We start from the raw sequence: 144,179 nt of genomic DNA, 5'->3' as shown, positions 1-144,179 counted from the left end.
CAAATAAATAGATGTGTCTTAAGCTCAGGTGAAGGTTCAAGGTCAGGAAGTTGGCGAAGTCCTGGGGAAGCTCGTTCCAGAGGGTGGAGCCCCACAGAATCTGACCACCCGTCTGACTGTCTAGAATTTGGGCAAGGAATCAAACTTACCCTTTGCCGTGGTGAAACCTGGCAATCTCACAGGTGCAGCTTCGGTTATCCAGGCAATAGATGAGCTGTAAAGTGCCACAGGTAATCCCCGGTTTACAACAGTTCATTTAGTGACCGTTCGAAGTTACAACGGCACTGGCAAAAGTGCCTGACGACCGTCTGTCACACTTATGACCATTTCAGCATCCCCATGGTCACGTGATCAAAATTCAGACACTGGCTCCTATTTATGAACGTTACAGTCAGTGGTGAGATTCAGCCAGTTCACACCACTTCGGGAGAATCGGTTGTTAACTTTCTGAGCAGTTTGGTGAACTGGTTGTTGGAAGAAACCATTAGGACAGAGAACCGGTTGTTAAATTAGTCGAATCCCACCACTGGTTACAGTGTCCCAGGGTCACGTGATCCCCTTTTGCGACCTTCTGGCAAGCGGTCAACAGGTAGCCCGTCGGGAGGGAAACCAGTTCCAGCGCATGCTCGTGGCGACTATCAAATGGGTTCGGAGGTTATGGGGAAGTGTGTTCCTTTGTGTGAGGTGAGTCTATTTGCACGGTAAGTGGGAGGGGCAGATATGGCGGAAGGGGATCGTATCGACATAGGGGTCACGCGTTCGATGTCTGCAGGCGATCGCGTGCCCGATCTGACTTCTCCCGTCCCCCGGATGGTCAAGACCCCCAGAGCCTGGGCCTTCGTCTGATGTTATGCAACGCACGGTCCGTGGCCAATAAGGCCCCCCTAATACATGATCTGATACAGGGGGGTGCCACGGATATTATAGGCGTTACGGAGACCTGGTTGGGCACTGAAGGGGGTGTGCCCCTGGTCGAGATGTGCCCACCGGGTTTCCGTGCATTCCATCAGCCGAGGGCCCAGGGTAGGGGTGGAGGTGGCGGTTGCTATTAAAGAGAGTCTAGAGCCGAGGAGACCACTGTACCTCAGATTGCGGGTGTGAATCCCTCTTTGTGAGGTGGGGTCATAGATGTCAGATGGGCTTGCTGGTGGCGTACCTGGCTCCTTGCTGCGTGACAGCTGCCCTGCCCGAGCTCCTGGAGGTGCTTGCGGGGTGGCAGTGGAGACCCCAGACTTTTAGTCATGGGGACTTTAACTTGCCATCTGCCGGCTCGTCATCGGCAGTAGCTCGGGAGTTCCTGGCCTCCATGACGGCCTTGGACCTGACTCAAGTAGTGGATGGCCCCACTCACATCGGGAGGCACACTGGACCTGATTTTGTCTCTGGTCAGTGGTTGAGAGATCTGGACTTAAAGGAAATAGTCACTGAACCTTTGTCATGGTCAGATCACTCTCTTCTTCGCCTGGACTTTCTGACGCTACCCAACACCGCGGGAGGCGGAACCATTACGGTGGTACCGTCCCAGGCGCCTGATGGACCCAGAGAGGTTTCGGACGGAGCTTGGGCCACTTCCTGAGGGTCTGGCTCACGGCACGGCAGAGGAACTAGCTGCAGCCTGGGAGCGGGCTGCGGCTGGGGCTTTAGACCGTGTCGTGCCTTTGACCTCTGGCGCAGATCCCAACCGGCTCCTTGGTTCTCCGAGGAGCTGAGAGATGGCGCGCGGAGAAGGCGCCTAGAGAGTTCCTGGAGGTCCAGCCGTTCAGAGGCTGATCGGACACTAGTTAGATCCTATACCAGGACCTACCTAGTGGCACTGAGGGAAGCGTTCCTGTTTGTCAAGATTTCTGTCTATAGGTGAAGAAGAATAAAAAAAACTGCTCAGAGGATCCCCAGCTTGTCTTTCTTGGTTTTTGGAGTCTGATAAGAAAGCAGTTAGAAAGATGTGATGATGTAGGAATATGGTGGAACATCTTTTCACAGACTGATCTCTTTCGAACCCCAAACTTTGCCCTCAAGGTGAGAGACCATATTTCCATTTGGTTTGCTGATGCCCCTTTAGAAAACCTTCTAAAGGTGAAATAACCATGCAGAATTCAAACTAGGATGGTTGTGGGATATCTTGACACTGACTTAGTAAAACCCTTGGCTTTATTGAGCCCTCAGTCAATTCCCTGGTGTCTTCTGGCTCCAGTTCACTCATCATCCATGAAAGTCATCCATAGCATATGGTCAAATAAAGCCAAGATGGCGATGACAAAGATGCCAGAGGTGGGTTTCAGCAGGTTCTGATCAGTTCCGGAAAACTGGTAGCGGAAATTTTGAGTAGTTCAGAGAACTGGTAAATACCACCTCTGACTGGCCCCGCCCCATCTATTCTCTGCCTCCTGAGTCCCAGCTGATCGGGAGGAAATGGAGATTTTGCAGTAACCTTCCCCTGCCACGCCCACCATGCCACGCCCACCCACAGAACCAGTAGTAAAAACTTTTGAAACCCACCATTGAAAGATGCCATCAGATGTTGGCAGCCATTTTGCATTTACTTATTTGATTTCTATAAGCTGCCCATCTCAAAACGTGATTCTGAGCCAGGGGTGGCCAATTATGGCCCCTTTGTTATCTGTGGATTTCAGCTTCCAGAACTGAAATGGTATAGGGCTCCCTGCCCGAGCAGGGGTTGGACTAGAAGACCTCCAAGGTCCCTTCCAACTCTGTTATTCTGTTCTGTTATTCTGTTTAATTCCTGAGCCAGCATGTTTGGCTCAGGAATTCTGGGTGTTGAAGTCCACAGTTTACAAAGATGCCATAGTGATCCACCCCTGCTCTGGGCAGTTTACATCATAAAACAATTAAAAGCAATTAAAGCAGCATGAAATAAATATACATGATGGCACCAAGTTAAACTGTTATGTCCTTTGACAGCATAATCATAGCAGCTATCTTGACTTTTTTTAAAAACCATAGTTTGCAAATATCCCTGTCTTCCACTAAGAGCAGTCAAAACCTGACTTGGGGCTGATCCTTACTTAGCTAAGCCTACTCTATAAGGTTGTGGTAAGGATAAAATGATGATGAACCTGAAAGGGCAAGCAGGATCTGAATTAAAATAAATTAAAATGCAAAAGACTCCTGCCAGAGTAAAAGAAATGAAAAGATAAATATTATGTACTTCTCCTCTACTAATTTTTGAAATAAGAGTTTGTTGCAACTCATTTAGCCAGAAAATGCAGATCAGGCATTCTTCTGAGGCCTCCTTTCAACCCAAGCTGTTTATGGACCAGCGAATACAATAAGTGAATGCAAAAGAATATAAACTTTCAATATCTTATTTAAAACAAAAGGCAGTTCAGAGAGATGCCGGTCCATGAAGGTCACTGAAATTCCTTCCTCTATGAAATTATTAGAGGCACAGAAACACTTTTTCTTCTAGTCTTCGACTTACTATCACAATTGAGTTTAAAATTTATGTTGCTAAGCAAGACAGTTGCTAAATGAGTTTTGCCCCATTTTACGACCCTTTCTTGCCACAGTTGCTAAGTGGATCGCCGCAGTTGTTAAGTTAGTAACACAGTTGTTAAGCGAATCTTAGCATTCCCCATTGACTTTGCTTGTCAGAAGGTCGCAAAAGGTGATCACATGACCCTGGGATACTGCAAACCGTCGTAACTATGAACCAGTTGCTAAGCGTCCGAATTTTGGTCACGTGACCATAGGGATGCTGCAACGGTTGTACGTGTGAAAAATGATCATAAGCCACTTTTTTCCATGCCGTTGTAACTTCGAACAGTCACTAGACAAACTGTTGTAAGTCAACAACTATGGTATTTATCCTAAGCCTCACCATCTGGGCTTACGGTCCAGGAAACACCTTCCTTCCCACTTAACGCTTGCAAAAATGTCATTTGTTTAGTTTGGGTGAAGTGAACTGCAGGAATGCAACCTTTGTGGTTAATAAATCAGGCTCAACTTCTTCAGCTGTGGGTGTGAATCCAACCAACTGCAACCAACCATAATTTAGCGACAAACCATCGGCTCGCACGATAGATGGTACCAATAGTGGGTCCCACTTACCTTCGCTATCGGTTTGGAACTGTGAGTGCGCGCGGGCGCAGCGCTTCTGCGCATGTGCAGAGCGTCTGTGATGGCGTCCCGGCAGGTGGGCGGAGGCTCCCGACGCCACCACTATCGGTTCGCCTGAACTGAAGCAAACTGGTAGAAACCCACATTGGATGCTACATTTATTTATTTTATTTATTTATTTATTTGTTCGTACTTTTATACCGCCCTATCTCCCTAGGGACTCAGGGGGTTTACAGCCAAATAAAACATATATATATATACAGAATAAAACATTAATTTAAAAAACTTATTAAATAGGCCGAATATTTAAAATAGAAATATAAATAATAAAACCCCATTAAAACCAGATTTAAAATTTAAAAATTCTAGTCCAGTCCTGCGCAAATAAATAGATGTGTCTTAAGCTCGCGGCGGAAGGTTCGAAGGTCAGGAAGTTGGCGAAGTCCTGGGGGAAGCTCGTTCCAGAGGGTGGGAGCCCCCACAGAATCTGACCACCCGATCTGACCACCCATCTGACTGTCTAGAATTTGGGCAAGGAATCAAACTCACCCTTTGCCATGGTGAAACCTGGCAATCTCACAGGTGCAGCTTCGGTTATCCAGGCAACAGATGAGCTGTAAAGTGCCACAGGTAATCCCCGGTTTACAACAGTTCATTTAGTGACCGTTCGAAGTTACAACGGCACTGGCAAAAGTGCCTGACGACCGTCTGTCACACTTATGACCATTTCAGCATCCCCATGGTCACGTGATCAAAATTCAGACACTGGCTCCTATTTATGAACGTTACAGTCAGTGGTGGGATTCAGCCAGTTCACACCACTTCGGGAGAACCGGTTGTTAACTTTCTGAGCAGTTTGGTGAACTGGTTGTTGGAAGAAACCATTAGGGCAGAGAACCGGTTGTTAAATTAGTCGAATCCCACCACTGGTTACAGTGTCCCAGGGTTACGTGATCCCCTTTTGCGACCTTCTGGCAAGCGAAGTCAACAGGGAAGATAGGTTGACTTCACAGCCGTTTTACTAACTTAACACCTGGAGGGATTCGATTAGCAACGGTGGCAAAGAAAAGCCGTCAAATGGAATAAAACTCAATTAACAAATGCCTCACTTAGCAACAGAAATTTGGGGCTCAATTGCGGTCGTAAATCGAGGACTATTTCCTGCTTTCTCGATCTAACTTACAGCGGCTAAGGCGCTGAGCTTGTCGATCAGAAAAGTCGGCGGTTCGAATCCCTAGTGCAGGTCTCCTACGTGAGCAGGGGGTTGGACTAGATGACCTCCAAGGTCCCTTCCAACTCTTGTTACTTGTTACTGATTAGGGCACTCCAGGGCAGCAGAGAGTTAACTGGTAAGGCAGATCGTTTCTCCCGTGCTTTGTCTTGCGCCAGACACTCCCCTGCGAAGGGACCTTGCCAGCAGCAGCAGCCCAGGCAGGAGAGGGCAAGGTTCCCAGATTCCTTGCCTGGCAACCCCTCCTCCCTCCCTGTTGCTCTTTGGCACAGAAGAAGGGGAAGAGATCCAGCCTGCCGAGGGCACTGCCAATGCGATGGCTGGGTGAGGCCGCGTCTGCAACGGGGATGAGAAAGGAGGCAGGACAATGGAGATATTGTTAGGCCTGGCTTGGCTTGGGTGTGTGTGACTAATTTAAGGTCTGGGAAGGCAGAGGACAAGGGGTGGAAAAGCCAAGACGATGCCTGACTGGAGGCCAGAAGAGGACAGCGAAACTGGAACAGGCCCCACAAAGGGAGGGGGGAGCATTTGCTGTTGGGAAGCAGAAATGGGGTGCTTTTTCCAGACTGGTTCTCTACTGGTGAGAAAGAGACCCTGTCGGTGTGTAGCTGATGCTGGGAGGGGGCAATGATGCTGTCCCCACTGGTTCCATTTATTGGAGGGTAGAGCTGAGTGCGCAATATTCAAGCTAACCTCAGAGACCGCCTCTGGCCCAGCCATTTTATTAAAACAAAAAATACTATTTATTTACTATTGCTGTCAATAACTCAAGGTGGTGAACATATTCCATACTCTTTCCTCCTCCTATTTTCCCCACAACAACCTGTGAGGTGGGTTGGGATGAGAGAGAGAAGGACTGGCGCAAAGTCACCCCTGCTGGCTTCCCGCCCTAAGGTGGAACTAGAACTCACAATCACCCGATCTCTAGGCCAGCCCCCTAACCGCTACACAAAACTGGCTTACTATTTCAACTTTCCGTTTATAAGAAGAAGGCGGTAATAAACCACCTCTGAAACTCTTGCCAAGTAATCTGGGGACTCGAAGGCACGCACAAACACCACAACTATGGCAATCGCCCACAAAAATGTCTCCCCGCATGTTAATTGATTTCTACGGTGTATCTCTTGGGATTTCAGTGACCTCGCTTCAAAATCTCATAAATGTCATACAAAATTGCTAATATCTCCAGGGGTAGAGCAAAGTTACAAGCTTTTCTATAACCTCACTTCAAATCGTGAATGTCCAGTGAGATCTGATGACCGGACAGATTTCAGTTATTTTTAAAGTTTTAAAATGTTTTCAGTTTAATGCAACGGGACAGAATATATATATATGTATGCATTTCTTTGGTGATCAAACTATTTCAGTAATGGGCTTCCTGCTGACCAATTCCTAATCTACATACACACAAAGGAAAAACAATTTTCTCTTTGATGCTCCTTTTTAGAATCCATTTTTAAAATGTTATTTTACTTATATCCCACTTTTATAATTTTTATAAGCAACTCAAGGCGGTGAACACGACTAATATTTAGTTTTCCTATTTTCCTCACAACTTGTAAGGTGGATTGGACAGAAAGAAAATGACTGGCCCAAAATCACCCATCTGGCTTTCATGCCATAAACCAGGGGTATCAGACTTGCAGTGTCACATTATCGTCATGTGACATATCATGACTTTTATTCCCCTTCGCTAAACCGGGGGTGGGCGTGGCTAGCGCGTGACACATGTGGGCCACGGGCCGTGAGTTTGACACCCCTTCCTTAGGCCTTCATGCCTAAGGCGGGACTACAACTCACAGTATCCTCGTGATTGGCCACCCATCCAAAGTCGCCAATCATGTCTAACGTGGGACTAGAACTCACACTCTCCTGGTGATTGGCCCAAAGTTACCCATCCAGTTTTCATGCCTAAAGCGGGATGAGAACTCACTGTCTCCTGGTTTCCAGCCTGGAGTCTTAACCACTAGAAAAAAACTGGCTCTATAAAAACGCCATTGTATGATGGTAACATATGAATCCATCCATAGCTTTAATTTAGGAGAACTCCCCATATAGCTAATATCCTGGGCTTCAGTCCAGGAAAGCATATGCAGTCATAAATACGCTACCCTCGATGGAGTCATAAAACTCTTGGTCATTTTTAAGCTAACGTGACAACTCCTTCGAGAAAAAGGGGGGGGGGGAATGACCTTGAGAGCCACTGGAAACAGCCAACAGGGCCTCGGAGGCTATGCACATGCAAACATTCACAAACACACACACACACACCTCTGATCAGCAGAAACAAAACCCCCCCCCTCCATTTTCTGCAGTTCCTCTTCCTCTCTAAATGCAGAAGAGTGACGGTGCAGGACCCAATCCAAGCTCTGGACTGCCAGCTGGAGAGACTGATTTTTTATTATGATTTCCCAGGGGGATTATCTTTTGAAGATGGGGGGAATGGGAAAATAAAATAATTCTCTAGAATTAAGGGATGTCTCCTCCTCCGCCTACTCCCAACTCCCACACTCCATCTGCATCCCAGCCTACCTCTTCAACCTCTCACAAGAGCTGGGCAGGGATCAAGAGTGAGGAGGCAACTGCTAAAACCAGATAATTTATCTCTTGTAAAGCGAGGAGGCGTCGTGTGGTTAAATATAGCTCAACGGGAATGGAGAATATGGAGAGAGAGAAAGAAAAAGAGAGAAGAGAGAGAGAGAGAGAGAAAACTAAGCTCACAGAAAAGAAGGGAGACCAGACGGTTAAAAAGACCACATGGAAAAGAGCATTTAGATGCAGGAACATGGCAAGGAAATCTATGGAATTAGTATTGTTGTTAATTATATCCCGCCTTTATTATTTTATTTAAAAAAAACTCAAGGTGGCACACATACCAATATTTAGAATAGAATAAAGTAGAGTAGAGTAGGAATAGGAATAGGAATAGGAATAGGAATAGGAATAGAATAGAATAGAATAGAATAGAATAGAATAGAATAGAATAGAATAGAATAGAATAGAATAGAATAACAGGGTTGGAAGGGACCTTGGAGGTCTCCTAGTCCAGCCCCCTGCTCAGGCAGGAAACCCTATATCATTTCAGAGAAATGGCTGTCCAAGTTTAAAAACTTCCAGTGTTGGAGCATTCACAAGTTCTTGGAGGCAAGTCGTTCCGCTGATTAATTGTTCTGTCAGGAAATTTCTCCTTAGTTCTGATTCTCTCCTTGATTAGTTTCTACCCATTGCTTCTTCCCCCTTTTATTTTCTCAAAAACAACAACCCTGTGCGTTGAGTTGGGCTGAGAGAGAGTGAGTGGCCCAAAGCATTGATGGGTTTCAAAAAATTTTATTACCGGTTCTGTGGGTATGGTTTGATGGGTGTGGCATGGGAAGAACACTGTAAAATCTCCATTCCTTCTTCAATCGAGGGGAATGTTACTGCAAAATCCCCATTTCCTCCTGATCAGCTGGGATTCAGGAGGCAGAGAATAGATGGGGGTGGAGCCAGTCAGAATTTTTACTACCGCTTCTCCAAACTAATCAAAATTTCTGCTACTGGTTCTCCAGAACTGGTCAGAACCTGCTGAAACCCACCTCTGGCCCAAAGTCATACAAAACTGCTTTTATACCTAAAGCGGGACTAGAACTCACACTCTCCTGGTGATTGGCTCAAAGTCACCCAGCCTGTCTAAGGCAATATTAGAAGTTGCAATCTCCTAGCAATTGACCCAAGTCACCCAGCTGACTTTCCTAACTAAGACAGGACTAGAACTCACAATCTCTTGGTTTCTAGCCAGGTACTTTAACCAAACTTTGTGACCGGAAAAAGCCATTTCTGGAACCAGTACATAATTTTTCACCTCCAAGCTTTTTACTCCACTTTGGAGTCAGTCATTCTGTCGTTCAAGAAAATGAAACATTTCCTAGAGAAGAAAAAAAAAATAGAAGAAATTTCTACCCACAAATTGTTCCCCCAGCTGTTCGACCATTGGATTCCCCCAGGCGCTGCACATACTAACAGCCCTTGCATGTCAAATGTTAAATATGGGAGATCAGGTTTCAGAGGCTGAAATCTAATCCCTGTGGTTGTCAGGTAAAGACATTAATTTTATGATTTAGATTGATATCCTGCCTTTTTTTCCAGGCCCTAAAAGGAGCACTGAGAGATCTCTCAGAAAAAACCAATTATAAGAGTACAGGTAGTCTTTGACTTATGACCACAATTGAGCCCCAAATTTCTGTTTTTTAAGTGAGACATTTGTTAAGTGAATTTTGACTCTTTTTACGACTTTTCTTGCCTCAGTTGTTAAGTGAATCGCTACCGTTGATAAGTTAATAACCTGGTTGCCAAGTGAATTGGACTTCCTCATCGACTTTGCTTCTCAGAAGGTCGCAAAAGGAGGTCACATGATCTTGGGACACAGCAATGGTCATAAATATGAACCAGTTGCCAACCATCTGAATTTTGATCACATGGGGATATTGGAAAGGTTGTAACTCCTTCCGCCGCGAGCTTAAGACACATCTATTTATTTGCGCAGGACTGGACTAGGATTTTTAAATTTTTAAATTTTATATTTGGTTTTAAATGGGGTTTTATTGTTTATATTTCTATTTTAAACATTTGGCCTATTGAATAAGTTTTTTAAATCAATGTTTTATTCTGTATATATTTTATGTTTTTATCTGGCTGTAAACCGCCCTGAGTCCCTAGGGAGATAGGGCGGTATAAAAGTATGAACAAATAAATAAATAAATAAATAAATAAACTCTGAAAAACGGTCGTAAGTCACATTTTTTTCAGTACCGTTGTAATTGTGAACAGTCACTAAGCGAACTGTTGTAAGTGGAGGATTACTCAGTATACTGAGCTGGTCACAGTACAGGTGATCCTTACAACCATCCATTTAGTGAGTGTTCAAAGTTACAACGGCACTGAAAAAAGTTAATGGGGAAGTCAGATTCACTTAACAACCATGGTACTAACTGAACAACTGCAGTGATTCACTTAACAACCGTGGCAAGGTAGGTCATAAAATGGGCCAAAACTTAATTAACAACTGTCTCACTTAGCAACAGAAACTTTGGCATCAGTTGTAGTAGCAAGTCGAGGATTTCCTGTAATCAGTTCAAAGTCACCCAGGCCAAGGGCAGATTTGAACCCAGCTCTTTCAGTCCTCATCCAGTGTCTCAACAACTAAAGCCACTGATTTTCTTTCCAAGATTGAAATCCAGTACAACGTATCAAATAAATGTATTTCTGTATATACTGGAACCATAGATAACATTTTTCCGGAGTGAGGGGCTGTTTAGTGTCCGCCCTATCATCTTTCTTAGGATTATATGAGCCTAATTTTTTTTTTACTTACCATTAATATTTTAATCAGTGAAATAAAGAATTTTAAATGACAACGCATATATTGTCTGTGCTATTCTATTTTCCATCTTCTTTCTTTTTTCTTTATATAGCCGTTTAGGGTGTTCCTCAAATATTTTAAATAATTAAATCTTCCAAAAAAAATGGTTATTATCCTATCAAGTTGCCTGTCTGTACCCAGATTGGTCCAAAGGGACTAGTAAGAAGCACCTTACATCTGGGTGTAACTGAGTGGTGTGAAGTCAAAAAAGTCAATATGGCAGCCAAGACCATGTGATTGAAGCTCCATCCCTTTTTAAAAGCATGAAGAACGTAAGAATGTACAGAAATGGGGCCCGTTTATTTTCATGACCCTGGATTTCATGATCTCAGCAACAAACGCTCATGTCTTCCGACACTTAACAATTTGGACACCCGTTTGTGCAGCTGTTTTCGTTCTCCCTCATCCGAATCTCGCATTTCTTGCTGATCCAGTTTTTCTGCCCAGATCCAGATGACTGTTTGAGCTATTAAAAGCTCAGACATCAGCATTTTCTCATGAACTGCCGACATTCATCTTCTTGACACATGGAGACAGTCAGGTATATGTAACATTTTTTTCAACAAGCATTCAACGGCATGGTCTTGATTGCTCAATTTACACTGCCAACTTGAGTGTGTGTGTTTGTTTGTGTGTTGTGTGATAGGTACACAGGATGGCAAGTTATATGCAACCCAACTCAAAGATCTTTTTCTCAGCTTTTAAAGCGCCAAGTCACGGGGTTTGCAACCTGCAGTTCTAAGGCTGAATGAACCCTTTGGGCTAATTTTGCAAAATCCTTGTCTTATTTCAAGAGCCTTTTGCAAGGAATCCTGTCAACTCAGTAAACCAACCTGCGATCTGACAATTATTGGAGGGCCTACAGAGGGACAAGTCAAAATGGTGACCCATCTCCATGCAGTCAAAAGCCCCACCCCATTTCTATGTGTCATGGAGCAGGGGTCTCCAACCTTGGCAACTTTAAGACTTGTGGACTTCAACTCCCAGAATCCCTCAGCCAGCAAAGCTGGCTGAGGAATTCTGGGAGTTGAAGTCCACAAGTCTTAAAGTTGCCAAGGTTGGAGACCCCTGTCAGGGAGCACGAACAAAAGATAAGGCTTCGACTTCATGGCTACGGCTTCCATTTTGTCTTTTTTTTTTTTGATACCCTCCCTGTGGATACCCCTGATGACAAGGAAGAAAGGAAGAGAAGGAGGGGGTGAGCAAAAATGATAGAGAGAAAAGGGGGTCATACCACCAAAAGTTGAAAAGGAGAGGTTTTCACACAGGGAAAATGAGCCGATGTTTACTGTACTTTACATTAACAGAACCTTGCAAGTCTGAAAGTAGAAATCTCCTACCATCACTTTCAACATTCAGATTGATTAGGATCAGTCCTTCCTAAGTTTCTTTCTCTTAAGCAGCTACAGGCTCCCCTTACTTTTATTTGATTATTCTCTGGCCAGCATCTCTTCCCGTTGCTTCTGAAGCTCATTCCCACGTATTATTTCCATTGAGGACCTATATACTGCATGAGTCAAAAAGAGGGCTGTGAAAATATTTACAGACCCTTCACATCCTGGTCATAAACTGTTTCAACTCCTAACCTCAAAACGACACTACAGAGAACTGCACACCAGAACAACTAGACACAAGAACAGTTTCTTCCCTAACGCCATCACTCTGCTAAACAAATAATTCCCTCAACACTGTCAAACTATTTACTAAGTCTGCACTACTATTAATCTTCTCATCGTTCCCATCACCCATCTCCTTCCACTTATGACTGTATGACTGTAACTTTGTTGCTTGTATCCTTATAATCTATATTGATATTATTTCCTGATTGCTTATTTGTACCCTATGACTACCATTAAGTGTTGTACCTTATGGTTCTTGATGAAGGTATCTTTTCTTTTATGTACACTGAGAGCATATGCACCAAGACAAATTCCTTGTGTGTCCAATCACACTTGGCCAATAAAAAATTCTATTCTATTCTATTCTATTCTATTCTATTCTATTCTATTCTATTCTATTCTATTCTATTCTATTCTATTCTATTCTATTCTATTCTAATTTCATTCTCTTTGGTTCTGAATGGACTAAGAATCCACCTGAGGCATGAAGAGAATTCTCTGTAACTGGTTGGTTGGTTGGTTGGTTGGTTGGTTGGTTGGTTGGTTGGTTGGTTGGTTGGTTGGTAATGCGAAACCTAGCTCTGATAATTCCCTGGGGGGCGGAAAAGCTACAGAGATGATAAAATAGATATTTATCTCACCACATAGGGATACAACTCTCTTGATACAACTCCCTTTAGGTAGATCCATCCAATATCCACAGGTTATTCTGTCCCTGAGGTACAAGCAAGGAGTACTGAAGCCAAAACTAAGGTGGTTGTAGAGCAGGAGTCTCCAAACTTGGCAACTTTTAAGACTTGTGGATTTCAATTACCAGAATTCCACAGCTAGCCTGGCTGACTGAGGAAATTCTTGGAGTTCAAGTCCACAAGTCTTAAAGTTGTAAAAGTTGGAGGCCCCAGATTTAAACCAAGGCAGGGCAGGGAGCTATGTCTAAACCACAGTAAATGCTTTTATATCAGTTCCTAAACTCTTTCCTAGTCAAAGTTTGCATGTTTCTTTGCTTAACAGCCTGCATTTATTATTTTTACAAATAACTCATGGCAGTGAACATATTTAACACACTTCCCTCCTCCTATTTTCTCCACAATAATAACCCTGTGAGTTGAGAGAGAGAGAGTGACTGGCCCAAAGTTAGCCAGCCAGCTTTCATGCCTAAGGTGGGACCAGAACTCACAGTCTCCTGGTTTCTAGCCAGGTGCCTTCACCATTAGACCAAACTGCCTCTCCCAGTTTGTGTTTCCTGAAGAAACTTTCCTCCTGGCAACAGCACTATTTGAACCCAATGAATTAAGCATATGCTTCTCCTTGATCGATGGTCACAGGTTGATAAACAACCGAAGGAAATGAGGCGTGATTTTCCTATCTTTAAATATGTTCAGGCATTCACGGGGAGAGATAAAGAAGCAGAATTCCTTCCCTTTCAAACAAGGGTGAAGATTCACAGCTTAATCAGCTCAGGGACAGATGCAATATTGAGACAAGCATGAGAGAATCATCACATCATCACTTCACGGAGTCTTGTGATTGTCTCATAAATGCCACAGCTTAGTGGTGTGACAAAATGTTGGGCAATTCCCAGTGATGCACCTGCCATCTCCTAAATTTTGTCACCCACCCACCCACCCCACCCCCGTTAGATGACCATGATTGACCTCCAGCTGCCTGCTGTTCTCTCCTGCAAGAGAATAAAACCTACACGGCATTCTTACTCCATTTATTTATTTTCTAAATCTCGTGGCCCATCACGATTACCCAAAGACTCCTGGCAGCCAACCAAGAGGAAATAACATCCATAATAAAACATATGCAATCCGACACAATACTTGGCATCAATTCCCAAGGTGGAAATCTTCAGTTATATTCAGAAAGGGGATAATGTCAGAGCGACTCAAATCTCCCACAGGTCATTTTTTTGGGGGGTGGGGGAGGGTTGGCCTCTCATTTTGGGGATTTGGTCCCTTTGATCTCATGAAAATGGGGAAGAGCCAGCTGCTTCTCTCTGCATGATTGAAAAGATTGAGCCAGATAGATCTAGTGAAGAGAGGCCTTCCTGCAGGTAGACTGGTGCCAGGGCATAAAAGGTTTTATAGATAAAGACTAAATTGCATTGGGAAGCCAATGGGAAGCTAATGCAGGGCCCGCAAAATAGTGCAAGATTGCATGCACGCCTGGGCAAACACCCTTGAGCTGGTTGGCCAGTTGAGCTTGTTATGCCACCAGACTTGAAACCCTGGGTTTAGAAAATTTAGAACTACGCCGCCTTCGACATGACCTGAGTTTAACTCATAGAATCATCTATTACAATGTCCTTCCTGTCGAAGACTACTTCAGCTTCAATTGCAATAATACACAAGCACACAATAGATTTAAGCTTAATGTTAACTGCCCCAATCTTGACTGCAGAAAATATGACTTCAGTAACAGAGTTGTTAATCCTTGGAATACACTACCTGACTCTGTGGTCTCTTCCCAAAATCCCCAAAGCTTCAACCAAAAACTGTCTACTATTGACCTCACCCCATTCCTAAGAGGTCTGTAAGGGGCGTGCATAAGAGCACAAGCGTGCTAATTGTTTCCTTTCATTATATCCAATTAATATAGTTATTACATATTCATACTCATATATATGCTTATATATTGTATAGTTATTTCATGCTTATGCTTATATATACTGTGGGACAAAATAAATAAATAAAGTAAAATAAAAATAAAAATCTGGCATCAATTGAAGCCTCCAGAGGGTGTTTAAAAGCAGCTTCATGCAAAGCATGTTCCAGGAGTCATGGGTGTCTATATGTGTGTCAGTGGTGGGTTTCAAAAAATTTTACTACTGGTTCTGTGGGTGTGGCTTGGTGGGCATGGCATGGCTTGGTGGGCGTGGCTTGGTGGGCATGGCAGGGGAAGGATCTATCTGAATATGGCTCTCTATGCATGCGCAAGAATGGCGGCTTACTGAGCGCTCTGATCGGCGGTTGGCAAGATCCCTGGCTGATGGCGATGTCCTGCTGCCTCCTCTGCCGCTTGCTTCCCCCGGCCCGATGAACTTTACATCCCAGCAACCGCGGGTGGGGTCCTAGGACCTTTTTGAACCCGCGGTCGCTGTGTTGGAGGTCGGAGAAGCCGGAGACGGGGTGGGCGAAGATGGCGGCCTCGCGGAGGTGCGTGGGCGGGCGGCCGGTCCTCAGCTGTTTCTCAGCTGTTTGGCGGTTAGCGGCGTTTGTTTCTAGCGCCGCTAACTGCTTCCATCAGACGACACCCCTCGGATTGAGCCTCATGGTCCCGGGTCCCCCGCTCTTGTTATCATCTCCCTGTTAAATGCAGGGTGAGCGGTGGGAGACGAACGGCCATGTGGAGGTGTGGGGGGGGCAGCGTGTGCCAACTACGCCGCGACGCCCGGACTGCGTGGCTTGGCACTTTGGCCCTCGCTTCGCCACAACATCTTCCCCGTCGGCGGTTGAGGCTCGGCGGACAGGTGGAGGCGGCCTTGTGGAGATGAGGGGAGGGGGCTGCATGCTTTCAGCTGAGACGGCGCTCATTCAGCCGCGCCCTGGTTACACCCCTGGTTGCACCCCTGGACTACGCCTCCTGGTCTTCTGGTTCCCAGCTCGTTGGACCATCTCCCCCACTGAGGGTGGGGGCGAGTGGTGGACTTGACGACCATGCCGAGGCGTGGGGCAGGACGGTGTATCCTCCAGCTGACATTGTGGCTACCCTTTTACCCCCACCCTCGGTCCTCCTCCCTGGACTGCTGGAACATCTCTCCCGCAGACGGCACTCTCTGGCCCAGCGGAACATCTATCTGGTGGCCGTTGGACAAGGTTAGGCCTTTTGATAACCACGGCCGCCATGCACGGTGCTGGAGGAGGGGTGAGCGACGTGAAGGAGGCGACGGTAGCACCATCTACTTCCCTGAGGGGATTCGGACTATGGAACAGAGCAGTCATGCTTTGGTCCGGGTTGGGTTAAGACGGTTTACGATCTTTTGTCTGTTAATCCACCAGGATAGCAATGGATTTTACATCTATCTAATGGATTTTACATCTATCCAGGACAGACTGCCTGTTTTCTTTTTCCATCTGATACCGGACCCCGGAAAAACATCTCAGTATAACATCTCAGCTGCTAAAGGGGACATAGTCAGCTGTCGACTGATTCCATGCGTTATTCGCCACATGAACTCTTGCGCCTGCGAGGTGCCCCCGCCTCGCAGGAATGGCCTGCCACATTACCTAGGGCCGGCCTCAATGACGGGTCTTGGGACCCACAGAGGTGGCATGCGTCAAGGAAGAGTCTTTGGGGATTTTTAAATAGGGAATTTTAAAGGGGAGGTAAGTCGGGTGTTGGGGAAACCCGTCGGGGAGGGTATGTCCAGTCCCCGTGCACGCTCATGACATTATTACAGCCGGTCCGAAGACAGGGGAGAGGGGAATGTGCAGAGCAGAGAGTATTATTCCATCTGTACGGTAAGTGGGAGAGGCAGATATGGTGGAGGCGGGGGGCTGCATCGTTCTTCGGGAGCACGTGTTCGATGTTTAAAAGCGATCACGTGCTCCGGCCCCTCAGTCCTCACTGCCCCTGGAAGGTCAAGACCCTCAGAGCTTGGGTCTTGGCTGATGCTTTGCAATGCCGGTCCGTGGTCAATAAGGCTCCCTGATTTGTGATCTGATTCAGGGGGAGCCCACGGACTTCATGGGCATTACGGAGACCTGGTTGGGCACAGAAGGGGGTGTACCCCTGGTTGAACTGTGCCCTCCGGGTTTCCGTGCATTCCATCAGCCGAGGGCCCAAGGTAGGGGTGGGGGGGTGGCGGTTGTGATTAAAGAAAGTCTAGGGCCGGGGGGGTCCACTGTTCCTCAGATAGCTGGCTGTGAATCCTCCTTGTGAAGTGGGGCCACGGAATCAGATGGGGATGTGGATCACGTACCTGGCTCCTTGCTGCGTGACTACAGCCCTACCTGAGCTACTAGAGGTGCTTGCTGGCGTGGCGGTTGAGATTCCCAGACTTTTGGTCTTGGGGGATTTCAACCTGCCATCAGCCGGCTTGTCATCAACGGTGGTTCAGGAGTTCCAGGCCTCCATGACGGCCTTGGACCTGATTCAAGTAACTGATGGCCCTACACATTGGGGAGGCGCTAGACCTGATTTTTATCTCTGGTCAGTGGGTTAATGATCTGGATTTAGGAGATATAGTTAAAGAGCCAGTGTCATGGTCAGATCATTTTCTTCTTCGCCTAGACTTTCGGACCGCCACCACCACCGCAGGGAGACGGAGCCAATGCGTTGGTTCCGTCCCAGGCGCCTGATGGACCCGGAGAGGTTCCGGACGGAGCTTGGGCGTTCCTGAGGATCTTACCCACGGCACGACTGAAGAACTGGTTGCGGCCTGGGAACGGGCCGCGGCTGGGGCTTTGGACCGTGTCGTGCCTTTGCGGCCTCTGATCTCAATTGGCTCCCTGGTTTTCCGAGGAGCTGAGAGAGATGAAACACCGGAGAAGACGCCTAGAGAGTACTTGGAGGTCTAGCTGTTCCGAGGCTGATCGGACACTAGTGAGGTCCTTTACTAGGACCTACCTAGTGGCAATGAGGGAGGCAAAGCGTTCCTACGTTTCCACCCTCATTGCATCGGCAGATAACCGCCCGGCCCAGCCTGGGTGACCCGTTCCCTCCTCCATCAAGAGGGACGGGATGACCCCTTACAGGGACGAGCTGAGGAGTTTAACGGTTATCTATACGATAAAATCGTTCAGCTTCGGGATAGTTTGGACCAAGATTGCGATGATCCAGCTGAGATGACAGAGACACGTCTTGTTGAGGTTATTTGGGATGAGTTTGAGTCTGTGGCTCCCGAGGACATGGACAGGTTGCTGGGGAGGTTACATGCAACTACATGTTTACTGGACCCGTGCCCTTCCTGGTTAGTGCTGGCTGCTCAGGAAGTGACACGAGGCTGGCTCCAGGGGATTATAAATGCTTCTTTGATGGAAGGGGTTTTCCCCGCCGCCTTGAAAGAGGCGGTGGTGAGACCTCTCCTCAAGAAGCCTTCCCTGGACCCAGCTATTTTGGGTAATTACTGTCCAGTTCCAACCTTCGCTTTGTGGCGAAGGTTGTAGAGTGTGGTTGCATGGCAGCTCCTCGGCACCTGGAGGAAACTGTCTATCTAGACCTGCTCCAGTCTGGCTTCCGACCCGGTTATAGCACGGAGACGGCTTTGGTCGCGTTGGTGGATGACCTCTGGAGGGCCAGGGACAGGGGTTGTTCCTCTGCCTTGGTCCTATTAGATCTCTCAGCGGCCTTCGATACCATCGACCATGGTATCCTGCTGCGCCGGTTGGAGGGATTGGGAGTGGGGGGCACCGTTTATCGGTGGTTCTCCTCCTATCTCTCTGACCGGTCGCAGGCGGGGTTGACAGGGGGGCAGAGGTCGGCCTCGAGGCGCCTCACTTGTGGGGTGCCTCGGGGTCGATTCTCTCGCCTACCCTGTTCAACATCTATATGAAGCCGCTGGGTGAGGTCATCAGTGGTTTCGGGGTGAGTTATCATCTGTACGCTGATGATACTCAGCTGTACTTTTCCACCCCGGACCACCCCAACGAAGCGGTCGAAGTGCTGTCCCGGTGCCTGGAAGCTGTACGGGTCTGGATGGGGAGAAACAGACTCAAGCTCAATCCCTCCAAGACGGAGTGGCTGTGGATGCCGGCATCCCGGTACAGTCAGCTGCACCTGCAGCTGACTGTTGGGGGCGAGTTAGTGGCCCCAAAGGAGGTGGTTCGCAACTTGGGCATCCTCCTGGATGGACGGCTGTCTTTTGATGAACACCTGGCGGCCGTCGCCAGGAGGGCCTTTTACCAAGTTCGCTTGGTTCGCCAGTTGCGTCCCTTCCTTGACCGGGATGCCTTATGCACGGTCACTCACGCTCTGGTTACGTCTAGGCTGGATTATTGCAATGCTCTCTACATGGGGCTGCCCTTGAGGTGCACCCGGAGGCTGCAGTTAGTCCAGAATGCGGCTGCGCGAGTAGTAACGGGAGCCGCTCGTGGCTCCCACGTGACATCGCTGCTCCGTAGCTTGCACTGGCTTCCTGTGGTCTTTCGGGTGCGCTTCAAGATTTTGGTAACTATCTTTAAAGCGCCCATGGCTTAGGACCCGGTACTTACGAGACCGCCTGCTGTTACCCTTTGCCTCCCACCGACCCGTGCGCTCTCACAGAGAGGGTCTTCTCAGGTGCCGTCCGCCAAACAGTGTCGGCTGGCGGCCCCAGGAGTAGGGCCTTCTCTGTGGGGGCAGTGACGCCTGGAACGAACTTCCCCTGGCCTCGTCAAGTGCCTGATCTTGGACCTTCCGTCGTGAGCTCAAAACATATCTATTTATTAAAGCGGACTGGCATAATTTGTGTTGAATTTTAAATTGGGTATTCTTAATATTTTTAAATTTTTAAATCTAAATTTTAATAATCAGCCTTTAAAATTTGCTCTTTTTAAATGTTGTTTTAAATTGTATATATTTTGTTTTTATTCTGGCTGTACACCGCCCTGAGTCCTTCGGGAGAAGGGCGGTATAAAAATTTAATAAAATAAAATAAAATAAAATAAAATAAAATAAAATAAAATAAAATAAATTTCCTCCCAGTCAGCTGGGACTTGGGAGGCAGAGAATAGATGGTGGCGGGGCCAGTCAGAATTTTTACTACCGGTTCTCCGAACTACTCAAAATTTCCGCTACCGGTTCTCCAGAACTGGTCAGAACCTGCTGAAACCCACCTCTGATATGTATCTATGTTTGTGTGCGCAGATTCTCACACGGACACATGAATGCCTTCAAGTTTGTGTGTAAGTCTTAGACACTGCCTGGATTAACCCCTGCAGGTTTTTTTTTTGGCAAACCAGAAGTGGTTTGCACTTGACTTCTTCTAGAGCATATACACCAAAGACAAATTCCTTGGGTGTCAATCACACTTGGCCAATAAAGAATTCTATTCTATTCTAAAACTCTACTGTATTCTAAAGCTGTGAGGGAGCGACGCCAGTGGCATTTTATTTTGCAGTATGCCAGGTTTTCTTTTATTTAAAGGAAGGAAAGAAGACAAATGATGATGATGATGGTGGGGGAGGAGGAGGGGGAGGGGGAGGGGGAGGAGGAAATGGGATGGGATGGAATGGAATAGAATATGGAAAAGAGATGGAGAAGTAAGGAGGAGAGGAGAGAAGAAGAGAAGGAAAGTAAGAAGGAAAGAAGAGTTAAAGAAGGAAGGAAGGAAGGAAGGAAGGAAGGAAGGAAGGAAGGAAGGAAGGAAGGAAGGAAGGAAGGAAGGAAGGAAGGAAGGAAGGAAAGAAAGGGCCGCGGTGTGGCTCAGGCTGTAAGAAGCCTGTTATTAAAACACAGCTGCCTGCAATTACTGCAGGTTCTACTCCCACCAGGCCCAAGGTTGACACAGCCTTCCATCCTTTATAAGGTAGGTAAAATGAGGACCCAGATTGTTGGGGGCAATAAGTTGACTTTGTAAATATACAAATAGAATGAGACTATTGCCTTACACACTGTAAGCCGCCCTGAGTCTTCGGAGAAGGGTGGGATATAAATGTAAATAAAAAAAAAAAAGAAGGAAATGGAGGATGGAGGGACAGAGGGAGGGAGGGAGGAAAGGAGGAGAAGAGATGTAAGTAAGTTTATTTTATTATTGCACCTCGTATAATGAAATTAAATGCCATCTTCCATGTACATTATACATAAAACAAAAACCAAAAACACACATCCTTCAAATTTTATATAATGGAAGTAGAGAAGGAAGGAAGGAAGGAAGGAAGGAAGGAAGGAAGGAAGGAAGGAAGGAAGGAAGGAAGGAAGGAAGGAAGGAAGGAAGGAAGGAAGAAAGGCTTTTAAATTATGGCCAAATCAAGCACAGAGCATAAAATTTATTTGGGTACTCTGGCATTGAGAGTCACCCGGCTGCCTTCCCCCCACTCTAATTTTAGTCCCCATCTTAAAGAATCAAGGGCATAGCAGGTGTCAAAGGGAAAACCAGAAGTAGCTTTTTTTCTATGTGGAATCTTTCCTACAAATCCTCATTATTCTCCTCTGAAGGCAACATCAACCCATGCCTTTGTGCCTCCCTCCCAGCTACTCCCTCCGGGGTTACAGAGGCATCATTATCAGAGACTTATTCATTCATTATTCACCGCTGGGCTTGTGAAACCCTCCCAGCCCATCTGGCATGACTGGAGCACCGGGTGGGTGTCAAAGAGAGAAAAATCTCCTTTTAAATTATTCAAATATTGCTCAGATGCAAACCCCACCCCCCCAACCCAATCAATAGGCAGGAGGAGGGGAGGGAGGAGGAAATGGGATGGGATGGAATGGAATAGAATATGGAAAAGAGATGGAGAAGTAAGGAGGAGAGGAGAGAAGAAGGAAGGAAAGAAGGAAGGAAAGAAGAGTTAAAGAAGGAAGGAAGGAAGGAAGGAAGGAAGGAAGGAAGGAAGGAAGGAAGGAAGGAAGGAAGGAAGGAAGGAAGGAAGGAAGGAAGGAAGGAAAGGGCCGCGGTGTGGCTCAGGCTGTAAGAAGCCTGTTATTAAAACACAGCTGCCTGCAATTACTGCAGGTTCTACTCCCACCAGGCCCAAGGTTGACTCAGCCTTCCATCCTTTATAAGGTAGGTAAAATGAGGACCCAGATTGTTGGGGGCAATAAGTTGACTTTGTAAATATACAAATAGAATGAGACTATTGCCTTACACACTGTAAGCCGCCCTGAGTCTTCGGAGAAGGGCGGGATATAAATGTAAATAAAAAAAAAAAAAGAAGGAAATGGAGGATGGAGGGACAGAGGGAGGGAGGGAGGAAAGGAGGAGAAGAGATGTAAGTAAGTTTATTTTATTATTGCACCTCGTATAATGAAATTAAATGCCATCTTCCATGTACATTATACATAAAACAAAAACCAAAAACACACATTCTTCAAATTTTATATAATGGAAGTAGAGAAGGAAGGAAGGAAGGAAGGAAGGAAGGAAGGAAGGAAGGAAGGAAGGAAGAAAGGCTTTTAAATTATGGCCAAATCAAGCACAGAGCATAAAATTTATTTGGGTACTCTGGCATTGAGAGTCACCCGGCTGCCTTCCCCCACTCTAATTTTAGTCCCCATCTTAAAGAATCAAGGGCATAGCAGGTGTCAAAGGGAAAACCAGAAGTAGCTTTTTTTCTATGTGGAATCTTTCCTACAAATCCTCATTATTCTCCTCTGAAGGCAACATCAACCCATGCCTTTGTGCCTCCCTCCCAGCTACTCCCTCCAGGGTTACAGAGGCGTCATTATCAGAGACTTATTCATTCATTATTCACCGCTGGGCTTGTGAAACCCTCCCAGCCCATCTGGCATGACTGGAGCACCGGGTGGGTGTCAAAGAGAGAAAAATCTCCTTTTAAATTATTCAAATATTGCTCAGATGCAAACCCCACCTCCCCAACCCAATCAATAGGCAGGGAGGGAGGGGGTTGAGAGGCACCCATGATGGATCACTGTCAAGCTGGAATTTTCTAACTTTGCCCCATAAAGCCCTCCAGGGCCTTCTCAATCCTCACTGCCTCTGCACACAATCCAAGCATCGCTCTTGGCTCCCGCTGGGATGGCGGAAAAACCTATCTGCTCCTAGTCACATTACAAAAAACTCAGACCCATCTGTGCTCAGAGCATCTTGTTTTATGTACTCTTTTCATACCACCCAAGGACCAAGGTTGAGTGGTTTTGAATTAGCATTAGATCAGCTATAGCAGGGGTCTGCAAACTTGGCTCTTTTAAGACTTGTGGACTTCAACTCCCAGAGTTCCTCAGCCAGTGCTGGCTGAGGAACTCTGGGAGTTGAAGTCCACAAGTCTTAAAAGAGCCAAGTTGCAGACCCCTGAGCTATAGTGAACCTCTGAAACATGTGTCAGAGGTGACACAGCCTGGCATTTCGGATGAGCTGCCGGCATTCACCGATACCTGAGGACGACAATACTCAGAAGAACACCCTGTTCTGGTGTGAGGCCGAGGCTGCAGAGGCCTTGTGAAAATGGAGGGCGCTCTTCTGCGGCCTCTGAAAATGACTTTTGTTTTACTTGTATTTTGTTTTTTATAACTGATTGGATTTTCTTTATATAATATATATGATACATAGCATCACACAAGGAGGGAGGGAGGGATGGAAGAGGAGTGGAGTGGAGTCACTGAGTGAGTGGAGTGGAGTGGAGTGGAGTGGAGTGGAATGGGGTGAGATGTCTAAAGATCTAAGTGCCGGAGCCCACTGTAACAACATTGCCAAAAAGGCACTAAGAGTTGTTAACCTAATGTTGCGTAGCTTCTTCTCTGGTAATATTGTACTACTAACTAGAGCATACTAAACATTTGCTAGACCAATTCTTGAATACATCTGTCCGGAACCCACACTGCATATTGGACATAAATACGAGAGAGTCCAGAGATATTTCACGAGAAGAGTCCTCCACTCCTCTGCTCGCAATAAAATATCTTATGCCACCAGACTCCAAATTTTGGGTTTAGGTAACTTAGAACTACGCATACTTCAGTCATAGTACATAAGCATAGTACATAAAATTATCTACCACAATGTCCTACCTGTCAATGACTACTTCAGCTTCAACCACAACAATACATGAGCAAATAATAGATACAAACTCAGGGTAAACCGCTCCAAACTTGATTGCAGAAAATATGACTTCAGTAACAGAGTGGTCGATGCCTGGAATGCACTACCTGACTCTGTAGTTTCTTCCCCCAACCCCCAAAACTTTAAGCTTAAACTGTCTACTGTTGATCTCACCCCATTCCTAAGAGGTCTGTAAGGGGCATGCATAAGAGCACCAGTGTGCCTACCGTATACTGTTATCTTCTATATGATTGACAAATAAATAAACAAAATAAATAAAGGGAGGGAGGGAGGGAAGGAGGAAGGAAGGAGAGAAGGAGGGAAGGAAGAAAGGAGGTGGACTGGAGTGAGTGATTGAGGAAGGAAAGAAGGGGAGGGGAGGAAGGAAAGGTAGAGGAAGGAAAGAAGGAAGCGGGAGGGGAGGAAGGAAGGAAGAAGGAGTGGAGTGGAGGGAGGGAGGAAGGAAAGTAGAGGAAGGAAAGAAGGAAGGGGAGGGAGGGAGGAGGAAGGAAGGAGGAAGGAGGAAGGAGGAAGGAAGGAAGGAAGGAGGAGTGGAGTGGAGGGAGGGAGGAAGGAAAGGTAGAGGAAGGAAAGAAGGAAGGGGGAGGGGAGGAAGGAAGGAAGGAGGAGTGGAGGGAGGGAGAAGGAAGGAAGGATGGTTTTTTTTTAAAAAATAAATGAATATAGAAATAATTGTTTTTCTTGTTTTGGGGATTCTGCGTTTTCCAAATATTTGACAAACGGTTCGCCATCACTGCATTGGACATCCAATCTGAAACCAAAAAGGTAGAGCAGGAATGGGTACCTATATTGCGCAGACACAACGTGTGCATCCCTGCACCATGCAAAGCACCATGTTGGCTTCAGAGTCTAAACACATCACATCCTTGCTGTTGGCAGTTTACAATTAAAATATTGAGCCAAGTTAACTATCAAGATAATAAAAAGAAATTCAGACGTTGTCGTAGAAGCTGTGCCAGCTGGAATCAGTTTTTTATCGATACTATTATTAGAGGCACCAGGAGCAACCCTCTTCGCTTACAGCTAGACATCCTACTAGGTAGCTAAGCTGAGGAAATGCAAAATCTAAGTTAAAATGGAAGGATCACCCACTGGTATTTTTTTCTTTTTGCAAAGAAGAGGGGGGGGCGGAAATACAGTAACAATAGATGGATGCTGTTGCTAGAAGCATGGCAACTCATGACTTTTTAAAGTCGGAGATAAATTTATGAAATACTGTAGGCCTCTCAAATCTAAAACCATGACTTCAGCTAGTCCTCAACTTACAACCACAACTGAGCCCAAAATTTCCATTGCTCAGCAAGACAGTTGTTATGTGAATTTTGCCCCATTGTGACCTTCCTTTCCACAGTTGTTAAGTAAATCACCACCATTGTTAAATTAATAACACAATTGTTAAGTGAATCTGTCTTCCCCATTGAGTTTTCTTGTCAGACGGTCGCAAAAGGGGATCGCTTGATCCCAGGACGCTGTGGCCGTCATAAATATGTGTCAGCTGCCCAGCGTCTGAATTTTGATCAAGTGACCACGGAGATGCTGCCATGATCGTGTGAAAAATGGTCATAAGTCATGTTTTTCAGTGCTGTGGTAATTTAGAACAGTTGTTAAAAAGTGTAAGAGGCAGATATTATGAAACAGCATCAGTGTCAGTTTTGGAAGGCAATTTTCTTTTTGCTTCTTAACTGCCACATATTTTAGCTGGGGAAGTTGGGAGGAGGTTGTTGTTGGAACGGTAGAAAGTTAGTCATAACAACATTCCGTATTCAAGGACTTTTGCCTGCATCTGATGCAGACTACCTGAAGACTGTATCCAATTGAGTGTGAAGAGTTGATTGGACAATGTGATGAACTGGTGGGTGTGGGGCAGGGCTGTGAACTGTCAACTGGGTGTGGCAAACCTGGAAGCTTTCAGTTTCGGGTTTTCCCAGCTGTGCCAACATGACAACTCTAATAAATTGGAACTTTGAAGAACCTCAAGCCTCAGAGCTTTATTTCGTTGGGGGTGTTTCTTGGAACCCCGACAATCAGTCCTTGGCAAGTACAGGCAATTTCGTTTTAAAACATCTCTGAAGGGCTACAACCATTTTAAGTGACGTCACCAGGGGTTGAGCTAAGCTCAGTGGCATCAACCGTGACGAGTCTTCTCCTGGAGCTCCTTGGTAACCAGATGGACCCTTCAAATCTGGATAATTTAGTGTGTCATGTACTTTAGAAAGGAAGAGAGATGGGCATCAGCAAAAGGCTGAATATTTGAACCCCAGCCGTGAAATGTTGCAGGTTCCCACTCTTCTGTAAAGCATAGGGAGAGGAGTCCAATCACACAAGTGTGCAAGTAGGCTTGGGGTCAGAAACTGACAAGGTGTCAAGAGAAATCCTTTAGTTAAACATAACATGGCATCTGGGAGTTGTAGGGGGGAACAAAGAGATGGCGTTCGGGAACATATTCTTCACAGGTAGGGAGCACAGCAGTGGTGGGCTGCCCCCAGTTTGGACCGGTTCTATAGAACCAGTAGTAAAACCGGCGGGAGGCTCCATCCACTGACCCGAATGCAGGGGTGAAATGTAAAATTTGTTACTACCGGTTCTGTGGGCGTGGCTTGGTGGGGTGGGGGGGTGGGGGTAATGTGACTGGATGGGCGTGGCCAACTTTTTTTTTTTTTTTTTACTTTTAAAAGCATTTTTTCTATAACCTCGTCGGCCGAAGAGGTTGTAAAAAATGCTTTTAAAAGGCTCTGATGATCAGGCAACTCAGCTGGGATCGTCAGAGGAGCCTTTTAAAAGCATTTTTTTCTACAACCTCTTCGGCTGAAGAGGTTGTAAAAAAAATGCTTTTAAAGGGTTCGGATGATCCCAGCTGAGCCGCGAGAAAAATGCTTTTAAAAGTTAAAAAAAAAAACCTCTGATGATCGCGCGGTTCAGCTGGGCATGGGGGGGAGGGGGGAGAAGGGATTTTTGCTACCGATTCTCCGAAACACCCGCCACCATCGCTACCGGATCGGGCAATCCAGTCCGAACCGGGAGCATTTCACCCCTGTCCGAACGTCATCTGCGCACACATGCAGGCACAATGCGAACTGGTAGTAAAGGCAACTAGAACCCACCCCTGAAGCACAATTGCCAGTTAACAGGAATTATTAGAGGACTATGAGCAAAAGTTCATTTAGAACAGTGTTTCCCAACCTTAGCCATTTTAACATGTGTGGACTTCAATTCTGGCTGGGGTATTCTGGGAGTTGAAGTCCACACATCTTAAAATGGCTAAGGTTGGGAAACACTGATTTAGAAGTCTACGGAGATTCTCAGTCTTTCAGATCATGATTGTCCCAAAGGTGTGTTCTTTTTCCCCCTAAGGCAACTGGAACTTTCTTGTTTCTTCTTCTTAGAAGACTTCTCACCCAAGAATCTTCCTCAGTCTGAACTGCATTGCCTTGCCTCAGATTTTAATCATAACAATAATAAATAATAATAAAATAAAATAATAAAATAATAAATAAATAAATAAATAAAATAATAATGTGCGAGTACTGACACAATGTGCGAGTACTGCATGCATGCTCACATTTGCGAACTGGTAAGGACAGCAGTTCTGAACATCGACATCATCAGATCTCATTCATTCATGCATGCATTCAACCATTCATCCATCCATCCATCCATCCATCCATCGATTTGCTCCCTATAAGCCACCCTGAGAGATGGAATAAAGCTGTCAGGTATAAATTCAATAATAAATTTAAATGGTAGTAACAACACAGACAGGTATTCATAATCTTAAATTATTAGCATCCTTGACTGAACAGGAAGTCTCACAATTCTTTGGCAGAACCACGATTCAGATTCTGATTCTTTTTCTTTCTTTTTTCTTTTCTTTTTTTTAGAGAACCTTGTGCTTTATTAAAACAGAGTAAAACACTTTATAATGCCTTGGTAAGGCCATACTTGGAATACTGTATTCAGTTTTGGTCGCCACGACGTAAAAAAGATGCAGAGACTCTAGAAAGAGTGCAGAGAAGAGCAACAAAATTGATCAGGGAACTGGAGGCTAAAACATATGAAGAACAGTTGCAGGAACTGGGTATGTCTAGTTTAATGAAAAGAAGGACATGATTGCAGTGTTCCAATATCTCAGGGGCTGCCACAAAGAAGAGGGAGTCAAACTATTCTCCAAAGCACCTGAGGGCAGGACAAGAAGCAACCGGTGGAAACTAATCAAGGAGAGAAGCAATTAGAACTAAGGAGAAATTTCCTGACAGTTAGAACAATTGATCAGTAGAACAATTTGCCTCCAGAAGTTGTGAATGCCCCAACACTGGAAATTTTTAAGAAGATGTTGGATAACCATTTGTCTGAAGTGGTCTAGAGTTTCCTGCCTGAGCAGGGGGTTGGACTAGAAGACCTCCAAGGTCCCTTCCAGCTCTGTTATTCTAAATTTTAAAGAGTGGTTATGATAACATTTGGCTTAAAGCAGAGAATATTTCCCATGTTGCCAAGTTTCTCTTCTCCTCTCCCTTCCCCTCTTCTCTCAATATTTAAAGCAATTTAGATACAGTATGTATTCCTACTGCTATATATGATTTCCTGAAATCTAATGGTTTTGCAAGAGGCTCACTTCAGAGGTCCGTGGAAGAAAGGATCCTTTCTTTCCCAAGAGAAAGAGGGAAAATTCAGAGACATCTATCATTGTTGTGGAGGTCCTTCTCTGACCTTTTTCTGCCAAGGGTACTTTCCCCAGTTTTAATCCTCTGGATATTCCATTTACTTTTGCCCTGAGATCTTCATGGAAGATTAGCTGAAGGCTACATTGGTTTAGAGTTTCACGACCGACCGGTATCCGTTGGGCAGTGTTGAGCTTCAGGGTTTAGTGACCCTGGTCAAGAATCAGATTTCCTGGTGTTTTGCCAACAACTGTGGCTGGCACAGCCAGACACCCAGGTGCCAGGACACCCGGCTATAAAGACAGGAGCCCAGTCAATCCCTGTTTAGTTTTCCATGGTCTGGGGGTAGTTGTGCATCTTGTCTCTGAAGATGCCAGCCACCATTATACAGAATAACAAAGTAGGAACAGACCTTGCAGGCGGTCTAGTCCTGCCCGCTTTTCAGGTAGGAGACCCTGTACCATTCCAGACAAATGGCTCCCAAATCTTTTCTTAAAAACCTCCAGGTTCTTTGAAAGATATGGTTCAGTGCATTCAGCAGGTTCTGACAGGTTCTGGAGAACCGGTAGTGGAATTTGAATGAATAGATCAACTTTGATAATAATAATAATAATAATATTTTAATTTGTATACCGCCCTTCTCCCGAAGGACTCAGGGCGGTGAACAGGCAGATAAAATATAAATACACACAATAATTAAAAATATCCCTTAAAAAACTAATTTAAATGCCCAAAATGTTAAAAAACGTACTCCCCCTTAAAATAACACAGTTTTAAAAACCCATCCAATAAAAATAAAAATCAGGCTAGTCCAGCCATACGAAATAAATAAGTTTTAAGTTCGCGGCGAAAGGTCCTAAGGTCAGGTAATTGTCGAAGTCCGAGGGGAAGTTCGTTCCACAGGGTCGGAGCTCCCACAGAGAAGGCCCTCCCCCTGGGGGCCGCCAGTCGACACTGTTTGGCTGACGGCACCCTGAGGAGTCCCTCTCTGTGGGAACGTACCGGACGATGGGAGATAGAAGCCGGCAGTAGGCGGTCCCGTAGATAGCCCGGTCCTAAGCCATGGAGCGCTTTAAAGGTGGTAACCAATACCTTGAAGCGCACCCGGAAAACAACAGGTAGCCAGTGCAGTCTGCGCAGGATAGGTGTTATGTGGGAGCTCCGAGACGCTCCCTCAATAACCCGCGCAGCCGCGTTCTGAACTAGCTGAAGTCTCCGGGTGCTCTTCAAGGGGAGCCCCATGTAGAGAGCATTGCAGTAGTCCAGGCGAGAGGTAACGAGAGCATGAGTGACTGTGCATAAGGCATCCCGGTCCAGGAAGGGATGCAACTGGCGGATCAGGCGAACCTGATAAAATGCTCTCCTGGAGACGGTCGCCAAATGGTCTTCAAAGGACAACCGACCATCCAGGAGCACGCCCAAGTTGCGTACCTTCTCCATCTGCAGCTGACTGTACCAAGGTGCCGGCATCCACAGTCACTCCGTCTTGGAGGGATTAAGTTTGAGCCTGTTCCTCCCCATCCAGACCCGTACGGCTTCCAGACACCGGGACAGCACTTTGACAGCTTCACTGGGGTGGCCCGGGGTGGAAAAGTACAGCTGGGTGTCATCAGCGTACAGTTGGTATCTCACCCCAAAGCCACTGATGATCTCACCCAGCGGCTTCATATAGATGTTGAACAGGAGGGGTGAGAGAATCGACCCCTGCGGCACCCCACACATGAGGCACCTTGGGTCAATCTCTGCCCCCCTGCCAACACCGTCTGCGTCCGATCAGAGAGGTAGGAGGAGAACCACCGATAAACGGTGCCTCCCACTCCCAACCCCTCCAACCGGCGCAGCAGGATACCATGGTCGATGGTATCAAAAGCCGCTGAGAGGTCTAATAGGACCAGGGCAGAGGTAACCCCTATCCTGGCCCTCCAGAGATCATCCACCAGTGCGACCAAAGCTGTCTCCGTACTGTATCCGGGCGGAAGCCGGACTGGAGCAGGTCTAGATAGACAGCTTCATCCAGGTACTGGGGTAGCTGACATGCCACCACACTCTCTACAACCTTCGCCGTGGCGAAGATTGGAGACTGGCGGTAGTTCCCTAAAACAGCTGGGTCCAGGAAGGCTTCTTGAGGAGGGTCTCACCACAACCTCTTTCAAGGCCGCGGGAAAGACCCCCTCCGCAAAAGCATTTGTAATCCTGGAGCCAGCCTCGTGTCACCTCCTGAGTAGCCAGTACTAACCAGGAGGGCACGGATCCAGTAAACATGTGGTGGCGTTCAGCCTGCCCAGCAACCTGTCCATGTCCTCGGAGTCACAGGATCAAAGTCATCCCAAACCACCTCAACAAGGCAGGCCTCGGAACCCTCGCCTGGATCTACCCAATTTTGATCCAATCCGTCCCAGCTGAGCGATTTTGTCGTATAGATAACCGTTAAACTCCTCGGCATGCCCTTGTAGGGGTCCTCCGCCCCTCCTGTTGAAGGAGCGAGCGGGTCACCCGAAACAGGGCGGCCGGGCGGTTATCTGCCGACGCAATGAGGGAGGAAACGTAGGAACGCTTCGCAACCCTCATTGCCACTAGGTAGGTCCTACTATAGGACCTAACTAGTGTCCAGTCAGCCTCAGAGCGGCTGGATCTCCAGGCACTCTCTAGGCGTCTTCTCCGGCGCTTCATCTCCCTCAGCTCCTCGGAGAACCAAGGAGCTGGTTGAGACCGACGCCGGGTCAGAGGCCGCAAAGGCACGACACGGTCCAAAGCTCCAGCCGCGGCCCGTTCCCAGGCTGCAACTAGCTCTTCAGTCGAGTCGTGGGCCAGGTGTTCGGGAAACGGCCCAAGCTCCGTCAGGAACCTCTCCGGGTCCATCAGGCGCCTGGGACGGAACCAACGCATTGGTTCCGTCTCCCTGCGATGGTGGGTAGCAGTCAGAAAGTCTAGACGAAGGAGAAAATGATCTGACCATGACAAAGGTTCCACAACTAAATCATTTAAAACCAGATCATTAGACCACGATTAGATGATCGAAGAAAGGGAGGATTCAGAATATTTTAAGATATGGGATAAATTTTACCATTGGTTAGAAAAAAGACAGATAAGCAATGGGTAATTATGTAAAGAAAGGTATAATTAGAATACGGTGCTTGTGGAAAAAATGGTAATAGATTAAATTGAAGTGAAGAAAAAAGAAACACCAAAAAAATGGAGCCATGAAGGAAACACCGAGATGTCACATGGAAGGAATGATTGATGTACTAAATGTTTGTTTATCTATAAAATAAAAAACTTTAAAAAAAAAGAACTGGTAGCAGAATTTTTGAGTAGTTTGGAGAACCAGCAAATACCAACTCTGGCTGGCCCCAGAGTGGGGTGGGAATGGAGATTTTGCAATATCCTTCCCCCAGGAGTGAGGAGGGAATGGGGATTTTGCAGTATCCTTCCCCTGGAGTGGGGTGGGGTTGAAGATTTTGCAGTATCCTTCCCCTGGAGTGGGGTGGGGTTGAAGATTTTGCAGTATCCTTCCCCTGGAGTGGGGTGGGGTTGAAGATTTTGCAGTATCTTTCCCCTGCCACACCCACCAAGCACGCCCACCAAGCCATGCCCACAGAACCGGTAGTAAAAAAAAATTGAATTCCACCACTCGTTCAGTGGTTCCAAAATCTACATCTGCCAGCTCTTCCAGAACCCTGGGATATAATTCATCTGGACCAGTGGTGGAATTCAAGACATTTAACAACCAGTTCTCTGCCCTAATCATTTCTTCCAACAACCAGTTTGCCAAACTGTTCAGAAAGTTAACAACCGGTTCTCCCAAAGTGGTGCGAACTGGCTGAATCCCACCACTGATCTGGACCTGATGATTTGAATTCGTCTGGAGCGGGTAGGTATTCTCTTACCATTTTCTTGCCTATTTTGACTTGTATTTCTAATCTCTCTTTTACAGTGCTGCTTTTGATGGTTACTGGTGAACGTCAAAAAATCTGTTGTTTAGATCCCAGGCACTAAGTTCTGAAATCCAAAACACTTCTCATTAGCTGAAGGTTTTAGGACTTGGGAGTTCAGGAGTCTATCTTACATTTTTTGGTGGGGAGGAAGATTATAAAGCGTGGAACGTGGGCTCTATCACCCCATAAGTAAATGCAAGTGTCCATTTCTTGATCCATCGCAGACAAAGTATCTTGGCGTCCTAAACTTTAGATCCAAATCTAAGTCACTCAAGACTTCACATCGGCCTTTTTCAGAATCTGGCACCTTCCAGAATCTTCCACTCTTAAGTGTATTTAATCGTGTTTTTAAAAAGCCAATTTGCTGCCATCTGGTGCATTTATATCAACTAGAGTGGCTGGCAATCCTTAGAAGCAATTCAAAGAATTGACATTGTTGAAAAGATGAACAAAAACCAGGCACAATTGCGAATAGAGTAAAAGCAGGCAGACAGAGGCGCTGAAACAGTATATAGATTAAAACTGACATGGGTTATGGAATAAACGTCTTCTGAAATTGGAGAGATCTTAACCAGCTGGAGAGAGAGAGAGAGAAAGTGAAAGAGAGAGGGGAGGGAGGAAGAGAGAGAGAGGGAAAGAGAGGGAGGGACTGACAGAGAGGGAGGGAGGGAGGGAGAGAGGAAGGGACAGAGAGGGGGAAAAAGGGAGGGAGAGGGAAAGAGAGGGAGGGAGAAAGAGAGGGAGGAAAGGAGAGTGGGAGACAGAGGCTGATCTGTAATCTAGAGGCAAGGATTTTGTTGATTTAGTGATCCTCAAATCTGTCATTAGATCTTAGGATATGTGGTTTTAAGAGAAGGCTGCCTTTAAGGACCCAAATCATTTAGGGAAGGGTGGGCAAGCTATGGCTTGTGAGGCATATGGGCTCTGGTATCCATTTACATTCCTGAAGGACAGGGCACAATTTTGAAGTTTGTTTTGGTTGTTTTGGCTCAGAAGGTGGTCTTTAACAGACAAAGTGAATAGCTTGGAGAGGTTTAAGGCAAGCAAAGCAACTCTTCAGAAAATCACTCCTGCTCTCTCCCTCCATCCCAAAGCTGTGTTTGCACACCCTCAAGAGCAAAATGGGTACCTTAAATGCCAGGAATAGAATAGAATAGAATAGAATAGAATAGAATAGAATAGAATAGAATAGAATAGAATAGAATTTTTTATTGGCCAAGTGTGATTGGACACACAAGGAATTTGTCTTTGGTGCATACGCTCTCAGTGTATATAAAAGACAAGATACCTTCATCAAGAATCATAAGGTACAACACTTAATGATAATCATAGGGTACAAATAAGCAATCAAATCACATTAGGAAACAGTCAATATAAATCGTAAGGATACCAGCAACAAAGTTACAGTCATACAGTCATAAGTGGAAGGAGATGGGTGATGGGAACGATGAGATTAATAGTAGTGCAGATTTAGTGAATAGTTTGATAGTATTGAGGGAATTATTTGTTTAGCAGAGTGATGGCGTTCGGGGGAAAACTGTTCTTGTGTCTAGTTGTTCTGGTGTGCAGGGCTCTATAGTGTCGTTTTGAGTTTAGGAATTGAAACAGTTTATGACCAGGATGTGAGGGGTCTGTAGATATTTTCACAGCCCTCTTTTTGACTCGTGCAGTATGCAGGTCCTCAATGGAAGGCAGGTTGGTAGCCATTGTTTTTTCTGCAGTTCTAATTATCCTCTGAAGTCTGTGCCTGTCTTGTTGGGTTGCAGAACCAATCACTATCTAACCCTCAAACCCTTACCTGTCTCAAAATGGAGAAAAAGCAGAGTTGGAAAGTTGAAGAAAGTCATGGTTGAAAAAAGTTGCCAATCTCTGCTTTGTCACATTTTCTTCTGCCTACAATTCAGATCCCATCATCTGCAGCAACTCAGATGTCTTCGTTTGAAGGACACTGAATGGTTCTCGTCTTCTTCCCACCTCTCTAGAGTGGCCCTCCGGACTTCTTCTACCACAGGAATGTCCATCTTTGGCTACTTTATGACCATTGGACTTCAAGTCCCAGAATTCCCCAGCCAGCCACAGGACCCATGGAATTCTGGGAGTTGAAGTGAGAACAGCTGGATCAGTAAGACAGATAGACCTCAACTTACGACCAAAATTGAGCCCAAAATTTATGTTGCCAAGTGAGATAGCTGCTAAGTGAGTTTTGCCCCATTTTACAGCCTTTCTTGCCCCAGTTTTTAACTGAAACACCAAGTTGTTAAGCTAATAAGATGGTTGTTGAATGAATCTGGCTTCCCCATTGACTTTGCTGGTCAGAAGGTCGCAAAAAGTGATCACATGACCCCAGGACACTGCAACCGTCATAAATATATGCCAGTTGCCAAGCCTCTGAATTTTGAACACGAGGCCACGGGGATGCAGTGTGTGAAAAATGTTCATAAGTCACTTTTTTCTGTGCCGTTGTAACTTTGGTCACTAAACAAACGGTCATAAACGAAGGACTACCTGCAGTGGTGGGTTTCAAAAATTTTTTACTACCGGTTCTGTGGGCGTGGCTTGGTGGGCGTGGCAGGGGAAGGATACTGTAAAATCCCCATTCCCTCCCCAGGGGAAGGATGCTGCAAAATCCCCATTTCCTCCCGATCAGCTGGGACTCAGGAGGCAGAGAATAGATGGGGGTGGGGCCACTCAGAATTTTTACTACCTGTTCTCCAAACTACTCAAAATTTCCACTACCGGTTCTCCAGAACTGGTCAGAACCTGCTGAAACCCACCTCTGACTACCTGTATTGAGATGGCTCCAGGTTCCTCTCTCCCTTCTCCTTTGACACACCTGCTCTTCCTTGCGTTGACCAGCCAGCCGGATCCCAGACCCACCAACCAGAAATGGGCTGCAGAGATTTGAGCCAGGGGCGGAAGAGATGAATGAGACATGACTAAATGTCCCTTTTCCAGCAATGACCTTCACATCTTCAAATGCAAACAAGAAACCAGAGAAAAGCTAATAATACTCCACTGGGCCAGCCGGGAGTAAACACTCCTCTGCCTTAGCAGGGGGAAGCCAGGAGCTCGAGTGACACCAGCCTGGAGCCAGTGAAGGCAGCCAAGAATGTGCTGAGCATGTCTAACGCTGGGACGGGTTGCTGCTGCCGCCGCATTTGAAGTCTCAGGGTCTCTCGGCGTTCGTTTTCTGATGCCGAAGAGACAGCAAACACACCGCAAAAGGCACAGAGCTTTGCTATCCACACCATCGCTTATGGAAACAAAGACTCTGTATGGGATTTAATCAAATCCGTGAAAGAGGAACCTCCAATCGGTTGTCTTCAATTCCTTGCTCTCCAGCTGCTTTGGGAGAGCATTTCCCAGAATTCCTAGGCAGCCTCTCCGTCCTGAAGAATTCTGGGAATTGTACAGGTAGTCCTTGATTTACCACACACAGACGTATTAGAAATATACAGGTGGTCAACTTAAGGCCGCAACTGAGCCCCAAATCGACAAGAAATGTGTTAAGTGAGTTTTGCCCCATTTTACAACTTTTCTTGTCACGCTTGTTGAGTGAAGCGCTGCAGTTTTTAAATAACATGGTTGTTAAACATCTATGGAGATTCTCAGTCATCCAGGCTGTGGTTGTCCCAAAGGTGCTTTTGTTGTGTCTGCGCCCCCCAAGCCGGGCCTCCTGCCAGAAAGTGACTCGGAAAGTGAGGGGGAAGAGCCATCAGGACTTACCTCGGGAGCACTGGCTTCCCTGGCTCAGCTCCAGGAGCCAGAGGCAGGCCAGGTGGAGGAGGTAACGAGGCCTCCGTCCCCTGACTCTTTCCCCCCCAGGCCACGTCTCCACACCCAGCTGATGGCAATCAGGCCTGGCTGGACCCTAGGTTTTTTTAGGCAGGAGAGGCGGGAACAACAGAAGCAAGGGTGGGGCAGGCCTAGGAAGTGCTGAGTCATGGAGCCACACCCCACAGGATATAAAAGCAGCGAGGGCTGCTATGCCTCTTCGTAGCAGGCAAATCAACTGCTTAACCAGAGCTGAAGTACTGTTTGTTGACTCATCGGCATCAAGGGAGATAACAGAGACACTTGGCAGATGCTCACTAGTTTGCTGCCAGAGCTGATAGTGCCGGCTAATTAAGTCATCGCTCGGACTGAGGCGAGGGGGACAGAACAGCTTTTTTTTCCCCAAGAGGCAACTGGACTTTCTGGCTTTTCTTTGAAGACGTTTTGCTTCGCATCCAAAAAGCTTCTTCAGCTCTGACTGGATGGAGGAGAATGGAAGGATTGATATTCCTTGCAGACAGCTGGTCATTTGCAGTCTTTTAGAGAGTCATTAAGGCCACCTGGAGGTTTATCTGTGTCCTCAGGGTCACCTGAGTGGTGCAAATGGGTGTGGAGCCTTCTTGGTACTGTTGAAAGGACTGTGTTGTAGACTGGAGATAGATGAGGTTGTATCCAGTCTACATCTCCAGCCTACAACACAGTCCTTTCAACACTTCCAAGAAGGCTCCACACCCATTTGCACCACTCAGGTGACCCTGAGCACACAGATAAACCTCCAGGTGACCTTAACGACCTGCCAAAAGGATGCAAATGACCAGCTGTCTGCAAGGAGCATCAATCCTTCCATTCCCCACCATCCAGTCAGAGCTGAAGAAGCTTCTTGGACGAGAAGTGAAAGGTCTTCAAAGAAAAACCAGAAAGTCCAGTTGCCTCTTGAGAAAGCACCTTTGGGACAACAGTTGTTAAGTGAATCTTGGTTTCCCCATTGACTTGGCTTATCGGAAGGTTGCAAAAGGGGATCACATGATCCCAGAACACTGCAATCCCCATAAATACGAGCCATTTGCCAAATCACATGACCCTGGGGAAGCTGCAACGGTTGTAAGTATGGAAAAAATGGTCATAAGTCACTTTTTTCAGTGCTGTTGTAACTGTGAACAGTCACTAAATGAACTGTTGCAAGTCAAGGACAACCTGTATTGGGTAATAATTGCATTAGATAATGACATACAGATAGTACTTGGCTTGAGATCACAACTGAGCCCAAAATTTCTGTTGCAAAAAACTTCAGTGAGTTTTGCCCCATTTTATGACCTTTCTTGCCACCTTTGTTAAGTGAATCACTGTAGTTGTTAAGCTAATAGCATGGTTATGAAATAAATCTGGCTTCTCCATTGGCTCATCAGAAGAGTCACGAAAGGCGATCACGAGGCCCCGAGACACTTCAACCGTCATTAATACATGCCAGTTGTTCAAACGGCCGAATTTTGACCACTTTCTTTTTATTATTATTTTATTTTGTCACAACAGTATACACAAAGATAATATATAAGCAAAAGTATGCAACAACTATATTAATTTGATATAATGAAAGGGAACAATAGGACAGGAAGGGTAGGCCCTTTTGTGCTCTTATGCACGCCCCTTATAGTCCACTTAGGAATGGGGTGAGGTCAACAGTAGACAGTTTTTGGTTGAAGCTTTGGGGATTTTGGGAAGAGACCACAGAGTCAGGTAGTTTATTCCAAGGATTAACAACTCTGTTACTGAAGTCATATTTTCTGCAATCAAGACTGAAGCGGTTAACATTAAGTTTGAATCTATTGTTTGCTCTTGTATTATGGCGATTGAAGCTGAAGTAGTCTTCAACAGGAAGGACATTGCAATAGATGATTCTGTGTGTTAAACACAGGTCTTGACGGAGTCAGCAGAGTTCTAAGTTTTCTAATCCCAGGATTTCAAGTCTGGTGGTATAAGGTATTTTGTTGTTTTCAGAGGAGTGGAGAACTCAGGAGGTTGCTGCCAGGGTCGTAAGAGCGAAATAAGCCACTTTTTTCAGTGCTGTTGTAACTTCGAACAGTCACTAAACAAATGATTGCGAGTTGAGTGCTACCTGTAGTCTATCAACATCTGAGCTCTATCAACACCAAAATAGAAGCCCATGATGATGATGATGTGGTGGGATTCAAAAATTTTCACTACCAGTTCTGTAGGCGTGGCTTGTTGGGTGTGGCATCGCTTGTTGTGCGTGGCTTGGTGGGTGTGCCAGGGGAAGGATACTGTAAAATCTCCATTCCCACCCCAATCCAGGGGAAGGTTACTGCAAAATCCCCATTTCCTCCCGATCAGCTGGGACTCGGGAGGCAGAGAATAGATGGGTGGTATTTACCGGTTCTCCGAACTACTCAAAATTTCCGCTACCAGTTCTCCAGAACTGGTCAGAACCTGCTGAATACCACCTCTGATGATGATGATGATCTTCCCGGGTCGGAATGGGACCTTCAGGCTCGTACCCTTGGCTGTGCCTCCTACTCCTCCAGGCTTCCGTCTCCACCCATTTATATCCAGCTTTTCTTCTTGGCTGGCCCTCCTCCAGCCATTTGCCCTGGCTACTGGGTCTTCCCTGCCCCACGCTCTTCGGCCTGGCCCATTCGCTGAAACACCATTTGTTTTTTCATCGTTTGCATGGCCAACGGTAAGAGCCTGAAGGTCTTTGACCCTCCCGGGTACCATCTAGCTGGTCCTTGTGAAAAGAGAAAAACAAGGTTTTTTTTCCCCTTGAGGAGTATTTTGCAGCTTTCTCCTGATGCCTCTTATCCCAGCTGAGATGCAGCCCTTCCCTTCACAACATTCAAATCACTTCCATTCCTCTGGAGGATCTTAACAGAAATTAACTTACGAAGCTTAAACTAGATAAAGTCCTGACCTGGACAGAAGCTTCTAAATCTGCTGATCATCGATCGTGGTTTTCGCTTTTGCTGGATCCATCACACACACACATACACACACATCCTCTAGGCCTTTGGGTTCTGCTGATCTGCTCCACACAATTAAGACACAAGTGCCTTGACTGGAGCCAAGATTGATATAACGGAAAGATAAAGCATCGATTTCCTGTCACTCAGCCTTCGGCTGCCTTGATTCTTCATCTCTGGTCTTTCTTCAGTCAAGGAACCTCTACTGCTCCCACTTTCTGACTGAGCCATCCTAGACAATCGGTGTTCTGACCTAGGCTCCCTTAAACAGCAGGAAGCAGAATCTTGGTCCTGGCAAAACCTCTTTTATTTACACGACTGTCAATTATTTTCATTCACAGTCAGCAAGGCTTGTCCAAACAGTTTTTCAAAGGAATAGTTATCACACACCTTATCTCACTTGGCAAGCTGCCACATAACTTGTTTCCAAATGAGGCAAAACTTGGCACACAGTCTCTCAGAGTCACGGAAGGAAGGAATTGTTTCCTGCAAAAGCCCCCTCCCTGTTCAGTCCTCTTGTGTTTCCTATGGGAGGGGCCAATCACCTCCAAGGTGTGGCTTTACTCCCAAGTTGACCCTGCTTTCTGAGTTGTTCTTGTCTTCTGGCAGCTCTGTGCATGCACACACTGGGAACAGGACCGATAGTAAGTCATTATTTTCAGTGCCACTGTGAATTTGAAAGGTTGCTAAATCTCCCATGAGAGCCTGGGAACAACAAAATCTCACTACAGGTTGGTATCTAGGGCAGGACAAGAAGCAATGGATGGAAACTAATCAAGGAGAGAAGCAACCTAGAACTATGGAGAAATGTCCTGATGATGAGAACAATGAATCAGTGGAACAACTTGCTTCTAGAAGTTGTGGGTGCTCTCCAGTACTGGAAATTTTAAAGAAGAGATTGAACGACCATTTGTCAGAAATGACAGGGGTGAAATGCTACCAGTTCACTCCAGTTCGGGAGAACCAGCAGTGATAAAAACTACCGTTTCGGTTGAACTGGTACTTAAAAAAAGCTACGATCCGACAATCAGCTGTGCCGCATGGTTTAGTTTTGATAGAAAGCAGGAAATCTTGCTTGCTAGCGAAGCTAAATCACGCAGCACAGTTCTCCCTCCACCCCCACTGTTCTACTTACCTTCCCAAGCCTCCTTTTGGCACGTACTGCGCATGAAGTTACAGGATCTAATCTGGGTTGGTCACCAGGACCAGAAGTTCTTGCCTTTCGAGCTTTTGGACTCATGCTGGAACCCATCTTCTACAGTGGTAGAATTCAATTTTTTTTATTATCGATTCTGTGGGCATGGCTTGGTGGGCATTGTGTGGCTTGGTGGGCGTGGCAGGGGAAGGATACTGCAAAATGCCCATTCCCTCCCCACTCCAGTGGGAAGGATATTGCAAAATGCCCATTCCCACCCCACTCTGGGGCCAGCCAGAGGTGGTATTTGCCGGTTCTCCGAACTACTCAAAATTTCCGCTACCGGTTCTCCAGAACCTGTTCAATTTCACCCCTGATCTTCAGGGAACTTCTCTCTAGCAGATTGTGTGCTCTTCTGTGTGTGGTATTTATAGCGTCTCTTGTAAGTGTCTTTTTAGATATTGATTGGGGTGTGTCGATAGTGGCTTTTAAAAGCCATGAACCCAATAACTAACACTTCAACCAAGGACAGCAAGAAAGAAAATATAGATTACTTTTTTTTTAAAAGGCAGAAATATTCCAGAAACGCTTTTCAAATAACCAGGAGATTATAACTGAAGAGAGATAATTCCCAGCAATCAGAAAGAGCTCTGTAAACGTTTCCAGATCTTGAGACAACATCAGCCCCAAAGCTCTGCCTGATAACTATCTTGCCTTGCTCCTTTCAAAAAGAGCAAATATTTGTTTCCATAGATCCACAGAGACAACTGCAATGCGCCCCAAAAAATGTGAGCTATGTGCAAACACAGAAAGGTTTCTCTCAAATGAGCTCAGAAATTGACATCTGCCCAAGGGAGGAGGGGGGGTGCTAGGGGGGGGGTATGAACGACTCCAACAAAGCATTGCAGCACAGAGGCGACCATCAGGGCTCCTCTGAACCGCATTCCATGCCCATGACATCACAATCGGGCACTGTTCTGATTGGCCGATCAAGCAAACTCGGGCCTTGCTGGACTTACCTGAGGGTTCTCTAATCCCAACAAATTTCTTCTTCAAAATGCTTTTGTTTCTGCAATCTGTTGGGGCAGGGATGCCACAGCCCTTGAACACAGATTAAAACTTAATCTTGCGTAGCTTCTTCTCCAGAAACACAACACTACTAACCAGAGCATATAAAACATTTGCTAGACCAATTCTTGAATACAGCTCGCCTGTCTGGAACCCACACCTCATTTCGGACATTAATACAATTGAGCGTGTCCAGAAATATTTTACAAGAAGAGTTCTCCACTCCTCTGTTTACAACAAAATACCTTATGCCACCAGACTTGAAATCCTGGGTTTAGAAAATTTAGAACTCCGCCGCCTTCAACATGACCTGAGTTTAACTCATAGAATCATCTGTTACAATGTCCTTCCTGTTGAAGACTACTTCAGCTTCAATCGCAACAATACACAAGCACACAATAGATTTAAGCTTAATGTGAACCGCTCCAATCTTGATTGCAGAAAATATAACTTCAGTAACAGAGTTGTTAATGCCTGGAATACACTACCAGAGTCTGTGGTCTCTTCCCAAAATCCCCAAAGCTTTAACCAAAGACTATCTACTATTGACTTCACCCCATTCCTAAGAGGTCCGTAAGGGGCGTGCATAAGAGCACCAACGTGCCTACCATTCCTGTCCTAATGTTCCCTTTGATTGTATCCAATTCATATAGTTATTTCATACTTATGCTTATATATATGATTATATATCATATAGTTATTTCTTGCTTATGCTCATATATACTGTTGTGACAAATAAATAAATAAATAAATAAATAATAAATAAATAATAAATAAATAAATAAACAGGCAGTGGTGGGATGCTGCCGGTTTAACAACAAGCAAAGTCACTGGGGGAAGCCAGGTTCCCTTAACCACCATGCGACTAATTTAAGAACTGCAGTGATTCCCTTAACAAATGAAGTGAGAAAAGCCATAAAATGGAGCACACTCACTTGCCGTATCTCTCAAGTTAGCAACCTAAATTATGGGCTCAATTGGGGTCGTTAAGTTGAGGACTACCTGTGATCATGCTGGCTACATGACTACGGAAGCATCTTCAGACAACCCTGGTTTCTTTGACTAGGAGACAGAGATGAGTGTTGCTCCCTAGGATTGGACACAACCGGACAGAGGAAACCTTCACCCTTGTTTTTGTTCCCAAGAGAGAGGGAGCAGTCTGGAGAGATTCTTGTGTTATAGGTGGAATCAGTGGTGGGATTCAAATTTTACTACCGGTTCTGTGGGCGTGGCTTGGTGGGCGTGGCAGGGGAAGGATACTGCAAAATCCCCATTCCCTTCCCACTCCAGGGGAAGGATATTGCAAAATCCCCATTCCCTCCCCACTCCAGGGGAAGGATACTGCAAAATCTCCATTCCCTCCCCACCCCACTAACCTGCTTTCCAGCTCCCTTCTCCAGTGCAGGGCAACAAAAGAAGATCCAGCCAATCAGCTGGGACTCAGGAGGAAGCGAATAGGTGGGGGCCGGCCAACCAGAGGCGGTATTTGCCGGTTCTCCAGACTGCTCAAAATTTCCGCTACCGGTTCGCTAGAACCGGTCAGAACTAGCTGAATACCACCTCTGGGTGGAATACAATAAAGTAGTCAGCTTGAATTTTCCTGTGTGGGTCTGGTTGCTTGCTCCTTCGTACCTCTTCTCAAGGACAAGGAATAAACAACAACAAAAGCCATCGTTCTGTGGTTAGTTCCTGGGTTATCCAGGACAAACGCTCTGGATTTTCTACAGAAAAACTTCAGGCTGAAAACAAACAGAACCTCAAGGCACCTCTTAGAAATTAACCATTACCCAGAGTTGGATGAGGACAGAGACCAGGCGAGCTTGCTAGCAAATCATTAAATCACTCCAAGGTCCAAGAGTCAAAGGAAAGGGAGGGGGAACCACACACCTTGACCATCTGTGCAGACTCTTGCTGTGGGATATGTGAACTCCATTGGTTCCCACTGTGACAAAGGCCACATCGCCACTTGCACTTGTGACAGATTCAAATCTCAGGGGTTTTTTTTTTCCCCACCCTTGACCTTGCCTTCATCTCATGCCTGGCTTATCAGTCATGCTGTTGTGAGAAAGAAGAGTTGTCTTTAGTAATTCTGGGATGAAAGAGGTTTCTCCCTTGCTCCTAATACTGGCACTGCACAAAGGCACCCTCGAAAATCTGTTGCATTTTCTCACCTTGGAGGTGTCAGAAGTTAGCATCCATCCCTCTCCCAGAAGAATGAAATACCTTAGGAAATATTAAAAAGGGCAGAATATTATATTTCCCTGGATGAGAAATGGAGAAACATGTTTTAAGGACAAAGCAGCTCCCTGCAGCTTCCTGCCTTCCCCCACCTTTGTCAATGGGCCATCATCTGCAACACAATAGGACCCATCTAGCAACAGAAACTCACCACGTGGCACCTGGGAAGATTACATCAGCCAGCAAGGCTAGCTAAGACTCCCACCCCCTGGGAGTCTGACAACCAATCAGGATACTCTTCCTGTGCCCCATGAAGTTCAAAGCTTAGAGAAAGCATAAAACCAAGGCACGCTCAGCATCTCGTCCCTTTTCTGTTCAGGAACTCAAACCATGTGAACTTGCCCACCATTAAACCATCTTTCCAAGCAGTCTCCATGTTTCCGGTGTCTTTTTCCCCACTTGGAACTGAACCCAGATGGCCATTTCTTCCAACAGAAGGAAATCAGATGGTCAGTAGTATCCTGAAACAGGACAAAATTGGTAAAAGGGGGCAGCAATTGGGGCAGCAAATGTTCAGCTAGTATAACCAGTTTTGGTCACCACATTATAAAAAAGATGTGGAGACTTTAGAAAAAGTGCAGAGGAGAGCAACCAGGATGATTAGGGGACTGGAGGTTAAAACATATGATGAACGGTTGCAGGAACTGGGCACGGCTAGTCTAGTGAAGAGAAGGACTAGATGGGACATGATAGCAGTGTTCCAATATTTGAGAGGCTGCCACAGAGACCAAGGGGGTCAACCTGTTTTCCAAAGCACCTTAAGGCCAGAGAAGGAATAATGGATGGAAACTGATCAAGGAGAAATTCAACTGATCAAGGAGAGATCAAGGATGGAAACTGACCAAGGAGAGATTCAACCTAGAACCTAGAATTTAGGCCCAATACTCTTCAACATCTTCATCAATGACTTGGACGACGGGATAGATGGGGAACTCATCAAATTTGCAGATGACACCAAGCTGGCAGGAATAGCCAACACTCCAGAAGATAGGCTCAAGTTACAGAAAGATCTTGACAGACTTGAACATTGGGCGCTATCTAACAAAATGAAATTCAACAGTGAAAAAAGTAAGGTTCTACATTTAGGCAAAAAAAAACAAAATGCACAGGTACCGTATATGTGGTACCTTGCTCAATAGTAGTACCTGTGAGAGGGATCTTGGAGTCCTAGTGGATAACCATTTAGATATGAGCCAGCAGTGTGCAGCAGCTGCCAAAAAAGCCAACACAGTTCTGGGCTGCATAAACAGAGGGATAGAATCAAGATCAAGTGTTAGTGTCACTTTATAATGCCTTGGTAAGGCCACACCTGGAATATTGCATCCAGTTTTGGTCGCCACGATGTAAAAAAGATGTTGAGACTCTAGAAAGAGTGCAGAGAAAAGCAACAAAGATGATTAGGGGACTGGAGGCTAAAATATGAAGAACGGTTGCAGAAACTGGGTATGTCTAGTTTAATGAAAAGAAGGACTAGGGGAGACATGATAGCAGTGTTCCAATATCTCAGGGGTTGCCACAAAGAAGAGGGAGTCGGGCTGTTCTCCAAAGCACCTGAGGGTAGAACAAGAAGCAATGGGTGGAAACTGATCAAGGAAAGAAGCAACTTAGAACTAAGGAGAAATTTCCTGACAGTTAGAACAATTAATAAGTGGAACGACTTGCCTGCAGAAGTTGTGAATGCTCCAACACTGGAAATTTTTAAGAAAATGTTGGATAACCATCTGACTGAGATGGTGTAGGGTTTCTTGCCTGGGCAGGGGGTTGGACTAGAAGGCCTCCAAGGTCCCTTCCAACTCTGTTGTTATATTATATTATATTAGTTATAGAAATAAGGAGAAATTTTTTGACAGTGAGAACAATCAACCAATGGAACAGCTTTGCCTTTAGAAGCTTCATCCCTGGAAGCTTTCAAAAAGAGATTGGATGGCCGTCTTAACAGAAATGATGTAGAGCCATGATGGTGAACCTATGACACGTGTGCCATTCTCTGCGGGCATGCCAGCTGTCACCCCAGCCCAGCTCCACCACGCATGCGTGCGCCTCCTGCCAGCCAGCTGATCCTCACCCAAACACTGCCACCCAAATACTGCCCCTTTTCTACAGGCATTTCATGCCACCGCTGCATTTTGTAGATTCTGACCTAACTTCTGGATGCTTTAGGTTCAAAGGAGAGGCATAGGTATCCAGGTGAAATACAGGAAGAAGTGTTTATAAAATCTTAGTAAGACCACACCTGGAATCTTAGTAAGACCACACCAGTTTCGGTCACCACAATACAAAAAAGAGGTTGAGACTTTGGAAAAAGTGCAGGTAAGAGCAACTAGGATGATTAAAGGCCCGGAGACAGAAACATAAGAAGAACAGTTGCAGGAACTGGGTATGGATAGTCTAGAGAAAAGAATGACTAGGGGTGACATGATAGCAGTGTTCCAATATTTGAGGGGCTGCCACAAAGAAGAAAGGATCAACTTATTTTCCAAAGCACCAGAAGGCAATACAAGAAACAATGGATGGGAACTCATTTGTCTGAAATGGTGTAGGGTTTCCTGCCTCGGCAGGGGGTTGGACTAGAAGACCTCCAAGGTCCCTTCCAACTCTGTTGTTATATTATATTATATTAGTTATAGAAATAAGGAGAATTTTTTTGACAGTGAGAATCAACCAATGGAACAGCTTTGCCTTTATAAGCTTCATCCCTGGAAGCTTTCAAAAAGAGATTGGATGGCCGTCTTAACAGAAATGATGTAGAGCCATGATGGTGAACCTATGACACGTGTGCCATTCTCTGCGGGCACGCCAGCTGCCACCACGCATGCGTGCGCCTCCTGCCAGCCAGCTGATCCTCATCCAAACACTGCCACCCAAATACTGCCCCTTTTCTACAGGCATTTCATGCCACCACTGCATTTTGTAGATTCTGACCTAACTTCTGGATGCTTTAGGTTCAAAGGAGAGGCATAGGTATCCAGGTGAAATACAGGAAGAAGTATTTATAAAATCTTAGTAAGACCACACCTGGAATCTTAGTAAGACCACACCAGTTTCGGTCACCACAATACAAAAAAGAGGTTGAGACTTTGGAAAAAGTGCAGGTAAGAGCAACTAGGATGATTAAAGGCCCGGAGACAGAAACATAAGAAGAACAGTTGCAGGAACTGGGTATGGCTAGTCTAGAGAAAAGAATGACTAGGGGTGACATGATAGCAGTGTTCCAATATTTGAGGGGCTGCCACAAAGAAGAAGGGATCAACTTATTTTCCAAAGCACCAGAAGGCAATACAAGAAACAATGGATGGGAACTCATTTGTCTGAAATGGTGTAGGGTTTCCTGCCTCGGCAGGGGGTTGGACTAGAAGACCTCCAAGGTCCCTTCCAACTCTGTTATTATCTTATCTTATCTTATCTTATCTTATCTTATCTTATCTTATCTTATCTTATCTTATCTTCTTATCTTATCTTATCTTATATTATATTATATTATATGGGAGAGAAGCAACCTGGAACTAAGGAGAAACTTCCTAACAGTGAGCACAATTCACCAGTGAAACAGTTTTACCTTCAGAAGTTGTGGGTCCTTCATCACTGGTTGTTTTTAAGAAGAGACTGGACAGTTACCTGTCTGAAATGGCATAGGGTTTCCTGCTTGAGCAGGGAGTTCGACTAGAACAGGGAGTTCAACTCCCAGAACTAGAATTCTGGGAGTTGAAGTCCACAAGTCTTAAAGTTGTCAAGGTTGGAGACCCCTGGACTAGAAGACCACCAAGGTCCCTTCCAGATCTATTCTGTTCTTTTTTGCAGTTCTTACTAAGGCAAGGATCAGCCAAATGCTTTTAGGGGTAAAAAAATACATGTTCTGACATGATTCTTGCTGTGTAATTAGGGATCCACAACTGTCTTGGAGTAACGTTGCCATGGCCAGCCCTAACTGCAGTCTGATACACCATGAATTTGCCCTATTCGCTGAACAAACCACCAGGAACCAACATGCTTATTTTGTGGCAGGAGGTTCTCCAAAGTAATTATGCATTGTGCAAACCCAGGAAACAGGCCTTTTCTTAGGTGATGAAATCAAACAACCCCACTCCTGGTTTCGCAGGATCGAAAGGTTGAGCTTCTCAGTCAAGACCACACATGCCCAGCAAGTTTTGCAGGATATGTCTTGAGCTGCTCTTCCAAGAAATTACAATGGAATGGTTTTTAAAGAATGACTGCACCGTTTTAGGCCCTCCAAGGCTTTTAAGGGCCTTCTTTTGTCCTTTAACCCAGGGGTCCCCAACCTTTTGGACCTCGGGAACCACTAAATTCATAAGTTTAAATCCTGAGGACCACTAATATGATCTGCCTAATAACCGGCTGGGTGGGTGTGGTTAGGTGGTCATGTGACTGGGTGGGTGTGGCCAACTCAATGTCACTCACTTTGAGGGGTGCCTCGAAATGGCAAAACAGCTGGCTCAGTTCCAATTGGATTTGGCCAAAAAGGAGGCTCAGCAGAAGCACCTCACTGAGGACTACGAGCATAAGGCTTTCTAAGCAGAGGAAAGACCTGCGGGAGTGCAAGGCCAGGAACCAGCGCCTGGAGACTCAGTGGGCTGAGATGGTCAGCCAGTTCCAGGCCATCAGGCAGTCCCACTGGAATGAGGCTCTCTGGCTCTTTGCCACCAGCGGCACTTCCCCCCAGCCTTCGCCCAAAGCCCCACACCAGGAGGTGGAAGCAGGCCCTAAATCGGAATTTCTGCCCCTCTCTGACTCACACAAAAATACCCCAAAGGGGGAGACTCTCTGCAGCAACACAAATGTTCATTGCATGTATCCAGCCCAGGGGCCATAGTATGAGGACCCCTGATTTTGTGCAATATAAAAAATGCAAATAATTTTTCTGTGGACCACCAAAATTTTCTCACGGACCACAAGTGGTCTACGGACCACCAGTTGGTGACTGCTGCTTTAACCCTTCTAAACTTCCCCAAAAATAGTAGGGGAAGAGGGAGAAGCAACTAAACATTTGGGCATTACACATTTTGGGGCCGGCAACAAGGGATCCTGGCCAGGGGTGAAATGTAAAATTTGTTACTACCGGTTCTGTGGGTGTGGCTTGGGGGGGTAATGTGACTGGGTGGAAATGGCCAATTTTTTTTTTTTACTTTTAAAAGCATTTTTTCTACAACCTCTTCGGCCGATCCCAGCTGAGTTGCCTGATCGTCAGAGGCTTTTCTTTTCTTTTAAAAGCATTTTTTTTGCCTTTTTTTTCTTGCCTTTAAAACAAACAAACAAAAAAGCCCCTGACGATCAGGCAACTCAGCTGGGATCATCAGAGGAGCCTTTTAAAAGAATTTTTTCTACAACCTCTTCCCCTAAGAGGTTTTAAAAGCCTCTGACGATCCCAGCTGAGCTACACGATCAACAGAGGCTTTTTAAAAATGCTTTTAAAAGTAAAAAAAACCCCAACAACCTCTGATGATCGCGTGGCTCAGCTGGGCATGGGGGAGCAGGGATTTTTGCTACCGGTTCTCCGAACCACCCGCCACCATCGTTACCAGATCGGGCGATCCGGTCCGAACCAGGAGCATTTCATCCCTGATCCTGACTAATAATAAACACATCTTGACTAATAATAAAAATGGGCCAGTTTTGCCAAGACCCAGAAGTGAATGCCAGTTTTTAGCAAAACTGTGATAAAATACAGTCATGTAAACAAGGGATATTGCAAATGGCTGTAAATGCAGTTTGGCTGCCAAGCGTCCAACATGCAGACCAGGGGTGGGTTCTACTTATCTTTACTACCGGTTCACATCGTGCGCGCACACATATGGACAAATGATTGTCCGATCTCTTTTTAATAACCTCCAACGATGGAGCACACCCAACTTCTGAAGGAAAGTGATTCCACTGATTAATTGTTTTCACCCACAGGAAATTTCTCCTTAGTTCCAGGCTGGTTCGCTCCTTGATTAGTTTCCATTTAATCTTAGCCAGTTTCAAACATCTCCCATATTGAACCAGAGAAGGCATGACAACTGTTTTCAGGCCTTTCATAAAGAGGCCACTATACAATGCACAGTTGTGAAGAGAAGATTCTCCTTGCATGTGGCAACTGCAGCTGAATGGAAAACAGATGGGGAGATTGTAAGAAGCAGGTGGAACAGGAAATATCCATTTCAAATTGACCCGGACAAAAAAAAAAAATCAGGTTTACCTCTTGTACATTTTACAATTTCTCCTCTCTTATGCTCTGGTATTTTCATTTTAACCTTGGATAATTTCCAACAGTGCATCTGAACCGCACTCAGTAGGCTGGGATTTGAAATCACACACAGCTAAAAGAATGTCTTTTCCAGAGCAATCTTTTTGGATCGAGGCGCCCCTGTCAGATTCCGTACGACATTTTATAAACGCCAAAAATAAATATCAAATCCCATTTTGGAAACTGATAATTGAAAAACTCAAATACGTCTCAAAAGTCATGTGAAACCGGTTTTATATAATAAAATTGGGGCCACTTTGAATTGAAAAAAAACCTACCACGTTTATTTGTTCCCCACAAAAGTAATCCACACTCACACAAACACACACATTTGGAGGATGAAGTGTATATTTTAGAGATTTCAAATTGTCTTGCATCTTTGATTGTGTCAAGGAATGTAAGACCCAATTCCCTGTAAATTTCCCAACTAAGATGATATATATCAAATAAACAACAAATGCCTTTGTTGACTGCAAGAATTTCCAGTTTCTTTCCCAGTCAATTCATCATGTGCCATCAAATTTGGAGTTTCTGCCATTAAGTTCACTATTTTACTGTTATAATGATACATGATACAGATAGTCCCCTACTCAATAGCAGTTCATTTAGTGACTGCTCAAAGTTACAACAGAACTGAAAAAAATGACTTATGACAGTTTTTCACAGTTACGACCATTGCAGCATTTCCCCATGCTCATGTGATCAAAATTCAGATGCTTGGCAACTGGTTCATATTTATGACCATTACCATGTCCCAAAGTCGTGCGATCCTCTTTTGCAACCTTCTCACAAGCAAAGTCAATAGGGAAGCCAGGTTTATTGACCAGGTTACTAACTTACCAAATGTAGTGAATCACTTAACAAGCATGGCAAGGAAAATCATTGTTGTTGTCGTTGTTGTTAGTTGCGAAGTCGTGTCCGACCCATCGCGACCCCATGGACAACGTTCCTCCAAGCCTTCCTGTCCTCTAGCATCCTCTGGAGTCCTTTTAAGCTCATGCCTTCTGCTTCAGTGACTCCATCCAGCCACCTCATTCTCTGTCGTCCCCTTCTTCTTTTGCCCTCAATCTTTCCCAGCATTAGGCTCTTCTCCAGTGAGTCCTTCTTTCTCATTACGTGACCAAAGTATTTCAGTTTCATTTTCAGGATCTGGCCCTTCTAAAGAGCAGTCAGGGTTGATCTCCTCTAGGACTGACTTGTTTGTTCACCTTGAGGTCCAAGGGACTCGCAGGAGTCTTCTCCAGCACCAGAGTTCAAAGGCCTCAATTCTTTGGTGTGGTCTTTCTTATGGTCGAACTTTCACAGCCATGCATTGCAACTGGGAAAGCCATAGCCTTGACTATACACACTTTTGTTGGCAGGGTGATGTCTCTGCTTTTTAGTACGCTGTCTAGATTTGCAACAGCTTTCCTGCCCAGGAGCAAGTGTCTTTAAATTAGTCGTAAAATGGGGCAAAACTCACTTAACAAATGCCTCACTTAAGAATCAAAATTTTGGGCTCAATTGCGGTTGTACGTTGAGGACTACCTGTCCTTTTTATTTTTTCCTTTGTTGTATTTTTTTATTTTTTTTAAAAAAAACATTTTCTGTCTTGTTTTCAGTGACAAGGTATGCAATTTTTAAATAATAATTCTCTTTTTTTCCCTTCCTTTTTGTCATTGGTTTAAAAGCAATGAAACAATACAAAGCTCAGCTACAATTTGCCTTTGAAAAGTGTTATCCGGTATCAGCACAGGGTCAAAGGACATATGAAAGGGTGCAATTCCCTTCCCCCTGCCCAGACTCCTGGTGCCACCTATGCTTTTTAGATCATGTGAAAAGGATTTGCGTGTGTGCTACGGGAGCACATGAATTTAGGGAAAAAATGGAATGTGAGTGGGAAGTGCTAAATGCCTTTGCAAAGACTTCTGCCCTTCCACTCTGCTTTGGCAAGCATTTTCATCTTTAGCTGTGATTTAATACTTGATGAGCTTGACTGGCAGAGAAGTGGTGGGTGAGATTGGTGGAAAAGGAATTGAGAAAATTTGACACTGGGAAGAATCCAAGATCCCTACAGATAGTCCTCGACTTACGATCACAATGGAGCCCAAAATTTCTCTAGCTTAAACGAGACAGTTGTTAAGTGAGTTTTGCTTCATTTTATGACCTTCCTTGCCATTGTTCTTAAGTGAACTTTTGCAGTTAAGTTAATAATAATATGGTTGTTAAGTAAATCTGCCTTCCCCATTAACTTTGCTTGTTGGAAGGTCGCAAAAGGTGACCATATGACCAGTGGTGGGTTTCAAAAATTTTTACTACCGGTTCTGTGAGTGTAACTTGGTGGGTGTGGCATGGCTTGGTGGGCGTGGCAGGGAAAAAATACTGTAAAATCTCCATTCCTACCCCACTCCAGGGGAAGGATACTGTAAAATCTCCATTCCCATCCCACTCCAGAGGAAGGTTACTACAAAATCCCCATTTCCTGCCAATCATCTGGAAATTGGGAGGCAGAGAATAGATGAGGGCGGGGCTAGTCAGAATTTTTACTACCAGTTCTTTGAACTACTCAAAATTTCCGCTACCGGTTCTCCAGAACCTGCTGAAACCCACCTCTGAATATGACCCTGGGTGACTACAACTGTCATAAATATGTGCCAGTTGCCAAGCATTTGAATTTTGATCATGTGACCACAGGAATACTGCAATGGTCGTAAGTGTGAAAAATGGTCATAAGACACTTTTTTCAGTGCTGCTTCGAATGGTCACTAAACAAACTGCTGTAAGTTGAGAACTACCCATAACCATATTAAGCCATAAGGTGATTTATTTATTTAAAAGGGCCATGATAGCTCAGGCTGTAAGAAGCCTGTTATTAGAACACAGCAGCCTGCAATTACTGCAGGTTCAAGCCCGGCCCAAGGTTGACTCAGCCTTCCATCCTTTATAAGGTAGGTAAAATGAGGATCCAGATTGTTGGGGGGGCAATAAGTTGACTTTGTAAATATACAAATAGAATGAGACTATTGCCTTATACACTGTAAGCCGCCCTGAGTTCTTCGGAGATAAAATAAAAATAAAAAAAATAAAATTTGGTTTGGCATCTGAGCCAAGCCTACTATTTTGACTTGCTTATCAGCTCAGTTTTATTACAAACCCAGCTAACTGTGCTTAATAGAGTTCTTTATTGGCCAAGTGTGATTGGACACACAAGGAATTTGTCTTGGTGCATATGCTCTCAGTGAACATAAAAGAAAAGATACCTTCAACAAGGTACAACACTTACAACACTTAATGATAGTCATAGGGTACAAATTTAACACTTAATGATAGTCATACGGTACAAATAAGCAATCGGGAAACGATACTATCAATATAAATCGTAAGGATACCAGCAACAAAGTTACAGTCATACAGTCATAAGTGGAAGGAGATGGGTGATGGGAACGATTAGAAGATTAATAGTAGTGCAGACTTAGTAAATAGTTTGACAGTGTTGAGGGAATAATTTGTTTAGCAGAGTGATGGCATTCGGGAAAAAACTGTTCTTGTGTCTAGTTGTTTGCTCTATAGCATTTTCTTTGAGAGTAGGAATTGAAACAAATTATGTCCAGGATGTGAGGGGTCTGTAAATATTTTCACAGCCCTCTTTTTGACTCGTGCAGTAAGGGAGATGGAGTAGATTACAGTGGTGATGCAGGCACCATTGGAAGACTTAAAGGACCAGGTTAGAAGCAGATCATCATGGAGAAACCGTAATTGGTAAGAGTCAACACGTACTGGATAGCACATAATCAATGAATCAATCAATCATTTTCCACAAGCCATGATAATATTTATTAATTCATTTTCCATGTTTTCCCATGCTGGGAATCCATACATCTTACTAGTGGCCAAGGATGAAAAACACAACTGAAACTTCCTAATAAAAGTGGTATTGGTCTATGTAATTATAGTTTCTTACTCTGGTCTACCTTGAAGGGATCACCTCCACTCATTTCTCAGAGGTGGGATCTGGATAGGTTTTGAGTCCCAGAATACTAAACGGGCCATGTTACTTTGTGAATAAGAAAAACTCAGCAGAAAATAATCTTTCAGAAAGGAGTGGCGAGGCGAGGCGAGGCGAGGCGAGGCGAGGCGAGGCGAGGCGAGGCGAGGCAAGGCAAGGCAAGGCAAGGCAAGGCAAGGCAAGGCAAGGCAAGGAAAGGCAAGGCAAGGCAAGGAAAGGAAAGGAAAGGAAAGGAAAGGAAAGGAAAGGAAAGGAAAGGAAAGGAAAGGAAAGGAAAGGAATGGAATTTTCTAAGTCAATCTCCACTGAAAAAAATTGTTGAAAAGAGAAAAAATTCCTCTTTTCAAAAATTTTTGAAAAGAGAGGAAGTTGGAACCAAAGTTTTGTGGGTGTTTTATCTCTAAAGAAGAGGCAAGACAAGAAGGGATTGAATAAGTAATGGATGGAAATTAATCCAAGAGAGAACCAATCTAGAATTATGGAGAAACTTCCTGACAGAACAATTAATCAGTGGAATGATTATGGCTGCTCCATCACTGGAGCATGGTTTTCCAGAAGAGATTGGACAACTATTTGTCTGAAATGGTATATAGGGTTTCCTGCTTGAGCAGGGGGTGGTCTAGAAGACCTTCAAGGTACTTTCCAAGTCCATTATTCTGAATTCTGCATTCTGTATTCTGTTTACCAGACTCAGGAGCCCTGGTTACACAATGGTTAGGATTCAGTATCGCAGGCAAACTCTGCCCACAGCCTGGAGTTCAATCCTGACTGGCTCAAGGTTGTCTCAGCCTTCCTATCTTCCGAGGTCAGATTGTTGGGGGGCAATATACCAACTCTGTAAACCACGTAGGCAGGCCTGTCAAACTGGCGGCCCGTGGGCTGGATACGTCACACACAGGCCACACCCACCCCGGCTCTGCAAAGGCAAAAAAGTCATGATATGTCACAATAATACATCATATGACGCAATCGAATTTGGCACCCATGACGTAGAGAGTGCTGTAAGCACTATGAAGTGGTATATAAGTCCAAGTGCTATTGCTATTGCTATTCCTGGACTCGAGTAACCAGTCCTGAAAGGGTTGATATTTTCCTTTCTCCATGTTGGGGTTTCTCTACCATCTTTATTTATCGTTGAGGGCCATATGCTGACTCTGTAAATTGCTTAGAGAGGGCTGTAATGCACTGTGAAGCAGTATATAGGCCTAAGTGCTATTGCTATTCCGCTGCTGCCCTAGCAGATTTGAGTTTTCATCTGTAACGGCCATAAAGACCTCACTTATAACCATTTGTCTGAAGTGGTGTAGGGTTTCCTGCCTGGGCAGGGGGTTGGCCTAGAAGACCTCCAAGGTCCCTTCCAATTCTGTTATTATTATCTTCCATACCCTGATCTGGGATGGTAGATAAACATAAACCCCTTCCATCATTTAAATCTATGATAGAATAGAATAGAATAGAATATTTTAATTTGTATACCACCCTTCTCCCGAAGGACTCAGGGCGGTGAACAGGCAGATAAAATACAAACATATACAATAGTAAAAACACCCTTAAAAAACTGATTTAACTTTGCCCAAATAATTAAAATAACATAAACCCCCATAAAATTACAGAAATTTAAATTCTAAAAACCCCTCAAAAATCAATTTAAAATTTAAAGATAAAAATCAGGCTAGTCCAGCCATACGAAATAAATAGGTTTTAAGTTCGCGGCGAAAGGTCCTAAGGTCTGGTAGTTGTCGAAGTCCGGGGGGAAGTTCGTTCCACAGGGTCGGAGCCCCCACAGAGAAGGCCCTCCCCCTGGGGGCCGCCAGTCGACACTGTTTGGCTGACGGCACCCTGAGGAGTCCCTCTCTGTGGGAGTGCACCGGGCGATGGGAGATCGAGGTCGGCAGTAGACGGTCCCGTAGGTAACCCGGTCCTAAGCCATGGAGCGCTTTAAAGGTGGTAACCAATACCTTGAAGCGCACCCGGAAAACAACAGGTAGCCAGTGCAGTCTGCGCAGGATAGGTGTTACGTGGGAGCTCCAAACCGCTCCCTCAATAACCCGCGCAGCTGCATTCTGGACTAGCTGAAGTCTCCGGGTGCTCTTCAAGGGGAGCCCCATGTAGAGAGCATGATGTGATTCAAATAATTTAACGGGTCTCTTCCCTAATGACGGCTGGGTGGGCGTCGCCATGTTGGGCATGGCCAGGGTGTGTGACAGGCAGCACTCAACCTCCTGCAGCCCTCTGGGAGCAAAAACAGGCCCTGGGGAGGGACGCGCTGCCCCCCTGTGCCCCGTTTTGGGCCTAGTAGGCTCCCTGCACTTACATGGGAGCCACAATGAAGCGCATGGGGATTCCTGGGAGGGATGGGGAGGAGAGGGGAGGGGAGGGGCCAGCCAGCAATTTAACCTGAACCGGCTGCATCCCACCACTGAATCTATCTCCTTATGCCAGCTTCAATTATGGGTTGATTAGAATTTCTACTTACTTCTTTTTGATTTTGCCTCAGATTTCTTTCGATCGATTGATTTTCGATAAGAATCACTAAATATCTGAGAGGATTGCCTTTATCTCAAGAAAGGCAGTGTCAAAGCAGTGGGTGGCTTCCTCCACCCATTTTACCCTGTCTATTTAGAACTCCCTCTTCCCGCAATTACAAATTAAAGCTGTTTTTTTTTTAGTCACAGAAAGGAATCAAAGATTTCACACGCCTGTCTTGTTGGGTATTCCTTCTCTGCGGACCCAACCTGACCCAAGAGAACATTTCTCTTCCATGTATTATGGAGTGACATTAATGAGATTTTAAGCAATGCTTCTGGCTTCCAAGGTCAGCCAGTGAGACATAAATGTCACCCCAGCAGCAAGGCCTACTGAATTCCTTGGGGGGAAAGATAACACTGCAGTCGCCAGTCCAGCCGTTAACCATATATCACCCAGCATCCTGGGTGGTTCGGGAGAAAAATAACCCTGAAAAGTGTCCTTTGTTGCTATACGCCAGGAGCTGCTTGTGATCCAGAAGTCCTGGATGTTTTTGTCCATCCCCACTCTCCCTTCTCTGCTATCTAAAGATGGTTTAGCAAAGGAGATAAAGGCACGATCATCAAAGATGATCTAAAGATGGTTTAGCAAAGGATGGTTTAGATCATCTAAAGATGGTTTAGCAAAGGATGGTTTAGCAAAAAGATGGTTTTGCTAAAGATGGTTTAGCAAAGGAGATAAAGGCACGATCATCACCACGTCTCTGTAATCCTGCACCCGGGCCGTTGTTTCTGTAGCTTGCGCTTTGCGATGTCGGCAAGGCTTTCACAAAAGTGTCCCAGGACATGATTGTGATAGCTGATCCTGTGTCTACTTCCAGTCGGCACGGTACGCCTTCAATTGTCGGGTTTGTGAAGATCTTTTCTTGATGCGGGTAGCTGCGTGGTCTATGGTAACAGTCATTCGGTTTGACTTGCGCTCTTTCTTTCCTGGCCAATGGTCGCCTCGCCGATCTCGCGCTCTGATTGGCTGGTTTGAAATTTCGGCGGAATGTGGGGTTTGCATCTCTGACTCAGAGCCGCTCTGATTGGCGATTTGAATTTTCGGTGGAAGGTTGGGGTGCTCGGCAGACTTGAGCCAGGTGCCCTTCCTTTCACACCGCCGCAAATGGCGTCCCTGAACTTACATCTTTGGCGCTGATGTCGCCCGCAACTTCCGCATTCCTCCGGTCTTCCTTGTCGATTTTCCGTGTAGTGGACTTCTTCCTCCTCTTCGCTGGTTGACTCACGATAGGTTTCTTCGTGGTGGACTGTGCTCGCTTTGCGCCCGCCATCGGCGTGAGTCGCTTTGTAAGGTGTCTGCTGCATGGTTGGACATCTCATGGGCTCTGGCTTCCAGAGCGTTTGTTGTCAGGTTGCTCTTGGCTAGCAACCGTCTCCTCAAACGGATGTCTCTGACCCCGTATAAGTTGTTCAGCAGCTCTTCGTCCAGATCGCGTACTGCAATGCTTGGAGGCTTGTCTCAGGGCTGCCATGTAGTCGCTGATAGACTCGCTTCTTGTTGCCTCGCTCCCCAAACTCGTGCCGAACGTATTTGGACGGGGCTGGTGCGTAGTGATTCTTCAGGAGGTCTGAAGGGTCTGCCACGATACGGAGTGTGGCGGTGTTGGCTCCGCTAGGGCTTCTGACGGCGATGACTGCTGACCCACAGTGGCTTATGAAGTAAGCCCGTTTATGTTGTCGGAGACTCCTGTAGCTCGTTGCCTCCAGGAAACTTTCAAACGGGTCATATATATTCCCCATGTCTCCTGGGCAGGGTCAAACGGAGTGGGTGGCGTGTAGCCGGTCATCGCTGCAGTCGCCGTCACCTTGCTGGGTTTGATTCTCGTAGTGAGTTCAGCTCTGTTCTGGTGCTCTGCCTCAATATCCCACCTTCGTCGCCAATGTTATGTTTGGGTATTGACGAGGCAGGAGACCAGGTTAGTGACAACAGCTCTTTAATATAGTGTGACCCAGCAAAACTCTGGAGAAAAACCTCTCCTTATATACACTTCAGCCTGAGGCTGCATCCAATCAGAAACGAGATATTTCCCGCCTAAAACTCCCGCCAAAACTTACAGTAATACATTACAGTCATAGGGTACAAATTTAACACTTAATGATGCAACACTTAATGATAGTCATACGGTACAAATAAGCAATCAGGAAACGATCAATATCAATATAAATCATAAGGATACCAGCAACAAAGTTACAGTCATACAGTCATAAGTGGAAGGAGATGGGTGATGGGAACGATTAGAAGATTAATAGTAGTGCAGACTTAGTAAATAGTTTGACAGTGTTGAGGGAATTATTTGTTTAGCAGAGTGATGGCATTCGGGGAAAAACTGTTCTTGTGTCTAGTTGTTCTGGTGTGCAGTCCTCTATAGCATTTTCTTTGAGAGTAGGAATTGAAACAAATTATGTCCAGGATGTGAGTGGGTCTGTAAATATTTTCACATCCCTCTTTTTCTGACTCGTGCAGTAAGGGGGATGGAGTAGATTACAGTGGTGATGGAGGCACCATTGGAAGACTTAAAGGACCAGGTTAGAAGCAGATCATCATGGAGAAACCGTAATTGGTAAGAGTCAACACGTACTGGATAGCACATAATCAATCAATCAATCAATCATTTTCCACAAGCCATGATAATATTTATTAATTCATTTTCCATGTTTTCCCATGCTGGGAATCCATACATCTTACTAGTGGCCAAGGATGAAAAACACAACTGAAACTTCCTAATAAAAGTGGTATTGGTCTATGTAATTATAGTTTCTTACTCTGGTCTACCTTGAAGGGATCACCTCCACTCATTTCTCAGAGGTGGGATCTGGATAGGTTTTGAGTCCCAGAATACTAAACGGGCCATGTTACTTTGTGAATAAGAAAAACTCAGCAGAAAATAATCTTTCAGAAAGGAGTGGCGAGGCGAGGCGAGGCGAGGCAAGGCAAGGAAAGGAAAGGAAAGGAAACAAAAGGAAACGAAAGGAAAGGAAAGGAAAGGAAAGGAAAGGAATGGAATTTTCTAAGTCAATCTCCACTGAAAAAAATTGTTGAAAAGAGAAAAAATTCCTCTTTTCAAAATTTTTTGAAAACAGAGGAAGTTGGAACCAAAGTTTTGTGGGTGTTTTATCTCTAAAGAAGAGGCAAGACCAGAAGGGATTGAATAAGTAATGGATGGAAATTAATCCAAGAGAGAACTAATCTAGAACTATGGAGAAACTTCCTGACAGAACAATTAATCAGTGGAATGATTATGGCTGCTCCATCACTGGAGCATGGTTTTCCAGAAGAGATTGGACAACTATTTGTCTGAAATGGTATATAGGGTTTCCTGCTTGAGCAGGGGGTGGTCTAGAAGACCTTCAAGGTACTTTCCAAGTCCATTATTCTGAATTCTGCATTCTGTATTCTGTTTACCAGACTCAGGAGCCCTGGTTACACAATGGTTAGATTCAGTATATGAGGCAAACTCTGCCCACAGCCTGGAGTTCAATCCTGACTGGCTCAAGGTTGTCTCAGCCTTCCTATCTTCCAAGGTCAGATTGTTGGGGGGCAATATACCAACTCTGTAAACCACGTAGGCAGGCCTGTCAAACTGGCGGCCCGTGGGCTGGATATGTCACACACAGGCCACACCCACCCCGGCTCTGCAAAGGCAAAAAAGTCATGATATGTCACAATAATACATCATATGACGCAATCGAATTTGGCACCCATGACGTAGAGAGTGCTGTAAGCACTATGAGGTGGTATATAAGTCCAAGTGCTATTGCTATTGCTATTCCTGGACTCGAGTAACCAGTCCTGAAAGGGTTGATATTTTCCTTTCTCCATGTTGGGGTTTCTCTACCATCTTTATTTATCGTTGAGGCCCATATGCTGACTCTGTAAATTGCTTAGAGAGGGCTGTAATGCACTGTGAAGCAGTATATAGGCCTAAGTGCTATTGCTATTCAGCTGCTGCCCTAGCAGATTTGAGTTTTCATCTGTAACGGCCATAAAGACCTCGCTTATAACCATTTGTCTGAAGTGGTGTAGGGTTTCCTGCCTGGGCAGGGGGTTGGCCTAGAAGACCTCCAAGGTCCCTTCCAATTCTGTTATTATTATCTTCCATACCCTGATCTGGGATGCTAGATAAACATAAACCCCTTCCATCATTTAAATCTATGATGGGATTCAAATAATTTAACGGGTCTCTTCCCTAATGACGGCTGGGTGGGCGTCGCCACGTTGGACACACATGGTGTGTGACAGGCAGCACTCAACCTCCTGTAGCCCTTGGGAGCAAAAACAGGCCCTGGGGAGGGATGCGTTGCCCCCCTGTGCCCCGTTTTGGGCCTAGTAGGCTCCCTGCAATTACATGGGAGCCACAATGAAGCGCACGGGGATTCCTGGAAGGGATGAGGAGGAGAGGGGAGGGGAGGGGCCAGCCAGCAATTTAACCTGAACCGACTGCATCCCACCACTGAATCTATCTCCTTATGCCAGCTTCAATTATGGGTTGATTAGAATTTGTTTCTACTTACTTCTTTTTGATTTTGCCTCAGATTTCTTTCGATCGATTGATTTTCGTTTCGCTTTCTTGTCGCTACCCGTGATAAGAATCACTAAATATCTGAGAGGATTGCCTTTATCTCAAGAAAGGCAGTGTCAAAGCGGTGGGTGGCTTCCTCCACCCATTTTACCCTGTCTATTTAGAACATAGTGTAAGCCGCCCTGAGTCTTCGGAGAAGGGCGGGGTATAAATGTAAATAATAATAATAATAATAATAATAACTCCCTCTTCCCGCAATTACAAATTAAAGCTGTTTTTTTTTTAGTCACACAAAGGAATCAAAGATTTCACACGCCTGTCTTGTTGGGTATTCCTTCTCTGCGGACCCAACCTGACCCAAGAGAACATTTCTCTTCCATGTATTATGGAGTGACATTAATGAGATTTTAAGCAATGCTTCTGGCTTCCAAGGTCAGCCAGTGAGACGTAAATGTCACCCCAGCAGCAAGGCCTACTGAATTCCTTGGGGGGAAAGATAACACTGCAGTCGCCAGTCCAGCCGTTAACCATATATCACCCAGCATCCTGGGTGGTTCGGGAGAAAAATAACCCTGAAAAGTGTCCTTTGTTGCTATACGCTAGGAGCTGCTTGTGATCCAGAAGTCCTGGATGTTTTTGTCCATCCCCACCCTCCCTTCTCTGCTATCTAAAGATGGTTTAGCAAAGGAGATAAAGGCACGATCATCAAAGATGATCTAAAGATGGTTTAGCAAAGGATGGTTTAGATCATCTAAAGATGGTTTAGCAAAGGATGGTTTAGCAAAAAGATGGTTTTGCTAAAGATGGTTTAGCAAAGGAGATAAAGGCACGATCATCACCACGTCTCTGTAATCCTGCAAATGTGTTGGGGTTAAAAATGTCAATTATTAAGATCAATACCACACTGGAAATTCTGTAATTGGAGTCAGCACGATTCAAGAATATCTTAGATTAGAGATGGGTATGGTGGGAGCGGAAGCGATGGAAGGACACAAAGCAAAATAGGTGCCTAAAGCAGAGGTCTCCAATCTAAGCAACTTTAAGACTTCAATTCCCAGAATTCCTCAGCCAGCAAAGCTAAGCAACTAAGGTTGGAGACCCCTGGCCTAAAGCAATGTTTCTCATCCTTACCTTCTTTATGATGTGTGAACTTCAACTCCCAGAATTCCTCAGCCAGCAAAGTCGGCAGGGGAACTCTGGGAGTTGAAGTCGCAAGTCTTAAAGTTGACAAGGTTGGAGACCCCTGCTCTAGCCAAGGATGGCCGGGGTTTAATGAACACCCAAATGCCACCCCCGGCTGGCCACGCCCATCCAACCCCTCGCCCATCCCCTCCCCACCCCTCCCAGGAGTCTCCACGTGGCCCGTTCATAAGTGCAGGGGCCACGCGGAGGGTCTGGGAGGGCAAAAAGCAGGCCTACCAGGGGTTTCGGAAGTCCGGAAATGGATCTGTTTCCAGCCTCCAGAGGGTCTCAGGAGCCCGGGGGAAGCTGTTTTCACCCTCCAGGAAGCTCGAGGAAAACCTCTGGAACAGTGGTGAAATGTAAAATTTGTTACTACAGGTTCTGTGGGCATGGCTTGGTGGGGGTGGTAATGTGACTGGGCGGGTGTGGCCAATTTTTTTTTTTTTTACTTTTGAAAGCATTTTTTCTACAACCTCTTCGGCCGAAGAGGTTGTAAAAAATGCGTTTAAAAGGCTCCTCTGACAATCCCAGCTGAACTGCGCGATCATCAGAGGCTTTTTTTTAACTTTTAAAAGCATTTTTTTGGCCGGGATTTGGCAGGGATTTTTGCTACCGGTTCTCCGAACCACCCGCTGCCATCGCTACCGGACTGGGTGATCCGGTCCGAACCGGGAGCATTTCACCCCTGCTCCAGGGCCTGAGGAGGGTGAAAAACGCCCCCCTGCTGTAGTATAGATGGCTGAGTAGGCCACGCCCACCATGGCCACGCCCACTCAGCAACAGGATAGTGAACTCATTGCTAAAGGATCTGAAGCCCACCCCTGCATGCAAGGATATGGGAAGGAAAGAGGCGAAAGCCCCTTTTCATGCATTTCTAGGAAAGGAACTCCAGCAGAAAAATGCTGTTGGGTCCCATTTTGTTGTTCAGAAAGGGAAATGATATCAGTGGCTTCACCCGGATAGGAGTCATGGGGGATTTTAACTTGCCATCTTCCGGCTCGTCATCGACAGCAGCTCGGGAGTTCATGGCTTCCATGACGGCCTTGGACCTGACTCAAGTAGTTGATGGCCCTACTCACACTGGGGGTGGCACACTGGATCTGATTTTTGTCTCTGGTCAGTGGTTGAGAGATCTGGACTTAAAGGAAATAGTCATTGAACCTTTGTCATGGACAGATCACACTCTCCTTTGCCTGGACTTTCTGACCGCCATCCAACACTGCAGGGAGACGGAGCCGATGCGTTGGTTCCGTCCCAGGCGCCTGATGGACCCGGAGAGGTTCCGGACGGAGCTTGGGCCACTTCCTGAGGGTCTGGCTCACGGCACGTCTGAGGAACTTGTTGCGGCCTGGGAACGGGCTGCGGCGGGGGCCTTAGATCGTGTCATGCCTTTGCAGCCTCTGACCCGGCGCAGGTCCCAACTGGCACCTTGGTTCTCCGAGGAGCTGAGGGGATGAAGCCGGAGAAGACGCCTAGAGAGTTCCTGGAGGTCTAGCCGTTCTGAGGCTGATCGACACTAGTGAAGTCCTATACTAGGACTTACCTAGTGGCAGTGAGGGAAGCGAGGCGTTGCTACGCCTCCTCCCTCATTGCATCGGCAGATAACCGCCCAGCCGCCCTGTTTCGGGTGACTCGTTCCCTCCTTCACCAGGGGGAGCGGGATGACCCGCTGCAGGGACGTGCTGAGGAGTTTAACGGGTATCTATACGATAAAATCGCTCAGCTTCGGGACGGGTTGGACCAAAATTGCAGCGACTCAGGTGAGACGTCCGAGGTGGTCTTGGTGACATTGTTTGGGATGAGTTTGACCCTGTGGCTCCGAGGACATGGACAGGTTGTTGGGTAGGTTGAATGCCACCACGTGTTTACTGGACCCGTGCCCTCCTGGCTGGTGCTGGCCACCAGGAGGTGACACGAGGCTGGCTCCAGGCGATTACGAATGCTTCTTTGGTGGAGGGTGTCTTCCGCCGCCTTGAAAGAGGCGGTGGTGAGGCCCTCCTCAAGAAGCCTTCCTGACCCGCTGTTTTAGGTAATTATCGTCCGGTCTCCAACCTTCGCCAGGCGAAGGTTGTAGAGAGTATGGTGGCATATCAGTTTCCTTACACCTGGATGAAACTGTCTATCTAGACCCGTTCCAGTCCGGTTTCCGCCCGGTTACAGCACGGAGACGGCTTTGGTCGCGTTGGTGGATGATCTCTGGAGGGCCAGGGATAGGGGTTGTTCCTCTGCCCTGGTCCTATTAGACCTCTCAGCGGCTTTCGATACCATCGACCATGGTATCCTGCTGCGCCCGGTTGGAGGGATTGGGAGTGGGAGGCACCGTTTATCGGTGGTTCTCCTCCTATCTCTCCGACCGATCGCAGACGGTGTTGACGGGAGGGCAGAGGTCGGCCCGGGCGCCTCACTTGTGGGGTGCCGCGGGGTCGATCCTCTCGCCTTCTGTTCAACATCTACATGAAGCCGCTGGGTGAGATCATCAGTGGTTTCGTGTGAAGTACCAGCTGTACGCGGATGACACCCAGCTGTACTTTTCTACACGGACCACCCCAACGGTTATCAAGTGCTGTCCCGGTGTCTGGAGGCCGTACGGGTCTGGATGGGGAGAAACAGGCTCAAGCTCAATCCCTCCAAGACAGAGTGGCTGTGGATGCCGGCATCCCGGTACAGTCAGCTAAGTCCGCGGCTGACCGTCGGTGGCGAGTCACTGGCCCCGATGGAGAGGGTGCGCAACTTAGGCGTCCTCCTGGATGAACGGCTGTCTCTAGAAGATCATCTGACGGCCGTCTCCAGGAGAGCGTTCTACCAGGTTCGCCTGGTGCGCCAGTTGCGCCCCTTTCTGGACCGGGATGCCCTATGCACGGTCACTCACGCACTCGTGACGTCTCGCCTGGATTACTGCAATGCTCTCTACATGGGGCTCCCCTTGAAGGGCATCCGGAGGCTGCAGTTAGTCAGAATGCGGCTGCGGGTGATAGAGGAGCCTCGTGGCTCCCGCATGACACCTATCCTGCGCAGACTGCACTGGCTACCTGTGGCCTTCGGGTGCGCTTCAAGGTTTTGGTGACCACCTTTAAAGCGCTCCATGGCATAGGGCGGGTTACTTACGGGACCGCCTACTGCGACTGAATACCTCTCACCGACCCGTGCGCTCTCATAGAGAGGGACTCCTCAGGGTGCCGTCAGCGAGGCAATGTCGTCTGGCGGCGCCCAGGGGAAGGGCCTTCTCTGTGGGGGCTCCCACCCTCTGGAACGAACTGCCCCCAGGACTTCGTCAGCTTCCGGACCTTCGGACCTTCCGCCGCGAGCTTAAAACACACTTATTTATTTGCGCGGGACTGAGTTAGATTTTAAATTTATGGGTTTTAAATTGGGTTTTAGTTTTATATTTTTAATCATAATTTTAACTATCGGGCTTTTAGAATAAGTTTTTTAATTGTTTTTATGTTGTATTTATGTATTTATATGTTTTTTAAGTGCCTGTTAACCGCCCCGAGTCCTTCGGGAGATAGGGCGGTATATAAATATGATTAAAAAAAAAAAAAAGAAGGGCACTGGGTTATTCTTGCTTTTTCTGGGAAAACAGTACAATCACAGAGGGTAGGAAAAAATATCCCAGCTGTTGAAAGACATATATTCTCTTGCTATATAGCAGGGGTCCCCAACCTTGGCAACTTTAAGCCTGGTGGATTTCAACTCCCAGAATTCCCCAGCCAGCTTTGCTGGCTGGGGTATTCTGGGAGTTGAAGTCGCAAGTCTTAAAGTTGCCAAGGTTGGAGACCCCTGCTCTAGCCAAGGATGGCCGGGGTTTAGTGAACCCTCAAATGCCACCCCCGGCTGGCCACGCCCATCCAACCCCTCGCCCATTCCCTCCCCACCCCTCCCAGGAGTCTCCACGTGGCCCGTTCATAAGTGCAGGGGCCACGCGGAGGGTCTGGGAGGGCAAAAAGCAGGCCTACCAGGGGTTTCGGAAGTCCGGAAATGGATCTGTTTCCAGCCTCCAGAGGGTCTCAGGAGCCCGGGGGAAGCTGTTTTCACCCTCCAGGAAGCTCGGGGAAAACCTCTGGAACAGTGGTGAAATGTAAAATTTGTTACTACAGGTTCTGTGGGCATGGCTTGGTGGGGGTGGTAATGTGACTGGGCGGGTGTGGCCAATTTTTTTTTTTTTACTTTTGAAAGCATTTTTTCTACAACCTCTTCGGCCGAAGAGGTTGTAAAAAATGCGTTTAAAAGGCTCCTCTGATGATCCCAGCTGAACTGCGCGATCATCAGAGGCTTTTTTTTAACTTTTAAAAGCATTTTTTTGGCCGGGATTTGGCAGGGATTTTTGCTACCGGTTCTCCGAACCACCCGCCGCCATCGCTACCGGACTGGGTGATCCGGTCCAAACCGGGAGCATTTCACCCCTGCTCCAGGGCCTGAGGAGGGTGAAAAACGCCCCCCTCCTGTAGTATAGATGGCTGAGTAGGCCACGCCCACCATGGCCACGCCCACTCAGCAACAGGATAGTGAACTCATTGCTAAAGGATCTGAAGCCCACCCCTGCATGCAAGGATATGGGAAGGAAAGAGGCGAAAGCCTCTTTTCATGCATTTCTAGGAAAGGAACTCCAGCAGAAAAATGCTGTTGGGTCCCATTTTGTTGTTCAGAAAGGGAAATGATATCAGTGGCTTCACCCGGATAGGAAAAAGAAGGGCACTGGGTTATTCTTGCTTTTTCTGGGAAAACAGTATAATCACAGAGGGTAGGAAAAAATATCCCAGCTGTTGAAAGCCATATATTCTCTTGTTATATAGCAGGGGTCCCCAACCTTGGCAACTTTAAGCCTGGTGGATTTCAACTCCCAGAATTCCCCAGCCAGCTTTGCTGGGAAGTTGAAGTCCTCCAGGCTTAAAGTTGCCAAGGTTGGAACGCCCTGTTTTATAGCATGGCCTTAATGATGAATTGTGATGGATGGAAAATCAAGGGCCATTATTCACTGGGAATGCTCTTTCAAACAGACCGTGGAAACACGGAAGGAGAAAAAGGCGATCAGACTGTGGCCAGTAGAATTATGATTATAGGAAATACTGCCCTATATGGAATTTTAGACCAAAAGCTTAACGTATTTTGTATTTGTGACTGCACTGAAGAAAATTGGAAGTTTTTCTGTTTTGCTTCTTTCTTTATTCCTTTGCATCCTCCTTTCCCCTATTTTTTAAATTGTTCTTTTTTCTTGCTTTTTGATATTGTATCTTTTGTAGAAATTTAATGAAGTTCATCAAGTTTAATGGTAAAGCCAGGAAGTAGGGCAAGGTATGTGGTAAAGAGGTGAAGTCCAGCTATTTCGGGCATGCTGGGTGAGAAGCACCTGCAAAAAAGAAAAAAAAAGAACAATTTCGTCCCTTACAGACAATCTCACCCTGGTCACTGCCATCATCAGCTGCCCGTTCATTTTAAATGCCTTATTTATTTTTTATTTTTATTCATTTGAATTTATTAGCTGCCCAGCTTCAACGAATCGTAGGCGGTATGTTTTATTTATTTGATTTTATGATATATGTTAATGAAACCTGTCGCCTAGACATTTTATCAAAAGCCAGGAGTAATTTGGGACAGATCTATTAGCCTTGCAAAGTTACGATCCAGCCTTCTCTGGCTTGTAAATCACAGATAGATCTCAGTTAGAATATAGAATAACAGAATTGGAAGGGATCTTGGAAGTCTTCTAGTCTAAACCAGGGGTGAAATGCTCCTGGTTCGGACCGGGTCAGCCGATCTGGTAGTGATAGTGGCGGGTGGTTGGAGAACCAGTAGCAAAAATCTCTGCCCACTCCCATGCCCAGCTGAGCCGTGCGATCATCAGAGGTTGTTTTTTTTTACTTTTAAAAGCATTTTTTCTTCGGCCAAAAAAATGCTTTTAAGAGTAAAAAAAAAAGGTTCTGATGATCGCGCAGTTCAGCTGGAATCGTCAGAGCCTTTTATACATGCTCACACTGGAAAATGGAAGACCAGCTCTGATGCAAGCACAAAGGCCAGCTGATCATCGTGCATGCAGGTGCACCAAAAACCCAGAAGAGGAACAGGCGCTGCCGTGTGTGCCAGGCGACATGGCTCCACGTGCCACTTTGGGCACGAGTGCCATAGTTTCGCCATCACAGCCCTATAAATTTCTGACAAATGGTTGTCGGTTCTCTTCTTAAAAGCCTCCAGTGATGGGGCACCCACAACTTCTGGAGGCAAGCTGTTCCACCGGTTAATTGTTCTGTCAGGAAATTTCTCCTTAGTTCTAGGCTGCTTCTCTCCTTGATTAGTTTCCATCCATTGCTTCTCGTCCTGCCCTCAGGTGCTTTGCAAAATAGCTTGACTCCCTCTTCTTTGTGGCAGCCCTTGAGATATTGGAACACTGCTATCATGTTCCCCAGTCCTTCTTTTTACTAGACTAGACATATTCCTGTAACTGTTCTTCATATGTTTGAGCCTCCAATCCCTTAATCCTCTTTGTTGCTCTTCTCTGCACTCTTTTTAGAGTCTCAACATCTTTTTTATGTCGTGATGACCAAAACTGGATGCAGTACTCCCAACTGTGGTCAGTCAATCTCCTGAAAAAGGTTTCAGAGTTATTGGTGACTATGCCACAATAAAAATGAGTCGCATAAACTTAAAGCCAAGATGATTGACGTGCCTGAGAGAGGCAAGAATCGTATGATGTATTTATGGTGCTGAATTAAAAGTAGGGAGACCCAGGTTTTAATTCCCCCCTCAGCTATGAAAATGTTGAACCAGTCCTTCTACCTCAGTGCAAGAGCCAGGGTGGGGTAGATGCTGGTTTAGGAGAGGGTGAAGGACCAAGGATGAAGCCCCACCCTTGGTAGCTCTATGAATAACTTGGGATTATTCTAGTTCTAGCCAATGGTGAAATCTAATTTTTTTTACTACCCGTTCTTTGGGCGTGGCTTGGTGGGGGTGGTGTGGTGTGGCTTGGTGGGCGTGGCTTGATGGGCATGGCAGGGGAAGGATACTGCAAAATCCCCATTCCCTCCCCACTCTGGGGCCAGCCAGAGGTGGTATTTGCCAGTTCTCTGAACTACTCAAAATTTCCACTACCGGTTCTCCAGAACCTATCAGAACCTGCTGGATTTCACCCCTGGTTCTAACCCAGTGTTTCTCAAGCTTGGGCACTTTAAGATGGATAGACTTAAAGTCCCAGAATTCCTCAGCTAGCTGGCTGGGGAATTCTGGGAATTGAAGTCCACCATCTTAAAGCGCCCAAGCTCGAGAAACACTGCTCGAGGCCATCTAACAAGAAGAAAAATAAGACTCACTTCAATATACCGACATACTCACACCCACTAAATTTTAACCATTTTGAGGACATGGCTCGGTTGATGGAGTATACATTTACTAAATGAAATGTTTATGATACGGTGTATGAGTCCTGGCTGCTTATTGACCTTCGTTTTAGTACTGTGCATCTTTCATTCCAGTTTGTATTTGTATTGTTGACCACAATTGTTCACAGAGTTGCGCTTTGCTTCATCCCTGTGGGATTGATGTAGCAAGACCGCCTCATCAGCGGATCAATACATATTTGTGTGCGCATTAAATGCTTTCCTGTATAGATTTATAGTTCTGCATCATCTGATGTTCTACATTGCTTTATTGACCAAAGCCACGAGCCTGACTGAAAAGCTTCTAAATGAATCAAAGCTGGCTAACTTCAAAAGCACCCTATGGAGGAAAAAGAAAAGCAAAGAACCAGATAGGAGAAGTAGAGGAGGGGAAATCTATAAAAAGACTGTAATTATGATTAAACCATTTGAAATATCCTGAAAAGGCTGCTTGAAGTAGCATGCCTACTGATTATATTTAAGATATTAGCATCATTATTTTTATATATATTTAAATCTAAGCACAATATGACCCATTCTTTAAACATAAAAGATATTTTCTGCCATTCCATTTCCTAAAACTCATTTAACAATGGAGATATGCTTTTCTTAGTGAGACAAATCCTGGTTTCTTAATTTTGTCAAGAGCACAAAAAATGAGAGTTACATTTCCTTTCTTTCTTTCTTTCTTTCTTTTTCTTTCTTTCTTTCTCTTTCTTTTTCTCTCTCTTTCCTTCCTTCCTTCCTTCCTTCCTTCCTTCCTTCCTTCCTTCCTTCCTTCCTTCCTTCCTTCCTTCTCCCTCCCTTCCTTTCTGTCCTTTACTTCATTCTGTTCTTCTTTCTTTTCTTTCCTTTCTTTCTTTAGTCCTTCCTTTCTTTTCTTTTTCTTTCCCTCCCTCTTTCCCTCTCCCAATATAAAAGGGGACCCCATGGCCTTGAAAAGGGGGTCAAGGCCTGGCTGTTTCTTCAGGTGTTTGGGTCTAGATCAGGGGAGTCAAACTTGATTTCATTGAGGGCCGCATCAGGCTTGTGTGTGACCTCAGGGGGCCAGGGTGGGCGTGGCCATCTTGACATGAGTTAGGGGTGCCTTTTGCTGTGTTCTTCCAGCAAAAATGGACTCCCAAGCTCCGTTTTCAGCTGCAACGGCCTCCTGCAATCCCCTGCCAGCAAAAATGGCAGAGGCACTATGGGCTGGTCCTTCACTGTTTCCAGGACGGCCCTGCAAGCCAGATCTAAGCACCCTGTGGGCCATATCTGGCCCCTGGGCCTTGTGTTTGACCCTCCTGCAATAATAGTAGTCCTCAACTTACAACCTCTTGTTTAATGACCATTCAAAGTTACAATAGCACTGAAAAAAGTGACCGTTGCAACATCCCCGTGGACACATGATCAAAATTCAGATGCTTGGCCACTGATTCATATTTATGGCGGTTGCATTGTATTTGGTGCTCATGTGATCTCCTTTTGAGACCTTCTGGCAAGCAAAGTCAATGGGGAAGCCAGGTTCACTTAACAACTGTGTTACTAACTTTAACAAATGCAATTTGTTCACTTAACAACTGTGGCAAGAAAAATCATAAAATGGGGCAAAACTTGCTAAACAAATTTAATTTAATTTAATTTAATCACGTTTGTTTGTGATTTATATTACTAAGTTTCACTTAGTAATATAAATTTTGGGCTTCAGTGAGGTCATAACTCAAGGATTACCTGTATTGCCATTAACTATTTCCCGGTCTGGTCTATCATTGTCCCATTCATGTATAATCAGATCTGGCCCTGGTTAGTTTCAGAACTGGGAAAAAAGTCAACCAGCTAGAGAAAGGAAGCTAACAGTCCACCAGTGGTTAAAATCCAGCCAGATCTATCCGGCTCGCGCAAACTGGTAGCGCCAGCAGCGGGAGGCTCCGCCCACTCACTGGGACATCCTTACGTCCCATTTTTGACCCTCTGCGCATGCGCAGAAGAGGTGCACGTGCTCACATTCCCGAACCAGTAGCGAAGGTAATTGCATTTCCCCACTGGGTTAAACTCTCTCCAGCACAACAGGAAGTAAGAGAAAAATTCTCTCCAGCGGCCCAAAGTCATGGCAGGATTCCAGGAAGAAAACAGGTTAATGGTTTACTAAAGGCTCAAAGCTTTGCAGAAAAGTATGCACAAATGTTGATAGTAAAAGCACTCTGCAGTGGTTGCTGTCTGAAGGTCCTGGGATCAAGTGAAGTACAACAACCTTCTCAACAGGGGCATTCCAGACATGTCAAACTACAACTCCTTCCTTTTGAGCTGGTAGGACCACCATGTACTTAATGGGAATTGTAGTTTCATGCGCCTAGGCCAGGGGTCTGCAAACTTGGCTCCTTTAAGCCTTGTGGACAAAGCTGGCTGAGGAACTCTGGGAGTTGAAGTCCACAAGTCTTAAAGGAGCCAAGTTTGCAGACCCCTGGCCAAGGAGAATGCAAATAAACTACTAAAAAGGTTTATTTGCAGGAATGAAATCTCTTGATGATTCTTTTTCAGTCCCACAAGAGTTGCTGTGAAGACACAACCGGAGGCAGGACAGAAAGTACACATTACCCATGATATGGATGATATCTAGGGAAAATAGCAATTGATATCCATCCATGCTAGATAATGCCTGGATTCATAGATTCATAGAACAAAGATTATGCTTTGCTTGACCATAGTTTGCAGACTAAATTATAATTGCTAAGTTCACACACGTTAAATAAAAAAAGCAAGAAGTCTGCATTAGATGGCTCATTGAGTCCACTCAAATTGAGTTCACCCAACACATGAAAAACATTGATTAGTTGATTGATTGATTCCTTCCTTCCTTCCTTCATTTATTTTATATGCCACCCATCTCACTTCGAAAAATGAACTCTGAAAATGGCTCTGCATGGCAGTTTGTTTGATTTTGGTTTAGCATGTTGCATGAACCTATCCACTGTAATTTGATAATCATAGCGTATGACTTAATGTACTCTACAGGCCCAGCCAAACAATGGCCTTAATGAATACTTTAAAGCATGATTACATAATTGATGGCTTAGCATTTTGTCCAAACGTTGAAAAAAGTTTGAGAATCTTTGTGCTGAATATTCTCATGTGATTAAAATTGAGTCATTTGTCTCTTTTGTTTCTGTCTGATTGGACATAAAATGCAAGCGCAGGGAATAAACTGAAATTGTTCATAATTAAAATAACAACAAGTTTTATGGCATGAATGAGCAGGCCGTGGGCTTCCCATTACGGAAAATTAAAATATAACACTAAGAAAAGGAGGGGGGATGACAAGACATCATTTGACCCACATCATTGCTGGGAATTTGGGCAGAATGAATCCTCTCTTTCAGGAACTTAAGACCGTAGCAAAACTTTTTAACTAGGAAACATGTGACAACATGTTCTCAGTTACAGCAATTACGCATAAAAACTGCCCAAGTAGATCAAATCAAGGTCCATCTTGCCTAGTTAGTCTGTTTCCAGGGGCATCCAGCCAAATTCCTGTGCACTCATAAAATAGTACATACCTTAAGCTGAAAGCTTTGCTTGTGAAATGAACTATTTTGGCTGTCAAACCAGAATGCAGACAAGGGAGATGGAATCTATATTCTGAATATGTCTCTGAAGAAACCCCAAGGACCTACAAAAGAAAACAATAGGGAGAACAATAATAGCAGGCTACAAATAACTGAAATCAGATGGCCAGATGGAGCCAAGTTGCATGGATGTGGCTCAGTGGTGGGTTTCAAATTTTTTTACTACTGGTTTTGTGGGTGTGGCTTGGTGGGCGTGGCATGGCTTGGTGGCTGGGGCATGGCTTGGGTGGGGCATGGCTTGGGTGAGGCATGGCTTGGGTGGGGCATGGCTTGGTGAGCGTGGCTGGGGGAAGGATACTGTAAAATCTCCATTCCCTCTCCAATCCAGGGGAAGGTTACTGCAAAATCCCCATTTCCTCCCGATCAGCTGGGACTTGGGAGGCAGAGAATAGATGGGGGCGGGGCCAATTAGAGATAGTATTTAACGGTTCTCCAAACTACTCAAACTTTCTGCTACCGGTTCTCCAGAACCTGTCAGAACCTGCTGAAATCCACCTCTGATGTGGTTTCTGTCTAAACCCAAATGTTGTCATGTAATGGGAGCCAGTTTCGTCTAGCAATTAACTCAGAGGTCTTCAAACTTGGCAGCTTTAAGACTTATGGACCTCAACTCCCAGAATTCTCCAGCCATCTATGCTATGCTGGCTGGAGAATTCTGGGAGTTAAAGCCCACAAGTCTTAAAGCTGCCAAATTTGAAGACCTCTGGGTTAAGGCACCAGGCTAGAAAGCAGGCGACTATGAGTTCAAGTCCCATCTGAGTCAGGAAAGTCAGTTGGGTGATCTTAGGTCAATCTCTCTCTCTCTCTCTCTCTATCTCAGTCCAGCCCACCTCACAGGGTGATTGTTGTAGGGAAAATAGGAGGAGGAAAGTGTATTTGTAAAAATAATAAAGGTGGGATATACATCAATAAAAAAATATCAACAGAACTGAAGGGTGGGTAAGGCCCTTTTAGCCCTTTATAGCAATGCTGGCTCAGGAATTCTGGGAGTTGAAGTCCATAGGTCATAAAACGGCCATAGTTGCCCACCCCTGTTCTAAGTGAAGAGTGGTTAGAGCTCCTTAGCTAGAGGAAACAAAATTCATGCTAAAAGTCTGTCACACAATCTTTGAACACTGTCAATCACTGAAGGAACAAACAGACAACTTCTATGATCCTTTCCTAAGACCAAAAACAATGAGTATAGATAACAACTCTCAAGATTTGTTTAAATATCAGAATGAGATCTAGTCAACCGTGGAACAGTCTTCATATGGAGATTCTCCACGAATAGAGGTTTTTTTTACCAATAAGCTGAACAGCCAACTCTCAACGATAATTTAAACTGGCTTTCTTGCACATTGCCAAAAATCAGTCTAAATGAGCCACAGTGGCGCAGTGGCTCGAGTGCAGTACTTCAGGCTACTTTTGCTGCCTGCAATTTTGCAGTTCAAATCTCACCAGGCTCAAGGTTGACTCAGCCTTCCATCCTTCCGAGGTGGGTAAAATGAGAATCCAAATTGTTGGGGGCAATAGGCTGACTCTGTAAACTGTTTAGAGAGGGGCTGTCAAGCACTGTGAAGCGGTATATAACTCTAAGTGCTATTGCTATTGCTAGATTATCTTTGTTGTCCCCTCTTGACCTCAGCAATTTCTTACAGCAGGGTTCATGCATCAGCCTGAGCCATGATCTGTTCAGTTTGATTTTGACTTGATTTCCTACACAGATCTAATACAGATCTCTAATTAGATCAGAAATCAGTCCCACTGTTCAATATCTCACATAAATGTGCAGAAGTCCATCATTTTTAATAAGGCACAAACCTGTGAACAGGTACTCCTGGACTTACAATCACTTGGGACCAGAATTTCTGTTGCTAAGCAACAGAACCCAATTTCACAAGCTTTCTTTTTCCTACAGTTGTTAAGGAAATTTCTGCAGTTGTTAAGTGAACCATGTGGTCATTAATTGAATCCGGCTTCCTCCATTGACTTTTGCTTGTCAAAAGCCAGCTGGGAGGTCACAAAGGGCAATCACACAATCCCAGGATGCTACAACTGTCTAAAATACATGCCAGTTGCCAAGCACCCAAATGTTGACACATAGTTGTACGGATGCTATTATGGTTGTTTCACACTGTTCAAACAAGTTGTTTCTCACAACTTCAAACTTTCACTAAACAAACAGTTTTAAGTCAAGGACCACTTGTAATATTTTTAACAACTACATAATCTACTATCTATCATGAATTCCATAGGATAATAATATATATGTTTAAGTGTGTCAGACAGTTCTGCTGACTGATCCTAGTTTTAATTCTTACAACGAGGAACTAGATTAAACTCTAATTAAGAGTATACCAAGTGAAATCGGAAAGATTCATATTTAATCACTCTCAAAGCACTCATGGCTACTGAGATTCATTGATTTCAATGAAACTAACCTAAGCCAAGTATTTAAAATTTTTACTTCTGAAAACTTTCAGATAACACTCCCGATTCCTCCTCCATTTAATTTTCTCAGCAACCCTGCGAGCTAACTTAGATTCAGGTTTCCTAAGCTGGAACGTCTATCCAGATCCTTATTTCGTTCTGAGAAGGAAAAGAAAGCCTTCCGCCCAGAGGTGGGATTCTCATAATTTACCTACCGGTTCGGCCAGCACTGAAAATGTGAGCACGTGCTTTGCTCACACGTGCGGCTTGCACGCATGTGCACGGATTGAAAACATGGCTAAATAGTATGGCATAGTGCCAGGGTGGGTGGGCAGGCCCACCCGCAGGTCGCTACTACCAGTTCATCCGAACCTGTGGCTGTCCGCCAGCAGCCTGCAGAGCTGGCAATGGAGTCAGAGAGCAATGAGGCTAAGGAAGAACATGGGCCAGTCCTGGAGGCTGGGGAAGGCCCAGATGAGGGCTCTGCATCAGAGGCAGAGGTGGGGCCAGGGCCATTGGGGTAGTGATGTGCGGACTCCGGAGCTTTCAGAGGCTGACAGTAGTGAGGCAGAGGAACAGGAGGAGCCTATTCCTAATGCACACATGAGAAAAGCTGCCAGAAGGCAAGAGCAGCTCAAGCAAAGAGGACGATTCGGGAGTAGGGCCAAGAGATGATTGGCCCCTCCCATAAGGCTTAAAAGACCAGCAATGGCGTTTGGGCTCTTTGCCGGAAAACAAAGTTGATAGCTTTGTCTTGCTGCATTTGTTTCTTATTGGCGTCTTCTGCTTTTGAACTTTTGCCAAGAAAGGCCTTTGGCAGTTTGCCTAATTTTTTTAATTTTTTTTTTATTTACATTTATATCCCGCCCTTCTCCGAAGACTCAGGGCGGCTTACAGTGTATAAGGCAGTAGTCTCATTTTATTTGTATATTTACAAAGTCAACTTATTGCCCCCCCAACAATCTGGGTCCTCATTTTACCTACCTTATAAAGGATGGAAGTGAGTCAACCTCGGGCCAGGCTTGAACCTGCAGTAATTGCAGGCTGCTGTGTTCTAATAACAGGCTTCTAACAGCCTGAGCTATTACGGCCCTAATTAAGACCAAGGTTGGAGATAAGATTGAGGAATTGTGTTGGAAAGAATTTGCTTTGGACTACGCTGAGAATGAGTTAATTCTCAACTGTTCTAATAAAGTTTGTTTGTCTTTAAACTGACTGAGTTTTCTACTACCTACTTGGGGCTGGGTCACAACAGAACCAGCCCAAACCGGCTGAATACCACCTCTGCTTTCACCCCTCATCCCAATTTTATAGTCATCTTCTGCCACCTCCCTAGCCCATTCTGAAGGAAAGAAGGCAGTTGGTTCCAGTCTCAAAATACCACAGTACAATTGGCTGGAACAGGTTGCTATTACACACCCACCCTCTTTCTACAAGAGAAGAAAACAAACTTAGCCGATGATAGTTAGACAATGCACTGGAAATGCACTGTGGAAGGATCTCCCATTCTTTTACCCTTCTCCAAGATCCCACCAGGAGGATTCCAGTGACTAACAGAAGCTGTAAAGTGCCATGGGGTACTTTGGGTCAGAGTTTGAACAATTTCAACCAAAAACAGCTGTTTCACCACTGAGTCACAATACTGTAACCAGCTGGGGAGTGAAATTTGAGTTGGTTTTGGTGCTCAGAAGACCATGAAAGCTACTTAATCCTACCCAGAACTTCTAGGGCAGGGAGAATGCAATTGGGCACTCTCCCTATAATGAAACAGATGCTTGGAGTTATACTTGAGTAAATATCTTTGGGAATGTAGATTTCCTATCTATGTTCTAGTGAAAAAGGATGAAGGGTAGATAAATTCAGGACATAAATTTATGAAGTCCTGTCTGTCTGTCTGTCTATCTGTTTGTTTATTTATTTATTTCAATTTGTCAAACAAAACCAAAAACAGGATAATACATATAAAAATTGTATAAAAATACAATGTATAAAATTGTATAAAAATTGTATAAAAATACGATGACAGCAAAGAAACTAAAAGACGCTTGTTCCTGGGGAGGAAAGCTATGGCAAATCTAGACAGTGTACTAAAAAGCAGCAACATCACCCTGCCAACAAAAGTGCGTACAGACAAGGCTATGGTTTTCCCAGTTGCAATGTATGGCTGTGAAAATTGGACCATAAGAAAAGTTGAGCACCAAAGAACTGAGGCCTTTGAACTGTGGTGCTGGAAAAGACTCCTGAGAGTCTCTTGGACTGCAAGGTGATCAAACCGGTCAGTCCTAGAGGAGATCAACTCTGACTGCTCTTTAGAAGGCCAGATCCTGAAGATGAAACTGAAATACTTTGGCCACCTAATGAGAAGGAAGGACTCACTGGAGAAGAGCCTAATGCTGGGAAAGATTGAGGGCAAAAGAAGAACGGGACGACAGAGAACGAGGTGGCTGGATGGAGTCACTGAAGCAGTAGGCCTGAGCTTAAATGGACTCCAGAGAATGGTAGAGGACAAGAAGGCCTGGAGGAACATTGTCCATGGGGTCGCAATGGGTTGGACATGACTTCGTAATTAACAACAACAATGACAGGGAAGATAGGCACATTAGCGCGCTTATGCAAGCCCCCTCTACGGACCTCTTAAGTATGAAGTAAGGTTCACGGAAATCAATTTCTGACTAAAACTGTGAAAATTTGTAGCTGAGACAACTGAGTCAGGTAGAGCATGTTTATTTGATTGTTTTGCCTTTAAGCAGCTTTTCAAAACATTATTTGCTTTTAAACAGCTGTCTTCTTCTGCTCAGGATGCAACTATAGCGAGAGGAAATGTTGAGATGACTGATCACTCTGAACTGGAAGGAGGAGCACAGAAAGCGGGAACCAGAAGGTTACTGTAACTCAACATTATGTCATATGTCAGGACTGAGAGCGGAGTATATTAATGAGATAACAGAAATGGGGGAAAAAAGACCTTAGGACGACCTCTAGTGGATTATATTATGCTAGTTTTTAAATTAACATACAGATACAAATGCACACATCCCTTTCTCTCTTACAGTCTTCCAGTCCTCCAGTTCAAATCTTGAAAAGTTCCTGTGTTCATATGCAATATGAAAAAAAAATGTAATATAAGGCTATCAAGGATGCAGGTGATAGGATTCTACCAATGGTGAAATTCAATTTTTTTTTACTACCGATTCTATGGGCATGGCTTGGTGACCGTGGCTTGGTGGGCATGGCAGGGTAAAGAAACTGCAAAATCTCCATTCCCTCCTCACTCCTGAGGGAAGGATACTGCAAAATCCCTATTCCCACCCCACTCTGGGGCCAGCCAGAGGTGGTATTTGTTGGTTCTCCAAACTACTCAAAATTTCCACTACTGGTTCTTCAGAACCCGTCAGAACCTGCTGGATTTCACCCCTGGGTTCTACCCATTATGGTGCAAAGATTTTCATGAATGAATACAGGAAATAGTTTTAAAATATCCATTTATTCTATACTCATACCAAAGACTTGAAAAAACCCTGTCTAGGTATCAGCTATATTTGTTCAGAGTGATCAGTCATCTCAACATTTCCTCTCGCTATAGTCCCGTATCTTATTTGTAAACAGTCACTTAGATGAGTGACAGCCCACAGTCACTTAGATGAGATGAGTGATGTAGAAATTTGATCAATGAAATAAATCTCTAAAGTTAATTGTTTGATCTATAAAATTCATTACAGCTTGGTAACAGCATATCTCATGGAGTTCTTACATCCACATGAAATTGCTTGACATAGTGTAAGCCGCCCTGAGTCTTCGGAGAAGGGCGGGATATAAATGCAAATTTAAAAAAAATTGTCTGGTTGCAAAATCATCAGCAATCATTTACAATATAATATACTAATTTGTCAGTCAAGGCTGCTTATCTTTGAAATTCTCTATTCACAAAAGCTAAAACTTCTAACACATTATTGGTTTTTTTTTAAAAGACCATTAGGGTTTTCCCTTCCTGGACCAGTAATTTTAAGTGCTGGTATTTAGTGAACGACCCTTGTTATTCTCCTGTTTCATAGTACAACCCTGAACAGATCATCTCAAAAGTGAGTCTCTATAAATTGAATGATACTTATCTGCAGATTAGAATTTGCAACTTTGAAATGTTTTTAAAGTTACAGAATAACAGAGTTGGAAGAGACCTTGGAGGTCTTCTAGTCCAGGGGTCTCCAACCTTGGTCCCTTTAAGACTTGTGGACTTCAACTCCCAGAGTCCCTCAGCCAATCAGGGGTCTCCAACCTTGGTCCCTTTAAGACTTGTGGACTTCAACTCCCAGAGTCCCTCAGCCAGTGGTGAAATGCTACAGGTTCACACCGGTTCACGTGAACCGGTAATGATAAAAACTACCAGTTCAGGGTGAACCAGTAGTAAAAAAAAGCTACCAGTACCTCCAAACTGGTATTTTCGACGATCAGCTGTGCCGCACGATTTAAAATTGCTAGAAAGCAGGAAATCCTGCTTACTAGTAAATCTAAATCACGTGGCACAGCTGAGTCCCCTCCCTCGCTGTTCTACTTACCTTCCCAACCCTCCTTTTTCCACGCGCAGCACGCCTTTGGCGCATATTGTCTGTGCAGCGTGTGTTTGGTGCGCACTGCGCATGATGCACAGCATGCATTGACGTGCACCGTGCATGCATGCAGATGCAGGTCGCGTTTGGCATGCACCATGCATGCTTGGCACGCAGTGTGTGTTTGGCACGCGTTTGGTACGCACCGCGCATGCGCGGGCAGCGAACCCGTGGCAAACCGGGAAAGTTTTCACCACTGAGAAGATCCTATACATTTCAATCAAATGACTGTCCAATCTCTTGTCCATACCACTCGTGGACAAAGTTAACGTAGGTTCCAAGAAGAAAAAATAAACAAAATGGCAATGGAAAAAAGATTTAGATCTGGAAGTTAGCAATTGCGATACATCCCACCAGCCTTCTACTTGTCTAGACAGTTTTTAATATGTCCCTTTGAAGGATTATTGAAGCAATAGCAAAATCTGAAAGCGGGCGCAGCTGGTGCAGCCGAAATGTAGGACAAAGGAAATGAGAAGAAAAAGAAAAACAAGTCTGTGAAGGAATGAAAAAATTGCAAACCGCGGGGGTAACAGGGAGAGGGGTGCAAAAACCCTGCAAACAAAAAGAAAGAAATGCAGAATGTTGGCATTTGGGTTGCTAAGGGATGTCACGCGAGGAGGCTCCCGACAAAGAGATGGTTTCTCTAATCCTTAGCTTTGCATGACTATCTCTCCAAAATGAGGGAAGGGAAGAGAGAGGGAGGGTGGGTGGGTAGTTAAGAAAGTAGGCCTTGGTTTTAGCCAATGTTGAGAGTCGGAATCTGCCTTGGGGACAAGAATGCTAATCAAAAATTGTTTTTCCATGAGCACAATGGTGACTGAATTTCTAAGCCCCCCTCATGCAGTGTTTCTCAACCTTGGCAGCTTTAAGATAAGTGGACTTCAACTCCCAGAATTCCCCAGCCAGCTAAGATCGTTCTAAACTTACATGGGTGTCAAACTTGCCGTGTCACGTTGCCCTCACGTGACGTATTGTGACTTTTTTTCCCTTTGCGGAGCTGGGGTGGGCGTGGCCTGTGCGTGACGCATCTTGGCCCTGGGCCGCCATTTTGACACCCCTGAATTCTAAAGGATAGACAAGAGAGATGGCCAACATGCAATCCATTTCTGAAAGGATAAAATGAGACTGGTTCTTGCACTTACAACCACTACAGCTTTCCCACAGTACATAAATCCCCACTTATGACAGTTGCAGCATCTTACACTTAACAATGGATTGTTGTGGTCGTAAATCAACCTATACTAAAAATTCCCTTTCTGAATGACTATGCCCCTGTCATTTCCCTGTCACAGAGGAGGTGCAGTGGTGTTCTGTTGCAATGTCATTTCTATTTAAACTTGTCTGATGTACTAATGTGGCCTCTTATAAAAGAGCCCGTAGAGAGGTTATATTAATAATTTATCAGACACATATATTGCCCAAATCCCAATTTATTTATTTTTATTTATTTATTATTCAAATTTTTATACCGCCCTATCTCCCAAAGGACTCAGGGCGGTTTACAGCCTTATAAAACATAAAAAACATAAGAATAAATACAAGTTAAAACAACATTTTAAAAAACTTATTACATTAGGCCAAATTTAAAAATATCGATTAAAATAGTACAAAACCCCATTTAAAACTAATTTTTAAAAACTAAACCCTAGGCCACCCAAATTACTTTGGGAGGAGAAACAATCACTAGTACAGGGGTGTCAAACTCACATTCTCACAGCAGTGTCACGTGACATATCGGGACTTTTTTCCCCTTCACTAAACGGGGCATGGCCAGCACATGACGCATCCAGCTCACAGGCCGGGAGTTTGACAGCCCTGCACTAGTACATTTCTTATCTTCTTAATGCACTAGTACATTTCTTATCTTCTTAATGCACTAGTACATTTCTTATCTTCTTAACATCTTAGATGTTGAGAGACTCTAGAAAGCATGCAGAGAAGAGCAACAAAGATGATTAGGGGACTGGAGCCTAGAACATATGAAGAACAGTTGCAGGAACTGGGTATGTCTAGTTTAATGAAAAGAAGGACTAGGGGAGACATGATAGCTATGTTCCAATATCTCAGGGGTTGCCACAAAGAAGAGGGAGTCAAGCTATTCTCCAAAGCACCTGAGGGTAGAACAAGAAGCAATGGGTGGAAACTAATCCATATTAAATTAAATTAAATTAAATAATTAAACTGTATTTAACTCATAGAATCATCTATTGCAATGTCCTTCCTGTTAAAGACTACTTCAGCTTCAATCACAACAATACAAGAGCAAACAATAGATTTAAACTTAATATTAACTGCTTCAATCTTGATTGCAGAAAATATGACTTCTGTAACAGAGTTATTAATACTTGGAACACACTACCTGACTCTGTGGCCTCTTCTCAAAATCCCCAAAGCTTTAACCAAAAACTGTCTACAATTGACCTCACCCCATTCCTAAGAGGTCTTTAAGGGGCGTGCATAAGAGCACAAGCGTGCCTACCGTTCCTGTCCTATTGTTTCCTTTCATTATATCCAATTAATATAGTTATTACATACTTATGCTTATATATATGCTTATATATTATATAGTTATTTTCATGCTTATGCTTATATATACTGTTGTGACAAAATAAATAAATAAATAAAAATAATCAAGGAGAGAAGCAACTTAGAACTAAGGAGAAATTTCCTGACAGTTAGAACAATTAATCAGTGGAACAACTTGCCTCCAGAAGTTGTGAATGCTCCAACACTGGAAGTTTTTAAGAAGAGATTAGATAACCATTTGTCTGAAGTGGTGTAGGGTTTCCTGCCTAAGCAGTGGGTTGGAGTAGAAGACCTCCAAGGTCCCTTCCAACTCTATTATTCTATTCTATTCTATTCTATTCTATTCTATTCTATTCTATTCTATTCTATTCTATTCTATTCTATTCTATTCTAGTCTAGTCTAGTCTAGTCTAGTCTAGTCTAGTCTTCTCTCCTATCCTATCCTATCCTATCCTATTCAACTATGAAATCACTACAGCAAATCCTAGAGTTACAACCACAATTAAGCCCAAAGTTTATGCTGCTAAGTGAAACATTGGCTAAGTAAGTTTTGTCCCATTTTATGACCTTTCTTGCCACAATTGTTAAACAAATCACTGCAGTTGTTAAGTTAATAACATAGCTGTTAAGTGAATCCCATTTCCCCATATTCTTTGTTTGTCAGAAGTTCATAAAAGATATCATATGATCCAGGGACATTATAACTGTGATAAATATGAACCAGTTGCCAAGCAGCTGAATTCTGATCTTGTGAGCATAAGGATGCTGTAACAGTCATAAATGTGAAAAACGGTCATAATTCCCTTTTCTCATTGCTGTTCTAACTTTGAACGGTCACTAAATAAGCTGTTGTAAGTCAAGGACTAACTATATTACCATAAGACATTGATACATTCAGGTGATTGCATGTCATAGGCAATTTGAGTGGTTGCAAATCTTTTCCACTGCTCCTTGTTTTTTAAATTGTTTTAATTGTTAGTCACTCAGTCCCGATGTGTGATCCATATAATTGTTCAATAAATAACCCAAACAACCAAATTTTGCTTCACTACCATGAGATCGAGGCAGCAAAGATAGTATAATAAAACTGCATTTCTCGAATACCTTCCAATGTTTATCCTTTACGTTTACCCTCCTCCTTTTTTTCTTTTTAATTCTCTTAATTTCCCCCAAACACAACAACAATTTAAAAACAACTCCAAAACCTTATTTTGCATTCACGGGACAGCCTCACTGCGCAGACTAAAGAATCGCAGGCGACAGGCTCCGCCCCTCGCCCCGCCCTCCGAACTCGGGAGAGCCACTGAGCGAGGTTGGCGCGTTCAGCCAATGAGAGGAAGAAGGGAGGAAATTCGGGTCCAGGCGCGCAAAACCCAGCAGGCTTTGCGTGGGCGTCCGGTGAGCTCGGCGGCGCGGAGCAGCGGAGAGCGGCAGGCGAGCTGCATCCGTCGGCATCGGCTCGGCGGAGCGTGTCTGGGGCTTGGCGGGCAGGCGAGGCGTCGGGACGGGCGTTCAGGCAATTTAGGGGAAGGCGAGCGCCGGGCTTCTCGAAAAACCCTGTTCGCAATTGAGGCTCGTTCACCGGGCAGACCGCCGGCTCTTTCCCCGAAGTCCGTGCAATGCTCCGGCTGTCTGGGTGAAAGCGGGGAAACAAGCCGGGTAAGCTCCGTCCGCGTCGGCTGCCCCGATGTGGGGGATTCCAACTCCCATCGAGGCGGCACCTCTAAAGGTCTGTTTGGGGGAGAAGCTGTCCTGGCCCTCCGGCGGGGGATGATGGGATCGGTAATCCAGCGCCTTGCTTGAGCTCAGATCTGGGATAAGAGGACAAAATGATGATTGCAGAAAACTTGGGGGTTTTTTTTCCCCCTTGGTAGGTGACGTTGCTGTCACCCGATGTCCCCTCTGCATCGGTGGGGTGTGATGTTTAAGAAGGGCCGGAGATGGACTTTGGAGTAGTTTATTTTAATGCAAGGGGCCAAACGTGAATAGGGGTTTCACACGTGCCTAGGTTATTATATTTTTTTTTTTGGCTTTCCGTGGCTGGTGAAAAAGGACACACGTGCTCCTGATGTCATTGCAACTGGTCTTATACCCCTGCAAATATATGAAATAGCAGATTTAACAGTTGGAAAGGACCTTGTGGTCATCTAGTCCAACCCCCACCAAAGCAGGAGACTTTAAACCGTTTCTGATAAATGGCAGTCCAATCTCTTTTTGAAAGCCTCCAGTAATGAAGCTCCCACAACTTCCCAAGGCAAGCTGTTCCATCGGTTGATTGTTCTCACTGTCAGAAATTTTCCTTTTCCAGGTTAAATCTCTCCTTGTTCAGTTTCCATCCATTGCTTCTTGTCCTGCCCTCAGGTGCTTTGGAGAAAAAGCTTGACTCCCTCTTCTTTGTGGCAGCCCCTGAGATATTGGAACACTGCTATCATGTCTCCCCTGGTCCTTCTCTTCACTAGACTAGCAATGCCCAGTTCCTGCAACAGTTCATCATATGTTTTAGTCTCCAGTCCCCTAATCATCCTGGTTGCTCTTCTCTGCACTATTTCCAGAGTATCACCATCTTTTTATAGTGGTGACCAAAACTGGATGCAGTATTATAGGTGTGGTCTTATTAAGGCTTTATACAGAGGTATTAGTACAAGCTTGACCTGGGCTCAGTCTCTCCAAATCATTAAAAAGCCCAGCCTCCAGATAGGGAATTCTTGTGCAATATCTGATCTGCAAGGCAGGGGGCTGCCAAAATCATGATTGAAAAAAAACAGAGTAGTTTGATTTTTATGTACAGGTAATCCTCAACTTAACAACAGTTCCCTTAGTGACCATTGAAAGTTAACAACAGCATGACTTATGACCATTTTTCACACTTGACTACTGCAATATTCCCCATGGTCACGTGATCAAAATTCAGATGCTTGGCCACCGACTCGCATTTATGACAGTTGCCATGTCTGGGGTCATGTGATCGCTTTTTGCGACCTTCTCACAAGCAAAGTCAGCGGGGAAGCCAGATTCGCTGAACGACCATGTTATTTTAACAACGGCAGTGGTTCACTTAATAAAGTGACAAGAAAAAGTCATAAAATAGGGCAAATCTCACTTAATAAATTTCTCACTTAGCAACATAAACTTTGGGCTCAGTTGTGGTCATAAAGTGAGGTCTACCTGTACTTTCCAGACAGTCGTTAAAAGTCAACACTGACTTGACAACACATATTCATGTTCGAGAATACAGAATAACAAGAGTTGGGAGGGACCTTGGAGATCCACTAGTCCAACCCCCTGATCAAGCATGAGACCTGATACCATTTCAGACAAATGTCTGTCCAATCTCTTCTTAAAAACCTCCAGTGATGGAGCACCCACAACTTCTGGAGGCAGGTTGTTCCACTGTTTAGTTGTTCCCACTGTCAGGAAATTTCTTCTTAGTTCTTGGTTGTTTCTCTCCTTGATAAGTGTTCATCCATTGTTTGTTTGTTGTAGAGAATTTGATTTGTGTTTTTTTTTATTTATCCTAACCTTATGAGTAATGTTCGCCAACTTCCTGTGGCGAATTCTGCTTGACATATGTTTATCCTTATGGAATGAGGAGGGCTGGAAAGCATCTCACTGCTCTATATCTGTTTAGAAAAGACTACTAGGGCAAGAATATCTTGACTAAGGTGTCCCAGGACTCAGTCCTTGGGTTGTGAAGGAGAGAGGGTAGCTTGTGAAAAATGTCCAAGTATAAAGAATGTTCTTTCTGGGGTTTAGTTATATTTCACCCTGAGGCCTCATTATCATTGAGCTATTATCAGTCTCGGAATACAATATTAGAATCCTAAGAACATTCATTAATGTTGATGTCAGCATTTGCTGAATATAGTATGGGAACTAAGAAAGCAAGCATATCTGGAATCAGAACTATTGGAAGAAAAATCCATCTGGTTCAGTTCCAAGCTGGGAGAAAGGCACTGGAAATAAAATGGAGGCTAGCTGCTTAGGAAAGAAGGTCCGTTTATTGATGAGTACAACCAGCATGTGGTTCTGGGACAGCTGACAAAATGGCTGAATGTGTGGATGGATCATTATAGGTTTCTGGGGGTTTGTGTTTGAAATGCTTCAGGGCATTTGTAGTGAGTCTGGTATCTTTTGCTAGTCTAATAGGGTTGGGTTAATTGATTATGTCCTAAAAGTCATATCCTGTCCACTTTAACCCCATCACCCTGGCATTGAAGATGTTATGTTTATGAAGAAATTGGCATGGATTTCTTAATGGGCGTAATATCTCCACTTCTAAAGATTTCAGGCATCTGCTGGGGGCTGTGTTGCTATGCAGGAAACTGGGGCTGCTTTCTGCCTTTAAGAGCATGTTTCTCCATTTCTCCTTTGGGGAAATGTAATACAGTATTCCGCCTCTTTTAATATTCCCCAAAATATTTCATTCTCTAGTTGGGGGGGGGCATGATTACTTCTTACAGAACTGTTAGATCAACACTGCATATGATACCCCTGCAGAAGTTAAAACGGGAAAAAAGAAAAACTGCAGAAAAATTGGTAGATTTCATATTGATTTTTTTTTTTTAAAAAAAATGAGAATCGGGATTTGTGAAGTCAAGAGTTTGTGTTGGCACTTCTGGGTTGATAGGATTAACCAGTGACATCACCGCAACGGTGATTCCTGAGAGGAACCAGAAGTGGTACCTATTTATCTGCTTGCATTTGCTTTCAAACTGCTAGGTGGGCAGGAACTAGAGTGAATGGCGGGAACCTATTCCATCATATGGCTCGCACTCAGGTTTCGAACTGCCGGCCTTAATGTCTTGTGACCCAGCGTTCTAACCACGTGAGCCACCCCGGCCCCTAACTCAGAGTTGATGCCAAAGAAGCAAAGGTGGTTGGTAGCTTCAGGTTCTTGGACCCCAAGAATGGATAAAAATGGGCAGTGAACTGAAGAAGTGAAAAGGAAGATGCGCTTAAAAACAAAGAGATAGAAAAGTTGTGAAGAATAACGTGCTCCAATGACAACAAATATTGGAATAGTTAATATTGTAGCAGTGGCTTTTCAAAGAGGTCATGCATGAGTTTGGAAAATGAGTACTAAGAAAGACCAGCACTTTCACAAGGTATTGTTATACATAAACCAAACATAGAATAGAATTTTCCCTTCCAATCCAAATAACCACATCCAAAGCTTTTCATCTCCCAACCCCCTCCCCATTACATAAAATAACTTTCTAATTATTCAAAGGCAATCTGATATTTCTTAATCTGATATCTATTTTGTAGATAATCAATCCATTTTTTCCATTCAATTAAATATCTTTCCTGCGTATTGTCTTTTAAAAAAGCTGAGATTTTAGCCATCTCAGCCAAATTAATAACTTTCAGTATCCATTCTTCTATTGTAGGTATCTCTTCTTTCTTCCAGTATTGTCCAATCAACAGTCTTGCTGCTGTTATTAAATTCAGAATCAATTTAGTCTCAATCCCTGTACAATCCGTTATAATTCCCAAAAGGAAAAATTGTGGCAGGAACTTTATCTTCTTCAGTACATTTTGAATAATCCACCAAATTCTTATCCAAAAGACCTTAATTTTCTTGCAAGTCCACCAAATATGAAAATATGTAGCGTCATGAAAATATGTATTCTATGTTTGGTTTATGTATAACAATACCTTGTGATTGACCCGGGAAGCCGGGGGGGGGGGAGGAGGGAGGGGGGAAGGGGGTTTTTTGGGAGGGAGGGGGGAAAAAGGGGGGAAAAATGTTTTTGTTTTTTAAAACTCTTTCAATAAAAAAAAAAAAAAAGAAAGACCAGCACTTTCAAATTATGGCTTGGGAAAGAAGTACTGACAGTAGTGTGGATTGCAAGAACAACTGCTCAGTTAAAATCTGACTGTTCTTGAGGTGATGGCCTGCACAATATGTCAGATTGCCTTATACACTGTAAGCCACCCTGAGTCTTCGGAGAAGGGCGGGGTATAAATGTAAACAAAACAAAACAAAAAAAGATGACTGTCATAACTTGGATGCGGGAGGTAGGAAGTTGAACTGAGAGAAATGATTAAGCTCAGCAAGGTTGAAAAGTGGATAGGGTTGATAGACAGGATCAGGAATTACTTCCGTGTCTTTGAAAGAAATCATCGTCATCTTTTAATGACCCAATAATCCCTTGCGGGATGGAGTCTAGGCAGCTGAATGGAGCTGAGAGTTTACTGTCCGGATGCCCTTCCTGTTGCCAATGCAGAGTTATATTCAGCAGATATGAGCTCAATGTGCCCAGAGAGAGAAATATCTGCCTGTACCTAGGATCGAACTCACAGCTTCCTGATTGTGAGGAGAGAGCTCTCACCTCTAGGCCAATGCACCTCTCAAATGCAAGTGGCAGTAATATTCCTGTCAAAATGGCAAATATTTGTCCATATAGTTGGTATGAGTTGAGCCCAACTTGGTGACATCGAACAAATTACAGTGTGATTCCTTTGATATATGTTCTTTAATATACATGGATGTTGGCAAATAGAAATTGTAATCCCAAAATGGTCAGGGAGACAAACTGGGTTGGGGAATTCCCACATCAGCTTGGATAACACATCAGACTGAGTTGATAAACCAGTTCTTTCAAACCATGCAGACTCTACCAAAACCAACCTAACCTTATAAGCTTACCACTATATAAACCCAGACATACCGTGCATAGAATCGCAAACCAAAAGTGTCATACGGCCTCTTGGTCAGATCCAAGCTGCCATCTGTATTGTGTTACTCAGGAAATTGGGTTAATTGAGTAAAAACTTGATGTAAATGTGCTTCTAATCCAGGGGTAGTCAACCTTTTTATACCTACCACCCACTTTTGTATCTCTGTTAGTAGTAAAATTTTCTAACCGCCCACCGGTTCCACAGTAATGCGCCATGTATCGTCGTCTGCGCATGCCTCTCACGCATCATGGATTGGGTTTGGGGGGGGGCCCGCTGGCTACCAGCTCTGCTTGTCTGTTACAGCTGGGTGGTGTGGGGGAGATGCGCGAGCTATTCTGGGACACGGCTCTTTGCGGTCGCACTACAGCAGCATTTAGTTTTATTTACGTAACGTGAACTAAACTTATGTGCGGGCGATACAAATAGTATATATTTTCAGAAATTTAAATTGTCACAGGGAATTTTATGAAAACCTAATGAAAATGTTTTTAAATAATGCTATGAAAATTTTTTTAAAAGTCAATTAAATTTTAAAAAAGGAACTGTTTCAGTATCCCTACCGCCCACCATGAAAGCTGGAACGCCCACTAGTGGGCAGTAGGGACCAGGTTGACTACCACTGTTCTAACCAATGAGAAGTGGTTGGAATATGCAAGTAGAGGATGGATTGATTTTAATTCTGTCCAGTTATAGTATATAGCCGTGATGGCAAACCTATGGCATGCGAGCCATTGCCCAGCTCAGCTCCACCCCACATGTGTGCGCGCCTCCCGCCGGCCAGCTGATTTCAGGTCTCTGATGCACATGCCCAGGGGGTGGGGCACATGTGGAAACGTGCGTGCATGTCCATGGGGGGCTTGCACGCAAATTCCCTGGGATGGGGGGATTACACAAAAACATGCCCAGGGGCAGGGGGGATGCCCCCCCCGTCCCATTTGGGGCCTAGCAGGCCTCTCTGCAGCCTCCTCGGATCGTGGCCCATTTTTGGACCCAGGAGGCTGCAGAGAGGCCTGCTAGGCCCAAAACGGGGTGGAGGGGTCGCACGCACATGGGCAGGGGATTGTGGGGGGGGCGAGTTACATGGGGGGGGTCACGCGCGTATTGCATTATGGGTGCCGGCGTGTGCGCACTTTCGGCACGCGACGACAAAAAGGTCAGCCATCACTGCTATATAGAAAGGTTATAGAGCAGGGGTGAAATGCTTCCGGTTCAGACCGGATCGTGCGATCTGGTAGCGATGGGAGCAGGTAGTTCGGAGAACTGGTAGCAAAAATCCCTGCCGCCCACGCCTCGCTGTTCCTCTTCTCTGTCCTTGAAGCTCTCAGTGGTGATATAGCTGCAAACGGCCTTAAATGACTGTCGCAAGCGCTTCAAAGGGCCGCCCTACAGCTGATCGGCGCTGTAGGCAGCTAGTAGACCGGTGCCTCCCCAAAAAAGGCAATTGGTAGACTGGTGCCTCTATTTTTAAAGAAGGTAGACCGATGCGCTCCCAAGTTTTGTATACTTCATTATTTTTATTATTTATTATTATTGCCCATGCCCATTCAATCACTTGACCACCAAGCCACACCCACCAATTAAGCCACGCCCACAGAACCAGTAGGGAAAATTTTTTAGATTTCACCCCTGTTATAGAGATACTTTATACAAATGTATCTCACAACCACATATTTATAGGAGAGTCATCTTTGGGATTGCCTTCACGTAGCCTTGGCAACCGTAATTTAACAAGACTGGGGAGCTTGAGGTTACACATGATTTTGGGGTTTTTTGTGTGTACATGCTTTGTTTTGTGAAATGTTTTTAATTCCAGGTTGTCTTTTTGGTGACTAAAGTAGGCTTTTTAGAAGCTATTCACAGAACACGAATCTTGACGTGAAAAGTGCTGGCAATGCGTAGCTTGGTTTCCTTTGTTACCCAAGTGATGGTGTGAGGTTAGGTTGCCCTTGAGAGTGCATGAAATTATACTGATTTTTTCTTGTGGCCAAAAGGGACAAGCCGTTCGGTCGAGCTATATTAAGAGTAAAATGTGGAGGGTGTCGTGTCCCACTCCTCCGCTGACGGCCGGGTCAGGGAAATCCGAATCAGGCGTGCCTCTGCAGCTCTGCCAAAGTCCTAGCAAAGTTCTCAAGGCGGGCAGGAGACCAGAAAGTGATTTCAGCAAGATATGTTCGACTGCCTGACTCAGAGAATGCCAGAAAGCAGATCCTTTATATAGGCCATGGGGTGTGGCTCCATGACTCAGCACTTATCCAGGCCTGCCCCTCCCTTCCTTCTGTTGCCTCCGCCTATCAAGTCTTCTGAAGCGAGGGTCACTCCAGTCGGCAGCTGTTGGTAATTGACCTCCCTCAGGCTCACATGCTGTGGGGGAGGGGGAGGGGTCTAGTTGCTCCGTTTGCCTGGGCATGGAGCCAGGGCTGGGGCCGGGAGGTGCTTCCTCCTCCTCAGCCTGTCTGGGCATGGAGCCAGGGCTGGGAGGTGCTTTCTACTCCTCAGCCTGTCTGGGCATGGAGCCAGGGCTGGGGCCGGGAGGCATACTAGAACATTCCTCAGCATTCGGAAGCAGATAAGAAGGCCCCGGCTGCGGTGAGAGCGGGCAAGACACAACAGAGGGTTTGGTTTACAGCTCAGTGATCGAACAGAGCCGGTCACGACTGTGTGTCCTTCAGTTGGCTCCCAGAAGTACCCGAGGACTCTCAGATAGTCCTTGACTTATAACAGTTCATTTAGTAACTGAAGTTACAACGGCACCAAAAAAAGGGACTTATGACCCTTTTTCACACTTACGACCGTGGCAGCATCCCCATGGCCACGTAATTTACATCTGGATGCTTGACAACTGGTTCATATTTATGACGATTGCAGTGTCCCGGGGTCATATGATCACCTTTTGCGACCTTCTGATGAACAAAGTCAATGGGGAAGCTAGAGTCACGTTAACAACTGCAGTGATTCACATAACAACTGTGGTAAAAAAGATTGTAAAGTGGGCCAAACTCGCTTAACAACTGTCTCACTTAGCAATATAAATTTTGGTCTCAATTGTGATCGTAAATCGAGGACTACCTTTACTGCAAGTTGGCTGATTCAGAAATTAAGGAAATCGGGAAGGTTCCTAATTTTTTTTATTTGTTGTCGGGCAGATTGAAATTAAGATAATAATGACAGGAATACCTCTCATGGATCACAAAAATACAAATATTTCTCGACTTATGACCATAGTAGAGCCCAAAATTTATGTTGCTAAGCAGACAGTTGAATTATGCTCCATTTTACGAACTTCCTTGCCACAGTTCTTAAGTGAATCCTTGTGGCGGTTAGTAACACTGGTTGTTAAGTGAATCGGACTTCCTCATTGACTTTGCTTGTCAGAAGGACACAAAATGGCTGGTTGGGGAATTCTGGGAATTGAAGTCCGCACATCTTAAAAGTTGCCAATCTGGAGAAACAGTGATGTAAAGGCTCTGGCATACTATATAGCAGTGTTGGCAAACCTTTTCGGCACCGAGTGGCAAAACGGGAGCATGTGCGCACGCAGGGGGGTGCGCTGGAAACCGTAAGAGCAGTTCCCTGCCACGCGCATGCTTGTGCTGGGAAGCTGAGCATATGCACGCCGGTCACCTGATCTTCCGGTTTCTGCCGTGTGAACCAGAAACCAGAACCTCAGCTTCCTGCCGTGCGCATGCTTGCCAGGGAGCTGCTCTTCCTCTTTCTGGCGCTCCTGCGCACACGAAGACCAGCTGGCCGGCACGCATGTGTATACCTGAACCCGGAAGAGCAACAGATGACAGGTGGCGTGCCTGGAGATATGGCTCTGTGTACCACTTCTGGTACACATAGGTTTGCCATCACGGCAATATAGCATTGTAAAATTGAAAATCTGTTAGGAAGAGTGAGTGAGTTTGTTCGGTGTCTGACATTTTGGTACTACTTTTAATTTACTACAGGTGACCATACGAATAGCTTTGAACCAAGTCAGCCGATTAGAAACTTAGCGCTGCCGGGCCTGGAGAGTTCAAACTATGAACTTTAACCAGAACACAAACATAATGAAACGGATCGCTTACCTCAAATCCCTCATAACCCAAGTTGGCCGGTGCTTCTACATGAGCCGGCTAAGGGCCGGGGGTCAAAATGATGGGGAAACCTACGGCTGGGGTTACTTTTCTTTGCCACCGTGACTTCGGTATACACTAACCCCAACATGGCAGCGGCCGCGACCTTCCTTTCCGCTCGGCTGGTGGTGTTTTTTTTTTGTCTTCTTCCTGTCCTGTCGAAATGTACTTCTCGTTCCATCCTGCGACCGCTGGAAACTCAATGCCTTTGCTTCTCCCCCAGCCGTTTCAGGACCTGCCTCAGAAACGCCACCGCTTTGTGTAGCCTAAGTATCCCTCACACCAGCCCTGTCGATACCCTACAGGCAAGCTTTTCAATGTGATACTCCTTGCATTCCGCCTCTTGGGAATGTTCAGGCCCCGTCAGAGCATTTCACGCGCATGGCTCCTTGTCTCTCCTTTTCGCAGCGTCCAGTCCTGTCTGATGAATGCCGCTTGCCTCGTTTTCATTTTATTTATTTTCAGTTGTTAAAATTGGTTACGCTCACCATCGACAAAGCCTCTCCCACGGTGTGTCGCCCTTCCTGGCCAATTCGATTCTCTTTGATGATCCTCTGGTAGTTTGTCCCTGTTCGGGAGCACTCAGAGGGACAAGTCCAAATGAAAATTGCCCCTTGAGTTCCCCCTAGCACTCAGTCTGCACAAGTAAACAGATTTCATCGCTCATGCGCTGCATGCAAAACGTTGGCTTCTCTCTACATGCAAAAATTTGACGGTTGGAATGGGGTAAGTGATGTCCTTAATTGTCTATACCAGGGGTCTCCAACCTTGGCAACTTTAAACCTGGAGGACCTCAACTCCCAGAATACTGGGAGTTGAAGTCCTCCAGGCTTAAAATTGCCAAGGTTGGAGGGCTGGGGATTTCTGGGAGTTGAAGTCTTCCAGGTTTAAAGTTGCCAAGGTTGGAGACCCCTGGTCTATACTGTTGATCTCTAATAAGACCAGAAGAAGAAGAAATTTCTCCTCAAGAAATTTTACGGTTATCATCTGCACCAGGGACTAGCAACCGAAGGGGTGCTTAATCAAAAGTGAGTCCAGTTGATCTAAATGGGGCTCCTTTGCTTGTAAGCATGGCTTGGATGGCAGCCTCGGTCTTGTGTCCAAAGCAGAGCTCCTCGTTCTCTGTTTTTCTCTTCCGCTCAGGTGGGACACCTTCGTGCGTTCCCGGGGTTCATCTGAGCCGCATCTTGTCGTTTCAAAATACGGTGCTACGGGGTCCTGCCGAAGTCTTCCAGAAAGGTAATTCCGTTCCTCCTAAGACAGCAAAGCGCAGGGAGTCCTCGCCTTAACAACAGTTCATTTAGTGACCGTTCAAAGTTACAATGGCACTGGAAAAAAAGGGACTCACGACCGTTTTTCAGTTACAACCGTTGCAGCATCTTTGTGGTCATGCGATCAAAGATGCTTGACAACCGGTTCAAACTTACGACCGTTGCTGGGTCCTGGGCTTAAGTGATTCCCCTTTTGCAACCTTCTGACAAGCACAAGTCCGTGGGGAAGCCGGATTCACTTAACAACCGGGTTACTAACTTCTCAACTGCAGTGATTTACTTAAGGATTGTGTCAAGAAAGGTCATAAAATGGGGCAAAATCTCATTTAACAACAGAAATTTTGGGCTCAGTTGTCATAAGTCGAGGACCACCTGTAGAATTTGATGATCCCGACTGGATTCACACATCCCGTTTATTTGAAGAAGAAGAAAATTATTAGCTACCCATCTTCCCACATGGGATAACCCTGGGCAGCTTACAGGATTAAAAGATAATGTGTAATTTATAATAATATAAACGCAATACTATAAAATCAACCCAGCTAAAAAAAATGGAAGGGAGGGAATATGATGAGAGGGTAGGATCCATCAACCACTCCCAAGCCAATTGGCAGAGCTAGGTCTTCAAACTCTCAGAGAAGCTCAGTGTTGTGACCCAGGCCCAAGTAGGTAGTAGGAAACTCAGTACGTGAAAGAACAAACTTTATTCGAACAAGCTGAGAATTAGTTCGTTCCCAGCATAGTTCAACTAAATTAAAACAAATTCCTCCCAACACAACTTCCTCAGTCACAGATACAAAAAGAAATGCAGGATGTAGACAAAGACGAAGCTACCAACGTTGTTTTCCGGCAAAGCCCAAACGCTGTTGCTGGTCTGTTTTAAGCCTTATGGGAGGGGCCGATCATCTCTTGGCCCTACTCCCGAGTTGTCCTTTGTGCTTGAGCTGCTCTTGCCTTCTGGCAGCTCTTCTCATGCGCGCATTAGGAACAGGCTCCTCCTATTCCTCTGCCTCACTACTATCAGGCTCTAGAGGCTCGCACCTCACTCCCCGATGGCCCTGGCTTCACCTCAGCCTCATCGCTGTCCAATTCCGTTGCCAGCTCCACAGGCTGCTGGCGGACCACAACATTCAGGAGGTTTGGAGCTGACCGCACTTCTGAGGGGTAAAATGTTCCAAAGGGCAGGCGCAATTCATAAAATGCTGGTGCTATGTGTGAATTCAGTCTTTGTGGCTTATCTCACAAACGATGGGTACAACAAATCGGGGATTAGGGTGATGTTGAACTTCAAACACTGTATTTGAAAGTTGGACCGGAGTTCTTTCATACTACAAGACACTCAACCGGTTCTAGCAAGAGCAGAACTCAGTTGGTGGACTCTCAACAATGCCAAGACAGTTGCGGCCCGCTTCAACCAAATTACAGAGATTAAGCAAGGATTGAAAACTAATCAGTTCTTTCGGAGAAGGCCTCTGAATAAGTAATTTGAGAAACAAATTTGAACCCGCGGATAATATTTTACTCCAGGCTAAATCTCCCTTCCCGCCAAAAACCAGAGCAGGCTCAGAAGTTTTGAAGCAGAAAATAACATAAGTGAGATTTGGTAGCAAATTACCTCCTACAAAGGCGTGCCTTTACTTCCCATGTGGAGGCACGTAAGAAAAGGAGGCAGATTATACGGAATAAGACACAGCAAGAGCACTGCTGGTTTCTGGGCCCCGTGCTACCGTCTTCAGTCCTACATGAGATCAGAGATGATGGGATGGAAAAGTGAACAAGTAGTCCTTGACTTACGACCCATAAGGCAGACTGCCATGACGGCTATAAAATGGGTGAGTCATGTGACCAGTCCAATTTTACTATTATTTTTTTTACAGTCATTAAGCAAAGCATTAGTTTGCTGTGGGCTCAGTTTTGCCAGATCCCAGAAATGAGTGCCAAACCTTTGTAAAACAGTCATGCGGGACTCTGCAAATAGTCATAAATGCAGTCATGTAGCTGAGCACCTGAACTTCAGTCATGTGACCACCAGGGGGCTTCCCGACGTGCTGAACTGCACATCTGGGTTGTAAATAGCCCCATGGTAGATCCATCATAACTTCGAACAATTGCTATGCGACCGGTCGTAAGTCAAGGACTACCTGTATTCTCTGATATTCAGTCCCTTCTACAGAAGTCTTCTCAGACTGGCAGGTCCCACTTTCTCTGACCAAAAATTGCCAAAACACACTTCCCATCCTAAGTAGAGGTGGAAGTAAATCCTATGTTTTGAAGACTTTACATATGGGACCGTTGGCCTGTGGACTAATAAGGGCTTACGCAATTTACTTTACATTTTTTATTCTGAAAATGCCTTATTTTTCTTCCCCCCTCTTTGGCAGGTATCTTCTCCGAGACGGCACTGTAATCCCAGGATTCCTTAGCCTGAAGAACAGAAATGCTGTTCCAAAGAGCTATTTCAGTAGGTCTTTTTAAGATGCAAAACCTTGCACTCTTGATTATTACACAGGATATTTTTGCATGTGTTTTAAAAAAGAAAACGCAGCTAGAAAAAATGCTTTCTGCTTGGTTGGTTTTAAAAATTCCTCAGTCTGCTCACAGGTTGAATCTCAAGCGTAGACATTTTCCAAATGAAGGTGGGGGGGAAGCCACGGAAACATTTATGTTCCGAGCTGTGGACTTCATTAGAGGTTGGAAGGGGACATGAAGAATAAAAATAGCGCTTCTGTTATGTTGATACAGATCAAGCTTTCCAACAAGCTCCTGGAAGTTTGGATTACAATGACCATTGTCCCCAGTTCGACAGCCTGTATATAGGTTATGATAGGAACAGTAGTCCAGCATAGTTAGTATGAGATTGCCAGTGACTGGTTTTGTTCATTGAACTGAACAAGACTTAAAAATTTAGGAGTCCTTGTGTGGATTATAGGGAAAGTCCAGATGCTTGAGGATGATAAAGATAGCAAATATATTTGTGGCATGCTAAGCCATTCTTTGTACATGAACAACACAAATAAAAAATATATATTAAATTCTGCCAACAGTTGTTTGACTAATTATTGTGAACTTTTTTTAAATCCTTATCATTTCCCACAATAAACATACAACATGGTGAGGAACCTTAGTCTCCACCATGGGTGAATTCCAGCCTGGCTGGAGAATTCTGGGAGTTGAAGTCCACACATCTTAAAAGGTTGCCAAGGTTGGGAAACACTGGCCTAGAACATCTTGGCTTCACAAATGTTCTCCCTCTTGATTTACAATGGATGTTGTAGCCTTTAGCATTCTGATCTTTTCCATCTTTCAAGAATATGTGGAAAACATGGTATGACATCACAGCAGGTTATCCAGCCAAGGATTATCAACAGATAAAGGTAAAGGTTCCCCTCGCACATATGTGCTAGTTGTTCCTAACTTTAGGTGGCGGTGCTCATCTCCATTTCAAAGCCGAAGAGCCAGCGCTGTCTGAAGACGTCTCCATGGTCACGTGGCCGGCATGACTAAACACCGAAGGCGCATGGAACGCTGTTACCTTCCCACCAAAGGTGGTCCCTGTTTTTCTACTTGCATTTTTTACATGCTTTCGAATTGCTAGGTTGGCAGAAGCTGGGACAAGTAACGGGAGCTCACCCCGTTACGCGGCAGCACTAGGGATTCGAACTGTCGAGCTTTCGGATCAACAAGCTCAACATCTTAACTACTGAGCCACCGTGTCCACAGATAGATCTGTCTTAATAACTAATGACTGAAAAGATTGCAATTGTAGTCTCCCACAAAGGCGTGCCTATTATGTTATGTGAGTGGACACGTAAGAAATGGAGGCAGAGCAACTGGACTGGCGATGTTACACAAAATAGACAACTTTTTTTGCTATTTGTAGATCTCCATTCTCTACATGTCCCGTAGAGAATGTAAAGGATTTATATCCCTGTTTGATTAAAATGAATTTAAGACCTGCTCGTTTAATTAAAAAGTTCTGATCTCTATTTGAAGACTTTGCAAGTCTTCCAAATTGCTTTCATTGTGAGAGCAAATAGAACAGATGTTTTTTAAAACTGCCTTTTTTTTAAAGGATTGATTGAAAAGATAGCTCCACAGTAAGTTGTTTCATTATGAAGCTGTGTGTCTTTTTTCCCCGAACAGTTGCTGTTTTTCTTGAGGGTGACTGAATTACACTAAAAGATAAATAATACTTCAACATGGTTCTTGGTGACTTTTTTTGTAGTTTAAAAATTGTTTTCTACGTCTACTCAGTCAAGGGCATGTAAGGAAAATCAGGACGAAAGACAATGATATTTCAAGCACATATAAATATCCAGAAGAAACATGTTATTTGTTACATGGAACATAAATCTCTCCTACGTCCATGGCAGATAAAAGAGGAACAAAAATCGAGATGTTTCACATTCTTATTTTACTAGAATAGGCCTTACATCTTCCAAATGATGATTTAGAAGTCCACAATGGCAGAACATTTTAGAAACACTGATTTAGAAATTAAAATTAACCACAGAAGACTCTCCACAGACCTGCCAACCTGCTGTTTGCTCAGATTCTGCCAGTTCCAACAATGGATTTCCTGGTTGGTTTTTTTAAAAAGCCCTGCAACGTGATTATACTAAACAGGTATACTTACTTTTTAATTAGAAGTATTTGAGATATAATTATTTGGTTGGTTGGCAGATGGAAACCAATTTTGCTGGCCACTTTTAAGTCAGGAGATCTGTGATTATTAGATACTACAACCTAGGAGTTTCTAAGCAATTTTGGAGGCTCTCAGAGCTGTTCAAATTGTCCATTGTCTTGACAATTCAATAAGGAAATGGCTATGGAATATATATCTCTACACTTCAGTTTCCTGAGACATGGTATTTCACACAAGGGATTGAACTTCAAAGTGACAGGATTTGCTTGTTTTAGTTTTCATATTTCCAACCCAATGCCATTTTGGAATTGCAAAGTATGCCTGCCTGTCTAAGGCTAACTCCCCCAAAACACAACATAACGGGTCTCTATTTGATGTGGAGCAAGCGGGGGGGAAATAAAGACTGTATATATATATATATATATACACAGTCTTTATTTTCCCCCCTCTTGCTCCACATCAATATATATATATATATTCTGTTCTGGATCAGTCCCCATCCTTGTTCTGTAGCTTCAGGTGGATCTGAATATATGAATGTTTTGAAAATGGGCCAGATCCACCTGAAGCTACAGAACAAGGATGGGGACTGATGGCCCTTTCATGACTTGTGGACTTCGGCTGTCAGAATTCCTGAGCCAACAATGCTGGCTCAGGAATTCTGGGAGTTGAAGTCCACAAGTCATAAAGGGGCCATTGTTCCCCATCTCTGCTATACAAAAAAAAAATAAAAATCCAGAGGTTTTTCCCCAATGCATCCTGATGGGAGAGGAAGTCAAGAATTGGCTTTGCGTGTTGCTAAGTACTCCATCCTAAAGACACTCGCACACATCTCCTGACCACATAATCCTGAAGCATCTATTAAGGGGGTTGGAAAGGCAAAAAAAAAAAATGAAATTCACCCAACCAAAGCCTGAAATAAGTCAAAATGGTAGATTTAAAGAATTTTGGGTCTACGTGTTTTGTTCTATACCAAACATCCAATGCTGCAGCTCAAAAATGCACCCCCAAGATAACAGACGACGTCTGCAGCTTCAGAAATAAAATTGAGGAAAGCTTAATGCCCTTGCTGCAATTTAACAGTTGGCGTCAGAAATTTTTGCTGATCCACTAGAAATCAATAAAAAAGGCTCAACCCCTATGAAAGCAAGGTCATGTTAGAAGCTGAGGTTTAATCTAGTGGTTATCTCGGATCCAAAGCAGCGAGCGATTTGGTCCATGGTTTTACTGGAATCTAACACAACTGACAGGGAAACCTTTACCTTTTGCCTCAATTCCTATTTTATTTTTTAAAAATGCAAATAATACTTTTTTTAAAAAAAACTCTTCCTTTTTAGGCATTGCACCCCAGTTCTGCCCAACTTTTGGAATTCAGTCTGACAGGCTGTTTCAAAGCTGTAGCAGCTTTCAAGCTGACTAAACTGCCCATTTTATGGGCATATATGTTTATTTTGGCATTATTGCGATTCTAGCGGGTCACCCTAAAAGTAAAAGACGTAGAAGTTGCTGCCACGAGGCCTACCTTTGAATTGCTATAATTATATATCGGAAGGTCTGAAAGCTGCCAGGGTTGGATTGCCCACCCACCCCCGATTTAAATTAAATTTCTAAAAAAAAAAATTAAATCACTCCTGATTTAGAAAGGGTTTTTTGTTTGTTTTTTGGGGTCACCCTCTCCCCCATTTAGCACCCAGTCCAACTACTAAGACCCCATTCCAAAACCATCAAATGTCTTTTCACACCCCGTTTATTGGCAGCGGAAAATTAAAAAAAAAAAATCCCGTATGTACAGTTTTAAGGCAGTGCTGCCCTTTTGGGGGGGGGGAGAATCAGCGTCGTCTCTTGGCTGTGCTGGGCGGAGCTGGTGCCGTCTGTGTGGCTGCCCGCCTCTTGCTGGTTCTGGTCGAGGGAACGAGGGGGCTGGAAGCAGGAGATGGACCCACACTTCCATCCAGGCGGTGAGCCTCCAAGGCCACCGTCTGTTGCAGAATACCCGTCAGGATGAACTCCGCGTTGGTGATCGGGACTCCGGCTTCCTGAGCTGGTTTGCAGCGCGACAGGTCCTCGGGGCAGGACACTACAACACGCTTCTCCTGAAATAGGTTACAAAAACCGGTCAGATCGTCCACTTTCCCTCCCAGTCGAAGAGTCGAGTCACGCATTTCTTGCATGGCCCCAATACACCTCAATTTGCCTGCCTGCTGGAAAACCAGTACACAGGTAGTCCTCAACAACAGTTCACTTAGCAACTGTTCAAAAGTCACAATGGCACCGAAAAAAGTGACTTACGACCTTTCCCCCACCACCGTGGCAGCAACTCCATTCTCGCGGGATCAAAATTTAAATGCTTGGCAGCCGCCTCTTATTTATGACGGTCGCAGTGTCACAGGGCCCCTTCTTTTCATAAGCAAAGTCAATTTGGGGAAGCCAGATTCACTTAACAATTGTGTTATTAGCTTAACGACTGCTGTGATTCACTTTGTAACTATGGCACGAAAGGTTGTAAAGTGGGACAAAGCTCACTTAACAACTCTCGCTTAGCAATCGGAATATTGGGTTCAATTGGGTTCAATAATTGCTACCAACCTGCCTTCCATTGAGGACCTGTATACTGCACGAATCAAGAAGAGGGCCCTGAAAATATTTACAGACCCCTCACATCCTGGACATAAACTGTTTCAACTCCTACCCTCAAAACGACACTATAGAGCACTGCACACCGGAACAACTAGACACAAGAACAGTTTTTTCCCGAAGGCCATCACTCTGCTAAACAAATAATTCCCCCAACACTGTCAAACTATTTACTGAATCTGCACTACTATTAATCTTCTCATCGTTCCCATCACCGATCTCTTTCCACTTATGACTGTATGACTATAAGTTGTTGCTGGCAATCCGTATGATTTATATTGATATATTGACCATCAATTGTGTTGTAAATGTTGTACCTTGATGAACGTATCTTTTATCTACACTGAGAGCATATGCACCAAGACAAATTCCTTGTGTGTCCAATCACACTTGGCCAATAAATTCTATTCTATTCTAAAAAAAAATTGTGGGGCTAAGTCGAGGATCACCTGTAATTAAGTTAACCAGGGTCATGGTGAAAGTGTTGGACCAGGAATGGGGGAGACCCAGGTTGTAGTCCTCAACCATGGAGGTTTGCTGCTAGACCGGCGATAGCTAACCTTTTCTGGACCAAGTGCCCAAAGCACACAGGCACCCAAACCCTCAAAATGCAATGCGTGCGCAGCCCCCCCGCACATGTACCCTGGTCCCGATGCATGCATGGTCCCCGTATGCACCCCCACCCCATGTGCACGGCCCCCTGCATGCACCCCGCCACTGCACGGCAGAGACCCGAAGACCAGCTGGCCGGTGGGAGGTGCACACACATGCGTGGCAGAACTGAACTGGGGCAATGGCTCACGTGCCCACAGAGAGGGCGCTGTGTGCCACCTCTGGCACGCTTGTCGCAGGTTCGCCATCACAATGCTAGACTCTGGGCCAGCCATCCTCTCTCAACCCAACTTATAACTCAGTGTAGTAATACACAAAAAAAAAATCAACAAAATAACAGCTCTAACTAATGGCTAATGCAGCCTGTTATTAACAGCAGCTGCTTGCAATATTGCAGGTTCAAGTCCCACCAGGCCCAAGGTTGACTCAGCCTTCCATCCTTTATAAGGTAAGTAAAATGAGGACCCAGATTGTTCGGGGCAATAAGCTGACTTTGTATATAATATACAAAATGGATGAAGACTATTGCTTGACATAGTGTAAGCCGCCCTGAGTCTTCGGAGAAGGGCGGGATATAAATGCAAATAAAATAAATAAATAAATAACTCACCTTAAAGGCCCGCGGCATTCTTGGTAATAAGGTCCCACCGCTGCATTTAACAATGTCTTTCATGTGTTCTGGTTCTGGCTTCACGTTAGGAGTGACATGGATCTCGTAGCCCTGGAAAGAAAGAAAAAATGTGGTATTACCACCAGGAGTCCTCACTTAACGGCCAGTCACACAGCGCCCCATTTGAAGTTACAACACATCTCACCAAATGCCCCAATTTTGGAAGATCTGATGGCCGTAACGTTTTTGTCTCTGATGGTCATGTGATCATGTTTTTGGGAGCCGGGGCTATTTGCAGCTACCTGCAGTCGCATGACCACAATTATTTTCTTTTTGCTGGTTTCCAGCAAAAAACACACGTTGGGTAAATTGGATTTGCTTAATGATCACTGCTGTTGCTTAACAACCACATTTACTCGGTGGCACTGCCATTTGTTTAACAACTGCCACCATGTACAATCGGGCATGGTCATGTATGGTCATGTAAGGACCACAATGACTTAACTATAATTGCAGTCTCAATTAGTCATAAATCAAGGACTACCCATGTTTTCCAGGAATGTGGGCAAAAAAAGGAAAGGAACATCATACCATATGGCAGGCTGGCAGCTGATGGGCCTAAAGCCAAATCTGCAGCTTTCATGCAGCCTGATTCCCTTCCCTTTACAGGTGTGTTGACTCAAATCATATTCCCCAAATACCCTGTTCCTAGGTGTGTGTGTGTGTGGACTTGTGATTATGGAGCTGTTGTTTCATGGGCCTGGAGGCCACTAAACTGGGATGAAATTGCTTTAAACGGAGGTGGGGAACGACTCGTGGACTTTTATGACTCGTGGACTTCAACTCCCAGAAATCAGGACTTCTGGGAGTTGAAGTCCACGAGTCATAAAATGGCCATCGTTCTCCACCCCTTGTTTAGAACATGAGACATTCAAACAGGGGTGCTTTCTTTTGCAACTGGACCTTCTCAGCACCTGGGGGGGGCGGGATGGGGACAATTAGGGAGTGAGAGGAGGATAACTCTCCAGAGGGATAGAATCAAGATCACGTGAAGTGTTAATACCACTTTATAATGCCTTGGTAAGGCCACACTTGGAATATTGCATTCAGTTTTGGTCGCTATGATGTAAAAAAGATGTGGAGACTCTAGAAAGAGTGCAGAGAAGAGCAACAAAGAAGATTAGGGGAAAAACATATGAAGAATGGTTGCAGGGTATGTCTAGTTTAATGAAAAGAAGGATATGATAGACATGATAGCAGTGTTTCAACATCTCAGGGGCTGCCACAAAGAAGAGGGAGTCAAGCTATTCTCCAAAGCACCTGAGGGTAGAACAAGAAGCAATCGGTGGAAACTAATCAAGGAGAGAAGCAACTTAGAACTAAGGAGAAATTTCCTGACAGAACAATTGATTAGTGGAACAATTTGCCTGCAGAAGTTGTGAATGCTCCAACACTAGAAGTTTTTAAGAAGATGTTGGATAACCGTTTGTCTGAAGTGGTGTAGGGTTTCCTGCCTGGGCAGAGGGTTGGACTAGAAGACCTCCAAGGTCCCTTCCAACTCTGTTATGATGATGATGATGATGATGATAGTCTGGACACTGGATTCTTGAGGAATCACCTGGGCCCAAGACAGCAACCGATTGGCTCACCTGGAAAAGGGCTCCATTCTGCTGTGCTTTCTGCAGCGAGTTGGAGAGGCTGAACCGCAAATTCTTCTCTTGCTCAGGGTCCCGAACGAGGAAGTTGTTTGGTGCCAGGAAAAAAGCGTTCCGTCTGCTCTGTGGGGTGGAAGCATGAATAAAAGGGAGATCCAACCACATACAGGGAGCTCTTCCTTTCCCTCCTGGAAGCAGGTCACCTCATTCCTGGAGCCATTCAATCGAACTGTTTGCCACATGGCTGTAAATTGGGAGGGCTGCGGAAGGGGCACTTCATACTGCAATGCCCGGGAGGCTCATTAAAGCAGCTGCACCTCTGTAAAGGCTGGTGATTTTCCAGCGCATCGCCCTTCGGCAGAGCATGTGCCTGACACAGATGGAAGGGGTTTTAAGGAGTTGCAGATGGAAGCTGCATTTGTTATGCAGATGCAGTTCTAATGGGTTGCTGAGGGATGCTGCATTTGCAAACAGATGCGGAAGTTTTAATGAGTTTCTCTTTCAAAAACCTCTTCCAAACTTGCTTAACCCTTAATCCACGGGCGTCAAACTCAATCGTGTCACAGGCTGGATCGTGATGTATTGGGACAGCCTTTGCAGAGCCGGGGTGGGCATGGCCTGCACGGGACGTATCCGGCCCGCGGGCCGCCAGTTTAACGTGCCTTAATCAATGGGTCCTTGTCTGCAGTCCTACTGTTGAACTCTTAGGTGTCAGAGGCTCCCAGCTTTTTCTCTATTGGAGGATATTTACAGCCATTCCTCAACTTACAATCACAATTGAGCCCAAAATTGATGTTGCTAAGTGAGAAATTTGTTGTGAATTTTGCTCCAGCTTATGACTTTTCTCCCCACATTTAGGCTAGGCTAGGCTAGGCTAGAATAGAATAGAATAGAATTCTTTATTGGCCTAGTGTGACTGGACACACAAGGAATTTGTCTTGGTGCATACGCTCTCGATGTACATAATAGAAAAGATACATTCCTCAAGAATCATAAGGGACAATACTTAATGATAGTCATAGTATAGAATAAAATAGAATAGAATAGAATTCTTTATTAGCCAAGTGTAATTGGACACACAAGGAATTTGTCTTGGTGCATACGCTCTCGGAGTACATAAAAGAAAAGTTGCAGATATTTGTTAAATAAACCACTGCAGTTCTTAAAGTAGTAACACAGTCATTAAGTGAATCTGGTTTCCCCTTGGACTTTCCTTGTGAGAAGGTCGCAAAAGGGGATCACGTGATCTCCGGGACACTGCAAACATCATAAATGCGAGTCATTTGTCAAGCATCCGAATGTAAAATTATGTGACCACAGGAATGCTGCAACAGTCCTCATCAGTGTGAAACATGGGCCTAAGTCACTTTTTTTAGTGCTGTTGTAACTTTGAACGGTCACTAAATGAACTGTTTGTAAATTGAGGACTACCTGTAGCTGGAGGCAAAGCTTGCCCACTTCCATTGAACCAGTGGTGGGTTTCGACCGGTTCTACCCAGTTTGGGCGAACTGGTAGCGGCAGCGAAAGGCTCCGCCCACCCACCCGGACATCATCACGGACACTCTGCGCATGCGCAGATGTGGCGCAGGCGAGCGAAGCAAGCACACGGGCGCGCACATTTGCAAACCGGTAGCAAAGGTAAGTTAATCCCACTACTGCACTGAACTATCCCTTCTGTTAAGGCAGGGGTCTGCAAACTTGGCTCTTTTAAGACTTGTGGACTTCAACTCCCAGAGCTCCTTAGTCAGCAAAGCTTGGGAGTTGAAGTCCACAAGTCTTAAAAGAGCCAAGTTTGCAGACCCTTGCGTTAAGGGATACTCACATTCTAAATTCAATACGCCAAATTCAACTCAACACACAGCAAATTCAACTCGGAAGCACACTCTTATACTTAAAAAAAAAAAAAGATTAAATGGCTCATCTTCGGAGAAATGTCCTCCTTGAGCTCCTGCATGAGTTACTGTTCTGAAAAATCCCCCGTAGCACAAATGTCTCCTTTATTCTACGAGTCACCCCCAGAAATACATATTTCTTCTACCTAGCCTTGGGCAGACTCCTCCAAAAGGCAGACAAATATCTATTGGGAAAAATAACCTATTGTGTGAAAGTATTCCTTGGCCTCAGCGGACGCAGGACGGGTAGAAACAAGAGCCAGAGCAATAAAACCTGCAGAGAAGCAGCGTGAATCCTCCCTGGGAGTGACTTGCAGAGGCCAATCCTTGATTCAATTTATTTCTCACAAAAATCTACCTGCAGCTGCCTTGCAAGGGCCTTAAGCTGGAGTTTGGATTGCATCAATCTGGCTTGTAGAGTGTCAGCTTTGGAAGCCATATTAGGCCGGAAGCTTCCCTGCTGCCACTTTCTCATGTGTGGGAAAGTAGGAGGGGGGGGGCAATTTAGTAGAGGGGTTGTCTTTAACATAATAGCATTCTTCCTGTCAGTGAAGGTCAGACCGATCCTGCATCTGAAGGAGGAGTGGTCGGAGTGCTGTCTTGAGATGGGACGGTTGGCGATTGGAGCATGTGATCGACTGAGGAGTGAGGGGATGGTTTTGGGGTTTTTTGATTTACTGAGGGAAAACCCGGACCTCTCAGATTCGGATTTTCCCAGATGTGTCAGTTTACCTATCCTAGTAAATACAACTTTGAAAGAAGGTTGCTTCGGAGTTTTACTTGGCAAGGGGTTTTTTTCTGGAACACTGACATAGAGATTCTTAGTCATCCAGGACATGGTTGTCCTAAAGGTGTTTTGTTTTTTCAAGAGGCAACTGGAGTACCGGAACCATTTGCACTACTCAGGTGACCCTGAGGACATAGATAAACTTCCAAGTGTTTCAAGGACCAGCTGTCTGCAAGGAGTATAAATCCTTCCATTCCCCACTATCCTGTCAGAGCTGAAGAAGCTTCTTGGATGAGAAGCAAAACATCTTCAAAAGAAAAAACAAGAAAGTCCAGTTGCTTCCTGAAAAACAACAACACTCCTTTAGGATGAGCAATCTGGCTTGAAAAAATAGTGGAGAAGTTCAGGTAGTTCTTGGCTTACAACCGGTCATTTAGTGACTGTTTGAAGTTACAACAGACCTCCCCAGGGCTACTTATGACCCAGATTCAAAGTTCCAGCAGCTGCTCTACCCTGCTGTCATATGACTGAATTTCAGGCAACCGGCAACCAGTCTGTTCTTCATTTTTAACATCTCGCAGTCACATGTCCACAATTGACAATGTTTTTGCTGGAAAACAAAGATGGAGAAGCTCTATACAGTCAGTAAAAACAAGACCAGGAGCTGACTGTGGCTCAGATCATGAGCTTCTTCTTGCAAAATTTAGGCTTAAACTAAAGAAAGTAGGGAAAAGCACCAGGCCACTCAGGTATGAACTAAATCATATCCCTGATGAATATACAGTAGAGGTGACAAATAGATTTAAAGAATTAGATCTGATAGACAGAGTGCCTGATGAACTATGGACGGAGGTTCGCAACATTGTACAAGAGGTAGCAACTAAAACCATTCCAAAGAAAAAGAAATGCAAGAAAGCAAAATGGCTGTCTGAGGAAGCTCTGCAAATAGCTGAGGAAAGAAGGGAAGCGAAAGGCAAGGGAGAAAGAGAAAGATACACCCAGTTGAATGCAGAATTCCAGAGAATAGCTAGAAGAGATAAGAATGCATTCTTAAATGAACAGTGCAAAGAAATAGAAGAAAACAATAGAATAGGGAGGACCAGAGATCTATTCAAGAAAATTGGAGATATGAAGGGAACGTTTCATGCAAAGATGGGCATGATAAAGGACCAAAATGGCAGGGACCTAACAGAGGCAGAAGAGATTAAGAAGAGGTGGCAAAATTACACAGAAGAACTATACAAGAATGAGCTTAACATCCCTGATAACCACGATGGGGTGGTCACTAACCTTGAGCCAGACATCCTAGAATGTGAAGTCAAATGGGCCTTAGGAAATCTGAGCAACAACAAAGCTAGTGGAGGAGACAGTATTCCAGCTGAGCTATTCAAAATCTTAAAAGACGATGCAGTAAAAGTGCTACACCCAATTTGCCAGCAAATTTGGAAAACTCAACAATGGCCACAGGATTGGAAAAGGTCAGTTTACATTCCAATTCCAAAGAAAGGCAATGCCAAAAGACTGTTCAAACTATCGCACCATTGCACTCATTTCACATGCTAGTAAGGTTATGCTTAAAATCCTACAAGCTAGGCTCCAGCAGTATGTGGATCGAGAACTCCCAGAAGTACAGGCAGGATTTAGTAGAGGCAGAGGAACTAGAGATCAAATTGCCAACATACGCTGGATCATGGAGAAAGCTAGGGAGTTCCAGAAAAACATCTACTTCTGCTTCATTGACTATGCTAAAGCCTTTGATTGTGTGGATCACAACAAATTGTGGCAAGTTCTTAAAGAGATGGGAGTACCAGACCATCTTATTTGTCTGAGAAACCTGTATGTGGGTCAAGAAACAACAGTGAGAACTGGACACGGAACCACTGATTGGTTCAAATTGGGAAAGGAGTCCGGCAAGGCTGTATACTATCACCCTGCCTATTTAACTTATATGCAGAACACATCATGAGCAAGGCAGGGCTAGATGAATCAAAAATTGGAATTAAGATTGCCGGAAGAAATATCAACAACCTCAGATATGCAGATGATACCATTCTAATGGCAGAAAGCGAAGAGGAACTAAAGAGTCTCTTGATGCGGGTGAAGGAGGAGAGTGCAAAAGTTGGCTTGAAACGCAACATTAAGAAAACTAAAATCATGGCATCCAGCCCTCTCAATTCCTGGCAGATAGATGGTGAAGAAATGGAGGTAGTGACAGATTTTATTTTCCTGGGCTCCAAGATCACCGCAGATGGGGACTGCAACCAAGAAATTAAAAGACATTTGCTCCTGGGGAGGAAAGCTATGGCAAATCTAGACAGCGTACTAAAAAGCAGAGACATCACCCTGCCAACAAAAGTGCATAGAGTCAAGGCTATGGTTTTCCCAGTTGCAATGTATGGCTGTGAAGGTTGGACCATAAGAAAGGCTGAGCGCCAAAGAATTGAGGCCTTTGAACTCTGGTGCTGGAGAAGACTCCTGCGAGTCCCTTGGACTGCAAGGTGAACAAACAAGTCAGTTCTAGAGGAGATCAACCCTGACTGCTCTTTAGAAGGCAAGATCCTGAAGATGAAACTGAAATACATTGGCCACCTATTGAGAAGGAAGGAATCACTGGAGAAGAGCCTAATGCTGGGAAAGATTGAGGGCAAAAGAAGAACGGGACGACAGAGAACGAGGTGGCTGGATGGAGTCACTGAAGCAGTAGGCATGAGCTTAAATTGACTCCAGAACGTTGTTCATGGGGTCGCGATGGGTTGGACACGACTTGACAACTAACAACAACAAGAGTTTACTTCCAGTTTCTGGCAAAAAAACCCAACGCCCATTGTGGACAAGGGATTCACTTAACAACAGCAGTGTTCGCTTTATGACTGCCACATCTGCTTAACAACCATCGCAAAAAAGGTGGTAAAATTGGGCACAGATGTGGTACAACCCTAGTGATGCAGTGGTTAGAATGCAGTACTTCAGGCAGACTCTGCCCACAGTCTGGAGTTCGATCCTGACTGGCTCAAGATTGTTTCAGCTTTCTCTCCTTCCGAGGTCGGTTAAATGAGGACTTAAGATTGTTGGGGGTAATATGCTGACATTGTAAACCGCTTAGAGAGCATTGTAAAGCGCTGTGAAGCAGTCTATAAGTCTAAGTGCTATTGCTATTAACGATTGGCATGACCTACGACCATAATTCCAGGTATCAAAAAAGTGGGTTACCTTCTCCAGCCAATCAAGCGTCACAATGGGGATTCCCCGAGCCAGGGCACACAAGAACTTGACGGTGCGACGTACGCGGTCTGTCACAAGATGAGTGCAGTCAAAGACAGATTCTGCCAGAGTACCCCCCAACTCGGCCACTATACGCTCTCCTTCCTCATCAATCACACCTGTAAACAGCACCTGAAAAGAGAAGAGGGAGGAGACTCGACAAACTTGTCAGATTATTCATGAACTGGCGGAGACATGGTAACAAGGTCAGCCAATGAATAGGCATAGCAACTAAGTCAGCCAATTGGGAGCTAAGACAGACTGGAGCGAGGGTGTGTCTTAGTCTGCAGCTTCTGAGTCTGTGCAGAGATTTGAAACAGAAACTACACAAGTCTGGACTTGCTTGCCTGCTCTGTGCTCAGATCTAAAATGAAACCAGCTTGTCCGCTCTGCTGAAATGAAACTAACTGTTCTCTCCTGCCTTGTGTTCTGCCTGTAACTTCTACTACATTGGTAGAATCAACTACTGGTATTGTAAATACTTCATCTGTTATTATGTATATAAAGAAGTTAATAAATCCAGTTGAATCAGTTATCTGTGTTTGCTTCTGGATTTGATTTTTGCAAGAAGCTCTGATAAAACTTTCATGTTAAATGACGGAGCCAACGCAGCTCAAGTGGCCATCTTCCCTTGTCCAGCCCCAAACCCTCCCCAGCTAACCTAATAATGTACACACCATACCTTGGGGGCAGGGCTGCCAGGTCCGGTGGCACGCCGGGTGCGACTGCCCGATGAAGCCTTTTGACTTATCACTTTGCTGTCTGGGCTGTGACGCCGCAACCTCCTTCCTGAAGACGGAGTGAAGACAGGTTCCTGGCGAAGAGAGGGGGGGGGAAATACCCATCGCCCCCCCAATTGTATGAAGACTTGGTGAAAGAGCACCACAACCTCTGGCCCCAAGGCCCAAGCACACCGCTCACCTCCTGGATGGGGTTGGGGGACTGCCTACAGACAACTCACAAGGCCTGAGCAGCCACACAATCCAATGACAGATGCTCCTGTTCAACAACCCCGAAGTTTGTTCCAAGACTAAGATTGGATTCACTCCTGGACTTCTAGAATATGTTTTTACCAACAGGTATTTTAACATAGGCCTGCTAGCTTGCTGATTTTCAAGACTCAGCTTATGCAGCAGGAAGATTTAACAACAGTTCATTTAGTACTTACGAGACCGCCTGCTGTTACCTTATGCCTCCCACCGACCCGTACGCTCTCACAGAGAGGGTCTCCTCAGGGTGCCGTCCGCCAAACAGTGTCGGCTGGCAGCCCCCAGGAGTAGGGCCTTCTCTGTGGGGGCACCGACGCCCTGGAACGAACTTCCCCCTGGCTTACGTCAAGTGCCTGATCTTCGGACCTTCCGTCGTGAGCTAAAAACACACCTATTTATTCAAGCGGGACTGGCATAATAGTGTTAAATTTTAATTCGGGGTTTTATTAATATTTCTAAAATTTTAAAACTAAATTTTAATTATCAGCCTTTTTGTAATTTGCTAGGTTTTAAATGTTTTAATTTGTATATATTCCTGTGTTAAGAAAAAATAATTGCTACCAACTTGCCTTCCATTGAGGACCTGTATACTGCACGAATCAAGAAGAGGGCCGTGAAAATATTTGCAGATCCCTCGCATCCTGGACATAAACTGTTTCAACTCCTACCCTCAAAACGATGCTATAGAGCACTGCACACCAGAACAACTAGACACAAGAACAGTTTTTTCCCGAAGGCCATCACTCTGCTAAACAAATAATTCCCTCAACACTGTCGGACTATTTACTGAATCTGCACTATTATTAATCGTTTCATAGTTCCCATCACCCATCTCTTTCCACTTATGACTGTATGACTATAACTTGTTGCTGGCAATCCTTATGATTTATATTGATATATTGACCATCAATTGTGTTGTAAATGTTGTACCTTGATGAACGTATCTTTTCTTTTATGTACACTGAGAGCATATGCACCAAGACAAATTCCTTGTGTGTCCAATCACACTTGGCCAATAAAAAATTCTATTCTATTCTATTCTATTTATCTTGGCTGTACACCGCCCTGAGTCCTTCGGGAGAAGGGCGGTATAAAAATTTAATAAAATAAATAAATAAATAAATAAATAAATAAATAGTGACTGAAGTTACAGCAGCAATGAAAAAAGTGACTTACGAACATTTTTCACACTTAATGACCGTTGCAGCATCCCCATGGTCACGTGGACACAAAGTTCAGGTGCCTGGCCACTGACTCGTATTTATGACGGGCTGCAGTATCCTGATCCCGTTTTGCGACCTTCCGACCAGCAGAGCCAACGGAGAAGCCGGATTTGCTCAACAGCCGTGTTACTAATTTAACAACCGCCGTGATTGACTTAAAAAACGTGGCAAGAAAAGTCGCAAAAATGAGGCGAAACTCGCTTGACCACTGCTTCGCTTTAGCAACAGAAATGTCGGGCTCAGTCGTACGTCGAGGACTGCCCGTACTAAGTGATCAACCGCTGAGAATTGAAGGAGCTGCGGCCACAACCTATCAGGGGAAGGCAGCAGGTTGGGGACGGATGCTCCCCATTGGTTTACAGAACTCTGGAGACCCTCCCATTTAAGATGACTGACTAGCAGGACCCCGTTAGGTCTGCCTAAGGCCACTTACAACACCTGTGGCTGTCAAGGGCCGGGTTTGAATGGGAAAGGCTGTGTGGAAGAGCAGCAACATCCACCAGTCTAAGCAGCTGTAGATGTATGAGATCTAGAGGGGGACGTGACCCTTCTAATGATTCAATTAAGGGTCCGTTGCCCTGAAACGGGGGTGGAGGGGGGAAGCTTTCTTAGGGCAGCTTTTTTTCCCCCTCTTTTTTTGGATACCCACCTGCCCAAGTTTGGCACCTTTCCCAGAATCCTTTGGGCTTGGGGTGCTCACGGAAGTGCTGCTGCTGCTGGAATGCTTGCTGGCCCGAGTCCTTGGACGCTCCGTCTGCCCTTCTAGCCCAGGGTCGGGAGCAGGAGCCCTCTGGACCCGTTTTGTGGGCTCCCTGGCCCCAGGGCTGCTGCCAGAGACGGCTTTTGCTACTTCTGTAACTTTGCTGGCAGCCCTGGATGCCCTCTGGGAGCCCCTCGTTCGACTTTGAGGAACAGGAGCCGCGTTCAGGTCTCCATTCCTGGCCTTCTTCCTGGGCCCCTCTTCTCCGGGCTGTTCTGGCCTCCCCTTCACTTCCCTCATTCTCTGACTTGCATTGCTGAGCTGCCGCAGCCCCCTACGCCTGGTCTCTGGAGCAGCCGGGGTGCTGGATGCAACCACGGCCCCAGATCCGTGATGGCGGAGGCTTCGTCTTTCTGGGACAGGAGTGGGTGAAGCAGAAGTAGTTGAAGGTCTCAGACTGCGCCGCAACTCACGGGCAGGGGGCGTTGCTGAAGCCGGATCCTCCTGGGCTGGCACCAATACCTAAGGGTAACAAATAGAGCTCAGGCATCATGCCAAACCATGATTCGGTTAATCGGAATGGGGGGGGAGATGTTGCACAAACCACTATTTGCTGAGTTCTCATAACAAACCGTGGTTTACCAATCACGGTTATCCTGTTCTACCCCATGAGATAAGAAAAACGTGAAGGTTAGCTTCACCAAACCAGTCCTTGGTTCATGAAGGATGTCAGTGACCCTCAATCCAACCCACCTCACAAGGTTGTTGTTGTGGGGAAAAGAGGGAGAGGGAGTAGCATTAGGTACGTTCACTGCCTTGAGGTATTTATAAAATAACTCACTTATAATTATCTATAATACATTTATTATCATCGTCATTTATCCACTGCCTATCCACTGTAAGCCTTTTCCGTATGTTTCCAACCAATACGGTCCTGAGCTTAACAAATAACTATTATTTATATTGAGCCTCAGTGGCACAGTGCAGTTAGAAGGCAGTACTGCAGGCTACTTCTCCTGACTGCCGGCTGCCAGCAATTTGGCAGTTCGAATCTCGCCAAGCTCAAGGTTGACTTAGCCTTCCATCCTTCCGAGGTGGGTAAAATGAGGACCCAGATTGTTTGGGGGCAATAGGCTGACTCTGTAAACCGTTTAGAGAGGACTGTATAGCACTGTGAAGCGGTATATAAGTCTATGTGCTATTGCTATGCTTAATATGTAAGTTTTGTATTTTATATATAATTCTTATTATTTATAAAAATAATAAAGACAGGATATTAAATAAATAAAGGCGAATCTGATGTTTACCTTCTTAGAATTCTTTGTTTTTCTAATTAATTCCGAGTTTTCTTCCACCCGGTCATCCACAGGAGCTAGAAAAAGCCAAAGGATGAAACAGCCTGGATTGAAAAACACCATTTCAACGTTTTGCCCACCAGGGGGCAGAGCAGAGATACAGACTTATTAGAATAATGCAGGCCGTGCTCCCTACCTCACATAAACCAATGGGAAATGGAACTCTATTCCACACCAATATATTATAATCCCCCCCAAAAAAGCTATTTATGATATAAGGCAGGGGTCGCCAACCTTGGTCTCTTTAAGATTAGGATTCACTCAGAGTTCTCAGCCAGCTTTGCTGGCTGAGGAACTCTGGGAATTGAAGTCCACAAGTCTTAAAGGGACCAAGGTTGGAGACCCCTGATATAAGGTGCTGAAGTTACGATGTTCACCCCCGCTCCAGTCACATGACCCCATTTTGATCTCCCGGCAACTGGCCTGTATTTATAATGGGTTTTTCCCCCCCGTTTCCATCCCATAGAAAACAATGGATTCACTTAATGACCAGAACCTTCACTTAACCACTGTGGCCTTTGCTTACTGACTACTGCTGCAAAAAAAAAAAAAAGAAGTCATAAAATCAGGTCCAGTCACACCATCCTGATTCATGACTGTGACTGCCAGGCCTCAACGATGGTCGTAAGTCAAGGACCACCTGTACGCAAGTCATGAAAACAGCAGCCTGGAGCAGGCAAACCTGGGGAATCACATTTCCGTCCCCCCGTTCCTCAAACCTACAGCTTCTCTTTGGACTTGGAGGTATCAATTTGAGCCTGGTGGATCCCCCAGTATGGATTGTAGGGGATGGTTCCCCAGGAGCCCTCAATCCAGATTGCATGTGGCCCACAAAATGAATATGGCTCATCTCGAAAGGAATCATGAGCACTGCTGAGGTGCCGCTAAAGACCACTTCCAGCGGGCGCATGGAATATTTTGGATTTATGCTGGAAGATGAAGGCATCAAGGCTTTCCCTGCCGAAGGAGGGGAATGAAGCTGTGCTGAAGCAGGGAGAGAATCTTTTTGCAACTGTGAGGATAAAAGGTAAAGGTTCCCCTCGCATATATGTGCCAGTCGTTCCCGACTCTAGGGGGCAGAGCTCATCTCCGTTTCAAAGCCGAAGAGCCAGCGCTGTCCGAAGACGTCTCCGTGGTCATGTGGCCGGCATGACTCAATGCCAAAGGCGCACGGAACGCTGTTACCTTCCCACCAAAGGTGGTCCCTATTTTTTCTACTTGCATTTTTATGTGCTTTCGAAACTGCTAGGTTGGCAGAAGCTGGGACAAGTAACAGGAGCTCACCCCGTTACGCGGCACTAGGGATTCGAACCGCCGAACTGCCGGCCTTTCGATCAACAAGCTCAGCGTCCTAGCCACTGAGCCTCATCCTGTGGTGAGGATAAGAGAAGCTGTGAGGATAGGAGAAGCCAAAAAGAACTCTGGAGAAGTTCTGAATAAATGTGGAGAAGACAGAAAGGAACTTCAGCCCTGGAAGAGAAAAATGACCCTCCAGTTTTAAAAAAATCTGCATCTGACTGAGAGCAGAGACCAGCAGTTTCCAAATCCAGGGTTGCAAAAGCTCTAAAGCTCCACCTAGTGGTGTTTTAAAAACACAACTAGGTGTTTTTCTGAGCAAAAGAAAATATTCGGGAATTTTGGATACTTGGCTAAGGTACACGGGGCTGGGATTCAAAATGTCTGAAGGGCGCCATTGCTTGGCTTCACTATTAGCAGATTAATCTCACGACTGCTGTGTATGTTTGTTTGTATGTATGTATTTTATGGGTGTTTTTGATTGTTTTAATATCTTGTAAATTGTTTTACAATTTTAGACTTGTAAGATTTCCAAGAATCACTTGGTTGAATTGGGGAGGCCATAGAAACTTGAAAAATAAAATAAAATAAATTTCCAAAGCAGAGTTTGGAGCCTTTGCCATTTGCAGCATAGCCCCTTAGTGTCACCCTAAACGTAAACCACAGCCTTTGGCTCAATGTTTCTTAACCTTGGTGATTTGAGAGAGAGGTGGACCAGGAATCAGGGGAATTCTGGGAGTTGAAGTCCATACACCTCTCCAAACTGTCAAGGTTGAGAAACACAGCTCTCGCTCTTCCAAGGTCTTTCTCCACCTTTTTTATTCTGAGCTCAGGGGGCGGCGTGGTGCTCAGCGGTTAAGATGCTGGGCTTGTCGGCTGGAAAGTCGGCAGCCCCGGTTCGAGACCTGAGCTCCACACAACGGGGTGAGCTCCCTTCCTCTTCCCAGCTCCTGCCAACCTAGCAGTTCGAAAGCTTGTAAAATGCAAGTAGATAAATAGGTACCCCTTCGGTGGGTAAGTAACAGCTCTCTGTGATGTCATGCTAGCCACATGACCACGGAAATGTCTTCCGATAGTGATGGCTCAATGGCATTGAAACAGAGATGAGCACTACCCCCTACAGTTGGCAAAGATTAAGGAAGGAAAATCTGCAGGGACTCCTTTTTTCAGAGCCAAACTGTATTTGCGTAAATAAGTAAGTGTAAGTAAGTAAATAAATAAATAAAACGGTCTCAACATAGATGCCCCCGTATCAGGGGTGAAATGCTCCCAGTTCGGACCGGAACACCTGATCCGGTAGCGATGGCGGCGGGTGGTTCGGAGAACCGCTAGCAAAAATCCCTGGGGCCCCCCATGCCCAGCTGAGTCGCGCGATCATCAGAGATTTTTGGTTGTTTTTTTTTACTTTTAAAAGCATTTTTTCTTTGGCCGAAAAAAATGCTTTTAAAAGTAAAAAAAAAAAAAAGCCTCTGATGATTGCATGGCTCAGCTGGGATCATCAGAACCCTTTAAAAGCTTTTAAAAGGCTCCTCCGGCGATCCCAGATGAGTTGCCTGATCATCAGAGGCTTTTAAAAGCATTTTTTACAACCTCTTCGACCGAAGAGGTTGTAGAAAAAATGCTTTTAAAAGTTAAAAAAAAAAGTTGGCCACTCCCACCCGGTCACATTACCCCCATCACCACCACCAAGCCACGCCCACAGAACCGGTAGTAACAAATTTTATATTTCACCCCTGCCCTGTATGCATTGCAGCCTCCACGATGCATTACAGCAGTGAGAACCATCATCCATTCATTCCCCTTATGACAATTTTTCACATGCCGCCACTCACTTGCCTCACTCTGTCTCGCCGCCACCACCTCTGAAGGAGGGCTTCCACTTTCCGGCACCTCCACCCTCTTCTCTTCCTGTGGAGTCAAGGTCCCCTTGCTGACCACAAGGGGAATTTGCACAGAGCGGACAGGCTGAGTTTCCTCTTCAGGGGCGCCCTCTGGTTTCTGCAAGGAGGACTGCATAGAGGGCATCTCCACAGCCTGAGGCGGAAGGTTGTCTCCTGGAAGAATGGAGGTGGTTTCTTCTCCTGGAGAGGTGGCAGCTGGGAAGTCAGGCTGAGGCACCTGCTCAAAACATTTGTCCTCTTCGGGTTGGTTCTGGACAAGCCGTTCTGGGTCCAGCTTCTTTTTGACGGCCAAGGCCTCGCGGGGCTCTGCTGAGACTTGCTCGGGCTCCTCACAGTATGGCTGGGTAGCTTCCAGCATGTCATCTTCCTGGTCAGAACTGTTGTCTTTCAAAGGTGAGCTGGTCACTAGGACGACAATGAGTAGAGACATACCATCTTCATTTGCTCTTAAGACTAAGCAGGCCTTCCCTGCCTAACGTCCTTCCAGATATTCTGGCTACAATTGCCTTGATCTCCGACATAATGGAATCTGGAATTTCCATTTTTTTAAAAATTTGAATTTATATCCCGCCCTTCTCCGAAGACTCAGGGCGGCTTACAATGTGTTAAGCAATAGTCTTCATCCATTTGTATATTATATACAAAGGCAACTTTTATTGCCCCCAACAATCTGGGTCCTCATTTTACCTACCTTATAAAGGATGGAAGGCTGAGTCAACCTTGGGCCTGGTGGGACTTGAACTTGCAGTAATTGCAAGCAGCTATGTTAATAACAGACTGCATTAGTCTGTTGAGCCACCAGAGGCCCCATTTTAAGTCATGAAGGTCGTAAATCAAAGCATCGCATGACCCCAATTTTACAACTTTATTTTGTACTGGTCATTAATCCAACAGCATCGTCATTAAGTGAACGAGGCAGTCATTAACACAAATTAATGTGTTCCTATGTGCATTTTTTTGTGTGGAAAGCAGCTGGAAAGGCTGGAAACTGGCCAGTAACAATCCTTGCTGAAAGATGGGGAGCAGAGTCCATGTATTTATTTAGAAGGGGAACCAGGTGAAGGAAACCTTGAAGTTCTACCAGGATCTTCATGTTTATCACACCAAGTTCCAATCACTTCCCTCCCCCTCTATTAGAAGTAGCCCAGCTACAATTTCAATCAAACAGAATAGAGCTGGAAGGGAACTTGGAGGTCTTCTAGTCCAACCCCTTGCTCAAACAGGAGACCCTATACCGTTTGAGACAAGTGGCTGTCCAATCTCTTTTAAAAACCTCCAGTGAAGAAGCACCCACAATTTCTGAAGGCAAAGTTGTTCTACTGGTTAATTGTCGTCACTGTTAGGAAGTTTCTCCTCAGTTCCAGGTTGTTTCTCTCCTTGATTAGTTTCCATCGTTTCTTGTCCCGCCCTCTGGTACTTTGGAAAATAAATTGACCCCCTCCTCTTTGTGGCAGCCCCTCAAATATTGGAAGACTGCTATCATGTCACCCCTAGTCCTTCTTTTCTCTGGACTGGCCATATCCAATTCCTGCAACCGTTCTTCATATGTTTTTGTCTCCAGGATCATCCTAGTTGCTCTTCTTTGCACTTTTCCAAAGTCTCAACATCTTTTTTGTAATGTGGTTGTAATTTATTTTTATTTTTTTTGTAACTTAAAGGTTTCTAATCTCTCACTTCCTTCTCCTTGGCAATTCTGTTGTTCACTCTCTACTTCGGGTGACAGGAGGTAGATCTAGTCTGAGGTTCAGGAAACTGGGCTCCAAAGGCAATTCTTGATGCAGATGTAAGCAAGGAAGGCTGGCCTTCCAAGCTATAGCTGAACTACAACTCCCAGGTTCCCTCACGATAAGCCACGCTTCCCAAGGGAGGTTGGGAGGTGAAATTCAAGAAGGGCTGGAATGACACAGGGGGAACATCCTTGTATGCAATTGCTCCCAAAATTGCTCGTCACTGCATCATTTCTAGCTGGTCATTCTAACAACTATTATTTCACACATGAAGAATCGGCGAATTGTTTCTAAATTTCCTTTATCCTTGCCCAGCTTTGACGAGGACCCGGAGAAGCTGGCATTCTTCCTGAACCATGTGTGGGCCCACCTGGGCCGGTATACACAGACCTACCCTATTGTGTCACGTCTTTCCAGAATACAGGCAGTCCTTGTTTAGTGACCATTCAGAGTTATGATGGACCCCTCCCCCCCAAAAAAAATTAATTACAATCAAGTGTCCAACAGCTACCCATACTCTCAGTCACATGTCCGCATTTCGGGCACTGGCTCATCTTCACAGCCATTTGCAGTATTCCAGCCACATGACCACAATTTACTATTATTATTTTGCCAGTTTCAGACTTTTCGGCAGCCTTTTCCGCAAAAAACACCCCTAGGAATAAATTAATTTGTATTAATGGCCGCCATGTTCACTTAATGATTGTGGCATTAATGGCCGCCATGTTCACTTAATGATTGTGGCATTGGATTAATGTCCACTAGAAAATAAAAGACATAAAACTGGATCCGGTCATGTGGTGTTTTGACTTATGACCTGCAGTGAAAATTCCAGATTTCAATACATTCATATGAATTCATATGAGCAGAAACCTATGTGAACCTCAGACAGAAGTTTCTTAATTGAGGAACAAGACTTCCAATATTTTAAACAAATTAAACACCAGACTCTACTTACAGAGCCCACATTTGCTGATACGAAATGCTCTTAAATTATATTTCTGAAAATCCAGGATGCCTGCCAACCCACAAACAATCATCTTCCCCTCCTCTTTAATTTTTTTCTTTTCCCAGGTTGCTTCCTAAGAAAACTTGGAAAGGTTCAGCTATGCAAAGACATTTTTAAAGAGCGTATTAGGAACGGAGGATGGCGTCTGAACAAACCTCACATGCTATAAATACAAATAATTTCTCCTCCATTCTGGAACATTCTCCTTCTAGAAAAGAGTTGTCAGATATAGCTGCTTTAGAATACAGGTAGTCCTTGACTTACAACAGCTCATTTAGTGACCGAAGTTACAATGGCACTAAAAAAAGAGCCTTATGACCCTTTTTTCACACTTAAAACGGTTGTGGCATCCCCATGGTCACGTGATCAAAATTAGGACACCTAGCGACTGATTCATATTTATGACAGTGGCAGTGCCCCAGGGACACATGATCCACTTTTGTGACCTTCTGTTGTGGTCCGCCAGCAGCCTGCGGACTTGGCAGCAGAGTCGGACACTTGAGAAGGCTGGGGAGGACAATGGGCCAGTCTTGAAGTCAGGGGAAGGCCAGACATGGGGCCACAGCCATCTGGCAGCAATGAGCGGACTCCAGAGCCTCCAGAGGCAGAGAGGCAGAGGAACAGGAGGAGTGTCGTGTCCCACTCCTCCGCTGACGGCCGGGTCGGGGAAGTCCGTATCAAGCGTGGCTGCAAAGCCTCTGCAGCTCTGCCAAAGTCCTATCAGAGTTCTCAAGGCAGGCAGGAGACCAGGAAGTGACTTCAGCAATCCAAGTTAGACTTTGCCTGACTCAGAGAATGCCAGAAAGCATGGGGTGTGGCTCCATGACTCAGCACTTATCCAGGCCTGCCCCTCCCTTCCTTTTGGTGACGTCGCCTCTCCATTCTCCGGAAGCGTGGGTCTATGCATTGCATCGTTTCGTCTCCAGCTGTTGGTAATCTCAGCTTGTGGCTGGCTTCAGGCGCACATGCTATCGGAGGGAGGTTTGTTTGTTCGGCCTGTCCGGGCATGGTGCCAGGGCTGGGGGCTGGAGGCATGCCAGGACAAGGAGCCTGTTCCTAATGCACACATGTGAAGAGCTGCCAGAAGGCAAGAGCAGCTGAAGCAAAAAGGACGACTCCGTAGTAAGGCCAGAAGATGATTCGCCAGTCCCATAAGGCTTAAAAGAGCAGCAACAAGCTGTTGGGTTCTTTGGGGAAAAGCAACGTTGATTTCATTGAACTTTGTCTCTTGAACTTGACAAAGTCTCTTGAACTTGGTGGGGTTTTTGCCAAGAAAAGCCTTTGGCAGGTTGCCAAAGACAACAAAGGTTGATGATAAGGCCAAAGGACTGTTTATGAAGAATCTGTTTTGTACTAAGCTGAGAATGAATTAATTCTCATCTGTTTTTAATAAAGTTTGTTCAGGACTGAATTGTATTTGGTAATCACTACTTGGGCCTCGGTCACAACACCTTCTGACAAGCAAAGTTAGTGGGAAAGCCAAATTCACTCAACAACCATGTTACTAATTTAACAATGGCAGTGATTCACTTAACAACGGTGGCAAGAAAGGTCATAAAATGGGGCAAAATTCACTTAATAACAGTCTCTCTTGGCAAAAGAAATTTTGGGCTCCATTGTGTAAAGACTACCTGTATCGTGATCTTGAGCAAATGTGATCAGATCCTAAAAAGTTATTCCGGAATTCTCAAGTACAATCGATGAAAAGAAGATAAGCAAAATGAGAGATTTGGGGCAAGTGCAAAGAGATTAAACCGATTTTAAAAAAAATAGATCATGATCCAACTTCAATGCAAGTAGCGCAATCTTAAAAGAATATACATTCCTCCTTTTCACCCTGTCGTCCAGGTTAGCCCCGGACGACAAATTCCATCGTGGGAAAATCTCTTCTCGTTGGAAAAGAGACTCACCATTGCTGAACTGACGTTTGGCGGGTAAAAAGGGTGGACTGAAGTCAAATGCCTGAGTGGGCTCCTCTTCCAGAGCACAATCGGAACCTGATACTTAGGGAGTGGAAGAAAGAAATCCACATTATAATAGTTCATGGGAAAGAAAGAATTGTTCTGGAGCAGGGGTGTCAAACTCAAGGCCCAGGGGCCAGGTTTGGTCCATGGGATGCTTAGATCTGGCCTACGGGGCCGCCCTGGAAACAGCAAAGGGCCAGCCCAGTGCCTCTGCCAGCAGAAACGGAGCTTGGAAGTGCTGCTTGCGGCCCTCCCGAGCTCTATTTTCGCTGGCAGAGGGTTGCAGGAGGCCGTCGCAGCCGAAAACAGAGCTTGGGAGCCCGTTTTCGCTGGCAGAACACTCGGGCCATCACAGGCCCCGACATGAGTGACGCCGCCCTGGCCACATCCCCCCTGGCCATACCCACCGCAACTTCCACCCCCACCCCGAGGTCAAATACAACCTCGATGAAATCAAGTTTGACACCCCTGTTCTGGAGGATCAGGATAGGGGGTCCATCTAATCTAGAATTCTGTGTCATGCATCGGCCAACCAGGTATATTCCAGAAGTTCTGGAAGGAAATCGCCCCCCATCCATTTTAAGAAAGCTAAAATAAAGAATGTTAGGAGTCACCGAACCTTCTCTAACTGAGCTTCCAATTCTGTGATTTATCAACTGCCATTGAAAATGCTCCCCACGCATTCCAGAAATGCCAATGATTGTGGGGTCCTTGCTGCTCCCCAGTGGTGGGTTTCAACATTTTTTTACTACCGGTTCTGTGGGTGTGGTTGGGTGGGCGTGGCTTGGGAAGGATACTGTAAAATCTCCATTCCCTCCCCAATCCAGAGGAAGGTTACTGCAAAACCCCATTTCCTTCCAATCAGCTGGGACGCAGAGGCAGAGAATAGATGGGGGCGGGGGCCAGGAAGAATTTTTACTACCGATTCTCCACACTACTCAAAATTTCTGCTCCTGAACTGGTCAGAACCTACTGAAACCAACCTCTGATGCTCCCTGAGCTTGTTTGTTTTCTTGCAGATGTTTCATTACCCAATTAGGTAACAACATCAGTATAGCTCAGTGATTTAAGGGGTCCTTGCTATGAGGCCTCTTCTCTTCCAGACGATCCAGAAGTTCAGCAATCTTACTTACCTGTAGCTGTGATGCCTCCAGCTTTTTCAAGTCCAGGTGAAGTGTTTTCAGTTGGTAGGTAACATTGTGTAGCTTGCAAGGACACATCAAGCTCATCTGAAAGAAGAGAAACGGTGGAAAGAAATGTACATCTGGTGCTTATGTCTTGAGTAAAGATGGATAAATAGTCCAAACAGCATTTCCTACATACCAGACAGTAGCAGAAAAAAAGCAATGGAACAATGGAACGTCTTGGAAAACGTAACTAGAACCTGCCAATCTTTGAATGAGAGACTCTGTTCAACAGAGGAAATGATCTGGGCATATATTTTCTGAAGTTGTTTTGTGCACAATATAACTTTCCAAATATTTTTCCTTTCCTTTTCTCTTTTTCTTGTTAACTTTAAATCCCAAAAGAACTCACTGCATAATCTGAATTCAAATTACATAACTACATATCCTGTTTCCCCCAAAATAAGACATCCCCTGGTAATAAGTCCAATCGGGCTTTTGAGTGCATGGCAATAAGGCCAAGCGCTTATTTCAAGGTTCAAAAAAAATATAAGACAGGGTCTTATTTTCGGGGAAACACGGGTATGGATTAACATATACTGGTCATTATTTTATAATGTGCACATCTGCCTTTCTAACTACAGGTAGTCCTCGAGTTACGATTGCAATTGAAGCAATCCAAGAAGCTTCTTCAGTTCTAACCTTGCCAGAACTGCCCTGGTTTTGCCCTGGCTTGCCCGAACTGGAGAAGCTTCTCGTATGAGAAATGAAACATTTCCAACAGAAAAAAAAAACACCAAGAAAATCCAGTTGCCTTTTAGAAAAAGCACCTTTGGGACAACCATGACTTGGATGATTGGGAATCTCCACAGACATATGGAGACAACAATACTTGAAAGATCTCTCTCTCTCTCTCCCCCCTCTCTGTCTATCTCTCTCTTCCCTCTCTCCTCTCTTCCCTTTCTCTCTTCTCTCTCTCTTCTCTCTCTTCCCTCTCTCTCTTCCCTCTCTATCTCTCTCTTCCCTTTCTCTCTCTTCTCTCTTCCCTTTCTCTCTTCTCTCTTCTCTCTTCTCTCTCTCTTCCCTTTCTCTCTCTCTCTCTCCTCCCTTTCTCCTTACCATCGGTGTTGCTCTCGTCTGCTGAATAGGATTCCCACCTCTCTGCATCTGTGTCTTCGTTGTCTTCACGAGATTTGAAGGACACTCCAGCTCCCACTGCAGAAGACGTCAACTGCTCTCCTCCCGCCTGGGATCTCCCTGGGATTATTATCTGAGCCCTTTTCTCTTCTAGGGGCTTTCTTAGTAAAGATGGAGCAACGTCTTCGGTGTCTGTATCGCTGTCTTGAGCCGTGGATTTATCACGACCCACGGATGTCACTTCCGCATCAGTATCACTGTCCTTGTCTTGTACAGGTGAAGGTTTTTCCTGAGATCCAATATCCGGATCCCGCAAATGGCTCACTCTACTTCCTTTGCTGGACTCTGCACTGGAGACTTGTTGGCTCTTCTTTGATTCTACATCTGGATTACCTGCCTCCTCTTCCCCATCTGTATCACTACCTAGAAAGAGCATGGGCAGGTTGTGTTGCTCAGAGTTCGGCGAGGGCTCCTTCTTTTTGAAGTCCCTAGGAGATTGGTCACCAACTTCGTAACTCATCTCGAGTTCAACATCAGAATTTTTGGTCAACTCAACCACATCACCGTGTCTCTCACTGACACTATGACCCTCTGGCACAATCCTCTTGAGGGGGACCTCTTCCATGTCTGTGCTGCTCTCCTTACTGCTTGAAGAACAGGTCCTCTGAGGACAAGTATCTTCTGAATTCTCCAGCTGGGATTTAATTGCTTCTTCCTTGGTATCATCACCATGTCCACCAACTCCACGGTTCTTGATCCTACCTGGAGTCTCTCCCTTGACAGATGAGTCTTCCACATCTGTGTCAACATCTTCACCATTACTGTGGCCACCAACTACACGGTTCTTGGTCCTACTAGGAGTCTTTCCCTTGACAGATGAGTCTTCCACATCTGTGTCAACATCTTCATCATTACTGTGGCCACCAACTACACGGTTCTTGGTCCTACCTAGAGTCTCTTCTTTGACAGCTGAGTCTTCCACATCTGTGTCAACATCTTCATGGGCAGGGGGAGGCAGGGCATTCACACCGCTTTCTGGATTATCCAAATCTTCCTCCACATCTGTGTCATCATCCTTTTTCCCGCCAAGTTGGACGTTGTCTACATTGTCTTCCAACTGTTTGCAGTCACTTTTTGGGGGGGGAACAGGCTCACGTTTTCCTGGACAAACAACGCTTGGATTTTCCACCTCTGCTTCCACATCGGTGTCATCCTCTTCTTTTTCCATAGAAGTAGAGGGGAGCTTTAATCTGAAGACAGCTGGACTTTCCACAGTCTCCTCCGCATCCGTATCACTGCCCAGCTCCACTGAGGTTTGGAGACAACGGACAACTGGAGCCACCACTGAAGACTCATTCAGATCAGTGTCAGGGTCCATATCTGGGCCCCTATCCCTTTTTTCCGGATCCAATGATGCTGGCACTTCAGAGATGCCACCCATTTGGTTTTCATCCTCTACATCTGTATCGCTGTCCAAACGAAAGCCTTCCACCAGGCCTTGTTCTGCAGAAGCTCCCTCCTCTTCAGCTGTGGCCCCTTCACAGTCTTCTCTGTTGGAGGAAGGACCACCACCGTTCTCTACGGGGCTCCGCTCAGCCTCCTGGCTCTCAAAGGAAAGGCGCAGGGCAGGGCAGGGGGAGCCACCGACCAAAGGCTCTCCATTTTCATCATCGCTTGAGAAACAAACAGAGAGCAGAACAATTTAAGCTCGCGGTAATTAATTGGAGTTGTCTACATTGCTATCTAGAACTATTCTCCTAATTAGAAAAATACAGGTAGTCCTCAACTTATAGCAACGGCACTTAGACTTACTTCATGGTGCCTTTACAGCCCTCTCTAAGCAGTTTGCAGAGTCAGAGAGTTTCACCCAACAGTCTTGGTCCTCATTTTACCCACCTCGGAAGGATGGAAGGCTGAGCCGGTCAGGATTGAACTGCTGGCAATGAGCAGAGTCAGCCTGCAATACTACAGTCTAACCACTACAGCACCACGGCTCTTATAACTACAACTGGGACCAGAAAAATGTATTGATAAGCATTGAGATCATTAAGCGAGGTATCACACGACCACTCTCAATTGTATGACTTTCGTTGCAGTCGTTAAGATAATCACCACCGTCATTAAGCAAACCCGACTTCCTTTCTCCCATTGACTTCGTTTGTTGGAAGCTGGCTAGAACGGTCACAAATCACAATCAACGACCACAGGAAGCTGCGATTGTCGTAAGGGTGAGCCAGTCGCCAAGCACCCAAATCATGATCACGTGACCGTGGGGGGCAGTGCAGCACTCGTAACATAACAACAACAACAACAACAACAGTTGGAAGGGACCTTGGAGGCCTTCTAGTCCAACCCCCTGCCCAGGCAGGAAACCCTACACCATCTCAGACAAACGGTTATCCAACATTTTCTTAAAAATTTCCCGTGTTGGAGCATTCACAACTTCTGCAGGCAAGTCGTTCCACTTATTAATTGTTCTCACTGCCAGGAAATTTCTCCTTAGTTCTAGGTTGCTTCTCTCCTTGATTAGTTTCCACCCATTGCTTCTTGTTCTGCCCTCAGGTGCTTTGGAGAACAGCCCGACTCCCTCTTCTTTGTGGCAGCCCCTGAGATATTGGAACACTGCTATCATGTCTCCCCTAGTCCTTCTTTTCATTAAACTAGACATACCCAGTTCCTGCAACCGTTCTTCATATGTTTTAGCCTCCAGTCCCCTAATCATCTTTGTTGCTCTTCTCTGCACTCTTTCTAGAGTCTCAGCATCTTTTTTACATCGTGGCAACCAAAACTGAATGCAGCATTCCAAATGTGGCCTCTGAGGATGGGTTGTACCTCACGTTTTTCAGTAACTTCAAACTGGTTTTAAATGAACGGTCGTAAGTCAAGGACAACCTGTATTAATTGAGCTCTACTTCAAATCTGGTATCCATTTGATGGGGTGGACTACAATACCTGCTATCCCCTATTTAAACAGTTAAACAAATATCCAAAATAGTTTTCATATTTTTTTTAAAGAGTGTCTCATTTGTTTTTAGTAGGGACTAACCAGTGATGGCCAACTTTTTGGGCACCAAATGCCAAATAGGGAGCGCAAGCATGCGCATGCGGCACCAAATGCCAAAAGGGGAGCGTTTAGTGTGCGCGCAAACTCATCAGGGCCACGACCAGGAAGAGGAGTTGCCCAGGGGTCATGCGTGTGCCGGCTAAAATACTTCTAGTTTCCGGTGCACGCATGCACGCTGGCCAGCAAGTCTTCCGGTTACTGCTGTGTATGTGCATGCACAGATCAGCTGGCTGGCATGCATGCTCATGCCAGAAAACGGAAGACCAGCTCTTCCGATTTCCGGCAATGCTGCACACACAAAGTCCAGCTGATTGTCACATGCGAGCCAGAAACCCAGAAGAGGAACAGGCGATGCCACGCGTGTCAGGCGACGTGCCACTTCGGCCACACATGCTATAGGTTCACCATCACGGGACTAAGATATCAAGATCTCCACTTTCGGATGACTGAAAGGCAGATACTTCTTCTAAGATACCACTTGTTCCCTGCATGGACTATAAATATTTTATATATTTCATGTGAAATAATGCTGCTTTTATACAACACTCATAGCAACTATTGTGTCGTGTCCCACTCCTCCGCTGACGGCTGGATCAGGGAAATCCGAATCAGGCGTGCCTCTGCAGCTCTGCCAAAGTCCTAGCAAAGTCCTCAGGGCAGGCAGGAGACCAGAAAGTGACTTCAGCAAGATATGTTTAGACTTTGCCTGACTCAGAGAATGCCAGAAAGCAGATCCTTTATATAGGCCATGGGGTGTGGCTCCATGACTCAGCACTTATCCAGGCCTGCCCCTCCCTTCCTTCTGTTGCCTCCGCCTATCAAGTCTTCTGACGCGAGAGTCACTCCAGTCGGCAGCTGTTGGTAATTGACCTCCCTCAGGCTCACATGCTGTGGAGGAGGGGGAGGGGTCTAGTTGCTCCGTTTGCCTGGGCATGGAGCCAGAGCTGGGGGCTGGAGGTATTTCTTCCTCTTCAGCCTGTCTGGGCATGGAGCCAGGGCTGGGGCCGGGAGGCATACTAGAACATTCCTCCGTGTTCGGAAGCAGATAAGAAGACCCCGGCTGAGGTGAGATTGGACAAGACACAACATATTGTCCCAAGGGTGCTTTTTTCCCCTTTTTCTTTTTTTCAAGGGTCAACTGGACTGTCTGGTTTTTCTTTGAAGACATTTCATCTCATCCAAGGTGTAGGTAATAGGTGTAAGTAAAGATTCCCAACTCTAGGGGGCAGGGCTGATCTGTTTCTGAGTCAAGCGAGCCAACTTTGTCCCAGGACACTTACATGGTCATGACATAGAATGCTGTTACTTTCCTACCAAAATGGTACCTATTTATCTACTCGTACTGCCATGCTTTCAAATTGCTAGGTAGTCGGGAAAAGCTGGGGCAAGAACGAGACCTCACCCCAGCAGCCATCGGCGCTCGGACCCTGGGCTGTCCGCTTTCCAGCTGACAAGCTCGGCATCTTTAATCGCCTTTGATTATTTTTAATCACTGAACCGTTGCACTCCCCCGATACAATAAAGCAGAATAAGCTTATCTGGCCATGTTTCCTGTCTGGCTACCTGGTCAGGTTGACACCATCTGGATCCACCAAGGATGCTCACAAGCCATGTGACTGGAGGGCAAATGTTCCCATTTGCTGTTGCAACCTAGTAACTACCTTAAAGACCGGCTCCCTCTGGTTCAGGAGGCTGGAAACAGCCATAAATAAGCCACTGATAACTTAATCCTCCTTAAACTTTCCCAATCCTCTTTAAAGGCATCTAAATTGGTTGCCATCATCACAACCCCTACCAGCAAAGTCTACAGCTAACTCAGCACTATAGATTCCAAATCTTCCTGCATTTAGTTACTTATTGTGACCCAGGCCCAAGTATGTAGTAGGAAACTCAGTCAGTGAAAAAACAAACAAACTTTATTCGAACAGCTGAGAATTACTTCATTCCCAGAGTAGTTCAACTAAATTAAAGCAAATTCCTCCCAACACAACTTCCTCAGTCAGATACAAAAAGAAATGCAGGACGTAGACAAAGATGAAGCTACCAACGTTGTTTTCCGGCAAAGCCCAAACGCTGTTGCTGGTCTGTTTTAAGCCTTATGGGAGGGGCCAATCATCTCTTGGCCTTACTCCCGAGTTGCCCTCTTTGCTCGAGCTGCTTTTGCCTTCTGGCAGCTCTTCTCATGCGTGCATTAGGAACAGGCTCCTCCCGTTCCTCTGCCTCACTACTATCAGGCTCTGGAGGCTCTGGAGTCCGTACCTCACTCCCTGATAGCCCTGGCCCCACCTCAGCCTCATCACTGCCCAACTCCATTGCCAGCTCCACAGGCAGCTGGCGGACCACAACATTACCAATGGTTTTATTGACCTACAAGGGACCCACGACCCACTAAGTAATTATCTATGAGGTATTTCCTTACCAGATTCTTCAAATGAGTGCCTTCCACAACGGCAGAGATTCTAACTTACAGGCAGTCCTCGACTTACGACAGTTCACAATTGAATCCCAAGTCCCCATTGCTAAGCAAGACTGTTGTTAAGTGAGTTTTGCCCCATTTTATGACCTTTCTTGCCACAGTTGTTAAGTGAATCACTACAGTTGTTAAGTTAGTCACCTGGCTGTTAAAGTGTCCCAAAAGTGCTTTTTCAAAAGGCAACTGGACTTCCTGAAAAAATGGAAAACTGGATTTTGCCTCTTGAAAAAGCACCTTTGGGACAACCACGACCTGGATGACTGAGAATCTCCAGAGACATTTAGTTGTTAGGTGAATCTGCCTTCCCCATTGGTCAGAAGATTGCAGAAGCTGGTCACGTGACCCCGGGAGACTCCAATCGGGATAAATACGAACCAGTTCCAACTTGTTTCCCTTCCAACTTGTTATTCTATGTTCTTTGTTCAAGAGTGTTGTGTGAACCCAACCCAACTGCTATTTAGTCCCTAAATAATGGTTGTAACAAACCATAATTTTAACAGAATGCATTACACTCCTTTTGAAAAATGCAAAAATATTCCAGGCTTTAACCCAGAGGAATTTGTTACATGGTGACTTACCTTTCAGGCACCACAGTAGCTGAAGGACAGGAGACACCAAAGGAAGCCAAACTCGCTTGTCCTTCTGTGCCATTTTTGTTACAGCAATCGGACTCTGTTGATAAAGAAAGATGGAAATAAGCAATATCAGCATTAAGGCATTTTCTATTCTTTTCACTTTAACTGTGCTCAAAGGAGTGACTGCCGGGGGGAAATGCAGGAAAATGTTCCAAGAGAAAATTTCATCCCACATCAATTGCCTTTCTATACACATTTCTTAAATGTATTGGGAAAACGCACATTAATTGGTCTCTAAACAGCCTCTTCCAGTGGTGGGATTAAAGTAATTTAACAACCGGTTCTCTGCCCTAATGATTTCTTCCAACAACCAGCTTGCCCAACTGTTCAGAAAGTTAACAACCGGTTCTCCCGAAGTGGTGCGAATTGGCTGAATCCCACCACTGGCCTCTTCTCTGGTTAAGAGATTAATTTGAGTGAATGTATATGGCTGCCCATCTCTCAAATATAAGACCTTGACTTATGACCGTAACTTGAGCTTGGCAATTACAGCCTTAAGTCGTGACCCTTGTAAAGCAGAACATCATGTGACTGACCTTCTATTTTGCCATATGCTAAATAATGTGACTGGCCCAATTTTACAACCTGTTTTGTAGAAGTTGTGGTGGTGCAGTGGTTAGAATGCAGGGCTGTCTAAACTCCAAGCCCACAGGCCGGATGAGTCATCCCACATGCCCATTCCCAAGTGGCAGTTGGAACAGAGTTCTTTTCAGGGTAGAACATCTAAGACCTTAGCATCAGAGCGTGTTAATAATAATATAAGAAATACTAATGATCTGATGGTCATTTTGAAAAATCATTTCTTAGCGAGTACCTAGAAACCAAGAGGAACATATGTGCCGAATTTCAAGTTTGTAGGCTTTATGGTTCTGGAGATTTCGTGATGATGTGTGAGTGGTATTTCGCTTTTATATATATAAATATGTGTATTACATAAATTAGCAAATAGCTATTATTTATATTGAGCCTTGGTGGCACAGTAATTAGAGTGCAGTACTGCAAGCTACCTCTGCTGACTGCTGGCTGTTTGCAATTTGGCAGTTCGAATCTCACCAGGCTCAAGGTTGACTGAGCCTTCCGTCCTTCCGAGGTCGGTAAAATGAGGACACAGATTGTTGGGGGCAATAAGCTGACTCTGTAAAACCACTTAGAGATGGCTGTAAAGCACTGTGAAGCGGTATATAAGTCTAACTGCTATTGCTATTGCTAGTCACAAAAAAACTTCATAAAAGCAAAGCCATTTGTTTACTGTGAGGTGTTTTTTTTGTTGTTGTTTTTTTTTGCTGAAAACAGAAGTAAATACTGGTTTTCACCAATAAAGTCCTAAATTGCTGTCAAGTGTCCATGTGACATGGCTAAAAGTCATAAATGTGGGTTAGTTGCAGAACACCCCAAATGTGGAACCGTGGCTTCGGGGGAGGAGGGGGGTAACTTTGGAACTGGGTTGTAAGAACCTTTTCGAGAATCCGTTGTAACTTCAAACAGTTGCCAAGTGACTGATTGTACATCAAGGACTACTTGCATGCTTTATATTTTCAGTATTTTATATTTTTATCAATCATGAACGGGAGTGAAATAGAGAAGACACGAAGTCCTGGGACTTTGCCGTCCCTCCCGGGAAACCTTTCCAACTAGATTTTCAAATGTAATTCACAAAAATTAGGAACTTCTTGTATTATTCTAAAGGACGGAATAACAATATGAAAGCCTGCATTCTCAGAAAGATGATTTCTGAGTCAATCATATATTTGATTATTTTTTTTTGCTCTCCGAAGAATCAAAGCATATCTTTGCATTCAAAGACCTGGTTATTTTAGCTGAGGAATTTAACACAGGGAGTCCTCGACTTGCGACCACAATTGAGCCCCAAATTTCTGCCGCTAAGCGAGACAATTGTTAATTGCCCATTTTACGACCTTTCTTGCCAGAGTTGTTAAGCAAATCTTCACAGCTGCTAAAATAGTTGTTCAGTTAGTAACATGGTTGCTAAGTGAATCTGGCTTCCCCATTGACTTTGCTTATCAGAAGGTCACAAAAGGGGAATCACAGGGGGGGGGACACACACACACCGGGACACTGCGACCATCGTAAATACGAACCAGTTGTCAAGCATCCAAATGTAAATTATGTGACCATGGGGGATGCTGGAATGGTCACAAGTGTGGGGAAAGGTCATAGGTCACGGTTTTCAGTACCGTTGTAACTTCGGCCAGTCATTAAACGAAGAGTTGTGAGTCAAGGAATACCTATAGTACAGATCCTGCAGCTGCCAGAGCAAAGGCCCCAGTCTGAACACAGATTCCTTACCATCTTTCGATGCGTGGTGTAAGTAGCTTCCTGTCCCATTGATCACTTCCTCCCCTTCCTCTTCCTTGTCAGAATCCTGGACCAAAACTTGCCCAAAGCCGATTCTCCTGCCCGGCGCAGGCGTTTCCTCAATGGCCAGCGCAGTGGCCTCCACGCTTTCCTGGGACGGTGGCACCGCCATGGAGTCGTCGTGGGAGTCGCAATCGGTATCCGGGACCAGGATGAAGTACTGGCACCCCACGTCTCCAAAGAGCAAGGTGTCCCCATCCTGAAGGCTGTACCGGACCTGTGGGATCAAGTTCAGCCGCTGGCGCCGCGTCCGGTTCATGCTGCCTTGATCATACAAAAGGTGGGGCCCGTGGGAGGAGGGCACCTCGATCACCGCGTGCATTTTGGAAACAGAATTAGCCGGCAAGCAGACGTGACAGCTTTCCAAGCGGCCAATGGTGTTCTCGCCAGGGTAGATCCAGAAATCTAGAAAGAGAAAACATTATATGAAGAATATCTTTCTTTACTTTCTTCAGCCAGAAAAATTCAAGAGGACAGCCACAACGATGTGACCAAAGACCTACGCCTTTTAAAATGGCACCTCAATGAACATAAAACAGGGGACGCGCTTTGATTTGGCAGTGGTGGCAGCCATCTTGACTCTGAGGATTCCCCTCCATGCCGATATCCCTACTTTCACGGTGGCTCCAGAAACTTAGTTTTACAAGCACAGGGTTAAATCAAGTGAAAATCAATGATATCCAAAAGGAGTAGTTATAAAAGTCGTATATGGGGGGGGGCTGCATGTGTGTGCGTGCGCACATTCACACACATGCACATACTATCTGAATAGGATATTCAAATAGAACAAATACATAAAAACAATCATCAGAATATAGTTGTTAAAAAAATGCAGACACACATGGGGGTGTGGGTATACTGTGTTTCCCCAAAAATAAGACCCTATCTTATATTTTATTTGAACCCTGAAATAAGCGCTTGGCCTTATTGCCATGCACTCAAAAGCCCGATTGGGCTTATTATCAGGGGATGTCTTATTTTGGGGGAAACAGGATATGTGTGTATGTGTGTTGTGGTCCGTCAGCAGCTTACGGAGCTGGCTACGGAGTCAGACAACAATGAGGCTGAGGTGAGGCTAGGGCCATTGGGAAATGAGGTGCAGACTCCAGAGCCTCCAGAGACTGATAGTAGTGAAGCAGAGGAACAGGAGGATAACTCGGGAATAATTGGGAATAGCCAATCATCTCTTGGCCCCTTCCATAAGGTTTAAAACAGACCAGCACCGGCATTTGGCCTTTGCCGGAAAACAACACTGTAGCTGCGTCTTCTACTTCGTCTTCTGCTTTGTATACGTCTTTGTTTTTGTGGCTTCTGGACATTTGCCAGGAAGGGCCTTTGGCAGTTTGCCTAATTGGACTAAAGTTTGTGAGATAACTGAGGAATTTGTGTTGGGAGACATCTGTTTTACTTTGAGTTGAACAACGCTGGAAGTAATTCCCAGCTTTTCGAATAAAGTTTGTTTTTCCACGGACTAAGTGTATTACTACCTACCTGAGTCTGGGTCACAACTATATATATATATTTGTTTTCTGAGGTTTTCGCGGGTGTTTGTATGTAGGTCTTTGGTTATTCGGGTTTTCTCCCGTGTAAAATTGGAAGCGTCTTGGCGATGTTTCGACGAAGTCTCATTTGTCATCTTCAGGCTTCAGCTTCGTGCTTCTGGGAGCAATGTGTGCTCGCAGCTGTTTCTTCCTTTTAACTGCTAGTGGGGGTTTGAACTGATTGGGTGGAAGCTTGGCTGTGCTCTGATTGGATGGGTTTTTTTGTGCTCTGATTGGCTGGGGGTGAGTCCTGTTTGGGTGGGGGCTTGGTTGTGCTCAGATTAGTCTGAGTTGCAGGGGGATTTGAGCTGGTGAGCTGCATTGCTGTTGTTTGGCTTCGTGTTTGTAGTCGTGCTACATCTTCATAGTGGGTGTCAGTCTGCTGCATGTATGGATTGGAGGGGTTTGAAATGGCTAATATTAATGGCTAATGTTAACCCAAACAGGACACACCCCCAGCCAATCAGAGCACAAAAAAACCCCATCCAATCAGAGCACAGCCAAGCTCCCACCCAATCAGTTCAAACCCCCACTAGCAGTTAAAAGGAAGAAACAGCTGCGAGCAAACATTGCTCCCAGAAGCACAAAGCAGAAGCCTGAAGATGACGAATGAGACTTCGTCGAAATGTCGCCAAGACACTTCCAATTTTACGTGGGAGAAAACCTGAATAACCAAAGACCTACATACAAGCACCCGCGAAAACCTCAGAATATATATATATATATATATATATATATATATAAAAAACTTTTTATATTCTTTTATATTTGTTGTTCTATTTGAATAGCCTATTCAAATATTATATTCAATACTGTTTGAGTATACCACCCAGAGTCACTTTTTTGGGGAAAGGATGACTATATAAACGTGATTAATAAATAAATACATATTCAAATTTTCCCCCATCCCCAATTTAGATCATGGTAATCTAACCAGGCTTTCATCAAAGGAGGTCAAAAGGTTTGTTTAGTTATGAAATAAAAGAATGATTATGAGGAATTCCATCCTTCTTACTCCCATTTCTGTCATTCGGTACAAAAAATGTTACAGAAGGCCAGCCATGCAGAAATGAGGGCCAGCTTGATCTAAGTCATGGTGCTAAAATAGAATCTAACAAACCATGAGTTTTAATCTTCATTTGGACATAGAAGCCAGCTGGGTGACTTTGAGCCAGTCCCTCTCCTCCCTAAAACAAAGGTGGCTAGGACAAAAACCATTTTCAAAAATCTCACCAAGAAAACTGCAGGCATCTGGTCAGCTTAAAAAATGCAAATGACCAGCTGTCTGCAAGGAATATAAATCCTTCCATTCCCCCACCATCCAGTCAGAGCTAAAGAAGCTTCTTGGATGAGAAGCAAAATGTCTTCAAAGAAAAAACAGGGAAGTCCAGTTGGCCTCTTGAAAAAACCAAAAACAGCACCTTTGGGCTCCTCAGAATGTGATTATCCACAAAACCACTACTAGACAATCCATGAAAACGATTTCCACCATAAATGGAAAACAACTCTGAAACTAGTACACTCCCAGGCACCAGGATAGCCCATAAACCAGGGGTCTCTAACCTTGGCAACTTTAAGCCTGGAGGACTTCAACTCCCAGAATTCCTCCAGGCTTAAAGTTACCAAGATTGGAGACCTCCGCCATAGACCATAAGAATCTATCTAAAGGATCCCAAACAAACTCAAGAAAATTAAGTGTTATTTCTGTGGGGGGCAGACAGACAGAAAAATACATCCATGAAAACTGGGAGCCCAGAACATACAAAAATTCCTCAGTTCTGAAACATGCTAATACATTTTCATCAAGGAAGCTGTTGACATCTTACACCAAACCGCATCAAAAATCCCAGAGGCTTCTTAGAGGCAAAGCACTTTGAGGAATCAATCATTTAAGAGAGACATTGAAATCTGTAAACTTTCTCTCTACAAACCCTTTCATGAAAGGAAGCAAGCTGAAGGCCAGGAGCAAAGATTCCTAACCCCTCATTAGTTCCCCTTATCACATGCCAATTAGCCAACATTTCATTACCCAAACTAGGTAACCTCATCAGTGCTGTCCCATCCCAAAAACAGTCAAGGAAGAAATAATACCCTATCAAGGCTGGTAGGGCAAGTTACCACATGTAAACAGTCTATAGCTACTCCCCCACACCTTGATGAAGTTATGCAGCCTGGTAATGAAACGTCTGCAGGAAGTGAAGCAAGCACAGAAAACACCAAGAACCCATTATTCGTCCAAAATGGCAACAAGCAAACATGTTGTACACCGACATTGTAACGTAGCTTATTACAGACCGTGGCTTAGGAAGGGAGCACACACACACATTTACAGCAAAATACACTTTTGTATCAGGAAATATGAATCTGGAGTTGATCAGTATAGTGTTGGAAGGGAACTTGGGAGGTCATCTAACCCAGGGGTCTCCAACCTTGGCAACTTTAAGCCTGGCGGACTTCAACTCCCAGAATTCCCTAGCCAGTTTTGCTTTGCTGGGTGGGGAATTCTTGGAGTTGAAGTCCGCCAGGCTTAAAGTTGCCAAGGTTGGAGACTCCTGATCTAATCCAACCCCCTACTCAAGCTATACCCTATACCAGGGGTCTGCAAACTTGGCTCTTTTAAGACTTGTGGACTTCAACTCCCAGCTTTGCTGGCTGAGGAACTCTGGGAGTTGACATCCACAAGTCTTAAAAGAGCCAAGTTTGCAGACCCCTGCCCTATGTCATTTTAGACAAGTGGCTGCCCAGTCTTTTCTTAAAAACCTCCAGCGATGAAGCACCCACAACTTCTGAAGGCAAAGCTGTTCCACTGGTTAATTGTCCTCCCTATTAGGAAGTTTCTCCCTAATTCCAGGTTGCTTCTCTCCTTGATTAGTTTCCATCCATTGTTTCTTCTCTCGTCTTCTGGAGTGCTTTGGAGCAGGGGTCTCCAACCTTGGCAACTTTACAACTTGTGGACTTCAACTCCCAGAATTCCTCAGCCAGCGCACGCTACCTGAGGAATTCTGGGAGTTGAAGTCCGCAAGTCGTAAAGTTGCTAAGGTTGGAGACCCCTGCTTTGGAGAACCTGGGACTTGCAATTCCACAAACCTGGAAGCCACCAGGTCTCACCTGTAGCTCTAAGGAAGAAGACGCCGCTCCAGAAGGCCCTTACCTTTCTCAGGGCCGTACTTGCTGCTCAGCAGATGCAGGCGCCCCACCGGCTTAGGGGTCTCCCGTGCAGCATCAGACCCATCCGTGGAGTCGCCTTCTCCATCCCACTCCAACAACTGAGTTTGTTCCATCCTGCAATTGTTTAAAAAAAGGACTTCAATTCTCCTGCAGAGTGGAAAACACCCACCTCTCCGTTTTATTAGATCCAGAATCGCCGTTTTCCCTTCCTTGCATTACTCCTTTCCCCCAATCTTGGCGGTGCCCCCAATTCCTGGTTCCCCACCCACCCACCCACCTTATATGGCAGCCAACTTTTTTTTAAAAAAGAGGCATGGCCCTTTAAGCCTTAAAGCCGCAGTAGCCCTTTCCAGATTAAACTCCGGGGAAGCCGAGGAAGGGGTCCGCAAGTAAAATTAGCGGGGGGGGGAATTACCTTCCTTGCACCCCTTCTCCGGGCACCCTAAAAGCGAAGGCGGACGATCGCTCTTTATGGGCGCGCCCCACCTCTCTCGGCAGGAAGAGTTTTCATTCGTCCACTCCGCTGCCGTTTAAAAAGCCTTCCTTCTCTTGATTGGACCATTCGAGTCCTGGAAGACGGCAGAGTAAACGGTCCCCGCTTGTCCCAAGAACCAATGAAAGACCCAGGGGGGAAAGGATCATAGAGAGGGGAAGCGCAAGGCTAGAGAGTACTGTCATGCACACACACAGACACACCTCGGAGGACAACCATAGAGTTGCCTTTCAAGCCTTATTCTGAGTTTTCTATCCTCTGTTCCGCATAGCGGAAGTCGATGCCGTTCATAGGAAATAATGTTGTTTAATATTGCGCGAAAATGCAGCGGTCTACGGCAAGGCTTCGACCTTAAATTGTGTTGTAAATGTTGTACCTTGATGAACGTATCTTTTCTTTTATGTACACTGAGAGCATATGCACCAAGACAAATTCCTTGTGTGTCCAATCACACTTGGCCAATAAAAATTCTATTCTATTCTATTCTATTCTATTCTATTCTATTCTCTTCTCTTCTCTTCTATTCTATTAAAAAGTAAAATTGCCAGATGTAGGCTGCAAATTCCGAACGGCCGGTGGGTGGCAGCAGAGATGCTAAGTGTCCCCGGATTTTTTTCTTTTCCAGCCCAGAAGTGAAAGCCGTGCTTTTGCTATTTGCATGCAAAAATTAATTTTTTTTTATTCAAATCCTTTTGAGAGGGGAGATCCGAGACTTCCTTAAATGAAATAATGGAGACTTTGCATTCCCCTCCCCCAATTTTGTCCACCCGTTTATGTTTCCCCTGAATATGCTGCTTGCAGTTCAGTTTAAATTTATAATTGGATTAGCTAAAACTCGTTTCTGAAGATCCCCATTTGCCTCATCATCATTATCATCCTCATTAACCACAAATTAACATAACCAATATATTGACTCAGCTGCAGCTCCTAAGCCCTAGGTGTGGTTATCTCTTGAACTTCTATCATAAACTTTAAAGAACCTAGAAATTTACATACAATGCAATACAATTTTACTTACTTCCAGTTGTGTGGAAGACAATTGTGGGAAGAAATTTCCCTGGTTGGTTCCCAGCTGGGAAGCCTCACCGATGCTGAGAAGAAATAGACATGGAAGCAGCTACCAGAAAAGGGATCATTTTAATTCAGGAAGGCAAGAAAGGTAGTGACAATTTATATTGACTGTTTCCTAATATGATTTCATTGCTTATTTGTTCCCTGTGACTATCATTAAGTACTGTATCTTATGATTCTTGATGAATGTATGTACACTGAGAGCGTATGCACCAAAGACAAATTCCTTGTGTGTCCAATCACACTTGGCCAATAAAGAATTCTATTCTATTCTATTCTATTCTACAAGCTGGGTTGCAAGCAAAGTGGCCTGATAAATGTATGGATTTTTATACCCACCTTCCCTTTGAAGTTGGTTGTGATTTGATGAGATTTTGTATGTGCCTTTAGTTAAGGTAATTGCCCTGGATCCTGTCTTCCTGCCTTAATGGGTTAATCCTGTTCCTGGGGCTTTGTCTTTCCTTTTTTTTTTTATTGAAAAGGTTTTACAACAACAATTAAATTTTTTCCCTCCCCCCTCCCCCTTCTTCCCCCCTCCCTCCAAAACCCCCCTCCCCCCCACTTCCCAGAGCAAACACAAGGTATAGTTCAATAAACAAACAGTCATACATTAAATTTTTAAAATCTAACACAATTATAATCCTTCTCTCTCACATAACCTGACTTCTTCCATTAAAATCAAAAACAAAGGCAATCTGAAATTTCTTAATCTGATATCTATTTTGAATATAATCAATCCAATTCTTCCATTTATTTATTTATTATTATTTTATTTATTATTTTGATTTTTATACCACCCTTCTCCCGAAGGACTCAGGGCAGTGTACAGGCAAAAATAAAACAGGCAATACAATGTACAATTTAAAATGCAAATTAAAAAACTTATTTTATAATTAGCCTAAAAAGTTTAAAATATATAATAAACTAAAACCCCATTTAAAATTATTAATAAAAAATTTAAAATCGATAAAATTTAAGCCAGCCCCGCACGAATGAAAAGATGTGTCTTCAGTTCGCGACGGAAGGTCCGAAGGTCAGGTATTTGGCGTAAACGCGGGGAAGCTCGTTCCAGAGTGTGGAGCCCCACAGAGAAGGACCTTCCTGGGGCCGCCAGCCAACATTGCTTGGCGGACGGCACCCTGAGAAGTCCCTCTGTGAGAGCGACGGGTCGGTGGGAGGCATGCGGTAACAGCAGGCGGTCCCGTAAGTACCCAGGCCCTAAGCCATGGAGCGCTTTAAAGGTCGTAACCAAAACCTTAAAGTGCACTCGAAGGCCACAGGTAGCCAGTGCAGTCTGCGAGGAGCGGTGTTACGTGGGAGCTACGCGTAGCTCCTCTATCACCGCGCAGCTGCATTCTGACTAACTGAAGCCTCCGAGTGCACCTCAAGGGGAGCCCCATGTAGAGAGCATTACAATAATCCAAGCGAGAGGTAACGAGCGCATGAGTGACTGTGCACAAGGCATCCCGATCAAGGAAGGGGCGCAACTGCCGAACCAGGCGAACCTGGTGGAAGGCCCTCCTGGAGACGGCCGTCAAATGATTCTCAAACGACAGCCGTTCATCCAGGAGGACACCTAAGTTGCGCACCCTATCCTTTGGGGCCAATAACTCGCCTCCAACAGTCAGCTGCGGCTGCAGCTGACTGAATCGGGATGCCGGCATCCACAGCCACTCCGTCTTGGAGGGATTAAGCTTGAGCCTGTTTCTTCCCATCCAGACCCATACGGCTTCCAAACACCGGGACAGCACTTCAACAACTTCATTGGGGTGGCCCGGGGTGGAAAAGTACAGCTGGGTGTCATCAGCGTACAGCTGGTATCTCACCCCGAAGCCACTGATGATCTCACCCAACGGCTTCATATAGATGTTGAACAGAAGGGGCAAGAGAATCGACCCCTGCGGCACCCCACAAGTGAGGCACCTCGCGGTTGACCTCTGCCCCCCTGTCAACACCGTCTGCGACCGGTCGGAGAGATAGGAGGAGAACCACCGATACACAGTGCCTCCCACTCCCAATCCCCCCAACCGGCGCAGCAAGATACCATGGTCGATGGTATCAAAAGCCGCTGAGAGGTCTAATAGGACCAGGACAGAGGAGTAACCCCTGTCCCGGGCCCTCCAGAGATCATCCACCAGTGCGACCAAAGCTGTCTCCGTGCTGTATCCGGGTTGGAAGCCGGACTGGAACGGGTCTAGATAGACGGCCTCATCCAGGTATTGGGGTAGCTGTCGCACCACAGCACTCTCTACAACTTTCGCAACAAAGCGAAGGTTGGAGACTGGACGATAATTGCCCAAAATAGCTGGGTCCAGGGAGGGCTTCTTGAGGAGGGGTCTCACCACCGCCTCTTTCAAGGCGGCAGGGAAAACCCCTTCCAACAAAGAAGCGTTGATAATCCTCTGGAGCCAGCCTCGTGTCACCTCCTGAGTGGCCAGTACCAGCCAGGAAGGACACGGGTCCAGTAAACATGTCGTGGCGTGAAGCCTCCCCAACAACCTGTCCACGTCCTCGGGAGCCACAGGGTCAAACTCATCCCAAACAGACTCGACAAGACGTGCCTCCTCTCCCTCGCTTGGATCATCCCAATTTCGGTCCAGGCGCTGAGCGATTTTATCGTATCGATAACCACTAAACTCCTCGGCTCGTCCCTGCAAAGGGTCATCCCGCACCTCCTGATGAGGTGCATTCCACATTCCACTCCACATTCATTTAGATATTTTTCTTGAGTACTGTCTTTCAAGAAGGGCTTTGAAGGGCTTTGTCTTTCCTATCCTGGGGATTAATTCTGCCAGGAAAGAGGAAAAGAGTTGCAGTTGAGTTAATTTTTAGCCTGATTCCCCTTATCTTAATGGCTCTACTTAAGTATTTCTATGGTCAGCTCTGTTAGCAGGGCTGCAGCTGTGTTTTTTCTTTCAGCTGGTGCTTCTTGGTTTTCTTAAAGGGGGAAGAGCTCCTTTGAGTCTCTTGGCACTGTTTCCTGAGGTTTCTGGTGCTATGAGGTCCCTGGCACTGTCCCCCTTGGGTACACTTCCCACACCATATACAGTACAGGTAGTCCTTGGCTTACAACAGTGTGTTTAGTGACCGTTCAAAATTACAATGGCACTGAAAAAAAATGACTTATGACTGTTTCTCACTGTTAGGACTGTTGCAACATCCCTAATGTCACATGGTCAAAATTCAGATGCCTGGTTCATATTTATGACAGTTGCAACATCCTGGGGTCGTCCTGATGCCCTTTAGACCAGGGGTCTCCAACCTTGGTAACTTTAAGACTTGTGGACTTCAACTCCCAGAATTCCTCAGCCAGCAGATTTTGGGAGTTGAAGTCCACAAGTCTTAAAAGTTGCCAAGGTTGGAGATCCTTGCTTTAGACAACCTTCTGACAAACAAAGTCAATGGAGAAGCCAGATGGACCCGACAACTGTTTTATTAACTTAACAACAGCAGTAATTCGCTTAACAACTGTGGCAAAAAAAAAAGTTGTAAAAGGGGAGCAAAACTCATCTAACAACTGTCTCACTTAGCAAGAGAAATTTGGGGTTCAATTGTGGTCCTAAATCGAGGATTACCTGCACTAATCCTTTCAGATGTTGGTGTGAGAGCCAGTTTGGAGTTAGGCTTAAGGCAGCGGTTCTCAACCTGTAGGTCGGGACCCCGTTGGGAGTCGAATGACGATTTGCCAGGGGTCGCCTAAGATCATCGGAAATATGGGAAGTATACTTCGAGTCGAAGAATCGCGCTCCAATGGTTGACTCCACAAGCCAGCTGCAGGCTCTTCAAATCGCTAGCCGAATTCGGCTTCAGGCGCAATGAATTAAAAAAGAGATCTTTGCTCTGATGTCTCCCTCTCAAGCCAGCTGCAATCACTCCCAATCGCTAGCCTAATCTGGCTTCAGGCGCAATAAACTTAATAGGGGAGGAGTCTCCGCTTTAATGCCTCCGTCCTCAAGGCAACTGCAAGCAGTTCAGATGGCTAGCCAATACGGCTTCAGGCACGATAAATTCAAAATGAAAATAATTTTATGGTTGGGGTCACCACATCGTGGAGAATTGTATTAAAGGGGTCGCAGCACTATAAAGGTTGAG

At 45.2% G+C, this 144,179-nt stretch overlaps 1 protein-coding gene and 1 long non-coding RNA gene across 5 annotated transcripts; both read right to left on the bottom strand.

Annotated features, from left to right (window-relative positions):
• Window positions 1–66,636: 66,636 nt before the first annotated feature.
• Window positions 66,637–88,410, bottom strand: LOC131190487 (uncharacterized). The gene is made up of 4 exons (XR_009153296.1): window positions 83,839–88,410; window positions 81,136–81,272; window positions 73,124–73,236; window positions 66,637–67,570 (listed from the first exon to the last, which is right to left on the bottom strand). It is a non-coding gene; the product is annotated as an uncharacterized LOC131190487 (long non-coding RNA).
• A 10,790-nt stretch (window positions 88,411–99,200) lies between these two features.
• Window positions 99,201–139,060, bottom strand: MDC1 (mediator of DNA damage checkpoint 1). 4 transcript variants are annotated; one of them, XM_058167811.1, is made up of 15 exons: window positions 138,939–139,060; window positions 138,507–138,637; window positions 133,746–134,219; window positions 131,382–131,475; window positions 125,249–126,939; window positions 124,139–124,234; window positions 122,952–123,044; window positions 118,237–118,710; window positions 115,061–115,125; window positions 113,703–114,275; window positions 111,524–111,655; window positions 110,791–110,973; window positions 104,955–105,083; window positions 103,306–103,416; window positions 99,201–101,542 (listed from the first exon to the last, which is right to left on the bottom strand). In XM_058167811.1, the coding sequence occupies exons 2-15, from the start codon at window positions 138,634–138,636 to the stop codon at window positions 101,279–101,281; spliced, it is 4,509 nt and encodes a 1,502-aa protein (XP_058023794.1). In that variant the 5' UTR covers window position 138,637; window positions 138,939–139,060; the 3' UTR covers window positions 99,201–101,278. The 4 variants fall into 4 exon arrangements, with proteins under 4 accessions (XP_058023794.1, XP_058023796.1, XP_058023795.1 ...); XM_058167813.1 differs by lacking the exon at window positions 118,237–118,710; XM_058167812.1 differs by lacking the exon at window positions 122,952–123,044.
• Window positions 139,061–144,179: the final 5,119 nt, after the last annotated feature.

This window comes from Ahaetulla prasina, chromosome 2 (genome assembly GCF_028640845.1).
Source record: "Ahaetulla prasina isolate Xishuangbanna chromosome 2, ASM2864084v1, whole genome shotgun sequence".
In the NCBI taxonomy this organism is placed as follows: Eukaryota; Metazoa; Chordata; class Lepidosauria; order Squamata; family Colubridae; genus Ahaetulla; species Ahaetulla prasina.
This window is presented reverse-complemented; position numbering and strand designations above follow the sequence as displayed.

Coding starts and splice junctions, on each gene's coding strand:
- MDC1 (XM_058167811.1), bottom strand. CDS start 138,636: ATGGAACAAACTCAGTTGTTGGAGTGGGATGGAGAAGGCGACTCCACG. Junction 126,940..131,381: donor GCTACTGTGGTGCCTGAAAG/GTAAGTCACCAT, acceptor TTGTTTCTCAAG/CGATGATGAAAATGGAGAGC. Junction 105,084..110,790: donor CGCTTGATTGGCTGGAGAAG/GTAACCCACTTT, acceptor TCCACCCCACAG/AGCAGACGGAACGCTTTTTT.